General features: G+C 54.3%; 3 protein-coding genes and 1 long non-coding RNA gene across 6 annotated transcripts in view; 3 read left to right on the forward strand and 1 right to left on the reverse strand.

Moving 5' to 3' along the window:
• The first annotated feature begins 290 nt into the window (after positions 1 to 290).
• Positions 291 to 39,546, forward strand: MPL (MPL proto-oncogene, thrombopoietin receptor). The gene is made up of 17 exons (XM_075003237.1): positions 291 to 300; positions 4,347 to 4,420; positions 5,675 to 5,786; positions 6,331 to 6,411; positions 6,868 to 7,311; positions 8,554 to 8,606; positions 13,805 to 14,340; positions 15,519 to 15,697; positions 16,645 to 16,796; positions 24,715 to 24,871; positions 25,238 to 25,367; positions 27,102 to 27,274; positions 27,534 to 27,676; positions 29,217 to 29,379; positions 35,448 to 35,574; positions 35,761 to 35,848; positions 37,264 to 39,546. The coding sequence occupies exons 1-17, from the start codon at positions 291 to 293 to the stop codon at positions 37,792 to 37,794; spliced, it is 3,153 nt and encodes a 1,050-aa protein (XP_074859338.1). The 3' UTR covers positions 37,795 to 39,546.
• A 5,462-nt stretch (positions 39,547 to 45,008) lies between these two features.
• Positions 45,009 to 73,689, forward strand: CDC20 (cell division cycle 20). 2 transcript variants are annotated; one of them, XM_075003051.1, is made up of 11 exons: positions 45,009 to 45,128; positions 46,063 to 46,301; positions 54,389 to 54,534; positions 55,349 to 55,445; positions 56,147 to 56,275; positions 59,806 to 60,002; positions 71,078 to 71,172; positions 71,718 to 71,949; positions 72,265 to 72,390; positions 72,857 to 72,974; positions 73,382 to 73,687. In XM_075003051.1, exons 2-11 carry the CDS (start codon positions 46,079 to 46,081, stop codon positions 73,552 to 73,554), a joined length of 1,536 nt encoding a protein of 511 aa, XP_074859152.1. In that variant the 5' UTR covers positions 45,009 to 45,128; positions 46,063 to 46,078; the 3' UTR covers positions 73,555 to 73,687. The 2 variants fall into 2 exon arrangements, with proteins under 2 accessions (XP_074859152.1, XP_074859153.1); XM_075003052.1 differs by having other exon boundaries at positions 45,080 to 45,096; positions 73,382 to 73,689.
• A 4,843-nt stretch (positions 73,690 to 78,532) lies between these two features.
• Positions 78,533 to 126,054, reverse strand: ELOVL1 (ELOVL fatty acid elongase 1). Of its 2 annotated transcripts, none has more exons than XM_075002258.1 (8): positions 125,749 to 126,054; positions 84,634 to 84,826; positions 82,750 to 82,940; positions 82,458 to 82,538; positions 82,138 to 82,194; positions 81,185 to 81,290; positions 80,437 to 80,573; positions 78,533 to 80,037 (listed from the first exon to the last, which is right to left on the reverse strand). In XM_075002258.1, exons 2-8 carry the CDS (start codon positions 84,677 to 84,679, stop codon positions 79,780 to 79,782), a joined length of 876 nt encoding a protein of 291 aa, XP_074858359.1. In that variant the 5' UTR covers positions 84,680 to 84,826; positions 125,749 to 126,054; the 3' UTR covers positions 78,533 to 79,779. The 2 variants fall into 2 exon arrangements, with proteins under 2 accessions (XP_074858359.1, XP_074858358.1); XM_075002257.1 differs by lacking the exon at positions 125,749 to 126,054 and adding an exon at positions 122,849 to 122,934.
• A 562-nt stretch (positions 126,055 to 126,616) lies between these two features.
• Positions 126,617 to 140,079, forward strand: part of LOC142017433 (uncharacterized) — a 68,203-nt gene continuing 54,740 nt past the window's right edge. Inside the window, exon 1 of the long non-coding RNA XR_012646525.1 lies at positions 126,617 to 127,165. This is a non-coding gene — a long non-coding RNA (uncharacterized LOC142017433). The remainder of the gene's footprint in view (positions 127,166 to 140,079) is intronic.

The raw sequence follows: 140,079 nt of genomic DNA on the forward strand, positions 1-140,079 counted from the left end.
GCCCTGCCCCTGGGTGCTCAGCTCTGCAGGGCAGGTGGCTGGACCCCTGCACCCAGACTGGCACTGAAGGAGCAGAATGGTGGACCAGCTGTGCCCAGAGCAGCCCCTTGTCTTGGTAGCTGGACTCCTGCTCAGCCTCCTCACTCCTGCTTTGAGTCCTGTGCCAGTGACATCTGAAGGTGAGTTCAAAGAGCCTCCCTTAGCCATACCCACAGGCTGGTTGCCTCAGGGAGGTGCTGTGGGGAGATCCGGGAAGGATGCACTCTGGCCCTGCAGTCGGTGTTCGAGCCATGGCCAGAGGTAAGCCTGCGTGAGCCTCGGGAGCAGCTGGCCTCTCATCCAGCCTGGCCCAAATTGAAAGCCTATAAACCTGGCTTGCATACCCCAGGTTTGTCTGGCTTGAGTCCAAGGTCCTGCCATACCTGGCTGAACCCTGCTTAGGAGTGGTTCCTTGGGGTCACGTGCAGCTGGGGACAGGAAGGTGCCTTCAGCTTGCATCTGGGACCCAGTGGTTACTGCCTGCTTCGGGCACGTACCCCAGGCTGTACACCACTTTGCCATCACTCCTGGCTCTTGCACTGAGCACAACTCCTCTGAACCAAGACCCGGGCTTATGTAACCCACTCACCCATGTATGGTTAACTGTCCCACATAGTGGTACCGAGACTGCATCACAGAGAGAATGTGCCTGCTACAGCCTAAGCTGAGAGCCAGCTGGCCTTTAGCTCAAGCTGTAGAGGCACCTGCACTAAGCTGCAGAGGTCCCAGATTTGAGTGTGCTTGTGGGCAGTTACACTTACACCAGTGACTGTCTGCAGCGTACACGCTTCTAGCCAAAAGTGAGTGCCAGGGCTGGGGGGTACTGGTCACTGGGAAGAGATAGCACCTCTTTCCTCTCCTCAGCCTCCCTGCCTTTGAGCTGGAGCTGCATTAAGGAGTGTGAGGGCGGGAAAATGTGTGCAGGAATGCGCATGTGTGTGTGGGCACGTGGGGCGAAGCCTCACATGGGTTTCCCTCTGCCCTGGGAAAGAAAGGCAGAGGGTCTTACCCTGCATTGGCCAACCAGCTACAATAAGCAAGTCAGCTTTGCACGTGGGTGAGCAGCTGAAGCCTGCCCTCAGCTCCCTGGAGGTGTGACACACTGGCCTTGGAGATAAAAGCCGCACGGCCAGTTCTGCTGCTGCTTAACGCCCATTTAGCAAATCCAAGCCACACCCCCACCTTTGTGAAAACAACAAGCAGTCAAGTAGCACTTTAAAGACGAGCAAAATAGTTTATTCGGTGAGCTTTCGTGGGACAGACCCACTTCTTCAGACCAGAGCCAGACCAGAACAGACTCAATATTTAAGACACAGAGAACCAAAAACAGTAAGCAAGGCTATGGTCTGAAGAAGTGGGTCTGTCCCACGAAAGCTCACCGAATAAACTATTTTGCTTGTCTTTAAAGTGCTACTTGCCTGCTTTTTGTTTTGATAGTGTATAGACTAGCACGGCTTCCTCTCTGTTACTACCCCACCTTTGTGGTGTAGGAGGGGGGACCAGTGGGGGGGTTCCTGCTGGATGGTGGGTTCCTGGGGGGGAGGGTCTTGTGCTGGATGGGGGGTTCCTGGGAGGGAGGGGCTTGTGCTGGATGGTGGGTTCCTGGGAGGGAGGTGCTCTGGCTGGATGGGGGGTTCCTGGGAGGGAGGGGCTTGTGCTGGATGGTGGGTTCCTGGGGGGGGAGGGGCTTGTGCTGGATGGTGGGTTCCTGGGGGGGGAGGGGCTTGTGCTGGATGGGGGGTTCCTGGGAGGGAGGGGCTTGTGCTGGATGGGGGGTTCCTGTGGGGGAGGGTCTTGTGCTGGATGGTGGGTTCCTGGGGGGGAGGGGCTCGTGCTGGATGGGGGGTTCCTGGGAGGGAGGTGCTCTGGCTGGATGGGGGGTTCCTGGGAGGGAGGTGCTCTGGCTGGATGGGGGGTTCCTGCGGGGGAGGGGCTTGTGCTGGATGGTGGGTTCCTGCGGGGGAGGGGCTCGTGCTGGATGGGGGGTTCCTGGGAGGGAGGGGCTCTGGCTGGATGGTGGGTTCCTGCGGGGGAGGGGCTTGTGCTGGATGGGGGGGTTCTCCACTTGATGGGGTATTTCCAGTGGATAGTGGGCTCCCAGGGGAGGGGTTCCAGCTGCATGATGGCTTTGCAGAGAGGGTTTCATCTGGATGGGAGGGCACACAGGGGGTTTCAGTTGTCTGGTGGTCTCCACAGTGGGGCCAGGTTGTCTGGAACCAAACCTGTGCTGAGCTATGGTTTCTCCTCCAAGTCCCAGGCTCCTCCCAGTCTGACACAGGGCACCCCCTCAGTGTACCTCTCCTGGGGAGTTCTGGGCAGGGTGACAGGCTGGGGCTGGCTCACTGATCAGGACACACATGCCTGAGACCTGTACAGACCTGGAACCTGGGGCCAGCATGGTGGGGCAGGGGTGCTGAGTAGCGGTGAGCCAGACGGCAGCAGGGACAAATGCCCTCTCACCCCAGGCAGCTCTTGGCTTGGCCCAGATGGGGGGGCACCACTTAGGGGACATGGGAGGGGGTACTGTAAGCTGGTGCCCCTGTGCAGCATACCAGTATGACAACACCAGTAAGAAATGTACATTCATTTATCCTGGGCATGTGAGCTCCCCTGAACTTTGTACCAGGTCTGTTCACCCCTAGCTGCAGCCCACTGCCTCAGAGGCATGAAGTGGAAGCTTCAGTGTGGTGGGGATTTATAACTGTTATGTTACTATGCAGAGGACCAGTGCTGACGAGGCTAATTCAGTCAGGGTGGATGTGGCCCATTCCCAGCAATCCATATTGCAGCAAGCTAGCCGCTCCCAGTCCATATTTCAGTGTCCTAGCCGCTCCCAGTCCATATTCACACCCCGTCCAATAGTGTCACCTTTGCGTATGAATTCCAGCTCTGCAGTTCCACGCTGCCATCTGGTATGGATGTTTTTTGGCAACTTTCAGGTCTGTTACTGAGGGGTTGTCTGCATGTAAAAGTTTAAAGCTTTACAGAGCTGTAACTCATGGGGCGGGGGGGGGCCTGTTTTCACGCCCCTGAGCCCGACAATTACAGTGCTGTGAAGTGCCTGGGTAGGCTTAGCCCGAGAGTCCAGGGAGATCGAAGTGCTCTCCGACTGGTTTTGGACTGTTACAGTGCTGGATATCCAGCGTGTGTCCATTTAGTCCTTTGCATAGAGACAGTCAGGGTTGGCCAACGCACATGGCAGAGGGGCACAGCTGGCGCAGACGTGCAGGTGAGCAGTGACCCTGAAAACATGGCCAGACACGGCAGCTAAAGGATCGGAACCAAAGAGTAGGCGCAAATGGTGAGAATGGAGAGAAGTAAATAGTGGTGTCCCCCAGGGGTCAATCCTGGGACCAGGGCTCCTCGACATAGGGTCAGTAGTGAGCTGGGAATGCGTGACAGGCTGAATCACACAACGATTGCCTGTCGCGTTCATTCCTGCTGGGGCATCTGGCATTGGCTACTGTTGGGAGACAGGTTACTGGGCGAGGTGGATCTGTGGGCTGACCCAGTGTGGCCAAGCCCGAGCCCGCCCCACATTCGGAGGCAGCCACAGCCCCAGCCCCTGCTGGTGAGTGATCCCCCCCGAGCCCGCCCCACATTCAGAGGCAGCCACAGCCACAGCCCCTGCTGGTGAGTGATCCCCCCCGAGCCCGCCCCACATTCGGAGGCAGCCACAGCCCCAGCCCCTGCTGGTGAGTGATCCCCCCCGAGCCCACCCCACATTCAGAGGCAGCCACAGCCACAGCCCCTGCTGGTGAGCAACACCCCCCCCCCCGAGCCCGCCCCACATTTGGAGGCAGCCACAGCCCCAGCCCCTGCTGGTGAGTGATCCCCCCCGAGCCCGCCCCACATTCGGAGGCAGCCACAGCCCCAGCCCCTGCTGGTGAGTGATCCCCCCCGAGCCCGCCCCACATTCAGAGGCAGCCACAGCCACAGCCCCTGCTGGTGAGCAACACGCCCCCCCCCCCGAGCCCGCCGCACATTCGGAGGCAGCCACAGCCACAGCCCCTGCTGGTGAGCAACCCCCCAAAGCCCACCCCACATTCAGAGGCAGACGCAGCCCCAGCCACTGCTGGTGAGTGATACCCCCGAGCCCACCCCACATTCAGAGGCAGCCACGGCCCCAGCCCCAGCCACTGCTGGTGAGCAACCCCCAGAGGCAGGTACAGGCATCACCTTCCTCTCCCAGGAGGTCAAGGCCCTGGGCCTGACCCTGGCTGCCTCATGTGTGGATCCCCTGCTCCTGGAGGGCTGCAGGTACGATGCTTGCACCCAGTCGCCCCTTCTGTGTCCCTTTTCTCCAGCTTCCTCCAACCCCTTCATGCCCGTCGCCCAGCAGAGTCATCCCAGGGTGCAACCGCCTGCCCAGCCGGGAACGGTGACCTGGTGATGCCTATTGAGGCCCTGGGTGTTGCTAGTGGGCTATAGCTCCCCGTGCTCCCAGACAGCACCAGCTCCAAGGCCTCCATGTCACACATCACACTCCCTGCACTGATGAAGCCTGACGCTGGAGACGACTGCATTCAAGCCCCCATCCCTACCCCCAACCTCGCTCGGTCTCCTGGTCCCACTCCTGGCCCCACCCTTGTCCCTGGCGCATGTCCTGCTCCTGACCCTGATTCTCCTCCTGTTCCCCTTCCTCCCCCTTCTCTTCCCCTCCCGATACCCTCCCCATGCCTATCCCCGTGTCGTGCCTGCTTCTACCCACTTTGTCCCCACCTGCCTCCCTTCTCCTGAGCCTGCTGTGACCACCCCGGGACTGCAAACCCCTGGGAGGTGTTTTTTGTTTCGCCCTCTCCCAGCATGTCTGGGGCTGTTCTCCCTCTGCCACCCCACTTGCCTGGCAGCAGGGACTCAAACCCCCCCTGCCTACCCTTGTGGGCCACAGGGCCCACTGATTGGTCTGGCCTGAGGGGCTTCGGGGCCCTCAGGCCCCAACGCCTGATGCACTGAAGACCGAGCTACGCAGTTTCTTGGATGACGTTTGTGGCTCCAAGAACAAAGTGACTGTTGCCCTTCAGTGCTGGGGAGATTCCCACCTTATCCTTGAGACTGTGAGGATTGTCTTGAAAGAGGGTAAAGGGACCAGGAGGAAGGATGCTGTGGCCTACCAGCAGACCCATGGCTTCTGTGACACCTGCTCGCATTTGGGGTGGGTCAGGGGTTGCTACAAGGCCCTATGAGGGCCGCTGGCACTCCTTCCAGTGAGGAGCTTCCCCAGCCCTCACAATGCTGCCATTCACCTTTGCCACTCTAAACACCAGAGGCTACAGGTGGGATCTCTGCAAGCATTAGGTGCTCTCCTTCCTTCAGGAGCCGGGTACTTGGTCATTTTGCTGATGGAGACCCACACTGCTATCTGCTGAGGCCAGCGGGGATGGGGCAACAGGGTCTACTTCAGCCACCTCTCAGCCCATCAAGCTGGGATGGTGACCCTGTTCTCCCTGAACCGGCATCCCAAGGTGCTGGGGAGCGTTGCGGTTGAGTACCTCCGGATTCAGGTGGAGGCGCTTGCATCGCATTTGGTCAATGGCTATGCCCTGACCTCTGGCCCAGAGTGGACACATTTCTTTCAGCAGGCATCGGCCTTCCTTGACACTGTGGGTCTTCGTGACTTCCTGGTCCTGGGCAGGGACTTCAATTGCATGGGGATCGAGCAGTGCCCATCCTCCACTCCCTGGAGGATGTCTGGTGCAGCCTCCACCCAGACGAGGACACCGTGTTCACCTCTGTCCGGGTGGCAGGTCAGTGGCCATCCCTCTCCCAGTTGGATCCCATCTATATCTCCCATCATCATCTTTCACAAGCCCACTTCTCCAGTGTTCAGCCAGCCCCATTCTTGGACCACCACCTGGTGACCGTGATGGCTTCCCTGTCTTTGGGGAAGCCAGGGCTGGCCTACTGGCACTTCATCAACAGCCTTCTGGGGGATGTAGGTTTCATGGCATCCTTCTGGGAGTTCTGGCTAGCCTGGCATCAGCAATAGCACAGCTTTTCCTTGGCACAGTGGTGGAGAGCTGTGGGGGAGGCGCACAAGCAGCTCTACTGCTGTGATTATACCGGGGGTGGGGAGTGGAGGGGGGTCAGCTGGCAGCAGGATGAGGCTGTAGAGCAGCTGGAACAGGAGTCTTGGAGTGTTTGAGCAGTGTTTGGCCACCAGGCCAGGAAATCCATCCCTCTGTGGCACGTACTGGGAGGAGCTCTAGGCCTTCAAGGACCTTTGGGCCAGGGGCGTCTTGTGAGATCTGACACAGATGGATCACATTTCCCGCTTCTTCTGTCCCCTAGAGAAAAAGAGGGTGGCTAAGAAGCAGATCTTCTGCCTGCTGGCAGAGGATGGCAACCCCCTCACCGATCCAGTGGAGATGCGTGAGAGGGTTCGCGCCTTCTGTGCTGCCCTTTTCTCCCTGGATCCGACAGACACTGATGCCTGCAGAGAGCTTTGGGATGAACTCCCAACAGTCAGCACAGGCAACCAGGAAGGGCTGGAGCTACCTCTCACTCTGGCCAAGTGCTCAGAAGCCCTCAGTCTCATGCCCACCAACTAATCCCCGGTCATGGACGGGCTGATCATAGAGTTTTACCGTGTGTTTTGGGACATCCTCAGCCCAGACCTCATTAGCGTCTGGGCCAAGTCCCTTCTAAGCAGTGTCCTCCCTTTGTAATGCAGGTGAGCAGTGCTCACCTTGCTGCCTGAAAAGGGGTGACCCCCCCACAACCTCAGGAGCTGGCGTCCCATCTCACTCCTCAGCACAGACTACAAGATCATTGCAAAAGCCATCTTGTTCTGCCTATGGTCCATGCTGGCAGATGTGGTCCACCCAGATCAGACCTATGCCATCCCAGGCCACACCATCTTCGACAACTTTTATTTGGTCCAGGATTTCTTAGAGCTGGGGTGTAGGGATGGTCCAGCATTCTCCATCCTGTCCTGGGATCAGGAGAAGGCGTTCAAAAGGGTGGACCATGGGCACTTCCTGGGCACTCTGTGGGCCTTCGGCTTTGGGCCTAGTTTGTGGATTTTCATCAGGTGCTGTATGCAGCCTCAGTCTTTGTTCAAGTTCAGCTGGACCCTGACTGTACCGGTCAGCTTCAAGCAAGGAGAGCACCAGCACTGCCTGCTGTCAGCCCAGGTGTGTACTCTGGCCATCGAGCGCTTCCTCCTTCTACTTTGCAGATGGTTGACAGAGCGGGTGCTCTGCGAGTCAGAGATATGGCTGGCTCTGTCAGCATATGCCAGTGACCTAGTCCTCATGGTCCATGACCCAGGTGAGCTGGTGGGGGTGGAGGCCTGCCAAGCCATCTACTCAGCAGCCTCCTCCGCCCGGGTCAGCTGGGTCAAGAGTTCTGGCATGATGGTTGGGGCTGGGTGGCAAGCGACCCATCTCCTGCCCATACTTCTGGCTGTTCGGTGGAGCGTAGGTCCACTGCTCTATCTTGGCATCTTTCTTTCTGCCATGCAGCCCTTCCCACCAGAGAACAGGCAGGGCTTGGGGGTCAGGGTGGCTGAGCCGTTGTGGAGTGCCTCTCCCTGTGGCGGAGGGCACTGGTGCTCAACCAGCTGGTCGTGTTCATGCTCTGGCACCCTGGTCCCACCCCCGGGTTTCCTGGCCCACCTCCAAAAGCTGGTTCTGGCATTCTTTTGGCCAGGACTCCACTGGGTCCCCACAGGGGTTTTCCATCTTCCCCTGGAGGAGGGAGGGCAGGGCCTGACGGGACTGTGCACACAGGCCCATGTCTTCCACCTCTGGGTCCTGCAGAGATTTCTCAGCAGTGCAGCTAGTCCAGCATGGACCACGTTGGCTCACGCTTTCCTCCACCACTTCCGAGGGCTTCAACATGCCTGGCAGGTCCTTGATCTCACCTTGAGGTGTCACCTGCGAGACCTCTGAGATGCCGGTCTTACCAGAGCCGCCTCCAGACCTGGCAGCTGCTTTCAGCGACCAGGTCCTTAGGGGCCACCCTGCGGGGAGAGCTCCTCACGGAACCCCTGCTACACAATTTGTATCTTTGTGTGCAGGTGGCGGGGTCCCCCTTGGTGCGCCGGAGAAGTCACCAGGAGTGGAGACCTCCTGGACTATGAGCAGGGAAACTGGGTGGCGCCGCCAGTGCTCACGCACTGCATGAGGCTCTCCACTCTCCCTGGCGCGTACTCCAGGAGGCGAGGGCTGCTTTATTGCCCGCTGCTCGTCTGCCTCAGCCAGGTCCTGCAAGAGGGTACACCCTGCCTCCTCTCACTCCTGGCCCTCTGGATCTCTCTGTTGGCTCTCAGCCCCGCGTGCCTCCCTACCCACCTCTCCTCTCATCGCCCGAGCCAGCTGCACACCCTGCAGCTGGTCCCCTCCCCAACTGCACCAAAACGTCACCTATACACACACGTGCTTCACACGCTCCACTTCCCCACCCTCATGTCCCACCCGGACACCAAATGACAGGACCTTTTGCACCAGCAGAGGGGTGGGGAGCCCTACTGAGCCCGTGTGTACTCCACCCTGGTCCCACGGCCTGCAGGGAACATCACCTGGAAGATCGTCCATGCAGCGGTGAGCACGGGTGTGTACTTGGTGGGTTCACCCCCCCATCCCCAGCAATTGCTCCTTCTGTGGCACAAGGGAGATGCCAGCACACGTCCACCTTGCGTGTGCCATGTTACAGCCCCTCTTCCGGCTCCTCCAGAGCCTCCTGTTGAGGTTCTGGCTGCACTTCTCCCCACACCTGCTGATCCTCTCACACCCCCTCCATGGCCCCACAAAGTCATGGGATCTCCTTGCCAGCCTCCTCATGGCCATGGCCATGGCCAAGGGGGCCATTTAGAGGACCAGGGAATGGAGGCTGGCTGAGTGTGGGGGGCTGCGACTGTGGGGCCTACTTTCGCTCCTCACTCCGTTCACCCATCTGAGCAGAGTTCCTCTGGGCAGCGTCCGCTGGCTCCCTCGATGCCTTAGAAGAACAGTGGGTGCTGTCTGGGGCTGTCTGCTTGGTGTCCCCGTCTGGGTCCCTCATTTTGACCCTATGAACTCTACCCATTCCTGTTTCTTTCTAGTTGTCCCCTGGAGTTGTCTGGGGTCTTTACTCGTAGTGAATCCCCCTTGCAGGGGTGGATTGTGCAGCTGTGGCCTGTCCACTTTCTCAGTCCCCGGTAGGATGAGGCTACTGCAGTGGACTGTGGGCTGTCATACCACATAGGACCCAGGCGTATCTGTCCCGCCCGTAGCCCACTAGACCCCTCTCTCTGCACCCCTCCCAGAGCTGGGCTAGAACCCAGACTTTCTGATGGGGTCTTGCTCTCGCTGCAGCATTAGTAACAAAGTAAGAATAGATATTAAAACTTTACTAAATTAACAGGGTCCCTTTAATCGCTTGCCACCAGCCGTCAGAACTGAGTGGGTCTAACATTTGCCTTTCTTTTCTGTAGGAATTAGGGACAGGGCCCCTGTCAGCTAACTGCAAAATTACCTGCCAAAAAAACCAGAGTTTTCAAGTGCCTAAACAGCCCCTGGACTCATGGTTAAAGTTACTCCCCCCCCCGCATAAACTCTGAAATGTGCCCCCTGCTCTGCCTCTTTCTCACCCACCTTGCGCCATCTCCTCTCAGCCCCATGCTCAGCACCGGCCTGGCCCTGTTCCAGCTCCAGCTCCAGCTCCAGCTCCAGCTCCAGCTCCAGCTCCAGTTCCAGGGCAGAGGCCAGATGCTCCAGGCCTTCCTGCTTGTCTGTTCCATCCCGGGGCCACGGCTGCAGAGCTGCTACGTCCGTCCTGGGAAAGCAGGACCTGGCTTTTCCTTATCTCACTTCCTCAGGCTTTTCCGCAGTGGATGCTATCACTGGCCTGAGGCAGACTGTGCTTCCCGCCTGGCTGGCCCAAGCCACACGCCACCCACAGTGGTGGGCTATTTAGGGATGTTTGTGTGTGCCCAGATGCCCTGCCCCCGCCCCCGTAGTACAGCCCAGGAGAGAAGGGTGGAGCCAGAGCCTGATGGCTCCTGGGGCCTGTGTGTGAGTCTGAGCAGAAAGGGGAGCAGAGCGCCAGTGAGTTACCTGGATCCTTGTGAACATGCTGCTTGGGTGCGCAGCGTGAGCCCGATGAGACTGGCAGGTCCTTATCTGTAACGCCATTGGCAGAGCTGTCCTGGGCATATGACGGCTCAGACCAGCTCCCCAGACCCCATACTTTGGGGGAGCCTGCAGGGCCCAGTGCAGCCTGGGGGAGTACTGAGGGTCTTGGCACCATCAGCAGAAGTTGCCAATCCACGGACCAGAGGCGGGAATGCAAGAGCTGTGGGAGGTGGCGTGACCCTGACCTCTCCTGGTCTGCTCCACCATCTCTCAGCCAGGTTGCTCTGCTGCCATGAGCCACAGGGTTGGGAGGTGGCTGAGCAGAGCAGGGTGGGGCTCCACTTCCCACCACCATGGTGAGTGCTGGGAGCCCAACCCCTGTGTCTGACCTCAGGCCTCACCCAGTAAAATCCCCAGGTCACCTTGGTGAGGGGAATGGGGTGGGGAAGGGGTGAAATGGGAGGGGGGTGGAGGCAGGGCTTGAGGGAGAGGCAGAGTGGGTAGGGCTGCCATGTAAAGAGGAGAACACTCCTGCGAGAGCGTGTATCACGAACGGTGTCTAACCAGCTCACCTTGTAGTAAAGTGTTAGTGTATCTAGTGCGTTCAGACAAGGTGAGTTGGTAGATACTGCTACAGCTACACTCGCCTGCAGGGCGGGCCTCGTTTTTGAAAGGTCAAATGTGGCGACCCTAAAAATGGGGATATTCTAGAAGTGGAAACAGACCTTGACCTACATACTGCTCCATCAAAAATGGAAGAAATTAGCCTAACAATAAGATCCTTAAAGAATGGTAAAACTCCAGGACGTGACAACCTCAGTGTTGAATTGTTCAAGGCAGACTCAGAACTTGTAGTGACTATTCTCCAGCCACTCTTTACAGCAATGTGGGATGGGAAGCAGGTGCCAGAGGAACGAACAAATGGAATTATTGTAAAGATACCCAGAAAAGGAGCACTCAGTAAGTGTAACAACAGGAGTGGTATTACTCTCCTCTCAGTGCCAAGCAGGATCCTTGCCAAGACCATTATTCAATGGATCTCAGGCACTGTTGACAAATGGCTGCGGAAAGAGCAAGCGGGCTTTCGCAAAGGAAGCGTGTGTGTGGATTGAACTGTTGTACTGCATGACTTCCTTGAGCAGTGCATTGAATGGCAGAAGCCGTCGTTCATCAACTTTATTAATTTTGAAAAAGCCCTCAACAGCATTCACAGCAACAGTCTTTGGCATATGTTGTGAGCCTATGGAACACCACTCCATGCAGCACAGCTCATCAAGAGTTTTTATAGAAATTTCACATGCAGTGTGGGAAACAATGATCTGCACTTCAGAGTTGAGCCAAGTGGCATCAGATGGTCCATCTTCACGCAAAAGGACCTTTATTTTGCTGATTACCTCATGTTGCTCTCCCATACGCATCCTCGTATGCAAGAAAAGACAAATCAACTCTGCACCTTCGGCCAACAGGTCAGACTAAGAGTCAGACAGAAGAAAATGGAAGTCATGACCCTAAACATCAAGGTACCAGCATCAGTGAAGATCAATGGCCATGACCTACCTGCCACAGCGAGCTTTACATGCATGGGTAGTATCATTCGATAACATGGAGGTGTCAGAGGCAATAGCCAGAGCAGACTCAGTAAAGCCAGAAATGTCTTCATGATGCTGAATGCTGTATGGAAGCCATCACAGTACAGCAGCCACAGCAAACTGAGAGCTGTGTCTTATCAACATTATTACATGGATCAGACAACTGGTGGATGACAACGCATGACCTGAGTAAATTGTTGACCTTTCACACCAGAACTCTTCAGAGGAGTCTCTGTATTTTTTTGGCCAAGAATAATTTCAAATCAGGACCTGCTTGAACGGTGCAAGCAAGATGACCTGGCCACCATCACTTTGAAAAGATGCTGGAGAGGGATTGGACACGTGCTCGGGGAAGGTGGAAGCTCCATCACAAAGACTGCCATGCACTGGACTCCTGGGGGAAGCGGAACCCAGGATGACCCCAGACACCAGGGCACCGGACTGTTGAAGCAGACGTGGCGAGCACGAATCACACTTGGGGCACTGCAGAGGGGCTGGCCAGTGACAGGCAGAAGTGGAGGACCTTTTTTGCTGCCCTACATGCCAGTAGTTGTAAAGGACAATGACGATGACGAGTGGGAACAGGGTGGAGGTGCAGCAAAGGTGAACAGAGGTGGGGCCGGGGTGTGGTTTGGGGCAAGGTGGGGGTGGGGCCTGAGGCAGAGCAGGTGTTGTCTGATCCCCACATTCACCTAGTGAGGGAGCTGGCTGCCAGGCCTCTCAAACGCAAGGGGCTGTAGGCCCCTGACTAAAGCTCCGTGGGGTTTTTGGGAGACGAGCTCCCGGTGCCAAAAGGAGGGGAGGAGTCAATGAGAAATCTGCACCTTGAGACTGAAAGGTCAGCCTGACACACAGGGCAGGCAAGCTAATGAGGGAGTCCAGAGGGCTGGGGGTCCTGTCCTTCCAGTGAGCTGGATTCGCCTGGGTCAGACAGAGTGGGGCTGAGCTAAGGAGGGAGTAGCAGCCCGAGCTGAGCTGGGAAGAGGATCCCAGCCAGCCAGAGGCACAGCACAGAGGGAAGCTCCATGCTGTGGGGAGAGCTGCAGCCACAGAGCAAGAGGGGCCCAAGAGACAGCCAAGGAGCTGGAGGCAGGGCAGCAGAGAATGGAGCTGGGCTGGAGCAGCCTGGAGCTGGGTGTGGTGAGAGGCACCACCAGCTGAGAGGCCTTGCAGGCTGGGCTTGGGCACTGGGGGAGGCTGACACTAGGCCCCCCAGAGCCCAAAGGAACATGGCCTTGGCCAGAGCGCCTGCCCCACTCCCAGCATCCCAGCAGCACAGCCAGGCCTAGGAGGTGTGAGGGATACTGGCTGGCCCTGACTTCCCTGCGCTGGCGGGGCAAGTGCTGTTTAACATGCTGTATTTGCTTTTAACTGTATATAATGCTCCCGGGGTCGGGGAAGCGTTGTGTGCCCAAGCCCCTGCCCTAACTGACCATGATAAGCAGGGGTGATGTGCAGGGGCCACGGGGGGTCACATTCACCCTCAGTATCTGCCCCCCCCTTGCACTCACCATCAGTCTCACACCACACCAAAGGAAGAAGGTGGGTATGGGTGGAGCAGGGGGCAGGGCTGGGGCAGGGGCACGTGGCCATTTTGCCCCCCCCCACCCACCACCCCCAGAACCCACCCACCAGTCATCACTGATGACAAGATTGGGGTTGAGCCCCCAGGAGTCCTGGGCCCAGCCTTGCCCAAGTTATGAGGGCTGTGCCATGGAAGGGAGCCCCCGGGGTCAGGCCAGCCTGACCCCTGGGTCAAAAGAGAGGGAGCCGGGACTCAGAGCCTGTCGCTGGCCCATGTCACGGGAGTGGGGAAGAGTCAGAAAAGGTCCCCTCAATAGCTGGTCCAGTCCCCACCTCCTCAAAGAACTGTCACCAGAGGGCAGCAGGGCCGGCTCACAGCTGCCTGTGGGGAAGCGAGTTTCCGCTTGCACTTGCCCCGCCTGTGCGCCCCAGCCCATTTCCTGCAGACACAAAGTGGCACGCAAGGACCCCAGCCCTCTGTGTGCCGGGGTGGGGCCAGGCTGAGGTGAAGAACGCCTACCCCGGGGCTATGCCGGGGAAGCCCAAGTGAGCCCTTGGGTGAGGTGGGGGGTTAGGTTGTGTGGATCACCCTGACACCTGAGCACCTGCAGAGACAGTCAGGCCCTGACTCTGGGAGCAGTAGGGCTGCCACATGCTGCTCTGGTGACAGCAGCAGGAAATTCTTTGCCTGGGGTAAGTGGCTGCTGGCCCAGTGCTGTCGGTGAGGCTGGCCTGCCTTTCCTGCCCCTCAGCCCACCAGTGTGGCTGCTCTGGCAGCTGATTGACCTGCAGTTGTTGGGATGGCTCCTCGGGGCTGCTGGCAGCTGGTACAGGACACACGTATCTGGCTGCTCCAATTTTCCCAGTGATGAGGCCAGTGCATGGCAACTGGACAGCTGGGACATCACACTTCTGGACTCTCATTGGCCCCGGCTGCACCATGGGGTGCTCTCTCCAGGCATCTCCCCGCTAAGCAGCTCTTGCCTTCATGCAGATGTGGCCCTCCTGGCAGAGGTGTCCGAGACCATTCGCTGCTTCTCCCGATCCTTTGAAGACCTCACCTGTTTCTGGGACGAAGAGGAGGCAGAGCCGAGGAACCACACTTACCGCTTCTATTACACCTATGACAGGTAGGTTGGACCAACAGGCCACAGAGCCCAGCCCTGGCCTCTCCCTTCCCACGGGCAAGCTGGCCACAGTGTTTCTTAGGCAGACACCTGATTGCCAGCAGCCCCCATCCACAGGGCCCTGCTTGACTCTTGGCGGTTTGCTTAGGCTTCTGAATGCCATCAGTCTGCTGGGTGTGGCACAGGGCAGAGCACTGTGCCCTCTGCCGCAGGCTTGGTCTCTCACTGCTTCCTGCCCCACTGCAGTTTGTTCGGCCAGCCATGTGGGGAAATGCACACCCCACACAGACCATGCATACTTCTGTGCCATCCCCACTGTAGTACCTAAGTGCTTGGCCAGCCCACACCCCTGCCCCACCACTGTATGGTGAGGGTGGCGGAGTAAGCATCTGCAGCAACCTCAGTCGAGCTGATCATGTCCCACTGGACCCCCAAACCCACCTGGGCCTCCTTCTGGGGACCAGTCCCCACTGTGCCCCAATTGCTCCGACTCTGGGGACGGGCCCCGATGGGCCCTCGTTACCCGGCCCTGGGCCCTTCTTCAACAGATCAGCCCCCACTGTGCCCTAGCTCCATGTCCCAGCCCTCACTCCAGGGACTGGCCCCCACTATACCCTGCCTCGGCCCTTCTTCCAAGGACTGGCCCCGATTGCCCTGCCTCGGGCCCTTGGTCCTGGGACCTGCTCCCCTGGGCTTGGATTGCCCTATCCCAGGCCCTCACTGCGGAGTGTGGCCCCCACTGTGTACCGAGTGCCCCAGTCCTTCATGCTGGAGACCAGCCCCCACCATGTCCTGGTCCGAGCCTCTTGCTCCCGGGACCAGCCCCTGCCCCTCTGGGACCTTGCCCCTGCGGTCAGACCTGGCTGTGTCCCAGTTGGCAGGTGTGCAGGCTCCCCATCAGTCCCTGCTGGCCCAGCTCTGCTGGAAGCCAGTGTCCCAGAAGATGGGAGGTGGGGGTGGCTGGGGGCCGTGATGGAGGGCCAGGAAAGAGGTGGGGCATGGGGCAGGACAAGGCTATTCAGTTCCCCCCCCTTAGGAAGCTGACAACCCCCTGGACCCCTGCCCTGGCCTAGCCCTGAGGCTGGGACTGTGCCCGTGGGTCAGGAAAGGGAGCTGGAGAGGTACCTCTGGAACCCTGTGTGGGCTGACACCCCACCCTACCCCGCGTGTGCTGCTGCCAGGGAGAAGGCCAAGGAGTGTGCGCTGGTGACACAGAGACGGAGCGGCGGTGGCAGACGTTATGTCTGCATCTTCCCGAGCAGCCTTGAGGTGCGGCTCTTCACCCAGCTCTGCGTCCACGTGCTGGACACCCCCAGCAACCACACCAAGTACTCCCGCAAGGTGGCGGTGGAGACAGTTGGTGAGTGGTGCCCAAGGAGCCTGGCCCAGACACCACTCGTGGTCACTGGAGATGGAGAGGCCCTGCTGCACTCCGGGTTGGGGCAGCAATGCTCCAATGCTTTGGCCTTCCCAGGGGCCAGCTAGGGATGTGTTTACTGCTGTGGGACTTCCCAGCCTCGGCCCCCCTATGGCCCCTTTTGTTTGGCACTGGAGCTCATCGGGCTAGTGGGGCAAGGTGTGTTTGGCAGTGGCTCAGTCCTGTGCTTGTCAGGAAGGCAGGAGCTGTCATTACCGAGTGATGCTCATACCACCCACCAAGAGCAGTGCTCACCCACAGCTCCCCACCAGTGTCTCAAGACCACCCCCCGCCCCCCGGCAGCAAGTCCACAGGCTGGGTCCCTCCCAGCAGGAGCAGGGCACAGCACAGACACAGCCCTTGCTGCTCCGGTGGAGGCCCGTTTCCTGCCCACAGAGCAGGGAACCCACCCATGTGCTTCCTGCCAGGCCCCTGCAGTGCTTGACTTGGGGGGTCATCAGCATTTGGAGCAGACAGAAACAGCCTGGCTGGCTCAGGCCCAGGGCTGAGGCTTGCTGCAGGCAGCTCTTGTACCAGCATTTGCTTTAGCAGCACTGGCCATCTCCAGTTCCATGCTGTCTGCCCCTCTGGGATGGACAGGCAGCCTACCCACAAGCTCCAGTACCCCACTGCCCCAGGCCAGGCCACTGGCTGCTAGCAGTACCCAGCTCCTAGAGCAGGTGGTGGTGTGTCCTGGCACAGCCAGGCCCCAGGCCCAAACAATGTCCATTCCAGCTGTCACAATTGCTAACGCACTCATGCCTCGAGATCACAGCCAGCTGCACCAGTGGTTTATTTACAGACTACTGGTGCTGCATGCTGATGGCCTGGCCTGAGGTTGTGCCAATCCCCATAAGCCTGCAGCAAGAGCTTTGGCACTTTCTTTTCAGGGCTCATTTCTCCCCCTGTGAATATAAGGTCCACCTGGACTGGGGCAGCTGGGGAGCTACAGGTGAGCTGGGAGCCCCCAGATACTGAATACGAGTTCTTCGTCTATGAGCTCCTCTACTGCACTGTGGACTCCAACGACACACCTGTCCAGGTATGAGTGTGTGCCTCCTGCCATGGCTGGCTGTAGTACCCAACACAGGCTACTGCATTCCTCCCTACTGCGCTATACTATGCCTATGGACTGTGGGCAACACCGTGTTTCTCTCCTGTGTCTGCTTGTAAGGTGCTACAGGCTGAGTAATGCTGTGGCCCATGCCCACAGCTGAGTGTAAGCAGTATTCTGTGTGTGTGCATGCGCGCGTGGGCAGCCACCCAGCAGAGATTCAAATGACACCGGAGTAGCAAATGCTGACAGCCACCAGCATGTGCTCCTGTTGCTGGCGCACACCCACACATGCCTTGGTGCACAACATAAAATGTGTAATGCACATGGCTGGAAGCAGTTAGCAGAACCATTGTGTGACTGGCCCCTGGGCTGTGCCTAACGCTGTGTCTCTCCCTGCACTGCTGGGTGTGACAGGGCCCCTGGGCTGTGGGTAACGCTGTGTCTCTCCCTGCACTGCTGGGTGTGACAGGGCCCCTGGGCTGTGGGTAATGCTGTGTGTCTGCCCGCACTGCTGGGTGTGACAGGTCCCCTGGGCTGTGGGTAACGCTGTGTCTCTCCCTGCACTGCTGGGTGTGACAGGTCCCCTCGGCTGGGGGTAACGCTGTGTCTCTCCCTGCGCTGCTGGGTGAGACAGGCCCCTGGGCTGTGGGTTACGCTGTGTCTCTCCCTGCACTGCTGGGTGTGACAGGCCCCTGGGCTGTGGGTAGCGCTGTGTCTGTCCCCGCACTGCTGGGTATGACAGGTCCCCTGGGCTGTGGGTAGCGCTGTGTCTCTCCCTGCACTGCTGGGTGTGACAGGGCCCCTGGGCTGTGGGTAACGCTGTGTCTCTCCCTGCGCTGCTGGGTGTGACAGGGCCCCTGGGCTGAGGGTAGCGCTGTGTCTCTCCCTGCACTGCTGGGTGTGACAGGCCCTTGGGCTGTGGGTAACGCTGTGTCTCTCCCTGCACTGCTGGGTGTGACAGGCCCTTGGGCTGTGGGTAATGCTGTGTCTCTCCCTGCACTGCTGGGTGTGACAGGTCCCCTGGGCTGTGGGTTATGCTGTGTCTCTCCCTGCACTGCTGGGTGTGACAGGTCCCCTGGGCTGTGGGTAACGCTGTGTCTCTCCCTGCACTGCTGGGTGTGACAGGCCCTTGGGCTGTGGGTAATGCTGTGTCTCTCCCTGCACTGCTGGGTGTGACAGGTCCCCTGGGCTGTGGGTAATGCTGTGTCTCTCCCTGCACTGCTGGGTGTGACAGGGCCCCTGGGCTGTGGGTAACGCTGTGTCTCTCCCTGCACTGCTGGGTGTGACAGGCCCTTGGGCTGTGGGTAATGCTGTGTCTCTCCCTGCACTGCTGGGTATGACAGGTCCCCTGGGCTGTGGGTAATGCTGTGTCTCTCCCTGCACTGCTGGGTGTGACACGGCCCCTGGGCTGTGGGTAACGCTGTGTCTCTCCCCGCACTGCTGGGTGTGACAGGTCCCCTGGGCGGTGGGTAACGCTGTGTCTCTCCCTGCACTGCTGGGTGTGACAGGGCCCCTGGGCTGGGGGTAACGCTGTGTCTCTCCCTGCACTGCTGGGTGTGACAGGGCCCCTGGGCTGTGGGTAACGCTGTGTCTCTCCCTGCACTGCTGGGTGTGACAGGCCCTTGGGCTGTGGGTAATGCTGTGTCTCTCCCTGCACTGCTGGGTGTGACAGGTCCCCTGGGCTGTGGGTTATGCTGTGTCTCTCCCTGCACTGCTGGGTGTGACAGGTCCCCTGGGCTGTGGGTAACGCTGTGTCTCTCCCTGCACTGCTGGGTGTGACAGGCCCTTGGGCTGTGGGTAATGCTGTGTCTCTCCCTGCACTGCTGGGTGTGACAGGTCCCCTGGGCTGTGGGTAATGCTGTGTCTCTCCCTGCACTGCTGGGTGTGACAGGGCCCCTGGGCTGTGGGTAACGCTGTGTCTCTCCCTGCACTGCTGGGTGTGACAGGCCCTTGGGCTGTGGGTAATGCTGTGTCTCTCCCTGCACTGCTGGGTGTGACAGGTCCCCTGGGCTGTGGGTAATGCTGTGTCTCTCCCTGCACTGCTGGGTGTGACAGGGCCCCTGGGCTGTGGGTAACGCTGTGTCTCTCCCCGCACTGCTGGGTGTGACAGGTCCCCTGGGTGGTGGGTAACGCTGTGTCTCTCCCTGCACTGCTGGGTGTGACAGGGCCCCTGGGCTGGGGGTAACGCTGTGTCTCTCCCTGCACTGCTGGGTGTGACAGGGCCCCTGGGCTGTGGGTAACGCTGTGTCTCTCCCTGCACTGCTGGGTGTGACAGGCCCTTGGGCTGTGGGTAGCGCTGTGTCTCTCCCTGCACTGCTGGGTGTGACAGGTCCCCTGGGCTGAGGGTAGCGCTGTGTCTCTCCCTGCACTGCTGGGTGTGACAGGTCCCCTGGGCTGTGGGTAATGCTGTGTCTCTCCCTGCACTGCTGGGTGTGACAGGGCCCCTGGGCTGTGGGTAACGCTGTGTCTCTCCCTGCACTGCTGGGTGTGACAGGGCCCCTGGGCTGTGGGTAATGCTGTGTCTCTCCCTGCACTGCTGGGTGTGACAGGGCCCCTGGGCTGTGGGTAATGCTGTGTCTCTCCCTGCACTGCTGGGTGTGACAGGGCCCCTGGGCTGTGGGTAATGCTGTGTCTCTCCCTGCACTGCTGGGTGTGACAGGCCCCTGGGCTGTGGGTAGCGCTGTGTCTCTCCCTGCACTGCTGGGTGTGACAGGTCCCCTGGGCTGTGGGTAATGCTGTGTCTCTCCCTGCACTGCTGGGTGTGACAGGGCCCCTGGGCTGTGGGTAACGCTGTCTCTCCCTGCACTGCTGGGTGTGACAGGGCCCCTGGGCTGGGGGTAACGCTGTGTCTCTCCCTGCACTGCTGGGTGTGACAGGGCCCCTGGGCTGTGGGTAACGCTGTGTCTCTCCCTGCACTGCTGGGTGTGACAGGTCCCCTGGGCTGAGGGTAACGCTGTGTCTCTCCCTGCACTGCTGGGTGTGACAGGGCCCCTGGGCTGGGGGTAGCGCTGTGTCTCTCCCTGCACTGCTGGGTGTGACAGGTCCCCTGGGCTGTGGGTAATGCTGTGTCTCTCCCTGCACTGCTGGGTGTGACAGGTCCCCTGGGCTGTGGGTAATGCTGTGTCTCTCCCTGCACTGCTGGGTGTGACAGGGCCCCTGGGCTGTGGGTTACGCTGTGTCTCTCCCTGCACTGCTGGGTGTGACAGGCCCCTGGGCGGTGGGTTACGCTGTGTCTCTCCCTGCACTGCTGGGTGTGACTGGCCCCTGGGCTGTGGGTAACGCTGTGTCTCTCCCTGCACTGCTGGGTGTGACAGGCCCTTGGGCTGTGGGTAATGCTGTGTCTCTCCCTGCACTGCTGGGTGTGACAGGCCCTTGGGCTGTGGGTTATGCTGTGTCTCTCCCTGCACTGCTGGGTGTGACAGGGCCCCTGGGCTGTGGGTAATGCTGTGTCTCTCCCTGCACTGCTGGGTGTGACAGGCCCTTGGGCTGTGGGTTACGCTGTGTCTCTCCACGCGCTGCTGGGTGTGACAGGCCCCTGGGCTGTGGGTTACGCTGTGTCTCTCCCTGCACTGCTGGGTGTGAATGGTCCCCTGGGCTGTGGGTAGCGCTGTGTCTCTCCCTGCACTGCTGGGTGTGACAGGCCCTTGGGCTGTGGGTAATGCTGTGTCTCTCCCTGCACTGCTGGGTGTGACAGGTCCCCTGGGCTGTGGGTAATGCTGTGTCTCCCCCTGCACTGCTGGGTGTGACAGGCCCTTGGGCTGTGGGTAATGCTGTGTCTCTCCCTGCACTGCTGGGTGTGACAGGTCCCCTGGGCTGTGGGTAACGCTGTGTCTCTCCCTGCACTGCTGGGTGTGACAGGTCCCCTGGGCTGTGGGTAGCGCTGTGTCTCTCCCTGCACTGCTGGGTGTGACAGGCCCTTGGGCTGTGGGTAATGCTGTGTCTCTCCCTGCACTGCTGGGTGTGACAGGCCCTTGGGCTGTGGGTTATGCTGTGTCTCTCCCTGCACTGCTGGGTGTGACAGGGCCCCTGGGCTGTGGGTAATGCTGTGTCTCTCCCTGCACTGCTGGGTGTGACAGGCCCTTGGGCTGTGGGTTATGCTGTGTCTCTCCCTGCACTGCTGGGTGTGACAGGGCCCCTGGGCTGTGGGTAATGCTGTGTCTCTCCCTGCACTGCTGGGTGTGACAGGGCCCTTGGGCTGTGGGTTACGCTGTGTCTCTCCACGCGCTGCTGGGTGTGACAGGCCCCTGGGCTGTGGGTTACGCTGTGTCTCTCCCTGCACTGCTGGGTGTGACAGGCCCTTGGGCTGTGGGTAATGCTGTGTCTCTCCCCGCACTGCTGGGTGTGACAGGTCCCCTGGGCTGTGGGTAGCGCTGTGTCTCTCCCTGCACTGCTGGGTGTGACAGGCCCCTGGGCTGTGGGTAATGCTGTGTCTCTCCCTGCACTGCTGGGTGTGACTGGCCCCTGGGCTGTGGGTAATGCTGTGTCTCTCCCCGCGCTGCTGGGTGTGACAGGACCTTGGGCTGTGGGTAACACTGTGTCTCTCACTGCACTGCTGGGTGTGACTGGCCCCTGGGCTGTGGGTAATGCTGTGTCTCTCCCCGCGCTGCTGGGTGTGACAGGCCCCTGGGCTGTGGGTAACGCTGTGTCTCTCCCTGCACTGCTGGGTGTGACAGGTCCCCTGGGCTGTGGGTAACGCTGTGTCTCTCCCTGCACTGCTGGGTGTGACAGGTCCCCTGGGCTGTGGGTAACGCTGTGTCTCTCCCTGCACTGCTGGGTGTGACATGCCCTTGGGCTGTGGGTTATGCTGTGTCTCTCCCTGCACTGCTGGGTGTGACAGGGCCCCTGGGCTGTGGGTAATGCTGTGTCTCTCCCTGCACTGCTGGGTGTGACAGGCCCTTGGGCTGTGGGTAATGCTGTGTCTCTCCCTGCACTGCTGGGTGTGACAGGGCCCTGGGCTGTGGGTAACGCTGTGTCTCTCACCGCACTGCTGGGTGTGACAGGGCCCCTGGGCTGTGGGTAATGCTGTGTCTCTCCCTGCACTGCTGGGTGTGACAGGTCCCCTGGGCTGTGGGTAGCGCTGTGTCTCTCCCTGCACTGCTGGGTGTGACAGGCCCTTGGGCTGTGGGTAATGCTGTGTCTCTCACCGCGCTGCTGGGTGTGACAGGCCCTTGGGCTGTGGGTAATGCTGTGTCTCTCCCTGCACTGCTGGGTGTGACAGGCCCCTGGGCTGTGGGTAACGCTGTGTGTCTCCCTGCACTGCTGGGTGTGACAGGGCCCCTGGGCTGTGGGTAACGCTGTGTCTCTCACCGCACTGCTGGGTGTGAGAGGTCCCCTGGGCTGTGGGTAACGCTGTGTCTCTCCCTACACTGCTGGGTGTGACAGGCCCCTGGGCTGTGGGTAACGCTGTGTGTCTCCCTGCACTGCTGGGTGTGAATGGTCCCCTGGGCTGTGGGTAACGCTGTGTCTCTCCCTGCACTGCTGGGTGTGAATGGTCCCCTGGGCTGTGGGTAACGCTGTGTCTCTCCCCTCGCTGCTGGGTGTGAATGGTCCCCTGGGCTGTGGGTAACGCTGTGTCTCTCCCTGCACTGCTGGGTGTGACAGGGCCCCTGGGCTGTGGGTAACGCTGTGTCTCTCACCCCACTGCTGGGTGTGAGAGGTCCCCTGGGCTGTGGGTAACGCTGTGTCTCTCCCTGCACTGCTGGGTGTGACAGGGCCCCTGGGCTGGGGGTAGCGCTGTGTCTGTCCCCGCACTGCTGGGTGTGACAGGTCCCCTGGGCTGTGGGTAATGCTGTGTCTCTCCCTGCACTGCTGGGTGTGAATGGTCCCCTGGGCTGTGGGTAATGCTGTGTCTCTCCCTGCACTGCTGGGTGTGACAGGGCCCCTGGGCTGTGGGTAACGCTGTTTCTCTCCCTGCACTGCTGGGTGTGACAGGGCCCCTGGGCTGTGGGTAACGCTGTGTCTCTCCCTGCACTGCTGGGTGTGACAGGCCCCTGGGCTGTGGGTAACGCTGTGTCTCTCCCCGCGCTGGTGGGTGTGAATGGTCCCCTGGGCTGTGGGTAACGCTGTGTCTCTCTCTGCACTGCTGGGTGTGAATGGTCCCCTGGGCTGTGGGTAATGCTGTGTCTCTCCCTGCACTGTTGGGTGTGAATGGTCCCCTGGGCTGTGGGTAACGCTGTGTCTCTCCCTGCACTGCTGGGTGTGACAGGCCCCTGGGCTGTGGGTATCGCTGTGTCTCTCCCTGCACTGCTGGGTGTGACAGGCCCCTGGGCTGTGGGTAATGCTGTGTCTCTCCCTGCACTGCTGGGTGTGACAGGCCCCTGGGCTGTGGGTAATGCTGTGTCTCTCCCTGCACTGCTGGGTGTGACTGGCCCCTGGGCTGTGGGTAACGCTGTGTCTCTCCCTGCACTGCTGGGTGTGACAGGTCCCCTGGGCTGTGGGTAACGCTGTGTCTCTCCCTGCACTGCTGGGTGTGACAGGCCCCTGGGCTGTGGGTAACGCTGTGTCTCTCCCTGCACTGCTGGGTGTGACAGGCCCCTGGGCTGTGGGTAACGCTGTGTCTCTCCCTGCACTGCTGGGTGTGACAGGCCCCTGGGCTGTGGGTAATGCTGTGTCTCTCCCTGCACTGCTGGGTGTCACAGGTCCCCTGGGCTGTGGGTAATGCTGTGTCTCTCCCCGCACTGCTGGGTGTGAATGGTCCCCTGGGCTGTGGGTAAAGCTGTGTCTCTCCCTGCACTGCTGGGTGTGACCTGCCCTGGGGCTGGGGGGAACACTGTCTCTCTCCCCGCGCTGCTGGGTGTGACAGGGCCCCTGGGCTGTGGGTAACACTGTGTCTCTCCCTGCACTGCTGGGTGTGACAGGCCCTTGGGCTGTGGGTAACGCTGTGTCTCTCCCCGCGCTGGTGGGTGTGACAGGTCCCCTGGGCTGTGGGTAACGCTGTGTCTGTCCCCGCACTGCTGGGTGTGACAGGTCCCCTGGGCTGTGGGTAACGCTGTGTCTCTCCCTGCACTGCTGGGCTGTGGGTAATGCTGTGTCTCTGCCCGCACTGCTGGGTGTGACAGGTCCCCTGGGCTGGGTATAAGGCTGTGTCTCTCCCTGCACTGCTGGGTGTGACAGGCCCCTGGGCTGTGGGTAATGCTGTGTCTCTCCCTGCACTGCTGGGTGTGACAGGTCCCCTGGGCTTTGGGTAATGCTGTGTCTCTCCCCGCACTGCTGGGTGTGAATCGTCCCCTGGGCTGTGGGTTATGCTGTGTCTCTCCCCGCACTGCTGGGTGTGACAGGTCCCCTGGGCTGGGGGTAACGCTGTGTCTCTCCCCGCACTGCTGGGTGTGAATGGTCCCCTGGGCTGTGGGTTATGCTGTGTCTCTCACCGCACTGCTGGGTGTGACAGGCCCGTGGGCTGTGGGTTACGGTGTGTCTCTCTCTGCACTGCTGGGTGTGACAGGCCCCTGGGCTGTGGGTAATGCTGTGTCTCTCCCTGCACTGCTGGGTGTGACAGGCCCCTGGGCTGTGGGTAACGCTCACTGTGTCTCTCCCCGCACTGCTGGGTGTGAATGGTCCCCTGGGCTGTGGGTAACGCTGTGTCTCTCACGGCACTGCTGGGTGTGACAGGCCCCTGGGCTGGGGGTAACGCTGTGTCTCTCCCCGCACTGCTGGGTGTGACAGGCCCCTGGGCTGTGGGTAGCGCTCTGTCTCTCCCTGCACTGCTGGGTGTGACAGGCCCCTGGGCTGTGGGTAACGCTGTGTCTCTCCCTGCACTGCTGGGCGTGAAAGGTCCCCTTGGCTGTGCGTAATGCTGTGTCTCTCCCTGCGCCGCTGGGTGTAACAATGCCCATGAGTTTCTGGTGTAGCTGTGTTAGAGGCAACTGCAGTGTTTGATCCAGCCAGTTTGATCCCTCTTGTACAGAAGCAGGTGGGTAGCACCAGGGTGTATGTCCTCGACACCTTGAAGCCTGGGGTCAAGTACCACATCCGTATCCGCACCAAGCCAGACGGAAAATCTCTGGATGGTTTCTGGGGCCCCTGGTCCGAGGCAGTGGCTGCTGAAACACCTCACTCCTCAGGTGAGTGACCACTAAACAGAAGGAGTTTGGATGTGAGCTCCACACAGAGCATCTGCCCAGTCCTGCCTGGTTAACACACATACAGCAGCCTGGGGGGCAGGAACCGGAGGGGGGTGAGGGTATCCCCTTAACTCTGCCCACCCACGCAGGGCTTCTGGAAATGATATGGTCACCTCTGTCTCGAGGCTTCTGAGGAGCATCACGCTCGGAGGCTGATGGCCAAAGGGAGAGGACAGGGTCCGGTGGAACCTGTGGGAGATGGCACCTGGGAGGTTGTACACAAAGGGGCCCAGCCTAGAGCCCAGCTCTCTGGGGGCCTGCCTGCAGGATCCCAACATCCATAAACTCCTACTCTCTCCTGTCCAGAGGAAATTGGGCTGCGCTGTTTCACCCCTGACCTCCAATGGATGCGGTGTGAGTGGACCTGGGATCCTTCCAATTCCAACAGCTCCCACAGCCTCTTCTATCGGTTCCAAGGGAGCAGTGATTCCTCTAGGTAAGACACCCGGCAGCCAGTGACATTCCTGTGTGAGGCAGGGACATGTGACAGCTCTGCTGGGATGGCCCTTCAGGTGCACATATGCAGCATTGTGTCCCAGGAGCATAACTACATATCAGACAGCACCACGTATCCCGTGCAGCCAGGGCCATCCCTTCCCCTCCCGGGCACCTGTGCTCTGCAGGCCCAGAGGTTCCCAGTTGTGTGGGATTCTCTGTCCTGCCTAGGCATAGAGGGTGGGGATGGGCCCACACTGTTCTGTCTGTGCCAGGTACTAAGGGACAACACTTGGCCAGTCACCATAGGCAGCCCTTGGAGAGTGAGGACAGACCCACAGTTAAGGGGGGGAAAGCTGGAGGAAGAGAGCCCAGGAGGGCTGATCTGCGTGTGGGCACCCTGGGGACAGTGCTAGCCCGGCTTGTGACAGTTGGGCCCTCATGTGCTGCTGAGCTTGTACATTGCTACCCTACCAGGGTGAAGGGAGGTGTCCAGTGTGAAGAGCGGGGCAGAAACCAGGTGGGTTGTTACCCAACGGGGAAAGCGACTGCAGTAAGAAGGGTGACAGGTGCTTAGTGGGCTGTTACCCCATGGGGTGGGGTGGAACCAGGAGGGTGGCAGGAGCCAGGTGGGATGTTACCCTACAGGGGAGGTGTCCAGTGCAAGGAGTGGGGCAGGAGCCAGGTGGGTTGTTACTCCACAGGGGAGGTGACAGGGACAATGAGGGCGGCAGGAGCCAGGCGGGCTGCTACCCGACAGGGGAGGTGACAGGCACAATGAGGGCGGTAGGAGCCAGGCGGGTTGTTACTCCACAGGGGAGGTGACAGGGACAATGAGGGCGGCAGGAGCCAAGCGGGTTGCTACCTGACAGGGGAGGTGACAGGGACAAGGAGGGCGGCAGGAGCCAAGCGGGTTGCTACCTGACAGGGGAGGTGACAGGGACAATGAGGGCGGCAGGAGCCAGGTGGGCTGCTACCCGACAGGGGAGGTGACAGGCACAATGAGGGCGGCAGGAGCCAGGCGGGTTGCTACCCGACAGGGGAGGTGACAGGCACAATGAGGGTGGCAGGAGCCAGGTGGGTTGCTACCCAACAGGGGAGGTGACGGGGACAATGAGGGTGGCAGCAGCCAAGGGGGCTGCTACCCGACAGGGGAGGTGACAGGGACAATGAGGGCGGCAGGAGCCAGGCGGGTTGCTACCCGACAGGGGAGGTGACAGGCACAATGAGGGTGGCAGGAGCCAGGTGGGTTGCTACCCAACAGGGGAGGTGACAGGCACAATGAGGGCGGCAGGAGCCAGGCGGGTTGCTACCCAACAGGGGAGGTGACAGGCACAATGAGGGCGGCAGGAGCCAGGTGGGTTGCTACCCAACAGGGGAGGTGACAGGCACAATGAGGGCGGCAGGAGCCAGGCGGGTTGCTACCCAACAGGGGAGGTGACAGGCACAATGAGGGCGGCAGGAGCCAGGTGGGTTGATACCCGGCAGGGGAGGTGACGGGGACATGGAGGGTGGCAGGAGCCAGGTGGGTTGTTACTCCACAGGGGAGGTGACGGGGACAAGGAGGGTGGCAAGAAACAGTTAATTTCTACTGTGTTGAGTGTTGGGCATTACTCAGGGTGAGAGAGGTGCCAGGCTGCCCAGGGCCAGGCCAGGGGAAGGGTGGCTGTGGCTGGTGGAGGATTAGGAAGCAGAGGTCTCAGCTGGACTCATGTGTGCCCTGCTTCCTTCCCAGAGGCCAGGCCTGGTGGTACTGTCAGGAGCACAGTGCAGGCCCACAGAGCTGCCATGCCTGCACATTCCAGCCCAGCAGTGAGAGTGACATCTTCATCTTGGTGAATGTCTCTCGGGTGCACCCTGAGTCAGTCCTCAGCTACTTTGGGGGGCCATTCCAGATGCACCAGACTGGTGAGAATCTGGTCATGCCCCCTCATGTCTCCCTTCCAAGTCTCCTCATCATGACTGTACATGCCTGTATCCTGTGCGGGTGCTTCCCTGGGAACCCCAACTGTACCCCCAGGCAGAGCTGGCCCTGCAACCGGAGGGAGCTCTCTCCTGTCCTCTGGGCAAAGATGGGGGTCAGTGTGGGTGGAACTGGGGGTCTGGGCTGCATGCAGGACTCTGTTTGCCCAGCTGTTCTCTCAAATATTCCTCACTCCAACTGCAGTGCTCACCGGCCCCCCCAGGATCTTGCAAGCCAACATCACTGGTGGGCAGCTGAGGCTGCAGTGGGCGCCACCCCAGGAGGGACTGGCAGAGTACCTGGTGTACCAGATCCGCTTCTCAGTGGAGAATAGCCTGGACTGGAAGGTAACTAGTGTAATACGACATGGCTTCCAGGCACAGCTAGAGAAATCACTCCAGGGTATCTTTGCTTAGAACCAGGCTACTTACAGCCCCAGGCTGGGATTCCCTTGTCAGTAAGGCAAATCCAATCAGCCACAAAAACACCTCTGCTGGCCCCACTGGCCAGCCAGAAGCCACACAAGAAAATCCACAGCCTTCCAAGCTGCTGTACCAGCCCAGACCAACATCACCCAAAGTCAGGTGAAGAGGTTACTAAACCTGTTTCACCAACACCACACAGATTCTTCCAGGCCCCAAAGGGTCCATCCACAGTCCCAGGTCAATATACACCTGGGTCTTACCCAAAATCAACATGCTTGTGCCCAGATCCTTCAGCTCTAAACACCTAAAGGTTTATTAACGAAAAAGAAAACAGGTTTAGAGAGAGAAATTGTTAAAGCAATACTTTACATACATCAATTACAACTATTGATGCAGGCCAGTGATGTTATATGCTGATTTTTGAGTGTCTCTGAAAGTCCATCCCATAAAGGATATAATTTCAGTTTGCATACTTTAGCTAGTGGAGAACTGAATATCTGGTGTGCTGGGGTCAGTATTCTGGAACATGGGTCCTTTGAGCAGGAACCAGAAAAAAGAATAAAATCAGGTTCAAGATAGACGCTGCTAGGTCCATGTCATAGTTCTCCCTTGTGTCCAGGCACAAACCCCTCTTCTTCCCATCAAGGCCTTGAGGCTCAAGGTCATCTGACCCACGTGAGCCGCTGTGCCAAAATGCCATTGGTCACTGGTTTTGCTAGCATGCCCCAGTCATTTATATGACAGGTGGGATGGTGCCTGGGCATCTGATTTCAGTGCCTTTGCTCAGCCCAGGTTACCTGACCAGTGGGCTGCATTTCATTGACAGCTCCCACATTTCTGGGATGTGGATTCAACTGTCTGAGCATCTGGTTTCCATCCCATTGTTTAGCCCAATATCCTGGCAGGGGCTGAGTTCACACCTATTGTGAACCTTAGCACTAAAACATTGCTAATACAACTACAGAGCTAAAAGGCATAACCCTACCTACAAACATGATACAGATATGTAGGTGGCATACATAAATTCAGGACATCCTCAGCTTTCCTTAGACACCTCACATGACGCCCCAACACAATATTTAGGGCCAACAGATACATTGGGGATATAAAACGTCTTCCACATCCAATATAAAAATCCAGTCACATGACAACTGGGGACTCCCCACCCCCAGCAGAGATCTCCCTGGGAACTGGCACCACCCTCCACCCCACCCTGGATACTGGATAGGCTCTGATGCTGTCCCCCAGCAGGAAAGGCTCCCTGGGAACTGGCACACTCTTCCCTTGAGTGCTCCAATACTGTGGAGAGGGGTCCATGATACCAAACCCAATATCACAGCCAGCCCTTTGTCTGCCCCACCCTAGTCCCCATTAGCTCTGCGCTAGGGTCAGCACAGGGCATGTGGAGAGATTCTTGCTGTACCTCTGGCTGATGGGGTGTAACCCAGCTCTCCCTGGACAGGTCTTGCAGATCCAGCATGGAAGCAACAGTGAGACCATTGACCTGCGTGCTGGGTCCCGCTACCTCTTCCAGGTGCGCACCAAGCCCAATGGGCAGCAGCTCCAGGGATTCTGGAGTGCCTGGTCAGAGACTCTCCTGGTGGAGGCCCCACAAGCAGGTATGGGTCAGTGCTCCAGATGGGGCACAGAGGCTGGCTGAAGTGAGGGGCCTTAGGGCTGGGGCAATGGGTGGAGGCTCTGTTACGGGTTCACAGGGGCTTTGCATAGAGCCAGCCTCTAACAGCCACCATGAGTGGGAGTCACACTGGTCCCCAAAGGGGATCACACAATGACTATGGGGTTGAGCCTTTGGCTTCCAGTGTCTGCAGTCTCCCCACTAGCTCTGTCCAACAAGTCTGACGGAGGCTGTTCGCCCATTTGGGGATCAGTGAATGGCAGCAGGGGTTTGCAATGATGCGAGTAACGTCTCAGGCCAAGGTGGTAGGGGCCAGCCATCTGGAAGGCAGTGTCAGAGATTCCTTAGGTTAGCACAGGGACCCAATATTCATACAGTTCGGACTGGTCCAGCCCTTTTCAGACTTTCCCAGCTGAGCCTTCCTTTGCGTTACAATTTTTGGGTGTGTGTGTATTCCCAACCTTGGCAAAAGTGGGAACAACCTGGCCCCTCCCTGCTGGGCTGTTGGGGGAAAGGTGCATGCAGTCTGCAGGAGTAAAGGCTGCTGGGAGTGGAAGTGGATGGAGTTATAGCAGATACTGAGTCGGGGATGCCCACTGAGGTAACTCAGAGGGTGGAGGTAGTGCTCTTTCCCTGAGCTCTGCCACATGGCCTGAGCCATCCCTGCAAATATTCCTCTGCACGCTCCTCTGAAAACCTCTGCACTGGCCTTTGCAGGGGTTCCCCCAGCCAACCTGCTGTACAGTCCCTGTTCCCCCCACCTCCTCTCAGTCCCAAAGGAGAGCTGCTCTGTGTAAGTGAACCCCAGTGCATTGTTTTGTGCAGCAAAATGGCAGGTGTGCCTGTTCAACCTGCAAGACTTGCCTAGTGAGTGTTAGTGCTTAGTTGCTGGAGTTCCCAATATCCTTTCTGGATGCTCCTTTGGTACAATCATAGAAATACAGGGCTGGAAGAGACCTCAGGAGACCATCAAGTCTAGTCCCTGCATTAATGCAGGACAAAGGAAACTTTGACCAACCTGTCTGTCCAACCAGTTCTTAAAACTTCCCATGAAGGGGATTTCACGGTGTCCCTTCCAAGCCTGTCCCCCATTCTAGCTGCTCTTAGAAAATTCTTCCTCAAAGCTGACCTAAATCTCCTTTTCAGCCCTTAGCTTGTTCTCCTCTCAGTGGCCATGGGGTTCAGTTGATCCCATGCTGTTTCTAATAGCCCTTAACATATTTACTGAGTATACCTGGTCACCCCTTACAGTGCCAACTGCTAAGGAGGGACAAAAGAGGGGCACCAGTCATGTGACCACCTCCACGTGACTTCTCCCCATTCCTCTTCCTCCCCTGCCCTGCCCCTATTCCACCCCTACCTCCAACCAAGCCTCTGCCCCGTTCCTCCTCTCCCTCCCTCCAGCCCTGCCATATCCCTACTCTGCTCCAGCCTTGCTCCCTCTCTACTCCTTGCCTCCAGCTCACTCCCCTGAGCAGTGCAGCCTAGGGGACTAATGGGGGGCTGCTACTGACAGCAGGGATTGCCCCCCCTGCACTCACAGGCAACAGTGGAGGGAAGCAGAGAGACATGGCCCCAGCCCACTCTGCTCCCGCAGACCCCAGCTGCATTGCTCCACTTCTCACCCCCACCAAGTGCAGAGCGGCCCCACCCTCTGCCCCAACAATGTGGCGGGGGGCTAGGGAGTGGAACAGACTGCAGTTTGGTGAGTGTGTGATGTGGGGGGGGATTGGATACATGAACTGCAAGGTGGATAGAAAGCTGGCTAGACAGTTGGGCCCAACAGGTAGTGATCAATGGCTCAATGTCTGGTTGGCAGTCAGTTTCAAGTGGCATGCCCTAAGGATCGGTTCTAGGGCCTGTATTCTTCACCATCTTTATTAATGACCTGGATGAGGGGATGGATTGCATCCTCAGCAAATTTGCAGATGACACAAATTTGGTAGGGGGTCAGGTAACATATGTTGGAGGGTAGGGATGGGGTCCAGAGTGACCTAGATAAATTGAACAATTGGACCAAGAGAAATCTGATGAGGTGCAACAAGGAGACATGCAGAGTCCTGCACTTGGGATGGAGGAATCCCAAGCATAGTTACAGGCTGAGGACCAACTGGTTAAGCAGCAGTGTAGCAGAAAAGGACCTTGGGATTACAGTGGATGAGAGGCTGGATATGAGTCAACAGTGTGCCCTTGTAGCCAACAAGGCTGATGGCATATAGGGGTGCATTAGGAGAAGCATTTCCAGCAGATCTAGAGGTGTTATTATTCCCCTCTATTTGGCACGAGTAAGGCCACATCTGAAGTACTGCGTCCAGTTCTGGGCCCCAAAGTATAGAAAGGCTGTGGATACATTGGGGTGAGTTCAGCGGAGGGCAATGAAAATGATTATGGGGCTGGAGCACATGAACTATGAGGCGAGGCTGAGGGACTTGGGATTATTTAGTTTGCAGAATAGAAGAGTGAGAGGGGATTTGACAGCAGCCTTCAACTTCCTGGAGGGGTGTCTAAAGAGGATGTAGAGATGCTGTTTACTGCAGTGATGGGTGGCAGAACAAGGAGCAATGGTCTGAAGTTACAGAGGCGGAGGTTTAAGTTGGATATTATGAAAAACTATTTCACCAAGAGGTTGGTGAAGTACTAGGGATGTGTTACTGAGTGAGGTGATGGAATCTCCATCCCTAGAGGTTTTTAAGTCCTGGCTTGACAAAGTCCTGGCTGGGATGATTTAGTTGGGGTTGATCCTGCTTTAGGCAGTGGGCTGGACTCGATGACCTCTTAAGATCCCTTGCAGCCCTAGGATTCTATGATTCTACCTTGCATGTCATTCATGTGAAACACCTTCATACACTCCAGAACATTTGTCTCTTTTGCAACTGCATCACATTGTGGCTCATGTTCGATCTGTGATCTGAAACAACCCTCAGTTCCTTGTCAGTAGCACGGCCATCTGGCCAGTTAGTCCCTGTTCGTAGCTGTGCATTTGATTTTATCTTCCTAAGTGTAGGGCTTTGCTCTTGAGAGGGATGAGGTATGAGTGATATTATCTTTTGTTGGAACGTCTGTTGATGTAAGGGACGAGTTTTCAAACTTCACTGCAGACTTCCTCAAGTCTTCAGAAGGTAACCAGAATGTCCGAGTAAAACATGAGATGTGACAGATCAAGTATAAAGGGCTCAATGGGGAACTGCTGGAAAATGTGGAGCACTTCCCAACCCTGGACATCATCTTTCTACTGGAGTTGACATTGATGTGGAATGTCACGCAAGCTCTGCGTTTGCCTGTCTGAGACAAAGGGTCTTAGAGAACTGGGACATCTATCTCAAGACAAAGCTCCTTGTATACCAGGCAGTGGTTGTTCCAATGCTACTGTAGGCATCTGAAACCTGGGCAACATACAAGCATCACTTGAAGGCACTTGAATAATGTCATCAATGCTGCCTCAAGAGAATCCTAAATATCTCTTGGGAGGATAGGCAGACGAACACTAGCATCTTGGAAGAGTCAAACATGACCAGCATTGAAGCCATTATCATTCATCAACAATTTCATTGGACTGGTCATGTAGTTCGGATGTCTGATCAGTGCCTCCCAAAACAGATTCTGTTTTCCAAGTTGAAGGAAGGACAGAGGAGCGTTGCAGGGCCAGTGGAAATTATATCAGGACATACTGAAAGCACACATGAAAAAGTGCAGCACTGGTGTCGATATTTGGGAGAACCTTGCCCAAGACCACCCCCTGTGGAGAACAGTAATCTGTGAGGGGATGGTGCAATCCGAGGGGGTCCCGACCCAGTGCAAGCGAGGAGAGGCAGAGAAGAAAAGAGCATCAAAAACTGCCCCACTCCTCTGCAACAGCTACTAACCCCTGCCTCTTCTGTGATAAGATCTGCAGCTCCAGAATCAGGCTGATCAGCCGTCAACGGACTCTCAAACAGGAGGGTGAAATGAAGACGTCCTACTCTTTATCTAGTGACCACTAAGAAAAGGGTTCAAACATGCTACCTCCTGAAAAATGACATGGGCAATGAAGGGTTAGCAGGTGTGTGACCAACTGCTGTAATGAGCCATACAACCAATGTCTCTGCTAAGCCCATGTGCTGGACACTAAAAACAGTTATGAATTTAAACTTCAAAGGTGTTCTGCATGTTTCTTCTGTCTGAGCACTGCGAGATCAGCTGTGGAGTGAGCACTTTGTAAAGAATATTCACTTCTGGATGATAGAAACAATTTTTGTCCTTGCTCATTTTTGAGAGCATCGTGATTGTCAGGTTCCACTCACGGTATTGCTGGGCATTTGCTGCACCAGCTGACCTACACCACATGAGGACCTGAAAAGGTGTGTTGTGAGGAGTATTGGTCATTGCCTGGGGATAGGTCGGCAGATGTGGCAGATGTTCTAGTGAAGACTTCAGTGCCTGTGGCGTGTCCTGGGCAGGGAAGAGCTTCTGATTATTGGTTGGCAAAGATGGGGGTGAGGGTTGAGGGCCAGAAGATGATGCCCGTTAATTATGGGTTGTAACTGTTTGACGATACATCACAGGGGTCCACTGTAGGGGACCAAATGACAGTTGAGGCTGTACAGGCAGCGTGCCTGTGAACTGAAACAATCTCTCCTGGGTTATTTAGGTAGCCCACTGCACAATGCAATCTACTTCTCCATTGTAATGCCCTTGCTTAGTGAAGGCAGTTTTAAGTTCGCACAGGGGTGTGTTGTGGACTTGCTCTTTGGAATTAACTCTGTATGCATTTGTCTTTATTGGATTTCATCTTGATTTCAGACCATTTCTCTAATTTGTCAAGGTTGTTCTGAATTTTAATCCAGTCAAACTGCTAGCAGCCTCTCCCAGTATGGTATCAGCTGCACATTGTATAAGCATACTTTCTGTCCTATTGCTCACGTCATTAAATAAATAAATGGAGATACACATCTCATGGAATCCAGTCTCCTGCCCTCTTGGCCTGGTCAAGCACCATTCCCCTCCCCGACCCTTTTTAAAAAAAAAAAAAATCTAATTGCACCAGGTTGCTAAGTGGCCTCAAGGATTGAGCTCACAACCCTAAGCTTGGCAGGCCCATGCTCAAACCACTGAGCTACTGTTCAGTTCTAGAACAGGGAGCTGTGTACTCCCCATCACTGGAGGTTTTTAAGCACAGGTTGGCCAAACACCCATCCAGGACAATCCATCCAGTCAGGAGACTGCTCAAAAGGCACAGGCAGAAGCAGGTGTTGAGGAAAGAACAAACATGGTCTGCAGTTGGAGTAGTGTTCAGGCAGCATCCCCAGCAAGGTAGTTATGCTGAACAAGCTGAAGTGCCTGCTTGCACTAAATAGCTACATGTTTCTGATATTTTGTCCCCTGACCTAGCTCATGGAGCTGGAAGGGACCTTGACAGGTCACTGAGCCCAGTCCCCTGCCCTCACAGCAGGACAAAGCACCATCCCTGACAGATTATTTTTTTTAAATCTAAATTGCCCCAGGCTGTTGAAAGCCCACCCCCCCAGCACTGGGCTCACAACCCTAGGTTTATAAGGCCAATACTCTAACCACTGTGCTACCCCCCCACACCCCATTAGGTCACCTGGTTAGACCCTTGGTTGTGGATTGACTGGGCCTTGGGCCTCTCAAGTAATTATCTTGAACACCACATCAGGTTCTCAAGATTCAGTACACGATCCACATTTCATTGGCCCTCTGTCCACAACAGGAGCAGGACTAGGTGACCCGTGGAGGTCCCTTCCAGCCCCACATTTGTATGAGCCTCATCAGTCTTTCTCTGATGTCACCCATGTGGGCATGAGGCAGGCAGCACCCATCCTGGAGCCACAGGACACTTCAGCTGATGGACTCTTGTATTGAACAGTGCTGATCCCAACCACCTGTGGAAGACGTTTGTACCAACCCAGACAACAACTCGACCTAAACACCTCATTTCTCCCCAGCCCTAGGGACTGCACTGTAACCTCTCTGGAGCAGCCGACCACAGCACAGTCTGGTGGGTCACCTGAGATGCACATTGTTCCTAACTGTGCTACAGATAATTCTCTGTCATCACAGGTGACAAAGACCCAGGGGAGCCTGAGGCATTCCCTGTCCCTGGCTGGATAATACTGAGCCTCACCATCACACTTCTCTTCTTCATGGCACTCCTTGGACTCATGTGCGCCTTTCCCTCAATGTACAGGTAACTGACCCCTCCCCAATGCCAGGTACAGCTGACTGATTCCACCCCCCCTCACCGCTAGGGTACAGCTAAGTGACCCCTTCCCCGGCCATGTGGGGCAGGGTGGAGTGGGAAGGGCAGTCTTCCCTTATTGGCCTGTGCAGAGCTGGGCATGATTGATTTCATGCTCCCTTTTTCCTTGTCCAGTAGTGTGAAGGGAAAGCTCTGGCCTCCTGCCCCAGATCTGCACCGTGTCCTGGGCACGTTCCTCACTGACAGCGGCAAACAGCAGCAGGTAAGGTGCAGAGGGCTGGGGTCACATTTGCAGGGCAGGAACAGACCTGGCTGCGCTGCCCTTGTAGGACTGCCAACTTGGTGGTATTAAAAGACTGGAGACCGCAATAGGAGTGCTGTTACCTCCCCAGCCCCACCTTTCTCCCTCCCTCCCACCCAAATGTCCTTCCCTTGCCCCCAGGTCCCACTCTAGATTTGCTCCTCCTCCCGCTCCTATCCACTCCCCTCTGCCCAGCTCACCTGCTGGCTGGGAGCTGCAGCTGCTCCATGCAGGTAGGAGGCACCCGACTGATTTCCACCCCCACCCCACTCCAGAGCACAGCCTTTCTCTGGAGCTACATCCTGTCTCTGCATATGGAGCCTTTTTCCAGGCTCTGTGGAACTGGTCAATGTGGCTCTCTGTGGCTGCAACCCAGTGCTCTGCACTCCTAGGGTCAGCCGTGGTGGATGGCTTCCAGGGCTGTAAAAGCATGCCACAGGAGACCCACACTTTTCCAAACCCATGGGGCTGTACAGCTCTCTGCTGGAGGCCCCCAGCAAACTCAGAAAGTTCCCTTCCCAAGGAGCGATACCCCCATTCTGAGCTTTGTGGTACAGCTGTAGTATATCAGCAGGAGCTGCCTGTCTTTGGGCCTCAGGCTGCTTGGGTGATTTCAGCTCAGGTATGCTCACCTTTGGCTCATCTCTTCTGCAACAGCTTTCCACTGTGGCTCTCAAAGCCTTCTACAGAAGGAGTTGGGGGTGACTCCCCCATGTCTTCTAGGGGGAGAGAGATAGGCAAGGGTGGGTGCATTCCTTTGGTGGGTTCTTTGAAACACCTCAGGAGTCAAAATGTGAGGATGGGTAGTGGGGCCAACAGCCAGGTGGGCCCTGGGGTTAAGTTGTTGGTGGAGATGGTTAGCCCTTCGCACCATCCATGCTGCAGCATCCCATCCCACTCCACCTGCCTGTGGAGCAGCACTCGGGAGGCAGTTCAGAGGGGGCAAGGACTCCAGCTACCACAGAGGAGGTAGCAGCAGCCAGGAGCTCCTGGCCCCTTTGAATTACTGTAACCCAGGGTGTTGTCCTCTTCCCCCCACCTCACCCTGTTAGTGGCCGTGGGATAGGCCAAGGGCAGGCAATTGGACAGAGGTTATTGATAGGAGAAACGTTACATGGTGCTCTGTGACATGGGTAGTAAGAGAGGGAGCCATGCTTGTCTATACACTATCAAAACAAAAAGCAGTCAAGTCGCACTTTAAAGACTTGTTAGTCTTTAAAGTGCGACTTGACTGCTTTTTGTTCTGACATGGGTGTTTAATATACAGACAGGGTGGGATACAGGTATTGTCTGTGGGGGTGGGAGGCTGCACTACTCTCCCTCCTCCTTCTGCCCCAGCCTACACTCAGCTGTGGTATGTACCTTTCCTCCTTAAGGCAAACGCTTCATTCTACAACAAGCCCTTTGAAGACGTGATCCGACCCTGCCTCCTGGAAGTTCTTTCTGAGAGGAAAGAGGCTGAGATGCCCCCAGAGCCCACCCCGCTGAAGACAGCATGCCCAGAGTCTAGCATCTCAGAGGGCCCTGAGGAGGCAGAGGCTAGCAATCTCTCCTCTCCTCACCAGGACTACATGGTGCTGCATACCAGCAGCCCCACAGACAGCCACTATGAGAATGAGTACTTGGACAGCAGAGAGGAGAGGGATGACACCTACCTTAGGGGCCTAGCTGTGCTTCTACTCCACATCCCAGATGCCCATTCAGAGCTCCAGCAGGAGAGGGCTGAGTACAGCTCACTGGTGTCTAGCAGCCTCCCGGCTGAATGCACACCTCCAGGGGGTCCTGTGGGCTCTGACGAAGAGGAATGGAATTGCTCATGCTCTCAGAAGCAATCCATGCCCACTACACACATTTCTAACCAGTCCTACCTGCTGATGAGCAGCTGGGAGCAGCAGCTGTTTCTTTGAGTGGAGGCTCTGCTATATGCACCAGTGGTGAGGAGCCAGAAAACTGATCAGTTGTGCTGAGCCGGGCTCCCTGCTCCCATGAGCAGTGGGAAGCCTGGAGCCAGGCACAGCAGCGCCAGTCAGTTTCCCAGCTCCCTCAAGCTGCAGGGACCAGAGAACCAGGCAGCAGAGTGAGGACTGCAGGCAGTAGGGATGCAGCAGCGCTTATTCCAAGAATTGCACAAGTTGAAATTGTGTAAGTCTGGGGTATACTGCAGAGTTATGTGCATTTCCTCTGTGGTCTCCACAGTTAGCTGCGGGGGGTGATGGGATTTGCACTACATGGGCCAGGCTCACAGGTGTTTGAATAGTCAGTGGATGGGCAATATGGATTCCCCTTGCATGCGATCAGTCTGTGAGGCAGCTCCCTAAACAAGCTGCACCTTGGCACTACCACTAGTCCTGGAGATCAGAAATCTGCAAGTTGTCTCCAAGGAACATATCTGAAGATCGATCTACAGTGATTGCCAGCTGCTGTCCTTTGGGAGGCTTGCAAAATTCTGACATCTAGGACAGTGAGGTGAGCCCTCACCTGGGTTGCACGTGGGTGCTGGGGACTTTGAACAGGTGTTGGGAGAGGCTGAGCACAAAAGTAGTCCTGCCTCATGACAGACAACCTGATCTGTGACAAGAAGAGAGTCACATTCTCCTCCACCAGGCTTCCCAGTCCGTCTGCCTCCTGCACTTTCCTTCAGCACGTCATGAGGCTGCTTACATGGTTCCAGTCAGCCAAGGGAGAAATGCTGAGCTGAGCCCTCTGCCTTAGTCACTGCTGTTTGTGATGGGAACGATTTGAGGTCTTTTTAATGCTTCCTGTTTTCCTCCCACTCTCTACGCTTCCTGCTCTGTGCCCAGTTCCATCCTGCAGAGCATCTCCTTACACTTGGCTCTCTTGGCCTGGTCTCTGATGCTCCCTGGTGCAGTCCTTGCCTGTGCTTTGCGCTATGGAACACAGGACATACCCTGTGGCATAGTGATCTGGAATAAAGAATTACTTCCTAGAATGCGATGCCTGGCTCTGCCACTGGGGCCAGGGTAATTTACTAATGTGGCACACTCCGCAGAAGACCCTGGAAACAAAGGGAGATTTCTCAAGACCCTATCACAATGCAGAGATCTCTAATATTGAACAGCTGAGTTGTGGAATCCCATCATATCACTCTCAACAGTGGCCTTCTGTGGAATATCCAATCAAGTTAAAGATCTTGCTCTTAAGCTTCAACGTGCTCAGAACATCTAAATGATCACCTAGAGCTCTGGGGGGGAAGACTGATGGAGAACTCAACTCTTCTGGCACAGTGGAACTCCTTGCAATAAGGTTAAAGAGCTGAGTGGGAGAAAGAGCTTTCTCGGGGGCCAGTCTAACTATGGATTCATAGATTCTAAGGCTAGAAAGGACCATTGTGATTATCTATTCTGACCAGGGCAAAGACCATCTCCAAAATAACTTAAAAAGCAGATCTGTTAGTGTTGGAATAAAGACTGGGATACTGTATATGAAGCAACAAAGTTTCTTACAACCAGCTGGCAGAGTGATTCTGAACTTGGCTGAGTTTCAGAATGCACTGACAGGCATCAAGTTATGAGTGGTTATATAGAGAGCCGATAGGCAGAAGAGAGAATAGGAGCAGACATTAAGGAAATGAGCACAGTCAATGAGCAATCCAGATGAATTAACAAACAATCTGGAATAGTAACAGAGAAGGAGCTGTGTTACTCTATATAGTAACAAAACAAAAAAGCAGTCAAGTAGCACTTTAACAAAATAACTTATTAGGTGAGCTTTCATGGGACAGACCCACTTCTTCAGACCATAGTCATACCAGAACAGACAATATTCTATGTGCCTTAAATATTGAGTCTGTTCTGGTATGGCTATGGTCTGAAGAAGTGGGTCTGTCCCACGAAAGCTCACCTAATAAATTACATTTAGTCTTTAAAGTGCTACTTGACTGCTTTTTTGTTTTCAAACAACCTGGGAGTTACAAAGACTTTCCCTGCGCAGTTTATAGCACATTTTATCTATAAACAACCAGTCCTTTGAAGAGTGCAGTCATCAACATTGACGTGTGAAGTGGTGATATCCCATCTGTAATACACTGTCTTGTCTGGCATCTTCACACGGACATGACCATTTGATCGTGTTATCTCTACAGAATCAGAGCAAGTGGGCAATGCAGGATCAAAGCAGCAGTTAGTGAAAGGATCATGTCAATCAACCAATTCCCTTCCCTGCAGGGTTCCTTACCAGACTCCCTTTTGGAACAAGTAGTAGTCTTGGGGCACCTTATAGACTAACAGATATTTGGGAGCATAAGCTTTCATGGGCAAAGACCCGCTTCATCAGATGCATGAGTGGGCGGGGGGGCGGGATTCAGAGGGGTATTTAAAGAGTGGGGTCCCAGTAAGAGGGAAGGCTAGCACCAACAAGGTCTATTCAGCAAGGTGGACATGGCCCAGTATCAACAGTACTTATCAAAAGAGGAAAAAACAAGTCAGATCAGACGGGGGATGTGAGCCTTTGTCAGAGTCTAATGGGGAGATATTAACACCCAGGGCAAAGAAGCTGTTTTTGTAAGCTGCGAGCCACTCCCAGTCTCTGTTTAATTCTTGGTTAATGGTGTCAAATTTGCAAATAAATTGCAGCTCAGAGATTTCTCTCTCCATTTGATTTTTAAAACTTTTTGATTTCAGAACTGTCACCCTTAAATGTGCCACTGAGTGTGCAGGGAGATTGAAGTGTTCCCCCACAGGATTCTGTACATTACCGTTCCTGATGTCTGATTTATGTCCATTTATTCTTTTACAGAGAGACAGTCCAGTTTGGCCAATGTAAACTGCAGTGGGGCATTGCCGGCACATGATGGCATATATTATATTAGTAGATGTGCAGGTAAAGGAACCCCGATGGTATAGTTGGCATTAGGTCCTGTGATGTCACTGATGTAGATATGAGAGCAGAGCTGGCAGCAAGGACTGTTGCAGGGGCTGGTTCCAGGCCTAGAGTCACTGGTTTGTGATTTGTAGTGGTTGGTGAGGATTTGTTTAAGGTTGGCAGGCTGTCTATAGGCAAGGACGGGCCTGCCTCCCAAGGTCTGTGAGAGTGAAAGATCATTGTTCAGGATGGGTTGCAGATCACTGATGTGCTGGAGAGGCCTTAGGTGGGGGCTGTGTGTGGACTGGTCCAGGTGGGGTGGAAACTGTTAATCACAGTGGAACGGTGATTGTTAAAACTGTTGAAATCACCGTGTTGTATTGTTAAGTATACTTATATTACATTCCATATGGAAACAGCCAAGAGGGGCATAACCCCCTAAAGAAAGGGCACTAATTATAACATGTAAGTAATGTGGTAAGCCCTCCCTCACCAAACTGGACCCAACCTTCTCAGGCCCACTATAATGGGAAGTCCAGGACACTAATTGGAATAGGTGTAGTAAGCCCATAAGAAAGAAAGTGCAGAGCAGGAAGTCAGATGGAGTATTGACATACTCCACCTTGAGACCTGGCCTTATCAGGAAATGTGTTGTCATATGTACTATCTGAGGCAAGAGGACCCCCAAAGAAAAGAAGGGGGATTGTTAGAATATATTCAGGCCAGCCTATAAAAGCTAATCCTTTAAGGATGTAGGTATATTTTTTTTATAATTTAGCTAGTTAGGGAGGTATAAAACAAAGAAGCAAAATCACAGATCTCCCAGTATATGGGTCTTCTCTCACTATCACAGTTTGAGGGTTTGTTCTTTGGCTAAGAAGCAGGGACAGACAAACTGGAAGCATACGGTCACATCCTCACAATCCAAGCCAGTCACACTGGAATAAGGTAATAATATTACCTCTTAGGAAGGTGACCCTGTCTAACACCTCCAGAGAAAGAGCCTAGAACACTGAAAGAAAAACAGAGCTTTTGTGGCAAGAACTCACCAATAATTGTGCCTGTGACACCCTCATTTCTTTATTGCTTTGCCATTATGGCCTGCACTTTTCTGTTGTTAGTCTGTATGGTCTTTGGTTCTTTGTTTCTGTCTGCTGTATAATTAATTTTGCTAAGCATAAATCAATTAAAGTGGTGGGCTATAAATGATCAAACAATTATGCATTAGTGACAGAGACTACAGACTAATATGGCTATCAAAACAAAAAAGCAGTCATGAAGCACTTTAAAGACCAACAAAATAATTTATTAGGTGATGAGCTTTCATGGGACAGACCCACTTCTTCAGTCCCACGAAAGCTCACCACCTAATAAGTTATTTTGTTAGTCTTTAAAGTGCTACATGACCGCTTTTCTGTTTTAATTATGCATTAGGATTGGTTAGTAAAAACTCAGCAAAATGGATAAGGGATAGCTAAGCAGAATACAGACTTTACTATCTAAACAAACAAAAGTAAACCAGGAAGTAGGAGGAAGGGAAGCTGGAAGCTAGATTAAGAAACATGGCATTGTCTGCTCTTCAGATTTTTGGTCTCTGTCTGCATGACGAGAACCAGGGAAGAGGGAAAAGCCCTCTTAACACAGTGGTTCCCAAACTTTTCGGCATCACACCCCCGCTTTTGATTTTTGAGAGAACCTCAGGTCCCCGCACCTCCTCTTTATCATCATCCAACCTGCCCCTTTAACAAAAAATTCAATTTGTAATTTAAAATAAACACAAACTTGATATAAAACTGTTACTTAAAATTAAAAATAAGCACAAATACATTTTTCTTGGCCCCTGGAAGGTGGTTGGTGCAGCCCCAGCTGGAAAGTTGCCTGAGGCCTGTGTCAGCCACCTGCCCGCCCGAGCCCTATGCTGCAAAAGCGGGCTGCCCAAGCTGACAGAGCCCCACCAGCCACCTGCTTGCCTGCAGCCTGATCCCTACACTGATGGAACCCACCTGCCAGCCATCCCAGTTACCCACCCAAGCCCCACGCTGCCAGGGCCAGCTGCCTGCCTGCTGGCTGGAGCCACCCGAGCCCCACGCTGCCAGGGCCAGCTGCCTGCCTGCTGGCTGGAGCCACCCGAGCCCCACGCTGCCAGGACTAGCTGCCCACCTGCCAGCCTGAGCTCCACGCTGCCGAAGCCAGTTTTCTGCCCACCTGCCACAGCCCCGCAATGCCAAGGACAGCCATCCAAGCCCTGCAAGCTGCCTGCCGAAGCCCCTCCCCTCCCCTGAAGCCAGGCACCACCAGCCCCCTGCTCTTATCCCATCCCTCTCCCCTATGTCAGGCACCCCCAGCCATCCATCTAACCCCACCCCCGCACCAAACCACACACACTCACCTTTGCAGGAAGCAGCTAGCGCCACATGGGTCTTCACTGGCTGTCTGCTTTTAACAGTGGCTGTGCTGGGTCACCCACATAAAATGGCAGGGGCTGAGAGCTGGAAGCAAAGGCTGACTCTTTTTTGAGGAATGATGGGAGGAATGATGGGTAAGGGCAGGGGCTGGACTGCCTCATGCCTTCCCCTGTAATTTTTGCACGCCCACTGGGACACACACACACACACACACACACACGTTTGGGAAACCATGCGCTAAAAGGAGGTGCTCAGATACCACACTGCAGAGCAGAGTACACAGAATCACACATGGAGCCACATGTACTTCCCCCAATGTGCCAAGTAGAAGCCCAAGCATCCAACCCCAGCCCCTCCCTTCCAGATCCTATACCCACCTGCACGTGCTCTTACACCCTCCCTTCCACACCCCACATTCTCAGTTCCCCATACACTCTCCCTTGTGCTGAGATCTCACACCCCCACTCTGCTCCTGCACCCCTTTCATGACTCCAAACCCCCAAGTCTAGCCCGCTCCTGCATCCCCTCTTCCAGATCCCAGCCCATGCCTACACTTCACCTCCCATCTAGATCCCTCACTCTCATACCATCCCGCACCTCCCCACCCACCCAGACCACATCCTGCTCCTACCACTTACCTCCCACCCAGAGCCTGCCCCCTCACTCTCAGCTCACCCCATGCCTTGCCCACACCCCATTCCTCCCCCTCACTCCCAGCTCACCCCGTGCCCTGCCCACTCCCCCTTCCTGCCACCTCACTCCCAGCTCACCCCATGCCCTGCCCACTCCCCCTTCCTGCCCCCCTACTCCCAGCTCACCCCGTGCCCTGCCCACTCCCCATTCCTGCCCCCTCACTCCCACCTCACCCCGTGCCCTGCCCACTCCCCATTCCTGCCCCCCTACTCCCAGCTCACCCCGTGCCCTGCCCACTCCCCCTTCCTGCCCCCCTACTCCCAGCTCACCCCGTGCCCACTCCCCATTCCTGCACCCTCACTCCCAGCTCACCCCGTGCCCTGCCCCCTCCCCCTTCCTGCCCCCCTACTCCCAGCTCACCCCGTGCCCTGCCCACTCCCCATTCCTGCACCCTCACTCCCAGCTCACCCCGTGCCCTGCCCACTCCCCATTCCTGCCCCCTCACTCCCACCTCACCCCGTGCCCTGCCCACTCCCCCTTCCTGCCCCCTCACTCCCACCTCACCCCGTGCCCTGCCCACTCCCCCTTCCTGCACCCTCACTCCCACCTCACCCCATGCCCTGCCCACTCCCCATTCCTGCCCCCTCACTCCCACCTCACCCCGTGCCCTGCCCACTCCCCATTCCTGCCCCCCACTCCCACCTCACCCCGTGCCCTGCCCACTCCCCATTCCTGCCCCCTCACTCCCACCTCACCCCGTGCCCTGCCCACTCCCCCTTCCTGCACCCCCACTCCCCCCTCACCCCGTGCCCTGCCCACTCCCCCTTCCTGCCCCCTCACTCCCACCTCACCCCGTGCCCTGCCCACTCCTGCCCCCTCACTCCCACCTCACCCCGTGCCCTGCCCACTCCCCCTTCCTGTGGGCCCCACAGCATTGCCAGATCCACCCCCTAGGCTGGGGCGGGACTGCTGGCAGTGGGGGGAGGGGTTATTTCCGCTTCCCCGTTCACGGCCACGCCCCTCAGGCCGCTCGCCCGCAGCTCCCCCCTGCCCCGGGGCGGGGCCAGCCCGTTCGCCCATCCGGAGCCTCCAGCCTATCAGCAGCCGAGGTCAGAGGTCACTTTACTGTTGCCGTCTCAGCGCAAACGCCCGGCTGTGGAGCGAGGCTGTGGGGCGTTGTCTTCGGGTAAGCCCCACCCCAGTCTGTGCGGGCCAATAGGAACAGGGCGTTGGGGCGGTCGCCATGGTGCCAGAGGCCGTTGGGTTTGAAGTGGCCAATGGGACTGTGGGGCGCTCGGCTGAAGCGGAGCGAGGGGCGGCCCTGCAGAGGGGCGGTTGAGTGAGGGGCAGGTGTGAGGGGGCTGGAGACTGAGCTCCTGGCTGTGAGTGGCGGTCCTTGGCGTGTCGCTGCCGGTGGCCGGCCGCTGTTGTGGGCTGGGAGGGGGGCACTCAGCGGGGCGACGCGGCGGGACGGGGTGGGGGGAATTGGGGAGGGGGGGCGCTGAGTGGGGGGAGCCGGCGAGTCGGGGAGGGGGACCGGGCGGAACTGAGCGGGGGGAGGCGGCGGGACCGGGCGGCGCTGAGCGGAGGGTGGTGGGGTGAGGGGGCCACGGGGGCGTTGAGCACGGGGAGGAGGAGGTGGAACGGGGGTGAGGGGGCTGCTGAGTTGTGGGAGGTGGCAGGGTGAGGGGGGCTCCGGGCGAGGGGTTGCTGAGCGGGGCGAGGGGGCTGCTGAGGGGGGCGCTGAGCGGGGGGATACGGGGGTGAGGGGGCCTCTGAGTTGGGGGAGGTAGCGGGGCAAGGCAGACACATGGCGAGGGGGGCTCTGAGCAAGGGGGTATGGGGTGAGGGGGTGCTGAGTAGGGGGATACGGGGGTACAGGGTGAGGGGGAGCTGAGTGGGGGGAGGTGGTGGGGTGAGGGGGTGCTGATCGGGGGAGGTGCTGGGGTGAGCAAGGGTAGGTGGTGGGATACTGGGGGGTACTCACTCACTGAGTGGAGTGAAGTGGGGGACAGTAGGTGGGGGCATTGAGTGAGGGTGGGGGAGAGGGGGCAGTATGTGGGCCCACTGAGCAGGAGAAGGGGTGGGGCACTGCCTGGGGAGAAGTAGAAGGCAGGGCAGCAGTAGGTGGGGGCACTGAGTGGGGGAGGAAGCAGAGTGGGGGACACTGAGGGGTGAGTGAGTGCTCTGTGGCACTGAGCAGAGTGAAGCAGGGGGCAAGGCGGAGAAAGAGGGGGAGGGGGAGCAACAGGGCAGCACATGACAGGAAAGGAATTGATCTATGATTCCCGCCCCCTCCATCCCCTCTTCCTGCAGACGCCTCTCCCTCATCATGGCGCAGTTTGTGTTTGAAAGTGACTTGCACAGCCTGTTGAAGCTGGACACCCCAATCCCCAATGCCCCCTTGGCACGGTGGCAGCGCAAGGCCAAGGAAGGAAATGCTTCTGTTGTTGGCCCTGGACCCAGTCCTGCCAACACAAGTAGTACTGGCCTCTCACCCATGAAGCCAGCCAACCGGCCCCACAGCACCAGCAAAACCCCCTCCAAAACCCCTGGTGAGTAAGGAAAGGGGCTGGGGAGGTGGGGGAGGGTGGGCAGGCAGGCAGGCAGGGTATGTAAAACTTGGGGCTCTACACCAACCATTTGTCTATGTAGGAAGCAGTGCTTTTACCCACAGAAATTTCTCATCCCTGCCACACTGCAGGGACACACTCCTTTACCCAATCTGTAGGGCTCAAGGTGTGACCATGTTAAACTTCCAACCTTGCCCAATTCCTAGGGCTCAGGGTGTAATGCCCTGTGGGTATGCAGGATCTGTGCCAGTGAAGAAGCCTTACACAGTAATAGTTGTATTCTCTATTTATTTACAATTACCAGGAGAGCAGAATATATGCCAAGCACACAGTATCATGCTCACCAATCCTGATAGGGGAGGCAGACTTCCCCTGTTGGAACAAAGTCAGTATCTGGAGGTACAGCAACCAGCATCAGGGTCTGACAGTGCTGGTCTTGGGAGCTGGGTTGCCAACCTGTCAGTAAACGATTGTTTCACTTTTGGCCATTTATGTCGTCATATAGTATAAAAATGATGTTTGTGTTTTTGTTTTTGTTTTCTTGTTTTTTTTAAAATTCTGTCCATAAATTTTTCCCATTTTGTCTGTAAACAAAAATTTTTGTGGTTGGTAACCCTGCTTAGGAGTGAATCCTCTGAGGTTTTTCCATTAAGGTGTTCCTTTTTCCATCATTCATTCTTCTTGCTTTCTTTACCCTGCTGTTTTTCCTTCTTGGACTCCAGTTTAAGTAGTGAAAATTTATTCCTGCATAGCTATATCTTGACCAATTATTTTAGTATAATTTTACTAACCAGTTGTAACCTACTGAAACAATTACCTAACCAATCAAATCCTACTACATTAATTGAGTTACATTTAGCAAAATTATACAACAGATGGGAACAATTACAAATCAGACAGAAAACAGTAGAAAAGTAGGCACTCATCATAGAATGGTGATTCCACAGACTGAGCTATTAATAACTTAAGTCATTGCTTGTCAGATGAAATGTTTCCTTTATCTATCTTGAGATCTGCTTTCTTTATCTGGTGAAGTGAGTGGTGCTCCAGGATATGGTATCCCTCTTAACAAACTGAAGTGACACTGTTGTAATGAGATTTTTTAGATGGAATGTGAGTGTGTGACTTGTAGCTCTACAATTAATGGCTGCTGCTCCTCCTCATTGTGGCTATAGACTATAGAAAAGCCATGTTGGTTATACTTTTACAGTACAGGAGATTGTTAGCTGGCCTGACTTCTTTGAGAAGGTACAAAAGGCTGTTACAGAAGCCGAGCACAGAGAAAGCAGAGCAGCGTTAAATAGCTCTATGTATGACAAAATGAAGTTGTGTGGGGTTTGAGAGGGTTGGTAATGCCCTGGAAGGGGCTGAGCAGGGTTGGTAGTTCAGTAGCTGTCAATGACATAGTGAAGAGTCTGCAGTAGAGGGAACTGAAAAGAACTCCAGAGATACTTGAAGAACTTGAGTGAATAGGCAGTGTGATGGTAAATGGAATCCTGTGTTGCACTTTGAAGGGAGAAACTTCAAGTTCCCATATAACTGATGGGATCTAAATTAACTGTCAGCTGAACAAAGGAAGCTTGGCAACACGAACAGTTTGGCACAAAGCTGCGGTCAAAAAGCCCACCATGTTTCCCTGTGTTAGGGACAGATTAGTTGCTAATAATAACTATGCTAATGGTCCTCAGACTTTTTAACCTCACTTCCTGCTGCTGTCACTGTCTATACCTTCCCTCCCCGCTCCCTGCATGGCACTGGGAGTGGGGCTGTGGTTGAGGGTGTGGGGAGAATAGATAGGAGCAGAGCCATGCCACCTGAGGCACAGCCCCATACCCAGTCCCATGGAGGGAGGTTCAGGGCAGCTATCCAGGGCCCTGCGAGGCATAGAATATTAGGACTGGAAGGGACCTCGAGGGGCCATTGAGTCCTGCCCCAATGGCAGGACCAAGACCATCCTTGATAGACATCTATCTAACCTGTCCAGCGATGGAGATTCCACAACCTCCTTTGGCAATTTGTTCCACTGTTTGACTACCCTGACAGTTAGGAACTTTTTCCAAATGTCCAACCTAAACCTCCCTTGCTGCAATTTAAGTCCATTGCCTCTTGTTCTATCCTGAGGGGCCAAAAAGAACAAGCTTACTCCCTCCTCCTTATGACACCCTTTTAGATACCGGAAAACTGCTATCATGTTGCCCCTCAATCTTCTCTCTTTCCAAACTAAACAAGCCCAGCTCTTTCAGCCTTTCTTCATAGGTCACATTCTCTAGACCTTTAATCATTCTTGTTGCTCTTTTCTGGATCTTCTCCAATTTTTCCACATCTTTCTTGAACTGCGGTGCTCAGAACTGGATACAATACTCCAGCTGAGGCCTAACCAGCGCAGAGTAGAGCGGAAAAATGACTTCTTGTGTCTTGTTCACAACACACCTGTTGTTGCATCCCAGAATCATGTTTGCTTTTTTTGCAACAGCATCACACTGCTGACTCATATTTAGCTTGTCGTCTACTATAACCCCTAGATCCCTCTCTGCTGTAGTCATTCCTAGTCAGTCTCTTCCCATTCTGTATGTGTGAAACTGATTGTTCCTTCCCAAGTGGAGCACTTTGCATTTGTCCTTATTAAACTTCATCCTGTTTACCTCAGACCATTCCTCCAATTTATCCAGATCACTTTGAATTATGACCCTATCCTCCAAAGCAGTTGCACCCTCTCCCAGCTTGGTATCATCTGCAAACATAATAAGCGTGCTTTCTATGCCAATATCTTAATTGTTGATGAAGATAGTGAGCAGAACCAGTCCCAGTACAGACCCCTGCAGAACCCCACTTGTTATACTTTTCCAGCAGGATTGAGAACCATTAAGAACTACTGTGAGTACGGTTATCCAGCCAGTTATGCACCCACCTTATGGTAGCCTTAATTAGATTGTATTTGCCTAGTTTTTTTTATAAGAATATCATGTGAGACCGTGTCAAATGCTTTACTAAAGTCTAGGTATACCACATCTACTGCTTCTTCCCTAGCCACAAGGCTCGTTATCCTATCAAAGAAAGCTATCAGATTGGTTTGACGTGATTTGTTCTTTACAAATCCATACTGGCTCTTCCCTACCACCTTCCAAGTTCTTGCAGATTATTTCTTCAATTATCTGCTCCATTATCTTTCCTGGCACTGAAGTTAAGATGCCTACCCTGTCTGTGGTCGTCCTCCTTGTTTCTAATATACTTATAAAAAGCTGCCTTGTTCCCTTTATGCCTGTAGCTAGTTTGAGCTCATTTTGTGCCTTAGCCTTTCTAATCTTGCTCCTGCATTCTTGTGGTGTTTGCCTGTATTCATCCTTTGTAATTTGTCCTTGTTTCCATTTTTTATAAGATTCCTTTTTTATTTTGAGATCATGCAAGATCTCCTGGTTAAGCCAAGGTGGTCTTTTGCCATATTTTCTATCTTTCCTATGCAGCGGGATAGCTTGCTTTTGGGCCCTTAATAATGTCCCTTTGAAAAACTGCCAACTCGTCTCAGCTGTTTTTTCCCTCAGTTTTGCTTCCCATGAGCCCTTACCTGCCAGCTCTCTGAGTTTACCAAAATCTGCCTTCCTGAAATCCATTATCTCTATTTTGCTGTTTTCCCTTCTTCCCTTCCTTAGAATTGTGAACTCTGATTTCATGATCACTTTCACCCAAGCTGCCTTCCACTTTCAAGTTCTCTACCAATTCTTCCCTATTTGTTTGAAATCAAATCTAGAACAGCTTCCCTCCCAGTAGCTTTTTCAACCTTTTGGAATAACAAATTGTTTCCAATGCAATCCAAGAACTTACTGGATAGTCTGTGCCCTGCTGTATTAGTTTCTCAACATATATCTGGATAGTTGAAGTCCCCCATCACCACCAAATCTGGTGCCTGGAATGACTTTGTTAGTTACTTTTTAAAAAAAAAAAAAAAAAAGCCTCATCCACCTCTTGCACCTGGGTAGGCGGCCTGTAGTAGACTCTTAGCAGGACATCACCCTTGGTTTTTTGGTTTTTTTGGTTTTTTTTTTCTTTTTTACCCCTTTTAGCCTAACCCAGAGACTCTCAACACGTCCATCTCCACCTCAGTCCAAGTGTGTACATTTTTAATATATAAGGCAACACCTCCCCCTTTCTTCCCTGTCTAGCCTTCCTAAGCAGGCTGTACCCTTCAATACCAGCATTCCAATCATGTATTATCCCACCAAGTTTCCGTGATGCCAGCAATGTCATAGTTGTATTTATTTATTAGCACTTCCAGTTCTTCCTGCTTATTACCATACTTCTTGCATTTGTATGTAGGCATCTAAGAAATTGATTTGATCTTGCCTCCCTGTTTTTGCCCTGACCCTCTTTTTACTCTGACATTGCCCATGCTGCCTCCCATTTCTGACCCATCTCCCAGGTTTCCATGTTCTCTGCTTACCTGTGGGCTTTGCTCCCCTGCCCCCGTTGAACCTAGTTTAAAGCCCTCCTCACTAGGTTAGGCAGTCTGTGTCCATATACGGCCTTTCCCCTCCTCGAAAGGTGAACACCATCTCTGCCTAGCAGTCCTTCCTGGAATAGCATCCCATGGTCGAGGAAGCCAAAGTCTTCCTGGCGACACCACTTCGAAGCCAGCCATTCACCTCTAGGATGCACCTGTCTCTGTCTGGGCCCCTACCACTGACAGGCAGGATTGAGGAGAATACCACCTGCACCCCAAACTCCCTCACCCCTGACCCCAGAGCCCTGAAGTCACTCTTGACCTGCTCAGCGTCACACCTCACAGTATCATTAGTGCCCACGTGGATGAGAAGCATGGGATAGTAGTCAGAGGGCCGGATAATCCTCAACGCCTCCATAACATCTCGGGTACAGGCCCCTGGCAGGCAGCATACCTCCTGAGATGAAATGTCAGGGCAACAGATGGGGGCCTCCGTCCCCCCTCAGAGTCCCTGACCACCAGTACTCTACGTTTTCCTCCTCACAGTGGTGGCAGCAGACTTCCCAGCCTTGGGGGTACAAGGCTTCTCCTCTGCTGTCCGGGGCGATTGTCTCCTATATGAAGTACAGCATAATGGTTTCCTAGTACCATGGTGGGAGCATTCTGAGCAGGGGTGGAACACTGCCTACTGCCAGAAGTAACCAGCTGCCAGTGTCCACCTGGATCTATCATCTCCTCCACCAGTGGTTTATCAGCCATCCTGTGTACTGGGACAGTTACCTCAGCTGTCTCCACATGAATACTATCCAGGAACTGCTCGTGGAGTCAGATACTCCTCAACCTGGCTACCTCCTCCTGTAGCTCTCCCACCTGCTGCCTAAGAGATTCCATCAGCAAGCACCTTTCACACTGGATGGTTCCCCCCACTCCCACCCCCAGCCTGGATAGTGGCCTAGGCCACTAGCAGATGTCAGGCCTGCCCATATACTCACTGGTAGTAGTGGGAAGTAGAGGGAGCCACAGGATTGTCTGGATATGTTGACGCTCTACTTAGTGCTACCAGCACTCTCAGCTTTCTTTGAGATACTACCGACTTCCTCGGGAAACTACAATTCTTTGGTGACCATCCTGGCCACCTTGGATGTAGAGGCCCTTTACACCAATATCCCACATGTAGATGGACTTCAAGCTGTTAGGAACATTATCCCTGATGAGACTGAGCCACAAATGGTGGTGGTGCTTCATGACTTTGTCCTCATCCACAACTATTTCAGATTTGAGGACAATTTATACCTTCGAATCAGTGGCACTGCTATGGGCATCTGCATGGCCCCACAGTATGCCAACATTTTTATGGCTGACCTGGAAAAATGCTTCCTCAGTTCTTGTCCCCTAGCGCCCCTCCTCTACCAGCGCTACATTGATGACATCATCATCTGGACCCATGGGAAGGAGGCTCTTGAAGAGTTCCACTGCGATTTCAACAGTTTCCACCCCACCATCAGCTGTAGCCTGGACCAGTCCACACAAGAGATCCACTTCCTGGACACTACTGTGCAGATAAGCGATGGTCACATAAATACCACCCTATACCAAAAACCCATGGACCGCTATGCTCATCTCCACACCTCCAGCTTCTATCCAGGGCACACTACACAGTCCATTGTTTACAGCCAGGCACTAAGGTACAACCATATTTGCTCTGATCCAACAGACAGAGAAACATCTACAAGACCTTTACCAAGCTTTCCTCAAACTACAATACCCACCTAAGGAAGAGAAGAAACAGACTTATAGAACCAGATTTGTACCCGGAAGCTACCTGCTACAAGACAGGCCTCGCAAAGAGAACACCAATGGCCATCACATACAGCCCCCAGCTAACGCCTCTCCAATGTATAATCAGTGATTTGCAACCCATACTGGACAGTGATCCTTCACTCTCACAGACCTTGGGAGTCAGGCCTGTCCTCGCCTGCAGACAGCCTGCCAACCTTAAACAAATCCTCACCAGCAACTATAGACCACAACACAGTAACTCTAAACCTGGAACCGATCCCTGCAACAAACCTCGCTGCCAACTCTGCTCATATATTTACACCAGTGATATCATCACAGGACCTCCCACTAACTGTAGCATCACGGTCTCTCTTACCTGAACATCTACTCATAGATTATATGTCGTCATGTGCCAGCAATGCCCTACTGAAATTTCCATTGGCCAAACTGAACAGTCTTCTACGTAAAAGAATAAATGGACATAAATCAGGCATCAGGAATGGTAACATACAAAAACCTGTAGAACACTTCAATCTCCCTGGACACTCAGTAACAGATTTTAAAAATAGCAGTCCTACAACAAAAAAAAATCGAAAGAGAAATCTCTGAGCTGCAATTCATTTGCAAATTTGACACCATCAACCAAGGATTAAACAGAGACTGGTTGTGGCTTGCACCTTACAAAAGCAGTTTCTCTGTCCTGGAAGTTCACACCTCCACACTAGAATCTGATAATGGGCCACATCCCTCTGACTGGTCTGACTTGTTTTCTCCTCTGGACGTATACTACTGATAATGGGCCATTTCCACACTGGCAGAACAGACCTTGTCAGCTCTGCCCCTCCTTCTTACTGGGACCCCCCTCTTTAAATACTCCTGCACCCCACTCATGCATCTGATGAAGCAGGTTTTTACCCATGAAAGCTTGTGCTCCAAAATATGTTAGCCTATAAGGTGCCCCAGGACGACTTGTTGTTCCTGTCCATTTCAGAAACTTGAGACTGTCTCCTGGGACTCATCCAATGACAGTTTGCCACAACAGCCCACCTGAGTCAGGTGGGGGTGGACCCTCAAGGGACTATGAGAAGAGGAAAGGGCTTGATCCCAGTAGACAAGAGAACAAAATGGGTGATGTGGACTTAGCAGGGTCCATCTTATATCCTTTGCCTTTTGATCTCCAAGGGTCCATGTCCCAGCACGTGGACCCAATGGGCCAGAGCTGCAATGCTCCAATAAGTGAATCTGTGTAACCTGAAATGAACTTTAGGAGTCAGCAAATAACACTGCTGGCCTGCATCAGTAGTTATGATTGATGTATGGGAAATACTGCTTTAATAATTCTTCTTTCTAACCTTGTTTGTTCTTTTTTCATTAATAAATATTTAGATATTTAGAACTAAGGGATTGGAGAGCATGATGATTATCCAGGAACTGGGGCTGCATCCTTTGGGGCCTGGAAGAATCAGTGGTGTTGTGTGAAACAGGTTTAATAACTGCTCGCTTTAATTTGCTGTTTGTTGATGGGGGCTGGTATAGCAGCTGGGAAATTTGTGGGTTTGCTTGTATGACTTCTGGATGGTGAAGGGGCTGGCAGAAGTGCTGTGTTAGCTGGTTGGATTTGCCTTAATGAGAAGGAAATCCCAGACTGGGGCTGAGTAGCCTGTATTTTAAGCAAAGGTACCCTGGATCAATTTCTCTATCTGTGCCCAGGAACCCTGTCCTATTATAGCCTGGAAAACATGTTGCGCAGCTAGCAGTGCCTAAGGGCTTTGGAGTAAACACTATTCTAGGCCTTGCTAGACAATTTTTGCTTTAACTAATGACAGGCTGAATGACTCTTCTGCATGCAAAACAGGTAAATCAGGATCCAAAATCCAGAGCACACCTACCAAGGCAGGTGGGGACCGCTACATTCCCAACCGCAGTGCCATGCAGATGGAGGTTGCCAGCTTTCTCTTGACCAAAGAGAACGATTCTTCTGAGGATACACCTACCAAGAAGGTGAGCAATGTGTTCTAATAGGCATACCCTCCTAATCATCTCCTGAGAAGCAAATTTCGGGGTGTTCACACTGCTTCATGGTGAGCCATTGGTGGCATGCTCTGATGTGCAGCACTCATGTTTATAGAGCAAGGCATGAGAAGTGATGGCTGGGCTAGGTTGACGGGTATAAAGTTATTGTGAGACTTGGGGTATGGCCCTAGATACAAGGAATGATAGCACGCTTCTTGTTTTGTCATGTAATGCCTTGGGGTCCTAGGCTGCCCTGCCCTGCACTGCATCTGACAGGCATGAATGTGAACTGGTGGAAGGCTACTGAGACATAAGCACACAGCGCTGGCTATTCCAGACTTAAAGCTGCATAAGAGAACTCCACAAAACTTGTGGAATAAGCTATAAGCTAATAGCTATAACACTTCAGATTCATAGTTTGCATTCTCAAATGGCTTCTCCACATGGACAAGTCAGAAGGCAGCTATACAAAGCAAGCTCCTTGTCCTATTTCCTCATTGGGCCTTTTTGCATTTCTCTCTCGATCTGGGGGCAGCTGGCACAGTACAAAACTGGCCCAACAGGAGCAGGACACAGCTCTTCAGGCAAACTAGGGGCTGCCTGGAGGACTGGCTTCTATGCAGGTGGCTCTCCAAATAAAGAAGCATACCATCTGAAGCAGAGGGAACTACCTGAGCACGACACAGCTGGGGCCATGGGACTACTGAGCTGTTGAACTACATTCCAGTTTTGCTCCTATTCCCTCTGAATGTGGTGGTAGGACTCAAGTTTGCCTGAGAGGTTCTGTATGTCCTCTCTACAGGAGCAGCAGAAGGCTTGGGCACTGAATTTGAATGGCTTTGATGTGGAAGAAGCAAAGATCCTCCGGCTTAGTGGGAAGCCTCAGAATGCCCCAGAAGGTATACAAGGCTTGGTGATGATCTGAATGCACCTTCTGTGATGGAAGGGAAGAGAAGCTCCTTTTCCTTTGAAGGAAAGATCCATAACAGAACCCTGACTGGTGTGGTGTGTACTCCCCCACCCCAAGCTATGGGATGTGAGCACAAAGCTGTGTCCCTGATTAACCTCTAGAATACCATGAGTTTCTTAATAGCTTTCCTTTGTCATCCTGATCATTGGTCACCTCAGTCCAAGCTGAGCTGTAGCTACACAAGTCAGTGATTGGCACCGCAAAGCATAAATTTTCCCTAAAAATGTGGCTTGATCCCTAAGCTCCTTCAAGGAATGGCTTCAATCAAATATTGTAGTTGCCAAACTATCCTTGGTTTAAATCATGCTTCAGTTAAACTCTTAACTAACAGAGGCTTGGGAAAAATTGGGTCTTCCAAGTTTGAATCTGGTTTCAGCAAGTAAAATAGCTGCCATCTGAAAGTGGCTCAGTGGGTTTCATGGAAAGACTTGAGGCTCAGTGGCTTCGCCTTCTAGTAGGCACGTGTTATAACTGGCACCAGTTTGCTCCTCTGGCTTGTAGCAAGAGCACCTCCATTTTAAGACATAGCTTTGCCCTCAGTGGAAGACTCCCTGTGCCAAAGTGAGCCACAAGGTTACCAGTGTGAGTTAGAAACTATTTAGTGAGTAACCATGGCGCTCTCATTTACAGGTTACCAGAATAACTTGAAAGTGCTCTATAGCCAGAAGACAACACCTGGGTCCAGTAGGAAGAATGGCAGATATATTCCCTCTATGCCAGACCGGATCCTGGATGCGCCAGAGATTCGTAACGACTACTGTAAGCAAGTTCTGCTGCTGTGTGCAGGGCCCTTGGTGGCCCTCTGCATTCCTGTCAATAATAATATTTGCTATCCTTTCTATGCAGTGCCCTCTATAAATGCCACAAGGGTGCACTTGCTTCCTCTTCACCCTGCATAAAGAGATTAACAAAATCAAACTTAAGAATTCTTGCAGAATGTGTAATACCATCTTTAATTCAAAGCTGACAGTTGGTGCCCTGGTTGGCCATCCCCCAGCCCATTTGTTAATCCATGTGAGCATCTCATTATAACTTGGGTAAGATTTGAAAGAGCCTCTCCATAGGATCCTGGTCTTGTTTGTTCCTTTTTGCTTCACCCACTTGAGTCTGAGGTCAGAGGAAACAGAACCTGCTAGATAAAGCAAAGACCCATCTCCTGACTTGCAGGGCCACCCTCCCCTGCAAGTCTGTGGTAAGACTTGTTTGGCTATCTTGCCAGGGATTGAAATTAGCATTGCCAGGATTGCTTGTTTGGATGGTGATTTGCAGAACACTGTATGCCCAAGGAGTTGTTCAGCAAATCACTTAGTGTCACAGGCTCATCTAGACCTGCTGGCTTGTATGTTTAAACTTGGATGCTGCTGAACAGAAACCAGGTCCCTTGCTCATCTTCATGAGGAACGCAAAAATCTGGCTTAAAGTTCAGTACTGACTATTTTCAGTTATAATTAACTTCTGCCCTTCCCTTGAGTGGTGGCTCTGATCTCCCTCTCTTGCTCAGTGAAAGCGCCTCTTTTTTCCCCTATAGTCATCTTGCTGGCACAACTCGCTGTTCTCCTTAGTACCTTGACTTAAACTTTTTCTGTCTGGCTGCACTTGCATTTTGGGACAAGTTCTCTGTTCTCAGGCCTCTGGCTATTGCCTGGGGAAATAGCACTGGCAGCTTATTTTGTGCCTCACCATCTTTTGCATCCCACTTCCTGTTCCACATCCATCAGGAGGCCAAAGATAGGTAGGGAAGTGTGTGATCTTGTCTGTTTCCTTTGTGCCATGGAGGTTGGGATCATCTCAGAGGGGTGCCAGAAATTCCCTATAGAATGACACTGCTTGAGTTTAGTCATCAATCCTCCTGCTCCCAAATGAGCTGCTTTAGGGAGGGAGTAGTTCATCCTACAAGCAGACTGGGTGGGGTAAAAACAATGCTTTTTTTTTTTTGTGCCGGCACTAAGATCTGGCACCTCAGTAGTCCCAGTTGTGGGGGAGCCAGCTGGGGGCTCCTCTTGCTTTACAAAAAAAAAACATTGGGTAAAAAGACAGATTGACCCTCTTGTCTGGCACCCTTGGGACCTGACTGGTGCCAGATGAGAGAGTTTGCTGGACCACAGAACATCTATTTTCTAGCACATTACCAAAGGTTCTACTGCTGACTGGTCTCTCAAAAGACATTTGGGGTACGTTACAGCAAAGTAGCAGCCCAGAATGCAGTCGGGACTAGTGGCTATAAAACTGTATGGGACCATGGGGAAACTTGGCCACACCTATGATAAGTGCTTGTTTGGCTAATTAAAGTCATGCTGGACTACAGATGTTGCCGGATGATATAGCTCTGGATTAGAGAGTGTCAAACTGTAGTAGAAAATGCCTGTTATCAGCCCATACAAGGCAGCTCCCTTACTTGGCTTAGCATTTTGGTCCTCAGAGGAACAATGGAGCCTTCTCTAAGCTTGGTTGCAGCTGTATCAATGGGATTCTTGGAGCATGTTAGCACGCAGGCTGACATCAGGTGGCTTGCTGAATAGTGTCTTTTTATTTAAAGAGCTGGTATCAGAACCTTTAACTGTCATATTTGAAAAGTCCTGGAAGACAGACATTCCAGACAACTGGAAAAGGGCAAATATAGTGCCCATCTATAAAAAAGCAGCAGGGGTGCTGTGGGGAGGAAGAACAACCCAGGAAACTACAGACCAGTCAGTTTAACTTCTGTGCTGGGAAAGATGACAGAGCAAGTAACTAAGGAATTCACCTACAAACATCTGGAAGAAAACAAGGTAATAACAGCCAGCATGGATTTGTGAAGAACAAATCTTGCCAGGCCAGTGTGATGCCCTGTCAAAGAAAGCTAAGTGTTGTGGACAAGGGAGAAACAGTGGATGTGGTATACATAGACTTTTTAAGGCATTTTATAAGGTCATGCAAGACCATATCAAATAACTAGGCAAATACAACTTAGATGGGGAAACTAAAGGTAACCATTTTCAGAGTAGTCAACGGTTTGCAGTCATGCTGGAAGGGTGTAACAAGCGGGGTTCTGCAAGTTTTGGGACCAGTTTCATTCAAAATCTTCAACAATTTAGATATTGGCATAGAGAATATGTTTATTAAGTTTATGGATGATACCAAGCTGGGAGGGGTTGCAACTACTTTGGAGGATAGGGTCATAATTCAGAATGATCTGGACAAGCTGAAGAAATGGTCTGAGGTAAACAGGATGAAGTTTAATAAAGACAAATGCAAAGTAATCCACTTATGAAGCTGATTGTTCCTTCCTACATATAAAACAGGAAGCAACTGTTTAGGAAGGAGTACTGTGGAAAGGGATTTAGGGGTCATAGTGGACCACAAGCTAAATACGAGCCTACAGCATGATGCTGTTGGGAGAAAAAAAGCAAACGTGATTCTGGGATGCATTAATGTGGGTATTGAGAGCAAGATACGGGAAGTCATTCTTCTGCTTTACGCTGCTCATTAGGCCTCAGCTGGAGTACTGTGTCTAGTTCTAGGCACCACATTTCATGAAAAATGTGGAGAAGGTCCAGAGAAGAGCAACAAGAATGAGAACATGAGCTATGAGGGAAGACTGAAAGGACTGGGCTTTAGTTTAGAGAAGAGAAGACTTAGAGGGCATGATAGTAGTTGTCAGGTACCTCAATGAGGGTTACAAGGGGGAGGGAGGAAAAACGGTTCTTCTTGGCCTCTAAGCCCTTTGCTTCTTATCCTATCCTCAAACTGCAGCAAGGGAAGTTTAGGTTGAATATGAGGAAAAACTTCCTCACTGTCAGGTGGTTAAACACTGGAATAAACTGCCCAGGGTGGCTGTGGAATCTCACTGGAGATAGATATTTAAGAGCAGGTTAGATAAACATCTATCGGGGATGGCCCAGGTGGTGCTTGGTCCTGCTGTGAGGGCAGGGAACTAGAGTCAATGACCTCTCAAGGTCCCTTCCAGTTCTAGTGTTATGATCCTATTTAATCTTATAGGAAAGGGTGTTTCTAAGCTTCATGCAACTGGACTGGAACAACATTTCCATGCTCTGATCCGGTTAGCTAGGACTCCAACATGCCATAAGGCCAATCCCCTTACCTGTCAAGTGCCATGTGCAACTGTGGCACTCCAGGAATAATCAATCATTCATGCAGGTGGGAGCTCCTGATCCCTCAGCATTGGGAAGAGGGGTGGGAGGAGGTCTGTCTGCCTACCTGCAGCCTGGCTCTACACCATACAAGACTTTCCAAGGGTATTTGTAATAAGCAGTGGACATAGTGTGACTTGGTGTGTCTTCTGATCTTAGATCTGAACCTCATTGACTGGAGTTCACAGAACTTCCTGGCTGTGGCTCTGGATAACTCTGTATATCTGTGGAATTACTCCTCTGGTGAGATCATCCAGCTGTTGCAGATGGAGCAGCCAGATGACTACATCTCTTCAGTGTCCTGGATTAAAGAAGGAAACTACCTTGCTATTGGCACCAGCAATGCTGAGGTCCAGGTGAGAGGAATCGCACAATACCAGGAAAGTCTTTTAAAGCAGCTCCTGTTCAGGGGCCACTGTCTGTGCTATTAATGACTGCCTCTTGGAGCAGCTAGTCCTGGAGTCCCAAGGCGAGAGGCAAGCTATTTAATTGTAAATGGTGGGCAGGCTTTGCTTCAAAAGGTGGACATAGCTGAACAGCTCAATAATAGCAACGGTAACATAATAAACTTAACGTCCCTGTAAAGGGAGAAAATACTAGTCCCTGCCCACCCAAAATAGAATGTAAATGTCAAAGGCAGAACTAGGCAAAAATAAGTCCTGTGGCACCTTTATAAACTAACCTTATAGATGCATCTGACGAAGTGGGTCTTTGCCCATGAAAGCTTATGCTCTGATAAACCTATTAGTCTGTAAGTGTAGTGTTGACCTGAGAGTCTATTTCAGATATGCAGTTCTAGCTACGGGAACTGCATGCTAAAATCGACGTATTGGAAATAAACTTTTGTGACAGTCCTTGCTAAGGATGGTTGATGGGAGAGTTTATCTTGTCAACCTTCCTTACTTCTCACGATAGCAAGGAGTACAGCGGTTAACTGCTGGCCCCAGACCAATTTCACATCTTCACCAGACGCACAAAATCTAACTCCCGTGAAGATTTACTCAGTCAGGGTCAATCTTCTGAAATGTAGTCAAGTCCTAAGAGGACTAAAAACAATCCTTATGTCTAAAAGTGGTAAAAAGAATCTAGAGACCAAAACACTTCCTTTAAAAATTGCGAAGACTGGTGCAAATAATTAGACTCTGACTCTTCTTCGAGTGATTGCTCATGTGCATTCCAAACTGGGTGTGTGCTGGCACAAGTCCAGGTGCTGGAAAACTTCTTGTCCTAGCTGGCAGGCATTGGGTCAGAGCAACGCCCTCTGGAATTGTTTCAGTATAGTGACCAATATATGCATGGCTCAACCCACCCCCTGCTTCCTTCTCACCATGCTGTCAGTTGCTGGAGCTCCTTATAGATACAGAGAGAAAGCCATGCTAGTCTAGATACTATCAAAGCAAAAAAGCAGTAAAGTAGCACTTTAAAGACTAACAGAATAATTTATTAGGTGAGCTTTCGTGGGATAGACCCACTTCTTCAGACCATCTCATAGATAGTTGTTGCTGGTAGCCTTTTGTTCATAGTGTAAATAGGTCTAATTAGTTTGTAAATAGTTTAGTAATTTAGATGTTAGAGATGGCTATTACCGTCCCTCTCGGCATGGGGAGGCGGGATGTCTGGCTCTCCAGGCTTTAAAAATTGTTCGTAGTGTGGTAAGCATATGCCTAAAAGTGACCCACACTTGGCTGATCTCTGCTGGTTTTGGTGAAAACCATCAAGGAAATGGCTGCTTGAGCTGCAAAAAATTCAAGCTTAAGAATTCTTAAGAACAGAGTGCAAAGGCTAAAGGTCCTCATTTATGGAGGCAGCTTTGCATTCAGACATTTTTTCCCCCTCTGGGGTACACAGTAAGGCCTCCTTGGTGTGGAGCGCACTGGTGCCATCATCTGTGCAATCTAAAGACTCACGGTACCATGAGCCAGGGCTGGTGCTTCATCTTGCCAGACAGAATAAGCACCAATACCTGGTGCCTTGCGCACGCACGTGCACAAAAAAAAAAAAGCATAATGGGCACTCTCCCACCTCGATGAAGCACCATGAAGAACCTAAGGTGCCTGCTCCACCATGCCAGGGACGTACTCAAGAGGCACATGCATCCACCACAGTGCAAGGCAGGAGCCATCACTTGCTTGAACTGCCTTCCACGCCAGAAGCATTTAGAGTGGCACAGGGCCTTTTATAGATCACTGCCCTGGGCCCTTTTCCGCTGAGGGAGGTGCATAGCTGCCACATGGCTGGTGGCAAGCAGGCTATGCCAACTGTCCCCTACAGTGCCAACGCTGAACCAAGGGGTTACCCAGATGTTGTCGTCAGTGTGATCTTCCAGCTTGGTGCCGGACCAGTTTCATCCACCTCTGGCGCTATCTGAACCAGAGTTACTGTAGGCTGCTTTTGGCACCAGTGCTGGGGCCAATCCAGCAGACATAGGGCCGGTGCCTGTGTCAATCCCCTCCCCTGGGCCCCACCCCTTGGTCTTCCATATTAGAATTGGACTCCTACTACTCGAGCTTGGCGAAGAGTGGAAGTACCTAGTCAGCATCGCATCCCAGTCACTGGAGTCGACATTCAGACGATAACAGGTGGCTGTCAACTGCACGAGGAGTGACAAAGGCCCTTTTTGACTCCATGAACTCTTCAGGAGACATGGGGTAGTTTACAGGACTCCCTCCTATAGCACCTTCAATATTGGCATACCTGGAAGCTCCCCTGGTGCTGTACTGGGTGTTGTCTGTGGTGTTAGGTGTCCCTCCAAAGGACCAAGCCCAGGAACCCTCCTACTAGTCAGACTTCCTCTTTGGCACTGTTGGGTTCACTTGCTCTGACACTGAGGTGGTGCCAGTGCCTGTGCCAACAGGCAGTTTGCTTACCTCCTGCCTCAGAGCTGGGCCCCTCAGCACTGTCGAGTCAGGCACAGGGCCAGGTGCCATTGCAAAAAGGGATGACCTTGGTGGTGTGTGTGTGTTTGGGTGCTTAGTGTGTTACCATTGTCTTCAGGTGCTGGCTCTCAGGCGTGGGACTTGGGCTTTTCTACCTTGCCATTGCAGACTGATCTGGTGGCTGTCTCCTTTTGATGAGGTGATTGTGGGTCCTCAGCATTCCCAGTCTTAGAGAATGGCTGGGTGTTTCAACAGCTCTTACGCTGAGTGACCCAAGGCCTTGGGGCTCAAGTAGAGGGGATTAAACATGAGACGGGCCCAGTCACAAACATCTTGTCCTCAGTCACCACAAGGGTAGCCTTACCCTGATTAAATTATTGAACGCTGTTTTACTCACCCTCCTGCCCCTTGGCTCCCTAGTGGTTCATATGGCAAACCGCAGGGAGAGACAGATTTCAAAGACCCTTGCTGAAGACCAGAGGGGAAATGTCTGGACCTCCATGGCAGGAAAACTTATTCAACACGGGGTTTACGACTGAGATTTGCTAACCAGCAGGCTCTGGTCAGTAGATAAACATATACAGGTGCCAACTCCCTGCCCCAGTTCTCTGTTAGTTCCTCCTGAAGTCAAAGCTGGAATTTACAGCAGTTGTGGAGGAAAACAAACTTATCTCCAGAGTAGCACTTCAGGTAGCGCTGGACGCAGCAGGTGCTGCCACCCAAGTTACAGCCTCGGGAATGGCAATGCATTGGAGGCACAACCACAAGTCTTTGGCCTTCCTTACCAGGTACAACAAACAATTCAAACCTTCCTTTAGAAGACCACGCATTCTTTTCAGGAAAAACTGATAAAAGGCTTCACAGCCTAAAGGATGCGAGAGCCACCTTACGCTCTTTGGGTCTTCATACACCTGCGACCCAGCATAGATATTTTGCACCTGCCAGACAATTCCCTTCGCAACAGAGGGATCCAAGTAGGCAGAGAAACCCTGCTGACAGCCAATGGAACCAAGGGCAGGGTCAGCACCAGCCTCCGTCAGGGCTGAAGCAGGCGGCATGGTTGAGAGCACCACACATTATTGATGTAGTTCCAGCAGGCCCCTTGTCTTCCTTTTGCCTATCTTCTTTCTACCCTGCCTACTGCTGTATAACATCAGACCACTGGGTCCTGCGTGTGGTAGAAAGGGGATATGCCATCCCCTTCTCTTTAATACCCGGCCTCCATCTCTCTTCAGGGACCCCCTCACGAGCGTGGTCAGGCAGGAAATGCCCCCCCTTGAATGAGGGATTGTTATAGACGACGTCCCTAATCAGTTTTGAGTGCAGAGGTTTTATTCCCAGTATTTTCTAATTCCAAAATCAAAGGTGGGACCTGAGGCCCATATTGTTCAGAACTCGTAAGTCCAACTTTTTTTATCTTTTTAAAGAATAAAAATTCCTATGATACCCTCTGGGTCTTATCATCCTGTTGTTGGGGCCAGGGGACTGGTTTGCTGCTTTTGACTTAAGATGCTTATTTTCACATAGCAAGTTACCTTTCCCAGAGGAGGTTTCTTTGGTTTGTGCCAGATGGGGGATACTCTTAGTTCAGTCCTCCTGTTTGGCCTCTGCTCTGCCCCAGGGGTCTTCACCAACTGTGTGGCGGCAGTGGCCTTCCTGCACAGGCACCAGATACAATTGTTCATTTACCTGGGTGATTGGTGGGTCAAGGAGCATTTACACACCCAAGTGGATTCATGTGAACTGTCCTCACTGCCAGAGGCATTTAGAGCAGCACAGGGCCTCTTATAGATTTTGACGGCAGCTAATCCACTAAACATTAGATTCTCTGTCGGTTCTGGTCCCCAGGCACAGAATGGAGTTTGAGGGGGCTCTCCTGGATGCAGTGTTTGCCAGGGCCTTCCTCCCAGACAGCAGGTTTCAGGCTATGGTGGCTTATTCATGACATTTATCAGGTTCTCCCTCACAACCACCAGGTGCTGGGCCACATGGTGGCTTGTACATTTGTAGTCCAGCATTGCAGGCTCCAAGTGCGTTCCCCTCAGCTGTGGCTTGCTTTGGTGTACCGACCTGTTAGACAGCACAGTCACTGGTGACAGTGCCACCACAAACTCTGTCAGCCTTCAGTTAGTGGCTAGACGCGTGAACAGTCGGTCTGGGTGTACCCTTCCGGTCTCCCCAAGCCTCGCTTTCCATGAGGTGCATTTGGGTGGGGTGCCAAACCCAGACTTTGGGGGACAAGAGACCTCAATCTCCATATCAATGTCAGGGAGCTCAGAGCTGTCAGGCTGGCATGCAAGGACTTCCAGGACAATTTATTGTGAAGTTGCTGTTTTGTCATCTGTACTCACTGGCGTGCAATGTACTATGTAAACAAATGGGTGCACACTCCTCTCCCCTGTGTCACAAGGCCCTCGGGCTCTGGGCATTTTGAATCCAACATCAAATCTTTCTGCAGGCCCATAATCTTCCAGGCGCCCACAGCTGATTGGCACACCACCTCAGCAGGTCTTCTGTGAACCATGAGTGGCTGCTACACCTAGGCATGCTGCTCTTAATTTCCCAAGAGTGGGGGCACCCCCAAATGGACCTTGCACCTCAATGCAAAGTGCTGGATGTCTTTTGTTCTGACCAGAACCAGAGTCTGTGGTCCTGGGCAGATGCGTTTAGCATTCCCTGGTCAGGCCTGCTGCTATAGGACTTCCTTCCAGTTCTACTTGTCCACAAGGTCCTCCTCAATATTCAGTCAGATCAGGGATCAGTCATTGCTGTCTGGCCCACGCTGGTGCCACCAGACTGGTACTCTGTTATACTGGAGATGGGAGTGTTATTGGGTGGCATACCGCCATAATTCCTGGACCTGGTTGGGGTACTGCAGTACCCCAACCTCCAATCCCTGCACCTCACAACTTGGAAGCTCCATAGTTTGACTGCCATGGCGCACTCATGCTTGGACTCTGTGAGGGAGGTGCTGCTAAACCATACGAAACCCCCCACCAGGGTGGCCTACGTGGCCAAGTGGAAAAGGTTTTTCCATTTGGGTATCTTGGAGGGGGTTGTCCCATTGCAGGCCTTGATACCCTTGATCGTATGGCATTTAAGTCAAGAGGGGCTGTCCTTGTCCTTATCCTCCTCCGCGGTTTGTTTTAGCAGCCATTTCAGCCTTTCACTCTGGCCCTAGAGGCAAAAAGGTTTATTAGGGTCATAGAGAGGGTCAGACCACAGATGCAGGCTCCTCTGCCTGTGGGGGACCTTAATCTAGTGTTCCCAAAACTGATAGGGTTGTGGGGGTGCTTTGAACCCCTTGCTTCCTGTCCCCTGCTGCTTATAAGTTACAAAACTGCTTTCCTGGTGGTGGCGGCCATCACTTCAGCCAGGAGGGTATCTGAATTGAGGGCCCTGATGATGGAATCGCTCCATAAAGACAAGGTGAGACTGAGACCCTGTCTAGTGTTCTCACCAAAGGTGGTGTCCTCTTTCCAGATCAAGAAGATTTCCTTACTGGTTTTTATCTGAAACCTAACACCTCCCCAAAGGAACAGAGTTTACAAACCTTAGATGTTCAAAGGGCTTTGACTTTCTACATGGACAGGACCAAACCATTGAGAGAGTCACAGCAGTAGCAGAATGAAAGGCCTTCCAGTCACCTCTGAGCAGATTGCCTGCTGGGCAGCGGCTTGCAGTAACAAACGTTACAGGTTGGTAGGGGCCTCTCCTCCCCTGATCCAGGCTCGCTCTGCCAGAGCGAGGTGTGACTGCCAGCAGCTGGACCTGGACGATGAGCGGGATCACCTGACAAATTGCCTTGTTCTTCTCTCTTTGAACCATCACTGTCCAACACGCTCTTCGTACCATATGTGGCAATGGGGCTGTAATTTGTGGTGAATGTGGGACACCTCTCTGGCTGCTCCCCATGTGCCCCACCACATGGTGACAGGAGTGGAGGTGGCTCTTCCCGTCCTGGAGTAGCTCACGTGGGGTAGTTCTAGGCTTGTGCAGCTCCAGTGAATAGCCTGCGGGGGGGTGTGCAGTGCCTGGCATGGGGTGGCGGTGCCTGGTGGCATAAGAACATAAGAATGGCCATACTGGGTCAGACCAAAGGTCCATCCAGCCCAGCATCCCATCTGCCGACGGTGGCCAATGCCAGGTGCCCCAGAGAAGGAGAACAGAAGACAATGATCAAGTGATTTATCTCCTGCCATCCATCTCTTGCCCTTGTTCTGAAGGCTAGGGGCACCATACTTTATCCCTGGCTAATAGCCATTTATGGACCTAACCTGCAAAAATTTATCAAGCTCTTTTTTTAAACCCTAATAGAGTCCTGGCCTTCACAGCCTCCTCGGGCAAGGAGTTCCACAGGTTGACTGTGCGCTGTGTGAAGAAAAATTTCCTTTTATTGGTTTTGAACCTACTACCCATCAATTTCATTTGGTGTCCCCTAGTTCTTGTATTATGGGAAAAGGTAAATAATTTTTCTATATTCACTTTCTCCACACCATTCATGATTTTATATACCTCTATCATATCGCCCCTCAATCGCCTCTTTTCCAAACTGAAAAGTCCCAGTCTCTCTAGCCTCTCCCCATATGGGACCCGTTCCAAGCCCCTAATCATCTTAGTTGCCCTTTTCTGAACCTTTTCTAATGCCAATATATCTTTTTTGAGGTGAGGAGACCACATCTGCACGCAGTACTCAAGATGTGGGCGTACCATAGTTTTATATAGGGGAAGTATGATATCTTTTGTCTTATTATCGATCCCTTTTTTAATAATTCCTAACATCCTATTTGCCTTACTAACTGCCGTTGCACACTGCGTGGATGTCTTCAGAGAACTATCCACTATAACTCCAAGATCCCTTTCCTGATCTGTCGTAGCTAAATTTGACCCCATCATGTACTACGTGTAATTTGGGTTATTTTTTTCCAACATGCATTACCTTACACTTACCCACATTAAATTTCATTTGCCATTTTGCTGCCCAATCACTCAGTTTGCTGAGATCTTTTTGTAGTTCTTCACAATCCCTTTTGGTTTTGACTGTCCTGAACAACTTGGTGTCATCTGCAAACTAGGCCACCTCACTGCTTACCTCATTTTCTAGATCATTGATGAACAAGTTGAACAGGATCGGTCCCAGGACTGACCCCTGGGGAACACCACTAGTTACCCTCCTCCATTGTGAAAATTTACCATTTATTCCCACCCTTTGTTTTCTGTCTTTTAACCAATGCCCGATCCATGAAAGGATCTTTCCTCCTATCCCATGACCACCTAATTTACATAAAAGCCTTTGGTGTGGGACCGTGTCAAAGGCTTTCTGGAAATCTAGGTATATTATGTCCACTGGGTGCCCCTTGTCCGCATGTTTATTAACCCCTTCAAAGAATTCTAATAGATTAGTTAGACACGACTTCCCTCTGCAGAAACCATGCTGACTTTTGCCCAACAATTCGTGCTCTTCTACGTGCCTTGCAATTTTATTCTTTACTAGTGTTTCTACTAATTTGCCTGGTACTGATGTTAAACTTATCGGTCTATAATTGCCAGGGTCTCCTCTAGAGCCTTTTTTAAATATTGGCGTTATATTGGCCGTCTTCCAGTCATTTGGTACCAAAGTGGATTTAAAGGATAGGTTACAAACCACTGTTAATAACTCCGCAATTTCACATTTGAGTTCTTTCAGAACCCTTGGGTGAATGCCGTCCGGTCCTGGAGACTTGTTACTATTCAGCTTATCAATTAACTCCAAAACCTCCTCTAATGTCACTTCAATCTGAGTGAGTTCCTCAGATTTGTCACCTAAAAAGGCTGGCTCAAATTTAGGAACCTCTGTAACATCCTCAGCCGTGAAGACTGAAGCAAAGAAATCATTTAATCGCTCTGCAATGGCACTGTCTTCCTTGATCGCTCCTCTTATATCTTTATCGTCCAAGGGCCCCACTGCTTTTTTAGCGGGCTTCCTGCTTCTAATGTATTTAAAAAACATTTTACTATCGTTTTTTGAATTTTTGGCTAGCTGTTCCTCAAAATCTTTTTTGGCTTTTCTTACTACATTATGACACTTAATTTGGGAGTGTTTATGTTCCTTTCTATTTTCCTCACTAGGATTTGACTTCCACTTTTTAAAAGCTGCCCTTTTCTCTCTCACTGCCTTTTTAACATGGCTGTTTAGCCATGGTGGTTCTTTGTTAGGTCTCTTACTGTGTTTTTTTTATTTGGGGTATACATTTAAGTTGGGCCTCTAGTATGGTGTCTTTAAACAGTTTCCATGCAGCTTCCAGGGATTTTAGTTTAATTACTCTACCTTTTAGTTTCTGTTTAACTAGCTTCCTCATTTTAGTGTAATTCCCCTTTTTGAAATTAAATGCCAGAGTGTTTGACCGCTGCAGTGTTCTTCCCAACACAGGACTATTAAAAGTTATTATATTGTGGTCACTATTTCCAAGCGGTCCAGTAACAGTTACTTCTTGGACCAGATCCTGCGTTCCAGTCAAGACTAGATCGAGAATTGACTCTCCCCTTGTGGGTTCCTGTACTAGCTGCTCCAAGAAGCAGTCATTTAAGGCATCAAGAAATTTAATCTCTGAATCCCGTCCTGAGGTGACATGCACCCAATCAATATGGGGATAACTGAAATCTCCTATTATTACTGTGTTTTTTATTTTGATAGCCTCTCTAATCTCCCTTAACATTTCAGCATCACTATCACTGTCCTGGTTAGGTGGTCGGTAATATATTCCTACTGCCATATTCATATTAGAGGAATGAATTGTTATCCATAATGATTCTATGGAACATTTTGATTCCTTTAGGATTTTTACTTCATTTGATTCTATATTATCCTTCACATATAGTACCACTCCGCCACCCGCACGACCTGTTCTGTCTTTCCGATATAATTTATATCCCGGTATGAGTGTCCCACTGATTGTCCTCATTCCACCATGTTTCTGAGATGCCTATTATGTCAACTTCCTCCTTTGATATGAGGTACTCCAGTTCACACATCTTATTAGACAGACTCCTAGCATTAGTGTAAAAGCACGTTAAAAAACTACCACTATTTATATGTCCGCCTTTCACAGACGCGTTGGATTTTTTTATATGCGATTGTTTCACATCTGATCTTGCCCATATGTTATTTCCCACGTTCCCTATCTATGGAGCCTCGTGTAAGAGAAGTCTCCATCCGATCCAGGTGCTCCCCCGCACCAATCGGCTTTCCCCCACCTCTTAGTTTAAAAACTGCTCTACGACCTTTTTAATGTTTAATGCCAGCAGTCTGGATCCACCTTGATTTAGGTGGAGCCCATCATTCCTGTATAGGCTCCCCCTACCCCAAAAGTGTCCCCAGTTCCTAATAAATCTAAACCCCTCTTCCCTACACCATCGTCTGATCCACACATTGAGACTCTGAAGTTCTGCCTGTCTATCTGGCCCTGCGTGTGGAACTGGAAGCATTTCAGAGAATGCCACCATAGATGTTCTGGATTTCAGTCTCTTTCCTAGTAACCTAAATTTGGCAGCAGGGGAAAGTGCAGGCTAGTGGTGATCCATGGCACTGGTTTTGGACACCACTGATAGAGAGAACTAGGTGGACCCCGGTCTGACTGGTTATGCCTTTTTCATGAACGTTGGTAGTGCTGTAGCTTCACAAGAATAGTTCTGAATGCTGACAAGCTAAGGAGCTTCTCAGAGTAGTGCCTGCATCTAGGGACTCCACAACCGAAGTCTCGACTCTCTCTGCTCTAGCTTATAGCGATGCAGCTCACACTTCTGACCCCAAGGTGTTGGCCAAGATGGTATCTGTTATGTGGCTGGTTTTTGCCACCTGTCCAGTGTACTCCCTGTCAGTGATCAGCAGCCCCCGCCCCCGGCCTAGGTGCCAGGATAGCGGCTGGCAGCAGTGCCTGTTGTTTGAGAGTTCCGATTGGTTGAATACTGGTTAAAAGAGTTTACTGCACTGAGCCTTGGTTGTTTAGCTCAAGCGACAGCTTTTAGAACTAGAGCTCCTGGTTCAATCCCTGGTGTACTGGCCAAGAGTGCCTGTGATGGATGCTTGGGATCTTTAAAGGCTGGATGTTTTTTTCCAGGGTCTGGTAGCTCAGTAACAAACTGAGCTTGATGACGTTTCTGTGTGAAACCCTTTGCCTGTGTGCAGGAGCTCAGAAGAGATGATAGTCACTCATTGCTTCGGTCTATAAATCCTGACTGCTGTGGGTCACTGAGCACTAGGCTTGCAGGTAATCTGTATTGCTCTGAGCAAAACCTTCTACCTCCAGAAGACAGTGTACTTCAGTTACTCTGGGCAGCTCAGGGAATTGTGCAACTAGATCAGAACTTTCCTTGCTTGTGGAGAGAGTGTGGCTGCATAGATGCCAAGGGGCTGAATGGTGATAATGCATCAAAGCTGATGGCTTCCAGAGCCGTCTCCTTTTATTTGCCCTTAAAAGGGGGCAGGGTATAGCTGGAAGGTGGCACTGGGTTGTTAAGCACTTGATAACTGATTTGCAAGACTCCCAATACGTGTCTCCAACTGTCTCTCTTCACAGCTCTGGGACATACAGCAGCAGAAACGGCTCCGAAATATGATAAGCCATTCTTCCCGCGTAGGGTCACTGAGCTGGAACAGCTACATCCTCTCCAGGTAAAGATAAAAGCCAAGGCCTGGTAAAACAGTCTCTGCTAAGAACCTGCTCTAGAAATGCAAAACCAGATTGACACAACTTGTGCTCGGTGATCGGTTCGTAAAACCAGCAGTGCAGTTCTCCATGGGCCCACTTAACCAGAGCACAGATGCTCACTTGCCACTAGGAAACAAGCAGGACGACTCACAAGTGAGGTCCTTGGGAACAGCCTGTTTCTGCCCTAGGCTGCTACCTTGTCTCCTCTCTGGTGCCTGGACCTATTTTGGGGGAAGAAACTGTATCTGTCCTAGCATCTGGCTAGGAAGGGCTGGATTTGAAGCCCCTCAGTGTAGGAGCAGTGGGAGGGCCCTGCTTCCCTCGTAGCATCTGTGTCTTCAGTGGTGCAGTCCATGCTGCTTTGATCAGTTGTCCCCAGTAGCAGGTCACACCAACATTACAGCATCAGAGTAGCTGCCTTGCTTAAATCTCTGCCCAGGAGTGGTGCTGAAATGGAGTATAGCACACAAGCACAATACCACTCTGACTCTTGAACGTCTCTCTGTAGTGGGGCGAGGACTGGTCACATCCATCACCATGATGTACGAGTTGCTGAGCACCATGTGGCCACGCTTGCTGGCCACACACAGGAGGTGTGTGGATTGAAGTGGTCACCCGATGGCCGCTACCTGGCCAGTGGAGGCAATGACAACCTGGTGAATGTGTGGCCATGTGTCCAAGGGGACAGTGGTGAGTTTGCCCCTGTGCAGACCTTCACACAGCACCAGGGTGCTGTCAAGGTGAGTGGGTGGCTCTTGCAAGATTTGTTTAGTGTGCACAGGGCAATGCAACAGCTGCTGGGTTCCTCTCTTCTCTGTCAGTACAATAGCAGAGCTCTCCCTGTTGGTAAGGGGCATCTCCTGGGACATGGGATGAATCTGCCTGCATACTGCTCAGCTAGTGCTGCTCTCATGGATGGCAGAACTGCTGTGGCTTGGACTGACCTGTAAGGGTGATGGGGAGCATTTTGTTGTTGTGGGCTTTTTGGGTTTTTTTGTTTGTTTGTTTGTTTGTTTTGTTTTTGGCATGTCTTATGACTAGTGCCTTTCTCACAGGCGGTGGCTTGGTGCCCATGGCAATCAAATGTCCTGGCCACAGGTGGTGGAACGAGTGACAGACACATCAGGATTTGGAATGTATGTTCAGGCACCTGCCTCAGCGCGGTAGATGCCCACTCCCAGGTGAGTGTCAGCACTGACTGTCCACAACTGAACTTTTGGCATGGAAATGTAAGTTCTGCCAAGGGCTGGGACCTTAGGTCAGGCCTAGAGAACATGGGGATTGTGGGACACAGGTTTCCTGTCTGAATGGGGGTGGGTGTTGCCCTGTGCCCTTCTGTGAGCTGAGGTGCTGGTCCCCACTAAGCTTGACACCTGGAAATATACATATCTCCTGGAGCTGGAAGGGATCTTGAAGCATCAAATTCAGTCCCTGGCTCTCGCAGCAGGGCCTGTTGCCATCCCTGATGCTTTTTAAATCTAACCTGCACCAGACACTTGAAAGGCTCCCTCAAGGATTGAACTCTCAATCCTGGGTTTACAAGGCCAAATTTTCTAACCACATAGCTATTGTCCCACCCCAAGTTATCCCCCATCAGTGAAGCAGCTGGTCTGTGACCAGTCAGTGTAACAAACTGCTCTCATATAGGTGTGCTCTATCCTGTGGTCAACAAACTACAAGGAATTCATTTCCGGTCATGGCTTTGCACATAATCAGCTGGTGGTGTGGAAATACCCTACTATGGCCAAGGTCGCAGAGCTGAAAGGTAGGTCCGCACCCCTGATTGTGTGGTCCGGGAGCACGTGGGAGGGCTGGGATCCAGGGCTGTGGGAAAGGGCTTGACTCTATCTAGACAGACCCTGAAAGTGAAGTCTGTCTCCGGTCTCTGTGAAAGCAGCAGCAGTGTGCTAGTGAGGTGGGGTGACGTCCTGCTGGGCAACGACTCCACACTGGGGACTGCTGACTGACTAGGTCTCCTCTTGCGTTTTTCCATGTGCAGCCTTGCGGTGCTGCCCAGGTCAGCCTGAGCATCAGCTGTGTAGACTGGAGCCTGTTTGTGGCAGGAGAGCAGATTAGACTGGGAGTGGGATTGGGTATAAGTGGCTGAAAAGGACTGTGGTTTTCTTGGGGTGGGTGAGCAGAGTCTTGACAGTACAGCTCCTCCTTCCCCAGGTCACACAGCCAGAGTCCTGAACTTGACCATGAGCCCAGATGGCTCAATAGTGGCATCGGCAGCTGCTGATGAAACATTGCGGCTTTGGCGTTGCTTTGAGATGGATCCAGTGAAGAAGAAGGAGAAGGCAGGCACTGCCAAAAGCAGCATCATTCACCAGGGCATTCGGTGAGCATGGGAGATGCCAGTGGCAAGAGAGATTGGGCGACACTGTACAGTATTTTTAAATGCAAATAAATACCTGAGTCTGCTTTTATGGAGTTTGATGGAATAAGAGCCCTTTGCTGGATCCTGGCAGCCCATGATCCAGCCGTTCAGACACTGGAATGGGGGAAACAGCTTGTCATGAAGCAAGACTATCTGTTCCTAGTCATATCCTCCTATGCTGGCTGGGCTGGGCCGTGGCTGTACTGCATGGTGGAGCTGTTGTGGGCCCTGAGCTACAAAGCTGGCATAGCTCCATCCAGGTACACAGTGATAGCTAGGCTCACCCACTATGGAGCTGAAGCAAACAGCTGGGAGCAGTCACCTCTGTGCTATGTAGCCCATTTGTCTGTGGCTATCCAGCGCAGTTCCAGGTGTAAGGCTGGCCATTGCCATGGATATGTGGTCTCCCCAGTTGTGCCTGGTCCTGACTATTCACGTTCTAAGCCAGGCTGATTCTTTCTCTGCATTGATGCCTTAGTGCACCAATTGCTAACAGTCCAGGGCACTGCATCACTTGTGTTATGAGAGCTTATTAGGCTTGAGCCCAGACCTAACACAGTTAATGGGGGCTCAGGTACCACTGCTTATGACTTCAGCAGATCTATAATAATCAAGCAGAATGGAGTCCAAAGCAGAAACCTGTTGGCTTGGTGCTTTTGAGGAAACCAATGAATCAAGCAATTCAATTGTATCGGATGTAAGGCTACAATCAGAAAATGGAAGACTATTAGCGCTCATTAAAGAACACTTGACTTGGTGCACATTGATTGTGATGTCACAATCCTGCACATGAAAAGGGCTGTCCTGGTTTAAAAATCTGCTTATCTTTTGCCGAGAGTTCCCTGTAGTCTACACCCAACTGGAGAGTGCAGTGCGATGATTAACATCTTTAAAGGGGCAAGGGACGAAATGGTTGTACCAATTTATAAAAGGGTAAAGAGGATGGTAGGGATAATTATCGTCCTGGCACTTCCACAGAGCCTGAGCAGGATGCTGGAGCAGCTGCGATGGGATGTAATTGCATAATCTTCCATCTATTTTTATTAAAGCAACAGGGCAGGTGAGAGAAAAATCTCTAACTAATCTGACTCTTCCACGTGACTACTGCAACATTAGCATTTAGTAGGCAGCGGTGAGGTAGCTGACTTTGTACCATGTGATATAAAAATGGTCTGAGCCAGTACGGTCAAAGGGCCATCTAGCCCAGTGTTCTGGCTGTGGCAGTCACCACTGCCAGATGCTCCAGAGGGAATGAACACAACAGGCAGTCATTGAATGATGCCTCCCAACATCCAGTTCCAACCTCTCACAAAGGCTAAGGAAACCATCCTGCCTAACAGCCAGTAAGGGACCTAGTCTCCATCACTGTGTCTAGCTCTTTCTCGAACCCTGTTTAAAAACTTGATCTTTGTAACCTGCTCTGGCAAGGAGTTCTACAGGCTGAGCATGTGAAGAAAACCTTTTGTTTGTTAAATTTTAAACCTGCTACCCATTAATTTAACTGGGTGATCCCTAGTTTTTTTTATGGGAACAGGCAAATAACTTCTTCCTTATTCACTTTTTCCCATCATGATTTGTGCCAGTTCACTGTAGCAAAGGCCTGGTTCAGTATTAGGTTACACAGCAGTCAGTGACACTGAAATACAGACTTCTTAGCTGAGTGCTGGCTGATGCTACTATTTAATGTACTGCCTCTTTATTTGTTTCAATGTATTTGTTCAAGTGGAGGGAAGTTTTGGGCCTATCATCTACAAGAGTTTGGGGTGCCTGATCACAGTGGGCCCTTCTGCCTTTGGCAATCCTCCAAAAATCAGTGGGATAAACCACCAACCTGCATTTCGGGCTGTACTACACAAGGACAGCTCCTATCACAGTGGGGAGGGGTGGGGTGTTGCCCTAACAAAGCAAGGCTCATTGTAAATAGGAATGGCTCAAGGGGCAGAAAGCAGAGGAGGGGAGAGTTATGCTCCAACACTGAGCCCTGTGCTCATGCTGATGAGCCCTGCCCTAGCACACAGCAAGGGTTTGTCTACATGTGGACTCTGGGGCAACAGCTCCATGGCCCTCCAGAGGGGTGAAAAAGCTACAGCTGAGCACAGCTTGCCAACAGCCTCCAAGGGCACCATGCTTGTGGAAGGGGTGTGGCTGAGGCAGCCAACCCTCCACACTGTCCAGGGCAACCTCCCCTCAGGCTTCAGAGCTGCCCCAAGTGGGCAGGATGGGGCTCTGTATGGTGACTAAAAGACAGTGGGGCACTGGCTGTTGCAGCAGCAGTGATGGTGCCTGGGAGTCACAGGCCCCTTTGAAGTTCCAAGCCCTAGGGAGATTGTTCCTTTTGTGCACATGGGCCTATCTGTGCAGTGTAGCTGTGCTGATCTGCAGTGAGCTAGGTCAATAGCTGCATGCTAGCTCCTGGTGCTCAGGCAGGTACACCACTTAGCAGAAGGAGGAAAAACCCTTCCCTTGATAGTGCTATAGCACAGGCTTGGCCTATGGCAGGATAGGGGTGGCCTGTACCCATAGTGCTACAGCAGCTGTCACCTAGGCAAATAAAGGCTAGAATTACCAGAGCAGTTCATGAAACAACACAGAGGCTGAGAGCACCTTGATGCCTAACAGCTTTTCAGGGCTAGAAGCTGATGCCCTTAGACAGCTGTAAGTTTTGATGGTGCTATGGGATGCCTCATTTTTAGATACAGCCACTCACAGCACCCCATGAAAGCAGTCAGCAGCTGGTGCAGGTGTGGCTGCTTGGGCTGGATCAGCATGCGCAAGAAAGCAAAGCAGTGTGACAGCAGGCAGCCAGCAGCAGTGCTCATGGCCTAATGCTTAGGTTGTGGGTTTTCCTGTAATGGAGGAGCAAGCGGGGGGGGGGGGGGGGGGGGGTGGTAATTGCAGGAATTAGGGGGGTTTGAGAAGCAGCAGGTTAAAAAAAAAAACACAGGGTGCTCCTAGTGGTACTTAGGTGTTACAAAGGGCCCAATCCAAATTCCTGGGGCAGGGTGCCACCTCGATGGGGATGGAATCCTAGCCCCTACCCTGGGAAGTCACCCCTTGGTCAGACCATCTCTGTGTGTATTGCTGCTACACAGGCTGAACATCAGTGGATACCCCCCCACCGCCCTTTACACTGATGCCACTACAGAGGCAGGGAACTTAATGATTCTTTAAGGTATCACCTGTGAATCTTGCAGCCAGTGCTATGAGAACACTGATTTAATTAGCCACACAGGAACACTGCCTATGTTATTAACCAATTGCTGTTTCTAAAATAATTCCTGGTCAGTCAGTGTCCTTGTTCAATGTGAATCAGTAGATGGTATTCCATGCCCCAATGAATCCACATACCAGTGAGGTTTGTGGGAAGCAAGTCTCAAAGGAGTAACCCTGTTTATCTGCATGTGCAAAAACAAGTCCTTTAAAGACTGGCAAAGATCGTGTGTGCCTACAAAGGATTATGCCCAGCTAAAGAGATTATCCCTTAAAGGTGTCCCTGGCCTAGCCCTTGTTCTCTTGGGCTGCTCACTAATGTGGCTCTTCACTGCTGGTGATGTCTCACTGTGCTAGTTTCTTACCATAGTCCTGGCTACAAACGTTACCTGGGCTGCTGCTGTGCAGAGCTGACTCTCCCACTAACATTGACCTGCATTAGCCCCAGTCTAGCAGTACCAGCACAGGGGCTGGCCCCAGATTCCCAAGGGCTGCCCTGCAGAAGGAAGGAATTGAGTATGGCTCTCCCCTTCCTGCACCTGGGCCCAGGCTCTGGCTTCCCAGGTGCAGTAGTGGATTAGTTCAGTCCTTTAGGCCCCAGTGGGCAATCTTGTTTGGGTCAGGGCTAAAAAAATCCTCCTGAGACACCTTGCTCCCCTCACACTCCAGCACCACAGGTGGGGGGGCAAACATGGAGACCAAGGCAAGGGCAGAGCAGGCAGTAAGTGGAGCCAGGGTTTTCAGCATTCACATAGAGTGGCAGGGGCTGCAGAGGAGCAGGTGGGGGTGTCAGAGCAGGAGGGAGGGTGCAGGAGTGGGCTGGGGGATCTGGCTGGGAGGTAAGGTGCATGGGCTAGCAGGGGGCAGCTGTAGGGGACTCAGGAAGAGGCTGGGGGTGGCACTGATCTGCACAGCAGGGAACATACAGCTCAGTCCTGAGCAACCCCTGCCCAGTGTTGGGGTGGGTTGGCCCCAGCCCTCAAAGGAGATGTGCACAGGCCTAGCCCAGTCCCCTGGGCCAGGGAGGGCTTTAGAAAAGGAGAGGAAAGCAGTTGGAGCGATGAAGAAGTGCGACCATGGCTGAGAAGCTCACAAGGTACTTTCGGCAGCCCCTGTCTCTAAGGTGAGGGGCCCAACTTAACACCTACTCCAGGAATTCAGCATCACACAAATTAAGCTACCTGGTGCCTTTGTGAAAACAACCTGCTACAGCAACACAAGCTTCTGTTAGTTGGGTAATTTATTCCAGAATACCTGTCAGCAAGTATGTCTGTAACACCACTGATGTTCTCCCAGGCACAGAGAACAAAAGCACCCCACCTTCCCCCATAGTGCTTGTGTTGGGCACTGCAACCTGGGTGCACCACCTAGGCCAGCTGGATTCATGGTGGGGGGAAGATGCTGCCCTGCTGTTGTGCCAAACAACCCCCTTCCAGAACCCAGCTGCAGCCTCCCTCTGAAGAGCTGCAGGATTCACAGAAAGATGTGGGGTCACATACTTTTACAGAGCTTCCTATCCCCTGTGTTCTTCCTCCTATGCTAGGGGCTGCTGCCCTGTTAACTCCATCCTAGCCCCCAGCATCTGCAGCCAGTGACTGCTGACTCCCGGGGCTTGGCCAGGACCAGGCTCTTCACTCAAGCCTCCACCTCCCCCATCTCTGCCTAGGTCAAGCAAGGCTCAGAAGCATGCTGGAGTGCCCACTAAGAGATCCTAGGAAGCAAGAGGGTTGAGCCACTTTCCTTCTCTCTTTATTTCTGGACACACACAACAGCAGCCTGGCTTAGGAGTGGGGATGCTCAGGCCCTCTACTGCCACCCAGGCTGCACAGCAACAAGGGTTTGGCTACAGGCAGAGTGGAAACACCCAGTAAGCAGCTGTTGCAGTACTCCCTTAAGCACAGGCAGGAACAGACTCCATGCGGAAAGGCTTACAAAGAACCAAGGGTGCCACCATGGGAGACTGTGTCAGGGCCACGCCCCAGGAGAGGGCAGTAGCCATGCTCTGGCCTCCTGCTGCTGTGCATGCAACTGCTGGGCTACAGTATGGGGAGCTGGCCATGGCAGTGAGAGCTAATTCTAGGGGCAATTATTGCTCCAGTCTTGGGTTTAAGGGTCTCAAGCAGAGCTGTCAATGCTCAGCTGCTGCTGTGCCAGATCAAGCCACAGCCTGAAGCAGGCAGTGGAGGCCCAGGCAGATACAGCTGAAGGGACTCCCTTGCCCCCCCAGCCAGCCAGGAATGAAGAGAGCAGGCAGGATGGGAGCATGACCCCTGTGTGCACAAGGCACAGATTGGAACGGGTCAGCTAGCGCACAGGGGCAGCAAGCCCAGCCTCATGTTCAAGTAGTAACCGGGGGGGGGAGGGTCTGGCCATGCACCCAGCTTAGCCATCCTGGGGTACCCGTACTCAGCACCCCCTCACTGTGCGTACTGGAGCTGGGAGGGAGTAGTGCGTGACATGGACAGATGGGGAATGGGGAGGAACCAGGGTCCTTGAGGGCGAGTGAGGCTCAGGCCTTACACTCCTACGCAGCAGTGCTGAGAGCAGAGGGGTACAGGAGCACCTGGAGTCAAATGGAGAGCAACTTCCCTCCTTTGCACATGGCCAAGGTAGGGCAGACTCTGTATGGTCCCACGCACCAGGGAGCGGCCTCCTGCTGCAGAAAGGGGGCCCTGGCAGAAGGGGCAAACAGGCACTTATGGGGAAGTTCCTTTGGACACGACGAAGGAGGGCAGTAGCCCCTCGACCGCTGATGCAGGTGGCTGCCCCTCCACGCACACAGGAGGAAGCAGCAGGAGCCTTCCCAGCACTGGGGGGAGCAAAGGGGCTGCTGTAGACAGATGGCAGCAGGGAGGGGGGTCGGCACTTGGGGTACAACAGTCTGTAGGCACTTGATTTGGCTATAAAACCCCAGGAGCAGGGGTCAGTCCCAGCCACCTCTGCCCTGGGGCTCTCCTTGGTTCTGGGAGGAGCAGGCCCTCTAGTTGGCTTTGACCTTGCCGTTGGCGATGGTGCTGTTCTCAGGCAGGCTACTGCCGTTGTGCTGGAATGGCGAGGGCTGGCTCCCCTTAGGCAGTCGCTTGCCCTTGGTGTAGGACTGGTACCAAAAGTTGGAGAAGAGAATGAAGAAGATGGTCCCATAGATCCAGATGAGGTGGATGAAGATGGGGAACTGGTAGTGGCAACTGGGCATGAAGTAGTACTGGGAGATGTGGATGGAGACAATCACGAACTGCACCTGGAGCCAGCGTGGAGGGAGAGGCAAAGAGGGGGCTGATCACCCATGGAAAAGGGCAGCATCCCACCACCAGTTACATCCTGTCTCTCCCTTCACCCAGCCCAGGGGAGTGCACCTACCCCACAAAGAGCACACACAGTGCAGCTCTACAAGGGTGCCCCAGCCCGGGAAAAGGCCTGGCCCTTCCTAGGGCAGTGTATGGAGCTGGGGCAGGTGGACAGTGTGGTACAGACACAGCCCCATTTCAACTCTAGTGATGGGTGCTGGTCTGCCAGAGGCCAGAATGAACAGTTCCCTGCCTGACCCCCAGGCTGTGCCTCCTCCCAGTCACCCGCAAGATGTGCCTCTCAGCCCCACAGCATCTGGGGCATCTGAAGCAGCTGCACAGCCCTGACTCACCAGCTGGACAGCCGTGATGTGCTTCTTCCACCATAGGTACTTCTGGAAGGCGGGCCCTGCTGCCGAGAGCCCGTAATAGGTGTACATGACGACATGCACCATGGAGTTGATCATGGCATGGAAGGAGCCCATTCCCCCTGCCAGGCACAGAAAAGATGAGCTAGCACCCGCAGCCACCCCAACCAATGAGCACAGACTAATGATGGGTCGCCTAGTCAGACCAGACTGCACACCCACCAGAGACACTGCTCCTACCACAGAGGAGAAGTGGGCTGGTATTGTATACCGCTCAGGGCTGGGTGCTGGTAGCAGCTTGTGTGTGGCCAGTGTTAAACCCCTCACTGCCCCTTTTGCTCCCACTTGTCTGTGGCCCTGCTGAACCCTACCAGCAGGGAAGCCAGTGGAGCAGAGGGCAGCTGCCCCAGGGCCCAGCACTCAAGCACTGCTATCGCAGCCCTGGGACTGCTGGGCACTGTGGCGATGGAGAGTTGGCTAGGAGAGTCTGGCCCTACCGTCTGCCCCATCCAAGGGCCTGCCCCCACACACCTTGCCAAGGAACTTGGTGTACTGACCAGTTCTGGCAATGTCACTTCTGCTCCTACCACAGAAGCAATAAGATCTGCCCTTGCAGAGCCCAGAGGGCTGTCTTCTGTACTTGTTCCCTGAGGCTAGCAGGGTGGCACAGGCCTCTTACTGGGAAACAGTGACCAAATCTCCCCTCCCTGCCCTGCAGGGTGCCAGCCCTCACCTGGGCCAAATTTAGCTCCCCACCACCAGCTCAAAGGCAGGACAGAATGGTGGAAGAGGTGCAGAAAGGTGATCTGCTCATTCTTCTTGCGCAGGACGAAGATCACCTGGAAGCAGAGAAGTGGGTGGGTGGCCACATCAGCAAAAACTGGAGCAGGTAGGACAGGATGGCACAGCCTCGTGTCACTGCTACTGAAAGTACCAAGGTTCTGCTGGGGCCTTCTGGAACCTACCAACAGCATGGAGGGTCCTTCCAAAGCTAGAGCAGTATACTAGGGAGAACCCTCTGCCAGGCATGTGTTGCCCTGCACATCCTGAGAACATCCCATTCAGCAGCCTCAGCGCTGGCGTTGCCAATGCCCAGTAATCAATAAACACCTGTGCACCCACTGGGGAAGGTGGAAAAATTGCAGCTTGCCCTTCACTGGTACGAAAAAGTGCTCACCTGCCATAGGCTGGGCTCACTGTTTGGGTGGGTCCTGGCTGCCTTTCCCCACTTGGGCTTTTGGAACAGGTGCATCTTTGGTCACTGCTCCAAGGGGATGCAAGCAGGAGGCTCCTTCACTAGCCATCAGTCATGATGGGCAGGGGTGCAACCCCATGCCCTACGTGTCCCTCAACCTGACTTCCAGAAGGTAGGGTTAGGTGACAGGATGGATCACTTGATAAAATCCTGTTCCATTTGCTCTCCCTGAAGTACTTGGTACTGGCCACTTCTGGTAGAAGGATCCTGGGCTGGACAGGTCATTGGTCTGACCTAATGTGGCCATTTGGATGATGCTCACTATTCCCAGTCCCTGTATTTTCCCAGGGAGAGGAGATCCACGTGCTCAGCTCTAGCTGGGCTCATTTGGACCTGGGGAAGATTTGCACAGTGCTCTAGGAACTTGGACTGCCAGAGGGAGTGCAGTGAAGATGCACAGGATTACCACTCCACCAGGGTCCATCTCTTACCGTGTCCATCAGCTCAATGAACTTGGAGAAGACAAAAAGCCAAGCTACACGGACCATCTGCAACAGGGAGAGTGCATGTGCATGAGAGAGACCCAGCCATGCCTGCTCCTGGGCAGGTTGCCCCATTTCCCCCACTGTCCACCCACCCAGCCCCCACACCCCGGAGGGCACTGCCTCTTTATTCAGCTCCATGCTCCTCGGTTCTCAGGCACAGAAGACCCCAAGGCAATGGCGGAGGTAAGAGGAAGGGGGAACAGCAAGCTGTCCATGGCCTGGGACTAAGGGCCCCATCCTGCTTTCAGCAAGAGGGGAGAACTTACCCGAAGGGCCTTGGGGTCCTGGGAAAAATCCACAGGGTCACATCTCCAGGTGTAGCTTGTCAGCCAGCCTGCCATCAGGAACTGCAGCAAGGGGACACCACCAGAGCAGGCCTGAGCACACCTGTCAAGTCCCCCTCCCCTCAGAGGGCAGGCCAGAGCTCCCACGGCAGCGCCACGCCCTGCTGACAGCAGCTGGGCAGCTAGCTGCCCTCTGCCTGCTGCTCAGGATCTCCAGGGGAAGGGATGATGGTGCGGGTGCCTGGCACAGGCTGCGCTGCTGTTGAAGCCTCACCTCATAGACGATGTAGAGCGAGAGGCCCACCAGAAAGAAGTTGTAGACCACCATGAACTTCTTCAGGTCTAAGGGCTTCCTGTTAGCCATCAGCCGTGGGCCCAGGGAGAGCACGAAGCAGACGTAGGTCAGCAGGATCCCCATCATGAGGAAGGGTGACTTCATCAGTGGGTACTCAGCTATGCGGGGGTCTGCATGGAAAGGCACAAGGGAGGCCATAAGTGTAGTCAGTGAGTTATGTGGGCCCAGGGAGCCCTGACACCTGGACTATTCCTGGCCCAGCGCTGGGCTCCGCCAAAACTCTCTGCCACCTGCCTGTGCTCCCTGCCCCCAGCATCCCCCAGCCCCTCTGCCGCCCTGCTTGATTTAACGCTCCGTGGGGGTCCCCCACCAGCACCACAGTAAGGTTAGAGCAGCTTCCAGCCGCTCATTCAGCTGGGCGGCCAGCACCTGTGTCCTGGTGGTGGGTCAGGCTGTGTGCATATGGAGACTACGGCTTTCCTCTCTGCCAATCATCAGCCTGCCCTACTAGGCTCTGCCTAGCGACTGGCGATGCAGCAGGCTCTATGGATGCAGAGGCAGTTTGGAGGGGTGCCATGCTCACCTGTGGGCACTCCTTTCTGGCAGTGGCTCCTGGGAGAGATGCGGAGGGGTCTCCAGGTACTGCTGCTCCCCTGCATTCCCTCCCAGATATGGAATGGTGGCAGGTGCTGGGATAGGATATGGGTAGCTAGGCCGGGGGGAGTCAGAAAGGTGGGGCCATGGGTGTCCTGCGTAGCACCGGAGGTGGTGAGGGGGTGCTGAGGTAGGACACATGACACTGTGAGATATGAAGAACCCCTTCTCCTTCCCCCAACTGCAGGGACACATATCTCAGCCAGGGGAGCGATGTTTTAAATCTTCCGAGGGGGGCACATAGGGACAACACCTGGAGGCCACCATCTCCTCAGAGGCCAGTGAGAGAGGGAAGTGCCCCCAAGTAAGTGAGGCAACCCCTCGCCCCACCCTCCCACCCCTAGTGCATTCCACTCACTCCTGAGCCCACACCCTCTCCCCACCTCCCTGTTTTGTCCTGTCTCTAAATTCCCTCCCAGGGCCTGCACCCAGGACCCCAAATCTCCAGCCCCATGCTACAGACTGCAGCCCAGACCCCCACCTGCACCCTAACCCTCTTCCAGAGCTCCACCCCTCACTCATCCTGCACCCAAACTCCCTCCCAGAGCTTTGGGCAAGGGGGTGGCGGACGGGTGCAAGCTCTGGACATGCTAGGCATCACAACTGCCAACCTGCCACCCCAGCCCAAGACCCTGCTTCCCTTTGCCAGCACCCAGGGCACTGCACTGGAGTGAGGAGAGCTGGACTCTGCCACTCCCCTAGAGCATGGCCCTTGAAGACCCCGTGCTCATCCTGGAGACCAGTTAATGGCACTCAGGGATAAAGGGGGTTGGGGGCACCTGATGAACCTCATGATGAAGTGGGTCTTTGCCCACGAAAGCTCATGCTCCAAAATATCTGTTAGTCTATAAGGTGCCACAGGACTTCTTGTTGCTCTCAAAGCTACAGACTAGCACAGCTCCTCTCTGATACTGATGAGTGTCAGTAATTCCTAATGTGCACCAAGCCCCACAGCACCACAAACACTTCAGAACTTCTCCCCTGCCCCTTCGACGCCATCACAATGGCACAGAAGAGACACTAGGAGCAGGGTCAGCCCACGGCACCAGCAGTGTGGCTCGGTACCAGTGAATCCAAGAGCTCTGGAACAGTATTCCAGTGGGTGCTGTGACACCTAGCAAGACAGGCCAGCCTGGGGGAAAATGGGGAGGGGCAGGCAGCTCATGGCACCAGCTCCTTGTCCAGCAGCTGAGCATAGAAGAATCTCACCTGCTCCCTTCATGAAGTCCTGGTATGTCGTTACAATCGCTTCCATTGCGGATGCAGCTCTGGAGAGAGGCAGGAAAGCGTCAGGCTTTGAGCTCAGGATCCCCAGCCCTCTGCGGTGAGCGCTGGATCTGTGGTTTATCCCAAGAGCGAGCTTTGCTGTGAACAGTGAAAGTTCACCAAGTGCCACAGTGACCTAAAATAAATGTTACAGGGAAAGTGCACAAGGGAGAGGTTAAGAGTGAGTTCAGATTAGCAGGCCCACTAACACAGTGGCGCTCAACCTTTCCAGGATTCTGGTTTTCTTGCATACTCCAAATTACACCCCACTTAAAAACTAATTGCTTACAAAGTCAGACAGAAAAATACAGACGCATCAGAGCACACAATTCTTGAAAAGTGCTGACTTTCTCCTTTTCACTAGTCAGTTGAAATAACATTCTTCTTGCATTTCAGCGTACAGTACACCGAGCAGTATAAACAAGTCGCTACCTGGATGACATTGTAGTTTAGTACTTTCTATGTAGCCTGTCGTAAACTAGGTAAACGTCTAGATAAGTTGACATGGCCCCAGAAGAGTTCTGGGAGAAAACCATTGCACTAATATCCCTCCAGTGCGGAGGGGTTAAATTTCTTCCTGGTAACCAAGAAAGTGAACTGAGGTCGGGGGGAAAGGGGGCTGTTCAGTGGTTTGAGCACGGGCCTCCTAAACCCAGGGTTGAAAGTTCAGTCCTGGAGGGGGCCATTTAGGGATCTGCAAACAGATTTTAAAAAAATCTGGCAGGGATGGTGCTAGGTCCTGCTGTGAGTGCAGGGGACTGGACTCAATGACCTCTGAAGGTTCTTTCCCGCTCTCCGAGCTCCACATATATTAAAGGGCGTGGACTGGAAGTTAGCCCTAACTGATGGGTGGAATAGCCTGTTCCTCATTATTTTGCCCACCTCCCTTTCGGAGGCCTTAAAAGCCTTTTGTTGGAGTGGCTGGTTTGTTTTTGGGTGGGAGGTGGTCCTGATGAAAACCCAGCTGGCTGACAGAACAGAGGAAGACAAGCTTCGCCATTACTGCTGCCACCCTGCTGGGAGTACCAGGAGGCCTCACATCACCAATGGGCTTCCATTTGTCTAATCCCAAGAACTGCCCTGACCAGGCCAGGCCCAGAGAGGGACCCTGATCACACTGCCACCTCCAGCAACTCTGGCTATACCACCAATGCCACCCAGGACATCAAAATGCATCACCCTTCCCCCCGCTCCCCCCATGTATCCTTTTTCCTCACCCCATCTGTCTAATCCCAGGCTTGCTTAACCTGCCAAGATTGTAGCGGTCACACCACAGCTGCGAGCCTGTAACCAAAGAGGAGAACACAAACAATGCCCTAAATAGCCCAACCCTGGTACAAGTTGGCCAGGCCACGAATGGCTGATGGAGTCAAGTGCCAGGCCTGTATTCCCCAGTAGCAAAGCTGTTTTCTTCTCCCTTCAGGCTTTGTCTCGTCTTTTAGAAAACGAGATCAAATGTTACCAGCAACAGCAACTCCAGCACAACTCAGCAACCTTCTCACCCCCTCTCCCCCATAAAAGGGCTGAGGTTGTCAAACTCTGATTTTTTCTTTTAAAAATTCTACTCTTAAAAGCCCAAGGAGAAACCAAGGGGTGGGGTTTAAAACAGAAACCTCATGTAATGCTTTAGCTGTTTCTCCTTCTCTGGATCTTCACTGAAAGAGGCTTAATAATGTTTCTACCATGGACTTACGCAAGCTGAGGGCTCTAGCTGAACCGAACCAAACCTTGAAGAGTGCCGGGGTCACGCAAGTGGAGGTCACCTGCCAGGACTACATGGGTATCTTTCTCAATCACTTCCCTGTCATTGCATGGGCCCTGAGCACCGGCACACTGCAGTCCACCTACTCCCTACCTGTGGCACATCCTGTCAAGTCTCCCAGGGGTCTCGTTTTGTTGACAGGTTACCCTGCGGGTGCTGGCAACCTGCGATGCACACTGGCCTAGCTGCATGCTGACACGCAGCGGCAGCTGCTCTTCATCAGGCTGTCCTGCCCCTGCTCCTTGCTGCACAGCTCAGTCCCTGCTGGCGGCAGCACTGAACCATGTGTGGCGCCCAGGCCTTTGTGCTTGCAAGCAGGAGTGGCTGGCACAGGTCCCTAGCAGCTTGATTCCATCTGTAGCAGTGCAGAGCTAGCTCTTGGTAGCCCAGCCCGTCCCCCACCAGACTAGCTGTCCCCTCCCCATGCACAAGGGCTTCTTCCCCAGCGGTGCCCACGGCCAGTCCTCCTCACCCCCAGAGAGCTCAGCCCTTCGGGGGGCTGCAGTCCGATTCCTGCACACCACCCTTTCAAGGGCTTGCCTAAAGCCAGCCCCGACACAACTGACTGACCCAGAAGCGTCCATAGCAGCACCTCCCCTCGTACCCATCAGCTGGGGGCTGAACGAAATGGAGTTATTCCTGTCAGGACAAGGCCCCTGGCACCTGGGATCCCAATGGCTACCAGAAGGCTAAACATGAAGCTTTGAGCTTCTGCAGGCCCCAGCCAGGGAGGGACACGGCCCCAGACAGAGGCAGAGGAGCAGCAGAAGCTGCCAGCTCAAGCAACTGGCCATCAGCTCACTGGTCTGCAAATGCCGCGCACAGCTCCACAGGCCCTCTGGGAGAGTGCTGGCCGTGCAACCCCGCCGTGCCTATCGCCCCTCCAGAGGGGAGCTGTAACGAGGTCAGCTTCAGCTCCGGGGTGAAGCAGAGGGGACAGTGCCGCTCGGTCAGCCCCACAGCTGACTCCTACCTAGCACGCAGCACGCCAGATGCTCCCCAGGAAACAGCAGGCATGGAGCAGCTCTGAGAGCAGCCATCCGCAGCGCCCTCCTGCACCCGCCTGAGCCGTCAGTGTGACTGGCACAGCTCTGACTGCAGGCCCAGCCCTACCTGACTCACTCAGCCAGCCCACGGAGGGAACTTCCTGGGCCCTCATGTCAAAAGACAGACACTTTCCAGACAACAGCTACCTTTCTGCAGCCACTGGACAGGGCAGCTCCCTCCCAGCCTCTGGCACAGTGAAATGCACCAGAGAAGGTGCACACAAACCACAGGATGGGAGGGGCCTGCGCTCAACAACTAGCCAGGGAGGGCACCCACCAGCACCGAGCTCTCTCCTGGAACGTTGCGGCCCAACTCACGGTGCCCATCCCATGGAGAGCAGGGCCTCCCACGGAGGGCACAGTTACAGCACATGACCCCACCAATCTGTCTTATCACTGCTCCCCCATTCAGTACCCACCAGGGACTGGGGGAGGAGGGAATGACACACATTCAGTCCCCCACCCTATGTGACTGAGTGAGGGCTTGTCTTTGCTGCAAAGTTCACCTGAGTTCCTTACACCACAGGAAGCTGGGCTGGGCTTGGCTGGGCTGCTCTATGCATTCTACCCAGTGGGTGGTGGGAGAGTCTGTCCTGGTGGGCTTGGGAGGCAGGGATAGAAGAAGATTGGGGGAAGGCTCAGGAGTGTGGGTGGGAAGGGACATTCCATGTGATGTTAGAAATCCGTTCTGCAGTGCAGACACACGCTCGCACAACTCACTTTAACCCACTGCAAAGCCAGAAGGGACCGTTGCTGCTCTACTCTGACCTGTGTTGCGCAGGCCAGAGCCCTGCCCTCAATTAATTCCTGCTTCAAGTCCAGCCCTTGTGCCTGAACTAGAGCATCTCTCTTTGGAAAGTCTGCCAGCTTCACTGACCCATTTCCAGAGTTAGAGAAACCCCCTGCCCCAATGGCCCCCTCACTGTTCCAGGGCAGCACCTGCTTTCTGCTCTGAATCTTTCTAGCTTTAGCTGCAACTCACTGCATCATGGGAGACCTGTTAGTCAAACTGAAGAGCCCTCCCTTACTAAACACCTACTCCCCAGGGAGGCACTTAGAGATGCAATCAACTCGCTCCCCACCTGCAGTAGAATCACAAGCTCAGGCTCTTTTGCACAAACCTCTCAAAAACAAGGATTAGAAAACTCAGTCCTTCTCATGGCTCTCCTCTGAGCCCTCTGGCATTTATCTGTCTCCGTGGCTTGCAGACGGACACCAGAACTCAACCCAGTGTATTTGGCACTGGTGGTGCAACAGCCAGAGAGAACATAACCTGCACCGCAGGATCCCTAGTTCTACATCCACGGATCAAATTAGCCCTTGGGTCCCCTCCCCACACAGGCCAGCTAAACTGAATCAAACACACCATTGAAGCGTAGGGGCATCACACGAGCTATGGAGCACAGCATATGCCCCAGAAGCCTTTGCATCATCCTCTACCTAGGCTAACTGCAGGAGAACTTGAGTTAACCCTACTGCCTGCCCAGCAGTACAACACAGTATTACTGCTGTCACCCTCACTCATCCCCGCACCCCATGCCTTGGCTCCCTGCAGATCAAGGGCCATGTCTGTGCTCTGAAGTCACAGGGTACCAAGAAGCAGATGCACTGTCCAAACTGCCTGCAAGCCTGGCAAATGCACCCAACACACAGAGTCAGGATGTCTGGGCTAAAGGACCAGGGGAATGAAGAAGTCACTTTACAAACATCGGCCAGCACTGCTGGCAGCAGGACGACAGGATTTCCCAATGCCACCAGCCAGTCAGTGCCAGAGGTGGAAACAGAGCCCAGAGCCCTGGCGCCCAGCCCAGAGCAACTATCGCATGGTTGCTCTTGTTTCTGTGTGCTCCAGAGAGGGAGCTGGAGAACCAGCAACTAGCTGGTACAGTATCGGAGGGGTGGCCATGTTAGTCTGGATCCGTAGCAGCAACGAAGGGCCCTGTGGCACCTTACAGACGAACAGAAAAGTTTTGAGCATGAGCTTTCGTGAGCACAGACTCACTTCCTCAGATGCACCAGATTCATCGTGAGTCTGTGCTCACGAAAGCTCATGCTCAAAACTTTTCTGTTACTCTATAAGGTGCCACAGGGCCCTTCGTTGCTGTAGCTGGTACAGGGCTCGGTACCATGGCCCATCTCCTGGGCCTCTCAGAATGCTCATCAGGAATCGGGAGCTGCAAAACCCCGGGAGAAACCACTCCCCACCTTCCCTTAAGGCCACGGAAGGAATATTGTGCACAGGCCATTGACAACAGAAGCCACAACAGTAGTGTGCCCTGGAGCACAGCCACCTGCACTGCTGAGCATCCACCCAGAGGGGCTGCAAGGGCCAGGCGAAGTCAGGCTAGAGCAGGGACCGAGAGAGTGCCCTGCTGGCACACCAATGGCTTTCCCACAAGCCCACTCCTTGCTGCAGAGGCTGCAATGCCATTCAGCTGCCACCAATGCTTTCTAGCCTCACAGCTGCAGACACAGCTCTCAGTCATGAGCTGCCCCCAGACTAATGGCAGCCTGCCAGGCTCCCTAAAGCCAGGAAAGGGGAGCATGCCTGCTTCCCAGCACCAGAGGTCTGGGCTGGGTCTGGCTGCCTCCCTCTTCCTGTGATGCCAGAAGCTGCAGCCACCACATGCAGCCACCCACACCATGGCTCCCGAGTCCCACATCCATATGTGGCTGCTGAACACTGTGCACGTGGAAACAGCGCAGGCTAAAGTACCCTCATGTGGAGATATGCATGGAAAGCCCAGCACCGGTAAGTGCTGAGACCCTACGGCCTGGAATGGCTATTGCCAGAAGGAGAGGTGCTGCAGGGCCTGGGAATGGAGGGCTCACCACCTGACAGAGGGCTGCACTGCCCAGACCTCACAGCAGCACTTGTCAGCAGTGAGCCAAAGCCATGGGGTCCTGTGCCCATAAAAAGAGAGTTTTCCTACACCTTCCTCAGAAGCACCTGGTTCTGTCCAGAGGCAGACACAGGGCGAGAGGGACCACTGGCCCCAACTTGCTTGGGTGTGGACATGTCTCCAAGGGCCCCCCCTCTAGTGCCAGGACAAGGCCCAAAGGGACAGGGGTGCACATCACGCCTCACCAGCATCAAGCAGTCCCTGAGGGGGCAGGTGGCCAGCAGACAGAGACAGGTCTAACTCTGGTTCTGTTTATTTGGCACTGATGCACGTGCTGCGTCCAGTGCTGGTGCCCCCAACTGAATAAGGGTGTTGGCAAACTAGAGAAGGGTCGGATAGGAGCCATGATGCCGATTAAAGGGTTTAAAAACTTACCTAATAGCGACAGACTAAAGGGTGGGGGTGGGGCTTGATCAGTGTCTAGGTCTCCAAAGGGGAGCAAACCTTTAATCCAGCAGAGAAAGGTCTAACATGACTCAACGTCTACAAAACGAAACCTGGAAGTAAAAGCTGGGAGGGGAATTAGCCACTCAAAGGATGTGCCGAGGGTGCTCCAGCACTGCAATTTGAATCAAGACAGCTCTGCTCTAGGAATTATTGCGGGGCAGGTCTCTGGCCCATGCTACACAGGCCATCAGACTACACGATCATTATGGTCCCTCCAGCCTCGCATTCCACAAGCACGAGTGCACACTCTGTTCAGGGAAGGGTGGGTTCAGTCAGCCTCACCCCTTCTGCTCCCACATTCCAGCTCCACCTTTCTGCCCCAGGTGGCAGCTGCAGCCAAGGGGCAGCAGAGCAGCTAAAATGGAGGGGAGCACTAGACAAGAAGCAAGTCTTGCTCCCATTAGAGCAGGAACACTTTCTCCCAGCAGAGTGAACGGGAACCAGCCAGCCTCTCTATACTCCCCTTGGCAGCCTCTGCTGCAAGTGAGCCAAACCCATCAGCTGGGATGGAGCTGGCAGTGGCAAGCCACACACTCCAGCTCACCAGTCCCTCTTCCAGCATAAGGGCTGGGACCCTGCAGGAGAGACTGTGCAGCACTCACCTCTCCATAAAACTCTCTCATGCCTAACTATACATTAGGCCTTCTCCATGCTCAGGGCTGGCTTTTTTTGGAGATTTTATATGCGAGCAGAAGTCTGACCTCTGAGTTCCTACAGGGGGAGGAGTCAAAACCCCACTGATCAGTGGCTGACCGCTGACGACTCCTCACATGGGGAAGGCCAAGTAGCAGCCACTGTCCTGCTCCATCAGGCCACTTCCACAGGGCCACTCCTTCTCCATGGGGCAGAGGGGACAGCAGCTGGCCTTGTGAAGCAAATGGAGACAGCAGGTCTCCAAATATCCCAGGATCTCAAGCACTGCCAGGTCAGCCCCCTGTGAAATCCCAGCATGATGCTCAGAAGGCCTTGCACCACATTTCTTACCATTCCAGAGATCCGCAAGGCACCTCTTTTCCACCCCTGGAGATGTGTGGCAAACGCATGCCACTCAGGAGCCACTGCCCTGAGGGGTGCTGCAGCACCTGGTGCCAGCTCAGATACAAGACATGCGCACACACAGTATTAGCACTGCCTGATCTGGAATAGGGATCCTGCTGTCTAGGAAGAGCAATACATTGAAAATAACCAAGCGCTCTAAACGGTAGGAGCAGCTGCCAGCTCTACAGTCAGAGGAGAATCTTGACTCCATCTGGCTACAGGTGGCAGCCAGGAGATGAAGACAAGGATGCTGTCAAGGGCATTCCCCTCGATTTCCCCTCTTACCCAAGTTAGAGTTTACCCCCGGCTCCCATCCCAAAGGGCAGGCAGCTCTACCTCAGCTGACCTTGTGCTCCTACATCCTGGGCTTGAGAGCCTTGCTCCTTCCACCCCATTCTTTGCCAGATTTACAAATAGGGCCTTGAACAGGGGAAGGAATCGATTGTTCTCTTTTTGAACTCCCCACTGAACTCCACTGAAACACTGCACAAGGGCACCTTGACAGGGAAAGCAACAGACGTGCCAGCATGGGCAGGTCTGCACCGTTGTTGCTCTGTGAAGACACTCCTCCCCAGTGGAGAGCTTCTCCCAACAGCACAGGTACGCCACCGCCCCAGGTGTGTTGTGGGGTAAGCCCTCCTTAGCATAGCGCTGTCTACAGTGGGCAACACAGACAGACAGATTGCTCATGCAGACAAAGCCTATGCGAAGATCAGAGAGAGGGAGGGGCCTCTCACCTGTGTGCGGTCAGCAAGCCTGCTGTCCGCGACAGGCCCAGATTTAAGAGACCCGGCAGAGGGTGACAGCAGATCAGAGACAGGGGTGCACTATGGCATGGCAGCAGTAGAGGTGGATGTGGTTGAGAGCTGCAGAGGCCTCATGGCCCAGCAAAGGGGGGAGTATCCGCACGCCCCAGAGAGCACACAGCAGAGCAGTCACCCCTATAGGCACAGGACTGGCATGACTGCACTGGGCACCTCAGCACTGGAGAGGCTGAGGAGCTGCAGGGAAGTCAGAGCAAAGGCTAGGTACATGGTAAACAGCAGGGCCGATGATTTGGTCGCTCACAGGCAAGGGGATGCTGCCCCAGCCCTTCTAGGCAGGTGAGGGACTGGATGACAAAGCCAGGCTTGACCATCATGCTCAAGTATTATGGAACAGCAAAGCCCATCTCTCCCTCAAACCTTCTGCCTCCGTGTGGCCAGTGTAGAATCTCAGCTTCCCCTCCTTAGAGGGTTGGGCCAACAGACCAAAAGTGAGGAAAACAACATTGAATCCAGGGTTGTTGCCTACAGCCCCAGCAGCACCTGGCACAGGAGATTTCTCTCTCTCAGAAAGCTGGGCAGTAGCCAAAGATTCCAGCCTCCTCGTCAGCCTAAGAAGCAAACCTTCCAGCAGTCCTCTTCCTGGAAAGGTTAGGCTAAAAGCCAGATGTGCTTACACATGTATCTGCATAGCACTGCTCCATAACTGCCCAGACAGCTCTGCAGTCTACTGTAACCAGAAGAAAATCTGGCATCAGGGTACTTGCCTCTTGAATTCAAGTCTGGCAGAGCAAGTTCAGCAGCTTTAAACTAGGGGAAAGGTGAGCTCTCCCTTCCTGTCATTTGATTCCACGTGCCAGGTGCAGGATTCCAAGGCAGAGAAAGGCTGAAGGGTTCTCCTGGACCAGAATACTTAAACCATTCAGGTCAGTGCTTCCTGGGGGAATGCCATACACAGATCTCAGCAGAACCACCTCAGCTAGACTCCTACCGCACACAGTTCTGTGAGCCAAACTATGCAAACTATCCAGGCAAGCAGCCACTCCAGGTCTGCTTCTTACCAACAGGCAGGGATGGCCTTAGAACCCAAATACAGTAGGCTCGGTGGGGCCACACACCAGTACTCACTGCATGCTCTACAGCCACTCCTCCCATGCCCTGGATTTCAAAAGCACACGAGACACATGTCAACAGGGAAAGTTTATTAAAACTCCATTGAGTAGTGAGGGTTTGCAGCCCCTCTGTGAAAGGAAACTCTGCAGACCCTCTGCTAAAGGGAAAGGGCCTGTGCTGTTTCAGCCCAGGCCTAGAATCAGCTGTTCTGGATTCTATTGTGTGTAGTAAGAAACGCAAACATGGCAGGCAACCAGCCTTGCTTAACAAGAAAATCCTTGGTCAGCTTAAACTCAAGAAGAATGTGTATAAGCAGCAGAAACTTGGACAGCTGAATAAGGAGGAGTACAAATATATATCTGGAAAATGCCAGGCAGTAATCAGGACAGCAAAGGCACAACTGGAACTGCAGCTGGCAAGAGATGTGAACGATAAGAAGGGTTTCTACAGGCATGTTAACAAGAAGAGGGTTATCAGGGAAGGTGTGGGGCCGTTACTGGATGGGGGAGGTAACCTAGTGACTGATGATGTAAGAAAAGCTGAAGTATTCAATGCTCTTTTTTGCCTCAGTCTCTATGGGCAAGAACAGCTCCCACACTACGGTGCTAGACAAGACAATATGGGAAGGTAGAGGGCAGCTACTTAGAAAAACTAGATGCACACAAATCCATGAGTCTGGACTTAATGCACCCAAGGGTACTGAGGGAATCGGCAGACGTCATTGCTGAACCTTTGGCCATTATCTTTGAAGACTCTTGGAGATCGGGAGAGATCCCAGATGACTGGGAAAAGACCAGTGTAGTGCCCATCTTTAAGAAAGGAAAGAAGGACAATACAGAGAACTATAGACCAGTCAGCCTCACCTCAGTACCTGGGAAAATACTGGAAGCGATCTTCTAGAAATCCATTTTGGAGCACTTGGAAGACTGGAAAGTGATCAAAAGTAGTCAACATGGATTTATCAAGGGCAAGTCCTGCCTGAACCAATGTGATTAGCTTCTATGATGAGGTAACAGGCTCTGTGGACATGGGGAAGTCAGTGGATGTGATATACCTTGACTTCAACAAAGCTTTTGATAGTCTCCCACAACATTCTTGCCCATAAGTTAAAGAAGTATGGATTGGATCCTTGGACTATAAGATGGACAGAAAGCTGGCTTGCCAGTCGGGCCCAAGAGGTAGTGGTCAATAACTCAACATCTAGATGGAAGTTAGTTTCAAGTGGAGTGCCCCAAGGCTCACTTCTGGGACCAGTGTTGTTTAACATCTTTATTAATGACCTGGATGAGGGACTGGATTGCACCCTCAGCAAGTTTGCCGATGACACTAAGCTAGGGGGAGAGGTAGATAGGTTGGAGGGTAGAGAGAGAATCCAGAGAGTGACCTGGATAAACTGGAGGACTGACTGGGCCAAAAGCAATCTGTTGCAGTTCAACAAGGAGAAGTGTAGAGTCCTGCACTTGGGAAGGAAGAATACCAAGCACTGTTATAGGCTGGGGACCGCCTGGTTCAGCAGCAGTAAAGCAGAAAAAGACTTAGGGATTATAGTGGATGAAAGGCTGGATATGAGCAAACAGTGTGCCCTTGTAGCCAAGAAGGCTAATGGCATATAGGGTACATTAGGAGGAGCATTTCGAGCAGATCTAGGGAAGTAATTCTTCCTCTTTATTCAGCACTGGTGAGGCCACATCTGGAATAGTGTGTCCAGTTTTGGGCCCCCCAGTACAGAAAGGATGTGAACGTGCTCAAGCAGGTTCAGCAGAGGGCAACAAAAAGGATTAAGGGGCTGGAGCACATGACCTATGAGGATAGGCTGAGGGATTTGGGCTTATTTAGTTTACAGAAGAGAAGACTGAGGGGCAATTTAATAGCAGCCTTCAACTTCCTGAAGGGGAGCTCTAAAAAGGATGGAGAGAAACTGTTTTCAGTGGTGACAAATGGCAGAACAAGGAACAATGGTCTGAAGTTACAGGAGAGGAGAAGATTGGCTATTAGAAAAAAAAACTACTTCACCAGGAGGGTGGTGAAGCACTGGAATGTGTTGCCTAGAGAGGTGGTGGAATCTCCATCTCTGGAGGTTTTTAAGTCCCCACTGGACATAGTCATGGCTGGAAGGACTTAATTGGGGTTGATCCTGCTTGGGGCTGGACTTGATGACCTCTTGAGGTCCTTTCCAGCTCTGTGATTCAATTATTCTATTCCTGGCTCCGTAGCAGAATCACAGTGACTTCAGGCAAGCTACCTCTCATTTCTGCAAATCAGTTTCCCCATCTGTGAAGAGTGGCGTGTTTCAATATCACTTCCTCACATTTCAAGGACTTAGGCAGGCTGCAGCAGTGTTTGTAATGCCCTTCAAAGGGCCTTGAATGAAATCTTAGGAAAGGGCAAAGTGCTCTGTGAAGGTCACCCACAGGAGACCAACTCTTTCCCGAAGGCAGAAAGAACAAAGGATTTGAAAGTGGGTGGATCCCTTCCTCCCAGCCCCCCTGCACAAGCCAAGTATCTAGGAGTTGGTGAGATCACCCAAGTATCACTTGGGCATGGAGATGTAGCGCTGGGCAGCAGAGCTGCTCCCTCCTCCCTCTGACGTACAGCAGCTCATTCCAAGAATGGATATAGCATACATTTGGTGGGGTAGGGCGGGGAAAGAGCAGCAGCAAGTCTCAGAGCCCAGGTCCACTGACTCACGCTTGAGGGGCTTGTGCTATGGGGATAAAAATAGCAACATAGGCCTTCCTGCTCAGGCTGGAGCCTGGGCTCCGAGAGTCCCTCCACCCTCTTGCAACAGCCATGTCTCAGAGCCTGGGTGGGTACAGCCACATTGCTCATTTTATCTTTGCAGCTTGGGGCCTGCAAGCTCAAGTCAGGCGATCCAAGCTGAGAGACAATGCCATTTCTGGCAGTGCAGAGGTACCCTTATGATTCTCATTTTCTCACAACAGGAAGTGTATCAGAAAAGGAGAGCTGCATTAACACCATCTGCACACAGTCCACACCAGCAGCAGCGTGGCAGAGGATCAGGAACACGCAAAGACAACAAAGGGAGTTGAGACCAGAGAGGCTTGGGCAGAGCATCTGGGAGCAGGAAGAAAGATCAGAGCAAGAGCTCTTCCTGCCCTGAGTTGTCAGCAGCCTAGCTGGACTTTCCACACTCCCCAACGTGCTAGTAATCAACAACAATTGTATGGGCAGGAGATTAGACCACATGAGCACACACAGCCCAGCCCAAGGATGATTAAGGAGGTGTAACACAGCAGCTCTGTACAAATATCTGAAGGGTGGAGAGAAACTAGTTGGAGCAGAGGGGAGCGTGTGTGAAGGAACAGAAGAGTTAAGAATACAAAACAATAGTTAAGATACAAGACAAAATGCTTCCTGACAGGAACATGGGTTAGGCTGACAGCCTTCCGGAGGCAGAGCCAGAAGTCCTATTCCCTGGGCCAAAGCCTCAGAGGGGCCCACTACAGAGTGAGAGAAGCAGACAGGGCCTCCCCAGCAGCCACCTTGGTTATTTTAAACACCCAAGCATGTGACTTCCACGCTGCAAGGCTATGCTTCAATTGCTGGGACAGGCCCTGTAGCAGTCACCACTCTACTCTCTGAGCCTGGCCAGACCTTGGCCAAGCACCGCGCTTACATGGGAACTGGACAGAGAACCTGGAGAAGGGCACAGGCACACTAGTGGCTTTTGGACAGCAAGAACCAGAAGACAGACTCCAAGGGCTCTGTCTGGCTTCTGAAACCCCATCATAGGGTCATTCCTGGATACTTGAGAGATGCCTCTCCCGCTGCAAGCCTCCAAGAACAGTGCAGTTATCAGCCAGGTACAAGAGCACGGAGAGGGGACAGAAAGAAAATGTACCTAGGAGCCAGGCCTAGGCTACGGGATCCACTGCAGTAACCTCTAGAACCCTGCCCCCTCCCCCACACCACTGAGAGGTCACTTCCCGGCAGCATATTTGCACAGGGCAGAGAGTATTTGGTGTAGATAACACACCCAAGGGGCTCCAGTTCTACAGGGAAAATCACATGCCCCAATAAATCCAAGAGAGTGAGCATCTTCACCCAGGGTTCCCCAGTCCACAGTGAAGAGACATGAGTGCTCAAGGCCACAGAGTTAAAAATGGGATCGACACCCAAGATGACCCCAAGTGACGGTGCCTGGAAAAGCCAGACCCCTCTGCTGCCCCATACTGCTCCCATGACCCAGACAAACCTTCTGATTTCATGCATCCCACTGGGCACTGGTCAGCTCAGAGCTTGACTGTAGATTCCCAGGGGCCACAGGTAAGAGCCTTGGTGATGCTGGGTGACCTTCATGTCCCAGGCTGGGATGAGATAAGTGATCCAAGCTGTCCCATGGGCAACAACCACTACTACAGATTGAGTGATGATCCAAGACCCACAGGAAGCAAGCTAGCTGACCAGCCCCTGTATCAAAGCAAAGTCATTTTCTACTGCAGCCTAACCACTTCCCCTCCCAGTAAACCACTGCCCACCCTGCTCCACTTCAGGAGGGTGATCAGAGTGAATTTACTCACCTGATGATCCCATTCATAGGGCACAAACTAGGACAGGAAACGAAGAACTCATGAGATCCCCTGCCCTAGGCAGGTCTGCAAACTCCTCCAGTACCCTCCTCCACTGGAGCACAAGAACATAACATCCAAAGCCAGTACAGCTGTTACCAGAAAGTGACAGCCTCCACAGCACTCCCTTTCTTGATTCCCAGTTTACATCCATTCATCCTTTGATGCAGAAACTGTCCAGTTTGTCCGACATACGTGGCAGAGGGGCATTGCTGGCACACAATCCGCCTGCAGGGTTGCCAGTATAGTAGCATCCTTCAGTCTACGTAGACTATGAAGCGCACCCTTCGTAGTTTCATTTGGGATCATCATTTGCAGCGTCGACTGACTGTGAAGGCCCACACGAGAGTGACAGTCCTTGCTGCATCTGTTGCATATGTAATGGGTGTCTGGCAGGTCCTTACTGTGCTTTCTGTGGGCTCACTTCTCCTCTGCTAGCTGTCTGATCCTCATCTCACCCTTCTGAAGGACCTTGTGTAGTTCCTGCCTCCATCTGCTGCAATAGTCTGCCAGCTCCTCCCAGCTGTCCAGCTCGATGTCTACCTCCCTGAGGTCCCTCTTGCAAACATCTTTGTAGCGCAATTGGGGGTGTCCGGGAGGTCTTTTGCCAGAGGCTAGCTCACCTTAGAGGATGTCTTTTGGGATCCTTCCATCATTCATCCTGTGGACGTGGCCAAGCCAGCGGAGCCGCCGCTGCCTGAGGAGGGTGTGCATGGTTGGGATTCCAGCTTGCTCAAGGACGGCGGTGTTGGACACTCTGTCCTTCCATGATATTCCAAGGATGCGCCTGAGGCAGCGCAAGTGGAAGACGTTCAGCCTCTTTTCCTGGCAGGCGTACAGGGTCCAAGACTCGCTGCCGTAAAGGAGGGTGCTGAGGATGCAGGCTCTGTAGACTTGCATTTTAGCGTGGGTGTACAACTTGATGTTATTCCACACTCTTGCTGAGTCTGGACAGAGTTGTGGCTGCTTTTCCAATCCTCCTATTTAGCTCAGACTCCAATGACAGGGTGTCAGTGATGGTGGACCCGAGGTAAATGAACTCGGGGATGACCTCTAATGTATAGTTGTCAATGCTGATTGATGGAGGTTCAGCAACATCCTGAGCAAGTACATTTGTCTTCTTTAGGCTGATGGAAAGCCCGAAGTCCTTGCATGCGTTGGAGAACCGATCCAGCAGTTTCTGAAGCTGGTCTTCAGTGTGTGACACTACAGCAGCGTCATCTGCAAACAGCATATCTCTGATGAGGACTTCCCACACCTTGGATTTAGCTTTCAGCCTTGCAAGGTTAAACAGTTTCCCATCAGATCTTGAGGGTTGCCAGACTCCACAGGTTTCTGTCTGCACAGGTTTTCTTTTATTGCTATTACTAAAGCAACACGCACGTAAAGCAAAGGCCTGTGAAGTGAGCGGAGTGCCAAATGCACGCAACGTTGACAGTGAGAGCTGTGAGCTCCCACGGCATCCAACCGAAGTGCTTCTAGGGTTCATTCAGCACACCCTGAAAATTCTAGGTAGGCAAGTACAGTGAGAAAGAACATGTGATCCCAGGAGACCGTCTTGGTTACAATGAACTTGCAGCCCACTGAGATGGAGGATCACTCACGTGGCCCACTCTCTAGCCCCCATTGCCCATCGCTGCTCCAGGGGTATGTCTGCACTGCTCCAGGGAGCAACCCTCCCAGACCAGGCAGACAGACTCACACCAGCAGGACTCAGACAAGTATGCCAAGAATGGTTGTATGGATGCCACACCTCGGGCAGAGTTGTACTACAAATTTATGCAAACCAAGCCCCATTGCTCAAGAAGTTTGAGAGAAATAATTAAAGCCAACCTAAGCCTCAGTGCAGACACTGCTAAGTCCACACCACAGTTCTGCAGCATTTCCAGTACAGACACTCCTGTAGGCTAGCCAGGGGTGCTCTAACCCTAACCCCCACGCTTGAGCTCGGGCAGCTAGCCTGTGTCAGTGCCACAACCTGCACCTAACTATTTTAGCATGCCAGCTTGAGCCCTTTGAATACTAGTCTACCAAACCAGGCTCAGGAAACAGGGTCCAGTAGGGTCAGTCCAGCCTCAAGCCACTAGGCAAGTTGCCTCATTCAGGGAGTACTGGATCCCCAGGAAGCTGTTCAGCAGGTCTGGCTGGAAGGTCTTCCCAGCCCACCCAGAAATCTGCCCTGGCTGCATTCTAAATGGGGGGGAGAGGACCCAGCCCAGAGTCCTTAACCCACTGCAACAGGATCCTTGCCTACCCAAGCAACACCACAGTGGACATGAATATTTTTAAAAAGTGGGGGTTCTGAGCCTCCTTTTCCCCATCCACTCCCACTCAAGGCCAAGAGCAAAGCCCCAGCATGCAAGGTGAGCAGCCAGGACCCGCAGTGCTAGGCTCTTGGCTCTGCCTTGCAGACGGGGGGCTCTGCTGTCCTCCTGGCCCATGGGGTTAAGAGCTGAAAACCTGCTGCATGGGGCTGGCAGCAGTGATCCCAGGCACCAGGCTGGGAATTCTGCAGCACGCCCTGCATTTTCCTAGGAGATTCTCTTCAGCTCACTGACAGGAAGAGCTTTCTCCTATATGAGCACCCTTTGGCCACACTCCTCTGCCATTTGACTCCTCTCTACCACAGCCACTTCTTACCTGGCTGAGGCCTCCAGCATCTCTGAACTCTCCCACTTCCCTGGTCACTAATGTACCCAAAACAGCAAGTCATCCCAGAGGGAGCTGCACGAGAGTAATGCCACTCCTGCTACATGGAACAGCACAGACAAGAACGGTCCACCAGCCCCACAATGCCTCTGCATATAGTCCTACGTCACCCATCACACACTGACCACACCCCAAGAAGGCCCTAAGAAAAGGCAGCCACATGCGGAGGGGCAAAAGGCAGGCCAGTAGGCTGCTGAGTCACTGCCAATCTGCCCAGGAGTGGGGGCTGACAGCTACTTAATTATATGGTCCAAGAGATCAGAAATTCCTCCACCCACTCCCTACACAAGCACAGCACTGAACCTCTGCGCACAACAGCAGCACAGGCCTCATATCTGTACAGCACTGGCCTCCCAGTGCTAGTGTCACTGCTACAACCGTCCCAAGAGCCTCCTTCCCACAGATATTCCTCAGGCACCCACACCAAGGCCACACACCTACACCAGCTGGCTGTTATGAAAGCCCATGTTTCATTGCAGGCAGCACGCAAGGCCTGGCACTGCCACCCAGCATTGAGGGGCGGGGTGGAAGAAATGGAATCTCTCAATGGGACATTGACGCAATGGCCTGGAACGGAGAAGGCGCTCTCATGCTATGAAGCGGGCAGCCCATCGCACGAGTCAGCAAGCAGCGGAGCCTGCAGCAGGAGCCACGCGCAGACCTCTGCAATGCAGGGCAAAGGCCCTGAAGCAAAAGGAGGGCACCATCGCATGTGACCTTCCCCAACTGAAGAGCTGTCCTTCCGTGCCCCAAACAACCCCCTAGCCCCCCAAGCCCTCACTTGCACAGTCCATTCAGGTCCCCTGCAACTTTGGCTCAGAGTGCAAGAGGCACGTCTCTGAAACCAAGCGGACAGGGACCCCACTGGTGGCGCCCCGGCTGAGCATTACCTTCTCTCCAGAGAGGGCTCCTCAGGACGGGCTGGCGGTTTGCTCTGCAAAAGCAGGAGGGCTGCCGGCACCGAGGAGCAAGGCAAACCCTTGGGGCAGGAGGAGGGAGCTGCACGAGGAAGGCCGGGCCGGGCCCGGCGCCCATGCACCTGAGGCGGCAGCCAGAGCAGGCCGGGCACAGACCGGGCATTTGAGCTGCTCGGGCCGGGCCGGAGCGTCCCCCGCAGGCTGCAGGGTGAGGCGGCCCCCAGGCTGCAGGGTGAGGCGGCCCCCAGGCTGCAGGGTGAGGCGGCCCCCAGGCTGCAGGGTGAGGCGGCCCCCAGGCAGGCGCACAGCCGGGCCCCGCCCGTGGTCCCGGCTCGCTCACTCCCTCCCTCCAGCCGACCCTGGCCCCTTCCGGAGTGCGATCCGCCCCGCCCGGCCCCGCTCACCTGGCCTTGGAGCACCGCCCTCTCCGGCCCGCCCGCCCAGCCCGGCCTTGCCTCCTGCCTGCGGCTGCAGCTAGTGGGACGGGACCTGGCTCGGCACCAGCACAGGCAGGGAGCAGCCAAAGGCAAGGGCAGCCCCGCCCCAGCGGGACTGGCAGACAAGGTCAGGCCTGGGGAAGGGGAGGAGATGGGGAGCAAAGGGGCTAAGGGGGGAGTACAGGGGCAGGGAGTGGGGCTGGCAGGGTCGGGGCTGGGGGAGAGGAGCAGAGGGGCAGGGAGTGGGGCTGGCAAGGTCGGGGCTGGGGAGGAGAGCAGAGGGGCAGGGAGGGGGGCTGGCAGGGTCAGGGCTGTGGGGGGAGGAGGAGATGGGGAGTACAAGGGCAGGGAGTGGGGCTGGCAGGGTCGGGGCTGGGGGAGAGGAGGATATGGGGAGTACAGGGGCAGGGAGTGGGGCTGGCAGGGTCGGGGCTGGGGAAGAGGAGGAGATGGGGAGTACAGGGGCAGGGAGTGGGGCTGGCAGGGTCGGGGCTGGGGGAGAGGAGGAGATGGGGAGTACAGGGGCAGGGAGTGGGGCTGGCAGGGTCGGGGCTGGGGAGGGGAGCAGAGAGGCAGGGAGTGGGGCTGGCAGGGTCGGGGCTGGGGAGAGGAGCAGAGGGGCAGGGAGTGGGGCTGGCAGGGTCGGGGCTGGGGGAGAGGAGGAGATGGGGAGTACAGGGGCAGGGAGTGGGGCTGGCAGGGTCGGGGCTGGGGGAGAGGAGGAGATGGGGAGTACAGGGGCAGGGAGTGGGGCTGGCAGGGTCGGGGCTGGGGAGGAGAGCAGAGGGCCAGGGAGTGGGGCTGGCAGGGTCAGGGCTGGGGGAGAGGAGGAGATGGGGAGTACAGGGGCAGGGAGTGGGGCTGGCAGGGTCGGGGCTGGGGAGGAGAGCAGAGAGGCAGGGAGTGGGGCTGGCAGGGTCGGGGCTGGGGGAGAGGAGCAGAGGGGCAGGGAGTGGGGCTGGCAGGGTCGGGGCTGGGGGAGAGGAGGAGATGGGGAGTACAGGGGCAGGGAGTGGGGCTGGCAGGGTCGGGGCTGGGGGAGAGGAGGAGATGGGGAGTACAGGGGCAGGGAGTGGGGCTGGCAGGGTCGGGGCTGGGGAGGAGAGCAGAGGGGCAGGGAGTGGGGCTGGCAGGGTCGGGGCTGGGGAAGAGGAGGAGATGGGGAGTACAGGGGCAGGGAGTGGGGCTGGCAGGGTCGGGGCTGGGGAGGGGAGCAGAGGGGCAGGGAGTGGGGCTGGCAGGGTCGGGGCTGGGGGAGAGGAGGAGATGGGGAGTACAGGGGCAGGGAGTGGGGCTGGCAGGGTCGGGGCTGGGGGAGAGGAGGAGATGGGGAGTACAGGGGCAGGGAGTGGGGCTGGCAGGGTCGGGGCTGGGGAGGAGAGCAGAGAGGCAGGGAGTGGGGCTGGCAGGGTCGGGGCTGGGGGAGAGGAAGAGATGGGGAGTACAGGGGCAGGGAGTGGGGCTGGCAGGGTCGAGGCTGGGGAAGAGGAGGAGATGGGGAGTAGAGGGGCAGGGAGTGGGGCTGGCAGGGTCGGGGCTGGGGGAGAGGAGGAGATGGGGAGTAGAGGGGCAGGGAGTGGGGCTGGCAGGGTCGGGGCTGGGGAGGAGAGCAGAGGGGCAGGGAGTGGGGCTGGGGGAGAGGAGGAGATGGGGAGTACAGGGGCAGGGAGTGGGGCTGGGGGAGAGGAGGAGATGGGGAGTACAGAGGCAGGGAGTGGGGCTGGCAGGGTCGGGGCTGGGGAAGAGGAGGAGATGGGGAGTACAGGGGCAGGGAGTGGGGCTGGCAGGGTCGGGGCTGGGGAGGAGAGCAGAGGGGCAGGGAGTGGGGCTGGCAGGGTTGGGGCTGGGGGAGAGGAGGAGATGGGGAGTACAGGGGCAGGGAGTGGGGCTGGCAGGGTCGGGGCTGGGGGAGAGGAGGAGATGGGGAGTACAGGGGCAGGGAGTGGGGCTGGCAGGGTCGGGGCTGGGGAGGAGAGCAGAGGGGCAGGGAGTGGGGCTGGCAGGGTCGGGGCTGGGGAGAGGAGCAGAGGGGCAGGGAGTGGGGCTGGCAGGGTGGGGGCTGGGGAGGAGAGCAGAGGGCAGGGAGTGGGGCTGGCAGGGTCGGGGCTGGGGGAGAGGAGGCGATGGGGAGTAGAGGGGCAGGGAGTGGGGCTGGCAGGGTCGGGGCTGGGGGAGAGGAGGAGATGGGAGTACAGGGGCAGGGAGTGGGGCTGGCAGGGTCGGAGCTGGGGGAGAGGAGGAGATGGGAGCAGAGGGGCAGGGAGTGGGGCTGGCAGGGTCGGGGCTGGGGGAGAGGAGGAGATGGGGAGTACAGGGGCAGGGAGTGGGGCTGGCAGGGTCAGGGCTGGGGGAGAGGAGGAGATGGGGAGTACAGGGGCAGGGAGTGGGGCTGGCAGGGTCGGGGCTGGGGAAGAGGAGGAGATGGGGAGTACAGGGGCAGGGAGTGGGGCTGGCAGGGTCAGGGCTGGGGAGGAGAGCAGAGGGGCAGGGAGTGGGGCTGGCAGGGTCGGGGCTGGGGAAGAGGAGGAGATGGGGAGTACAGGGGCAGGGAGTGGGGCTGGCAGGGTCGGGGCTGGGGGAGAGGAGGAGATGGGGAGTACAGGGGCAGGGAGTGGGGCTGGCAGGGTCAGGGCTGGGGAGGAGAGCAGAGGGGCAGGGAGTGGGGCTGGCAGGGTCAGGGCTGGGGGAGAGGAGGAGATGGGGAGTACAGGGGCAGGGAGTGGGGCTGGCAGGGTCGGGGCTGGGGAGGAGAGCAGAGGGGCAGGGAGTGGGGCTGGCAGGGTCGGGGCTGGGGGAGAGGAGGAGATGGGGAGTACAGGGGCAGGGAGTGGGGCTGGCAGGGTCGAGGCTGGGGAAGAGGAGGAGATGGGGAGTAGAGGGGCAGGGAGTGGGGCTGGCAGGGTCGGAGCTGGGGAGAGGAGGAGATGGGGAGTACAGGGGCAGGGAGTGGGGCTGGCAGGGTCGGGGCTGGGGGAGAGGAGGAGATGGGGAGTACAGGGGCAGGGAGTGGGGCTGGCAGGGTCGGGGCTGGGGAAGAGGAGGAGATGGGGAGTACAGGGGCAGGGAGTGGGGCTGGCAGGGTCGGGGCTGGGGAAGAGGAGGAGATGGGAGTACAGGGGCAGGGAGTGGGGCTGGCAGGGTCAGGGCTGGGGGAGAGGAGGAGATGGGGAGTACAGGGGCAGGGAGTGGGGCTGGCAGGGTCAGGGCTGGGGGAGAGGAGGAGATGGGGAGTACAGGGGCAGGGAGTGGGGCTGGCAGGGTCGGGGCTGGGGAAGAGGAGGAGATGGGGAGTACAGGGGCAGGGAGTGGGGCTGGCAGGGTCGGAGCTGGGGAGGAGAGCAGAGGGGCAGGGAGTGGGGCTGGCAGGGTCGGGGCTGGGGAAGAGGAGGAGATGGGGAGTACAGGGGCAGGGAGTGGGGCTGGGGGAGAGGAGGAGATGGGGAGTACAGAGGCAGGGAGTGGGGCTGGCAGGGTCGGGGCTGGGGGAGAGGAGGAGATGGGGAGTACAGGGGCAGGGAGTGGGGCTGGCAGGGTCGGGGCTGGGGAGGAGAGCAGAGGGGCAGGGAGTGGGGCTGGCAGGGTTGGGGCTGGGGGAGAGGAGGAGATGGGGAGTACAGGGGCAGGGAGTGGGGCTGGCAGGGTCGGGGCTGGGGGAGAGGAGATGGGGAGTACAGGGGCAGGGAGTGGGGCTGGCAGGGTCGGGGCTGGGGAAGAGGAGGAGATGGGAGTACAGGGGCAGGGAGTGGGGCTGGCAGGGTCAGGGCTGGGGGAGAGGAGGAGATGGGGAGTACAGGGGCAGGGAGTGGGGCTGGGGGAGAGGAGGAGATGGGGAGTACAGGGGCAGGGAGTGGGGCTGGCAGGGTCGAGGCTGGAGGAGAGGAGCAGAGAGGCAGGGAGTGGGGCTGGCAGGGTCGAGGCTGGAGGAGAGGAGCAGAGAGGCAGGGAGTGGGGCTGGCAGGGTCGGGGCTGGGGGAGAGGAGGAGATGGGGAGTACAGGGGCAGGGAGTGGGGCTGGCAGGGTCGGGGCTGGGGAGGAGAGCAGAGGGGCAGGGAGTGGGGCTGGCAGGGTCGGGGCTGGGGGAGAGGAGGAGATGGGGAGTACAGGGGCAGGGAGTGGGGCTGGCAGGGTCGGGGCTGGGGAAGAGGAGGAGATGGGGAGTACAGGGGCAGGGTCTGGGGCTGGCAGGGTCGGGGCTGGGGAAGAGGAGGAGATGGGAGTACAGGGGCAGGGAGTGGGGCTGGCAGGGTCAGGGCTGGGGGAGAGGAGGAGATGGGGAGTACAGGGGCAGGGAGTGGGGCTGGCAGGGTCGGGGCTGGGGGAGAGGAGGAGATGGGGAGTACAGGGGCAGGGAGTGGGGCTGGCAGGGTCGGGGCTGGGGAGAGGAGGAGATGGGGAGTACAGGGGCAGGGAGTGGGGCTGGCAGGGTCGGGGCTGGGGAGGGGAGCAGAGGGGCAGGGAGTGGGGCTGGCAGGGTCGAGGCTGGGGGAGAGGAGGAGATGGGGAGTACAGGGGCAGGGAGTGGGGCTGGCAGGGTCGGGGCTGGGGAGGAGAGCAGAGAGGCAGGGAGTGGGGCTGGCAGGGTCGGGGCTGGGGAGGAGGAGCAGAGAGGCAGGGAGTGGGGCTGGCAGGGTCGGGGCTGGGGAGGAGAGCAGAGAGGCAGGGAGTGGGGCTGGCAGGGTCGGGGCTGGGGGAGAGGAGGAGATGGGGAGTACAGGGGCAGGGAGGGGGGCTGGCAGGGTCGGGGCTGGGGGAGAGGAGGAGATGGGGAGTACAGGGGCAGGGAGTGGGGCTGGCAGGGTTGGGGCTGGGGGAGAGGAGGAGATGGGGCGTACAGGGGCAGGGAGTGGGGCTGGCAGGGTTGGGGCTGGGGGAGAGGAGGAGATGGGGCGTACAGGGCAGGGAGTGGGGCTGGCAGGGTCGAGGCTGGGAAGGAGAGCAGAGGGGCAGGGAGTGGGGCTGGCAGGGTCGGGGCTGGGGGAGAGGAGGAGATGGGGCGTACAGAGGCAGGGAGTGGGGCTGGCAGGGTCGGGGCTGGGGGAGAGGAGGAGATGGGGAGTACAGAGGCAGGGAGTGGGGCTGGCAGGGTCGGGGCTGGGGGAGAGGAGGAGATGGGGAGTACAGGGGCAGGGAGTGGGGCTGGCAGGGTCGGGGCTGGGGAGGGGAGCAGAGAGGCAGGGAGTGGGGCTGGCAGGGAGTGGGGCTGGCAGGGTCGGGGCTGGGGGAGAGGAGGAGATGGGGAGTACAGGGGCAGGGAGTGGGGCTGGCAGGGTCGGGGCTGGGGAGGAGAGCAGAGGGGCAGGGAGTGGGGCTGGCAGGGTTGGGGCTGGGGGAGAGGAGGAGATGGGGAGTACAGGGGCAGGGAGTGGGGCTGGCAGGGTCGGGGCTGGGGGAGAGGAGGAGATGGGGAGTACAGGGGCAGGGAGTGGGGCTGGCAGGGTCGGGGCTGGGGAAGAGGAGGAGATGGGAGTACAGGGGCAGGGAGTGGGGCTGGCAGGGTCAGGGCTGGGGGAGAGGAGGAGATGGGGAGTACAGGGGCAGGGAGTGGGGCTGGCAGGGTCGAGGCTGGAGGAGAGGAGCAGAGAGGCAGGGAGTGGGGCTGGCAGGGTCGAGGCTGGAGGAGAGGAGCAGAGAGGCAGGGAGTGGGGCTGGCAGGGTCGGGGCTGGGGGAGAGGAGGAGATGGGGAGTACAGGGGCAGGGAGTGGGGCTGGCAGGGTCGGGGCTGGGGAGGAGAGCAGAGGGGCAGGGAGTGGGGCTGGCAGGGTTGGGGCTGGGGGAGAGGAGGAGATGGGGAGTACAGGGGCAGGGAGTGGGGCTGGCAGGGTCGGGGCTGGGGAGGAGAGCAGAGGGGCAGGGAGTGGGGCTGGCAGGGTTGGGGCTGGGGGAGAGGAGGAGATGGGGAGTACAGGGGCAGGGAGTGGGGCTGGCAGGGTCGGGGCTGGGGGAGAGGAGGAGATGGGGAGTACAGGGGCAGGGAGTGGGGCTGGCAGGGTCGGGGCTGGGGAAGAGGAGGAGATGGGGAGTACAGGGGCAGGGAGTGGGGCTGGCAGGGTCGGGGCTGGGGGAGAGGAGGAGATGGGGAGTACAGGGGCAGGGAGTGGGGCTGGCAGGGTCGGGGCTGGGGAGGGGAGCAGAGGGGCAGGGAGTGGGGCTGGCAGGGTCGAGGCTGGGGGAGAGGAGGAGATGGGGAGTACAGGGGCAGGGAGTGGGGCTGGCAGGGTCGGGGCTGGGGAGGAGAGCAGAGGGGCAGGGAGTGGGGCTGGCAGGGTTGGGGCTGGGGGAGAGGAGGAGATGGGGAGTACAGGGGCAGGGAGTGGGGCTGGCAGGGTCGGGGCTGGGGGAGAGGAGGAGATGGGGAGTACAGGGGCAGGGAGTGGGGCTGGCAGGGTCGGGGCTGGGGAAGAGGAGGAGATGGGGAGTACAGGGGCAGGGAGTGGGGCTGGCAGGGTCGGGGCTGGGGAAGAGGAGGAGATGGGAGTACAGGGGCAGGGAGTGGGGCTGGCAGGGTCAGGGCTGGGGGAGAGGAGGAGATGGGGAGTACAGGGGCAGGGAGTGGGGCTGGCAGGGTCGGGGCTGGGGGAGAGGAGGAGATGGGGAGTACAGGGGCAGGGAGTGGGGCTGGCAGGGTCGGGGCTGGGGAGAGGAGGAGATGGGGAGTACAGGGGCAGGGAGTGGGGCTGGCAGGGTCGGGGCTGGGGAGGGGAGCAGAGGGGCAGGGAGTGGGGCTGGCAGGGTCGAGGCTGGGGGAGAGGAGGAGATGGGGAGTACAGGGGCAGGGAGTGGGGCTGGCAGGGTCGGGGCTGGGGAGGAGAGCAGAGAGGCAGGGAGTGGGGCTGGCAGGGAGTGGGGCTGGCAGGGTCGGGGCTGGGGAGGAGGAGCAGAGAGGCAGGGAGTGGGGCTGGCAGGGTCGGGGCTGGGGAGGAGAGCAGAGAGGCAGGGAGTGGGGCTGGCAGGGTCGGGGCTGGGGGAGAGGAGGAGATGGGGAGTACAGGGGCAGGGAGGGGGGCTGGCAGGGTCGGGGCTGGGGGAGAGGAGGAGATGGGGAGTACAGGGGCAGGGAGTGGGGCTGGCAGGGTTGGGGCTGGGGGAGAGGAGGAGATGGGGCGTACAGGGCAGGGAGTGGGGCTGGCAGGGTCGAGGCTGGGAAGGAGAGCAGAGGGGCAGGGAGTGGGGCTGGCAGGGTCGGGGCTGGGGGAGAGGAGGAGATGGGGCGTACAGAGGCAGGGAGTGGGGCTGGCAGGGTCGGGGCTGGGGGAGAGGAGGAGATGGGGAGTACAGAGGCAGGGAGTGGGGCTGGCAGGGTCGGGGCTGGGGGAGAGGAGGAGATGGGGAGTACAGGGGCAGGGAGTGGGGCTGGCAGGGTCGGGGCTGGGGAGGGGAGCAGAGAGGCAGGGAGTGGGGCTGGCAGGGAGTGGGGCTGGCAGGGAGTGGGGCTGGCAGGGTCGGGGCTGGGGGAGAGGAGGAGATGGGGAGTACAGAGGCAGGGAGTGGGGCTGGCAGGGTCGGGGCTGGGGGAGAGGAGGAGATGGGGAGTACAGGGGCAGGGAGTGGGGCTGGCAGGGTCGGGGCTGGGGAGGAGAGCAGAGGGGCAGGGAGTGGGGCTGGCAGGGTTGGGGCTGGGGGAGAGGAGGAGATGGGGAGTACAGGGGCAGGGAGTGGGGCTGGCAGGGTCGGGGCTGGGGGAGAGGAGGAGATGGGGAGTACAGGGGCAGGGAGTGGGGCTGGCAGGGTCGGGGCTGGGGAAGAGGAGGAGATGGGAGTACAGGGGCAGGGAGTGGGGCTGGCAGGGTCAGGGCTGGGGGAGAGGAGGAGATGGGGAGTACAGGGGCAGGGAGTGGGGCTGGGGGAGAGGAGGAGATGGGGAGTACAGGGGCAGGGAGTGGGGCTGGCAGGGTCGAGGCTGGAGGAGAGGAGCAGAGAGGCAGGGAGTGGGGCTGGCAGGGTCGAGGCTGGAGGAGAGGAGCAGAGAGGCAGGGAGTGGGGCTGGCAGGGTCGGGGCTGGGGGAGAGGAGGAGATGGGGAGTACAGGGGCAGGGAGTGGGGCTGGCAGGGTCGGGGCTGGGGAGGAGAGCAGAGGGGCAGGGAGTGGGGCTGGCAGGGTTGGGGCTGGGGGAGAGGAGGAGATGGGGAGTACAGGGGCAGGGAGTGGGCCTGGCAGGGTCGGGGCTGGGGGAGAGGAGGAGATGGGGAGTACAGGGGCAGGGAGTGGGGCTGGCAGGGTCGGGGCTGGGGAAGAGGAGGAGATGGGGAGTACAGGGGCAGGGAGTGGGGCTGGCAGGGTCGGGGCTGGGGAAGAGGAGGAGATGGGAGTACAGGGGCAGGGAGTGGGGCTGGCAGGGTCAGGGCTGGGGGAGAGGAGGAGATGGGGAGTACAGGGGCAGGGAGTGGGGCTGGCAGGGTCGGGGCTGGGGAGTACAGGGGCAGGGAGTGGGGCTGGCAGGGTCGGGGCTGGGGAGAGGAGGAGATGGGGAGTACAGGGGCAGGGAGTGGGGCTGGCAGGGTCGGGGCTGGGGAGGGGAGCAGAGGGGCAGGGAGTGGGGCTGGCAGGGTCGAGGCTGGGGGAGAGGAGGAGATGGGGAGTACAGGGGCAGGGAGTGGGGCTGGCAGGGTCGGGGCTGGGGAGGAGAGCAGAGAGGCAGGGAGTGGGGCTGGCAGGGAGTGGGGCTGGCAGGGTCGGGGCTGGGGAGGAGGAGCAGAGAGGCAGGGAGTGGGGCTGGCAGGGTTGGGGCTGGGGGAGAGGAGGAGATGGGGAGTACAGGGGCAGGGAGTGGGGCTGGCAGGGTCGGGGCTGGGGAGGAGAGCAGAGAGGCAGGGAGTGGGGCTGGCAGGGAGTGGGGCTGGCAGGGTCGGGGCTGGGGAGGAGGAGCAGAGAGGCAGGGAGTGGGGCTGGCAGGGTCGGGGCTGGGGAGGAGAGCAGAGAGGCAGGGAGTGGGGCTGGCAGGGTCGGGGCTGGGGGAGAGGAGGAGATGGGGAGTACAGGGGCAGGGAGGGGGGCTGGCAGGGTCGGGGCTGGGGGAGAGGAGGAGATGGGGAGTACAGGGGCAGGGAGTGGGGCTGGCAGGGTTGGGGCTGGGGGAGAGGAGGAGATGGGGCGTACAGGGCAGGGAGTGGGGCTGGCAGGGTCGAGGCTGGGAAGGAGAGCAGAGGGGCAGGGAGTGGGGCTGGCAGGGTCGGGGCTGGGGGAGAGGAGGAGATGGGGCGTACAGAGGCAGGGAGTGGGGCTGGCAGGGTCGGGGCTGGGGGAGAGGAGGAGATGGGGAGTACAGAGGCAGGGAGTGGGGCTGGCAGGGTCGGGGCTGGGGGAGAGGAGGAGATGGGGAGTACAGGGGCAGGGAGTGGGGCTGGCAGGGTCGGGGCTGGGGAGGGGAGCAGAGAGGCAGGGAGTGGGGCTGGCAGGGAGTGGGGCTGGCAGGGTCGGGGCTGGGGAGGAGGAGCAGAGAGGCAGGGAGTGGGGCTGGCAGGGTCGGGGCTGGGGGAGAGGAGGAGATGGGGCGTACAGGGCAGGGAGTGGGGCTGGCAGGGTCGAGGCTGGTAAGGAGAGCAGAGGGGCAGGGAGTGGGGCTGGCAGGGTCGGGGCTGGGGGAGAGGAGGAGATGGGGCGTACAGAGGCAGGGAGTGGGGCTGGCAGGGTCGGGGCTGGGGGAGAGGAGGAGATGGGGAGTACAGGGGCAGGGAGTGGGGCTGGCAGGGTCGAGGCTGGGGAAGAGGAGGAGATGGGGAGTAGAGGGGCAGGGAGTGGGGCTGGCAGGGTCGGGGCTGGGGGAGAGGAGGAGATGGGGCGTACAGAGGCAGGGAGTGGGGCTGGCAGGGTCGGGGCTGGGGGAGAGGAGGAGATGGGGCGTACAGGGGCAGGGAGTGGGGCTGGCAGGGTCGGGGCTGGGGGAGAGGAGGAGATGGGGCGTACAGGGGCAGGGAGTGGGGCTGGCAGGGTCGGGGCTGGGGGAGAGGAGGAGATGGGGCGTACAGGGGCAGGGAGTGGGGCTGGCAGGGTCGGGGCTGGGGGGAGCAGGGGGCAGGGAGTGGGGCTGGGGCAGGGGGCAGGAGGCTGTTAGGCAGGCTGTGAGGGATCAAGGCAGGAGAGGGGGCTGCCAGCAAGGCAGCTGGCGGGGGAGGGCTGGAACACATGGGTGTTTGGGCAGGGCAGGGCAGGGCAGCCTCCAGTTCAGGTGGATCAGGGCCTGTGGGAGGAGGCACCTCTGCCTTCGAGCCCTCTGTACACCTCAGAGCACTTCCACCCCATCCGCTGGTTGTAGCTGTCACTCTTGGATGGCAGGAGACGGACACACACAGAGTTATTTCCTGGGGACATGGCAGGCTACAGGGCTGAACTGTCGGAAAATGTTAGGTCACATCCTGGCTCTTACACTGTTTCAAATGAGCACAGTTCTGCATCCTGCCCGATCCACCACCTTTGCGGAGGGGAAAATGGCAGCATTTACAAACCCTGAAATCTCTCCACTTGCCCACTGACATGCCCCAGACTCATTGGGCTGACAGATTTCAAGTGGAACTGGCTTCTCACTAAGAACTTTCCAGCTGGCAAGGGGCTGTTAGTGCTGCTGGTTGAAGGGACTTCTCTCCTGGGAGATGGGTCGGAAATGGGAGGGAGCACGGGCTATGATGGCAGAGAAAAAGGAGGGTCAGTGCAAAACTGGGAGGCAAGATCAAATCAATATCTTAGATGCCTATACACAAATGCAAGTAGTATGGGTAATAAGCAGAAAGAACTGGAAGTGCTAATAAATACAACTATGACATTGGCATCACAGAAACTTGGTGGGATAATACACAATTGGAATGTTAGTATGGAAGGGTACAGCTTGCTCAGGAAACAGAGACAGGAGAAAAAGGGACGAGGTGTTGCCTTGTGTGATGGAGTGGGGGGGGTGCATGTGTGAGTCAGGCTGGATGTCCGAGGCAAGCAGCAGCTCCCAGTGGCTAAGGATGACCCTAGGGCTACAACTGGCAGATAACACCTCTGCCTGAACAAAGAGCAGGGAGGAGCTGAGCTGGGTTTTGAATCGGGGGCGGCAGTTAGAGGCGAGGAAAAGGGAGAGCTGGAAGGCAGCCAGCCTGAGGAGGGGGAAAGCTACACCCCAGAGGGACACCCCTCGGGGTCTTCCCCCCAGGACAGGTTGGAAGGACTGTCTCTGGCGGCTATGCTGTTGCTTCTGTGAGAAACTGGACATCTGTTGCCTAATAAACCTGCTGTTGTGCCTGCTGAGTGAGAGTCTCTCCTGCCAGCGGACGGGGTGCAGTGCAGGGGGACCCCTGAACCCCATCACACTGGTGTCAGAAGTGGGATGCACTGCACCCACGGATGAGCTCCCAGCAGTGGCTGACTGAGCACCAGAGAAGGAAGGAGTCTCACAAGAGTCAGAGGGAGAACAGAGCCATTCCTGCAGCTGCTGCTGGTGAGTGGATACCCCGGGAAATAGCGGGGAGATGGATTATACCCGACTCCTGAAGGCAGAGCTAGCGGGGCTGTGCAGAGAGAGGGGCCTGACCGTGGGGAAGGCGACCAAGGCCCAGCTGATTGCACAGCTGGAAGAGAATGACCGATCCGGGGGGGAAGAGCCTGTCCCGGCAGAAAGTGGCCGGTCAGCCTCGGGAAGCATTTCGGATTCTCCGACAGGAGCGGGGGCTCGACGCCGTCAGACAGACGCGGTGCCCGCCAGGTCGCGCTCAGCTAGCGGTGGTCCATCGCGGGCAGAGTCCCCCACCGCAGAGCTGCAACGGCTGGAACTCGAGGTGAAATTAAAGGAACTGGAGCACCAGGAACGAGAAAGAGAGCGTGAGCACGAGCGCCAGGAACGAGAAAGAGAGCGTGAGCACGAGCGCCAGCTACAAGAGACACAGCGGGAGGAGAAAGAACGAGAACGGAAGGAGAGAGAGCGAGAGCGTGAGGAGAGAGAGCGAGAGCGGGAGCATGAGCGAACCATGGCAGAGGCGAGACGCCAAGAGGCCCCAGCTGCGGTAAGCGGGGAGAGGGCCAGACGGCTCGGGGTGGCCAGTCACTTGGAGACGCGTGTGCTGGCCCAGTGTCAGGACCCAGGGGACATGGACGAGTTCCTTACCGCCTTCGAGCGAGCCTGTGAGTTGCATGAGGTTCCCCCAGATGAGTGGCTCCGGCACCTCACCCCCTTGCTGGGCCGGAAGGGCGCAGCGGTGCTCAGCCAGCTCGTGGGGCTGCAGCCTGGGGACTATGAACGGTTCAAACAGGCCCTGCTGCATAAGTTCGGGCTGACTCCGGAGATGTACAAGAAGAAGTTCCAGGAGGCGCAGAAGAGGCCAGAGGAAACCCACGTAGATACAACTGCCCGCCTGAAGCAATACTACCAGAAGTGGGCGTTCGGAATGGGAGTCCAGTCCGTAGAGGACCTGATCGAGCTGGCGGTGGTGGAGCGATTCTACGAGATGTGCGCACCTGACCTGAGGGTGTGGCTCGTGGACCGGAAGCCAGGGGACTCGCATGATGCAGGGAAACTGGCAGATGACTTCACAAACAGTCGGGCCAGGTTTGAAAGTGAGCCCCACAAAGAGAGGGAGTCTCGGAGAGAGAGGGAGTCCCGGAGGGAGAGGGAGTCCTGGAGAAACCGAGAATCTCAGAGAGACCGGTCCCTAACTGTACGACAGAGGGGACCACCTCTTGGGCAAGCCCAGGAAAGAGGGGCCAGCCACCCACCCCCCAGAGAGCCAAACAGAACCCGGACAGAGCAGCCGGCCCGAGGGACACAACAAGACCCAGGCTGTTACCGCTGTGGGCGAAAGGGGCATAGAGCAGCCCAGTGCCCCAGGCTCCCAGACAGGTTGAGCAGGCCGGGGGGTCATGGAGTCAACTGGGTGGGGTCCCAGAAGTCAGAGGGGCTGGCGGCCAAGGCGGGTGGTGCTGACAATGGGCACTCGGCTTGGGCCGAATCCGACCCACAGACCAGCTCCTCAGGGGGACCAAATGCTCAGAGGCCAGTTTACAGAGTGGGGGCGGCACTGCCTCTGTGGAGCAAGTGTCTCAAACACCTCGAGGTAGACGGGAAAAAGGTCACGGGGTTCTGGGACACAGGCGCTGACGTGACGCTGGCCCGACCCGGGGTGGTGGCACCGGGCTGCATGATACCCGATTCCCACCTGACGATAACAGGAATTGATGGGACCCCTTTCAAGGTGCCCATGGCGAGGGTGCACCTGAAATGGGGGAAGAAGGAAGGCCCCAAGGAAGTGGGCGTGCACAGCCATTTGCCGGCAGATGTACTGATGGGCGCTGACCTGGAGAACTGGCAAGGTGAACGCCCTCGTGCCCTGGTCCTGACCCGTAGCCAAAGAAAACGAGGGGTGCGCTCCCCAGATTCAGGGGTACAGGCCCAGCCAAAGCCACAGGGGCCAACCCTGAGAGAAAGGGGGCCCCCAAAAACCAGATCTCACAGGCCAGGGATGCTGGAGCCAGGCAGGGATGGGGAAGTAGCATCCGCTCCTGCCCGAGCGGAAGAATTCCAGGCAGAGCAGCAGAGAGACCCCTCCTTGCAGAAGCTGAGGGAACTGGCCAGTCTCAGCCCAGCTCCACAGCTGGGGGAGGGCTGCAGGGAGAGATTCCTGTGGGAAAAGGGATTCCTGTACCGGGAATGGGCTCCCAGACGCAAAGCGGAGCCATGGAAGGTCCAGAGGCAACTGGTGGTTCCCCAAAAGTACCGGCGCAGGCTGCTGTACCTAGCCCATGATGTCCCGCTCGCAGGACACCAGGGGATCCACCGCACCAGGAGAAGGTTGTTACAGAACTTTTTCTGGCCAGGGATCTTTGCAGCTGTCCGTCTGTATTGCCTGTCCTGCGATCCCTGCCAGAGGGTGGGGAAGAGCCGGGACAAGGGGAAAGCTGCCTTGAGGCCACTGCCCATCATAGAGGAGCCTTTCCAGAAAGTGGCTATAGACATAGTGGGCCCCTTCAGCAAGGCAACGCGTTCGGGGAAGAAATATATTTTGGTAGTGGTAGATTTTGCCACGCGATACCCAGAAGCAGTGGCCTTGACCTCTATCGACGCTGACACCGTGGCTGATGCACTGCTGTCCATTTTCAGCAGAGTGGGGTTCCCCAAGGAGGTCCTCACAGATCAGGGGTCCAACTTCATGTCGGCCCTACTGCAAAGCTTGTGGGACAAGTGTGGGGTCCGGCACACCTGGGCCACAGCCTACCACCCGCAGACCAATGGGCTGGTGGAGAGGTTCAATGGGACTCTGAAGCAGATGCTGAGAACCTTCATGAATCAATACCCCCATGACTGGGACAAGTACTTACCCCACCTGCTGTTTGCATACAGGGAGGTGCCCCAGGAATCCACGGGGTTCTCCCCGTTTGAGCTGCTGTATGGAAGGAGGGTACGGGGACCCTTGGACTTGCTCAGAGAAGAGTGGGAGGGGACGGCCTCTCCTGAAGGGGAGTCAGTGGTACAGTACGTACTGACCTTCCGGGAAAAACTCACCGAGCTCATGGGCCTGGCCAGGGAGAACCTCTCCATGGCCCAAAGGAAGCAAAAGGTCTGGTATGACCGTAACGCCAGGGCCCGAGCCTATGCCACCGGGGATCAAGTGATGGTCCTTATACCTGTGCGGCGGAACAAGCTGCAAGCGGCCTGGGATGGGCCCTTCAAGGTCGTCAAACAGCTAAATGACGTGAATTATGTGGTGGAACTGTCGAACCGGGCCCACAGCCACCGGGTCTATCATGTGAACATGATGAAACCTTACTGGGACAGGCAGAACTTGGTGCTGGCCGTGTGCAGACACTGGGAGGGGCAGGGGGATGATCCCTTGGTGGATTTACTCACAAGGACTGGAGCCGGCTCCTTGCTGGAGTCTATTCCCCTCTCAGACCAGCTAACCCCTGCCCAGCAGACGGAGATCAAGGAGGTGCTGCATTTGCATCAACAGCTGTTCTCGGACAGACCCGGACACACTGACCTGGCTGTCCACCGAATAGAGACAGGCACCCACGCCCCTATCAAGTGTGTGCCATTCAGAGCCACAGGGAGGACGGCTCAGGACATAGAGCGGGAGGTTGAAGACATGCTGGCTCTGGGGGTGATCCAACCCTCGTCCAGCCCCTGGGCCTCTCCCGTGGTGTTAGTCCCTAAAAAAGATGGGTCTGTTCGGTTTTGTGTGGACTATCGCAAGCTTAACGCCATCACTGTCTCGGACGCCTACCCCATGCCCAGGCCTGATGACCTTTTAGACAAGCTGGGGGGAGCCCGTTACCTCACCACCATAGACCTCACCAAGGGGTACTGGCAAGTGCCATTAGACCAAGAGGCCCGGCTGAAGTCGGCTTTCATCACTCCTGTGGGGCTCTACGAGTTCTTGGTCCTTCCCTTCGGCCTCAAGGGGGCACCCGCTACCTTCCAGCGTCTGGTGGACCAGCTACTGAAAGGGATGGAGAGCTTTGCCCTGGCTTACATGGACGACATTTGCATCTTCAGCCAGACGTGGGAGGACCATGTGTCCCAACTCAAGCAGGTGCTGGACCGACTCCAGAAGGCCGGTCTGACTATCAAGGCAGGGAAGTGCAAGGTGGGAATGGCTGAGGTGACCTACCTGGGCCACAAGGTGGGCAGCGGCTGCTTAAAGCCAGAGCCAGCTAAAGTGGAGGCTGTCAGAGATTGGCCAACACCCCAGACTAAGAAGCAGGTCCAGGCCTTCATTGGGATGGCGGGGTACTACCGGAGGTTTGTGCCCCACTTTAGCTCCATCGCAGCCCCCCTCACGGAGCTGTGTAAAAAGGGAAAGCCTGACAAGGTGGTCTGGACCAAGCAGTGCCAAGAGGCCCTCTGCGCGCTGAAGGAGGCTCTGGTCAGGGCCCCAGTGCTGGCAAATCCAGACTTCAACAAGCCCTTCCTGGTGTTCACCGATGCCTCGGACGTGGGGCTGGGGGCGGTGCTAATGCAGGTGACTGACAAAGGGGAGAAACACCCCATCGTGTACCTGAGTAAGAAGCTGCTGCCCCGGGAGCAGAACTACGCAGCCATAGAGAAGGAATGTCTGGCCATGGTGTGGGCGCTGGGGAAGCTGCAGCCGTACCTGTTTGGACGGCGTTTCACCATGTACACCGATCACTCACCCCTGACCTGGCTGCATCACATGAAAGGGGCCAACGCCAAGCTCCTGCGGTGGAGTCTGCTCCTGCAGGACTACGACATGGAGGTGGTCCACGTCAAGGGGAACAACAACACCATAGCCGATGCCCTGTCACGCAGGGAGGGCCCCGAACTTCCCCAGGTCACTGGCTAAGTGACCCCGCTCAGTGCGGTCTGGAAGAGGGGAGAGATGTGATGGAGTGGGGGGGGTGCATGTGTGAGTCAGGCTGGATGTCCGAGGCAAGCAGCAGCTCCCAGTGGCTAAGGATGACCCTAGGGCTACAACTGGCAGATAACACCTCTGCCTGAACAAAGAGCAGGGAGGAGCTGAGCTGGGTTTTGAATCGGGGGCGGCAGTTAGAGGCGAGGAAAAGGGAGAGCTGGAAGGCAGCCAGCCTGAGGAGGGGGAAAGCTACACCCCAGAGGGACACCCCTCGGGGTCTTCCCCCCAGGACAGGTTGGAAGGACTGTCTCTGGCGGCTATGCTGTTGCTTCTGTGAGAAACTGGACATCTGTTGCCTAAAAAACCTGCTGTTGTGCCTGCTGAGTGAGAGTCTCTCCTGCCAGCGGACGGGGTGCAGTGCAGGGGGACCCCTGAACCCCATCACACCTTGTATATTAAAAACGTACACACTTGGACCGAGGTGGAGATGGACATAGGAAACGGATGAGTTGAGACCCTCTGGATTAAACTAAAAGGGGTAAAAAACAAGGGTGATGCCCTGCTAGGAGTCTACTACAGACCACCTACCCAGATGGAAAAGGTGGATGAGGCTTTATTTAAACAACTAACAAAATCATCCAGGGCCCAGGATTTGGTGGTGATGGAGGACTTCAACTATGCAGATATATGTTGGGAAACTAACACAGCAACACAGAGACTATCCGATAAGTTCTTGGACTGCATTGGAGACAACTTTTTATTTCAGAAGGTTGAAACAGCCACCAGGGGGAACCTGTCCTAGATTTGATTTTAACAAATAGGGAGGAACTGATTGAGAATCTGAAAGTGGAAAGCAGCTTGGGTGAAAGTGATCATGAAATCACAGAGTTCACAATTTTAAGGAAGGGTAGAAGGGAGAACAGCAAAGTAGAGACAATGGATTTCAGGAAGGCGGATTCTGGTAAACTCAGAGAGCTGGTAGATAGGGTCCCATGGGAATAAAGACTGAGGGAAAAACTGAGGAGAGTTGGCAGTTTTTCAAAGGGACATTATTAAGGGCCCAAAAGCAAGCTATTCCTCCGCATAGGAAAGATAGAAAATATGGAAAGAGACCGCGTTGGCTTAAGCAGGAGATCTTGCATGATCTCAACATAAAAAAGGAGTCATATAAAAATGGAAACAAGGACAAATTATGAAGGATGAACATAGGCAAACAACACAGGAATGCAGGGGCAAGATTAGAAAGGCAAAGGCACAAAATGAGCTCAAATTAGCTATGGGCATAAAGGGAAACGAGAAGGCTTTTTATAAATATATTAGAAACCAGAGGAAGACCAAGGACAGGGTAGGCCCATTGCTCAGTGGGGAGGGAGAAACAGTAACAGGAAGCTTGGAAATGGCAGAGATGCTGAACGACTTCTTTGTTTCGGTCTTCACTGAGAAGTCTGAAGAAGGAATGCCAAACTAAGTGAATGCTAGTGGGAAAGGGGTAGGGTTAGAAGATAAAATAAAAAAGAACAAGTTAAAAATCACTTAGAAAAATTAGATGTCTGCAAGTTACCAGGGCCTGATGAAATGCATCCAAGAATACTCAAGGAGCTGATGGAGGAGGTATCTGAGCCATTAGCTATCATCTTTGGAAAATCATGGGAGACAGGAGAGATTCCAGAAGACTGGAAAAAGGCAAATGTAGTGCCCATCTATAAAAAGAGGACTGAAAACGCAGGAAACCACAGACCAGTCAGTTTAACTTCTGTGCCAGGAAAGATAATGGAACAAGTAATTAAGGAAGTCATCTGCAAACACTTGGAAGGTGGTAAGCTGACAGGGAACAGCCAGCATGTATTTGCAAAGAACAAATCTAGAGAACGTGACCTATGAAGGAAGGCTGAAAGAACTGGGCTTGTTTAGTTTGGAAAAAAAGAAGATTAAGGGGGGACATGATAGTGGTTTTCAGGTATCTAAAAGGGTGTCATAAGGAGGAGGGAGAAAATTTGTTCTTCTTGGAGCAAGGGGCTTAAACTGCAGCAAGGGAGGTTTAGGTTGGACATTAGGAAAAAGTTCCAACCTAATGTTCCAAAAATGTCAGGGTGGTCAAACACTGGAATAAATTGCCTAGAGAGGTTGTGGAATCTCCATCTATGGAGATATTTAAGAACAGGTTCGATAAGTGTCTATCAGGGATGGTCTAGACAGTACTTGGTCCTGCCATGAGGGCAGGGGGCTGGACAGGATGCTCTCTCAAGGTCCCTTCCAGTCCTAGCATTCTATGATAATGGCATTTGCACACGATTCAAAAGTGCTGCTTTCGAATCATTCACCACTCGTGTAGATGGAGACCTTTCGAAAGGACCCCTCTGGACTTCAAAAGCCCCTTCTAAAACCACATTGGAAGGGGCTTTTGAAGTCCAGGGGGTCCTTTCAAAAGGCTTCCCATCTACATGGGTGGCATGCGATTCAAAAGTGGCACATTCATGGTAGTGCCTCATTAGCATCTTCCCAACTCACTCATTACCTCGCCTCTTCGAAAGGAAGGAGATAGTGTAAACGTAGCCCAAGTGATGCATCCCCCGTCATCCATTTCCAGCCTCTGACAAACTCTATTCCTACCCTCTCCTGGCTAACAGCCATGGATGGACCTAACCTCCAGGAATTGATCCAGTTCTCTTTTGAACCCTGTTAAAGTCCTGGTCTTCACAACCTGCTTTGGCCAGGAGTCCCACAGGCCGACCACATGCTGCGTGAAGAAAGACTTCCTTTGGTTAGTTTTAAACCTGCTGCCCATTCATTTTACTTGGTGATCCCTAGTTCTTATCTTATGGGAACAAGAAAGTAACTTTTCCTTATTTACTTTTTCCACGTGTCCTGATTTTATAGACTTCTACCGTATCCCCTCCTTAGTCTCCTCTTTCTAAGATGAAGAGTTCCAGTCTTTTTAATCCCTCTTCATATGGCACCTGTTCCACACCCCTTATCATTTTGTTGCCAGTTTCCGAACCTTTTCCAATGTTAATATATCTTTTTGACATGAATAGTAACAGAGAGGTAGCTGTGTTAGTCTGTATTCTAACAAAACAGCAGTCATGTAGCACTTTGAAGACAAACAGTTTATTAGGTGATGAGCTTTCATGGGACAGACTCACTTCTTCAGATCTATAGCATTTCCAGTACTGACTCAATTATATTTTTGGACCTCTGTACTATGTAAGTGAGTCTGGACAGGAAATGCTATAGATCTGAAGAAGTGGGTCTGTCTCATGAAAGCTCATCGTCTAATAAATTATTTTGTTAGTCTTTAAAGTGCTATATGACTGCTGTTTTGTTTTCTTTTCGACATGAGATGACGTGTATGCAGTATTCAAGACGTGGGAGTACCATGAATTTATATAGACGCAATAAGATATTCTCTATTCCTTTTTAATGATTCCTAACATTGTTTTCTTTTCAGACGGCTGCTGCACATTGAGTGGATGTTTTCAGAGAACTAGTCACAATCACTCCAAGATCTGTCTCTTAGTAGTAATAGCTAAATTAGTCCCCATCATTTTGTACGCATAGTTAGGATTATTTTTTTCAATGTGCATTATTTTGCATTTATCAAAATTAAATTCCATTTGCCATTTTATTGTCCAATCAACTTAATTTTGTGAGATCTTTTTGAAATTCTTCACAGTCTGCTTTGGTCTTAACTACCTTGAGCAGTTTAGTATCATCTGCAAATTTTGCCACCTCACCGTGTACCCTTCTCCACAACATTTATAGATAGGTTGAATAGAATTAGGCCCTGTACAGAGCCTTGAGGGACACCACTAGTTACCTCTTTCCATTCTGAAAACGTACCATATATTCTTACCCTTTGTTTCCTGTCTTTTGAACAGTTATATCTTCTCTTTTATCCCATGACAACTTACTTCACTTGGGTGAGGGATCTTGTCAAAGTTGTCTAGAAATCTAAGTACACTACATCCATTTGATCCTCCTTGTCCACAAGCTTACTGTCCCCTCAAAAAACTCTAGTAAATTAGTAAGGCATGATTTCTCTTTACAGAAATCATGTTGACTTTTCCTCTAGCAAAATACATTCATCTATGTGTCTGACATTTTTATTGTTTAGTACAGTTTCAACTAATTGCCTTAGTACTGATGTTAAACTTACCAGTCTGTAATTGCCAGGATCACCTCTAGAGCCCTTTTTGAATATTGGCATCAAGTTGGCTATCCTTGAATCATTTGATACAGAAGCTGATTTAAAAGACAGGTTACAAAACCATAATTAATAGAGCTGCAATTTCACATTTGAGTTCTTTCAGAACTCTTGGGTGAATGCCATATGATTCCGGTGACTTGCTACTATTAAGTTTAGGGATTTGCTCCAAAACCTCCTCTAATGACACCTCAATCTGGGACAATTCCTCAGATTTGTCACCTAAAAAGATTGCCAAACCTGAGCCATCCTCCCTATCATCATCAGCCATGAAGACTGAAGCAAACAATTCACTTAGTTTCTCCACAATGACCTTATTGTCTTTGAGTGCTCCTTTATTGATATAAGGACATGCTGAAGGCACACATGAAAAAAATGCAACATCGGTGCTGACTCTTTGGAGAACCTTGCCTAGGACCATCTCCAGCTGCGAGCAGCAATCCATGAGGGGGTGGCACAATTTGGGATGTCCCACCACACAGCAAACAAAGAGAGGTGGAGAAAAAGAAAGGAACTGCAAAAAACCATCCTGCTCTCCTCCAACAGCTGTCAACACTTGTCCCTTCTGTTATGAGACCCGCATCTCCAGAATCAGACTGGTCAGCCATCAACGGAGTCACAAATAGGAGGTGATGTGAAGACATCCTACTCACCGAGTGACTGCTAAGATAAAGCATTTTGATCATCCAGCTGTCACATCTCAGCTAGCCACCCCAACCAAAACACAGCTTCCAAAAAGCCTGTTTCCAGGCGCATCACTTCTGCATGTCACAACTGTCTTTTGCATCCCACTCCCTCCCACCCCTAGTTTCCACTTTATCATAGCCTCAGACACAGACACAAGCACCTCCAATAACCTCTGTGACTGACCCAGCCCCTGTTAACACATCTATCATCACAGCAGTATTGCCTCTGTTCTGCCAAAATCCATCCTTTGCTGGCTGCCACAGGCCTACCCCTGCCTGTGTTTCACTGCTGTCCCCTGCCTCTGGCACAATCTCTGTAGAGTTTTTGCCTTATCCCCCCCAGAGGCATCTATGTCAAGAGACCTCCAGGACTTGTCAGCGGATAGCAGGTACCTGTTGCACGAGGCACACATATAATCAATGCTAAGCTTGCTGATTATTGGCCCTATTTCCTCCCACACAGCCACCCACTCAGCTCCACCTGTAGCAACTTGTCATTAATCTAGCCTTGACTATAAATGCCAAGTGTTATTAGATCAACTACAATTGGCTAATAATGTAGTAAAAGCAGCCTGGTTTGAATTATTAGTCAATCACACTGTTCAGAGACCATATGCTGCTCAATCAGGGGAGATACATCAAAGAGACACTAGTGGCTTTCCTGCCTCAGCCTGAGTGGGTAGGGAAATTCACTCTCCTCTCTCACCTCAAACCACTCTCTAATGAGCTTCACATGGCCACAGCCACCTCAGGGAAGGCCCAGCCCTAGAAAGCATCTCTCCAGGCAACAGACAAAGTTGATGGCAACTCAAGAATGCAGGGCTTTCAAAAAGCGATGCTGCAGCCCAATGCAGAGTTCTGGGCTCCATGCAGAAATCTGTCAAGAACACAGGTTCTTTGCCCTGTGTTATGCAGGAGCTCAGACAGGATGAGCATAACACATCCTAGAAGGTTAGCTGAAGCAACCCAAGTCTTTGAAACACTTCTCTGGCTTAATCCAAGCTCTAATGACACAGACCACTACACTATTACTGGCAGTGCTGGGGGGAAACAGACCAGACTCACATCCCCTTCCCCAGCAAGGGAGCAGAACATCACCCCAAAGAGTCACCCCACCCTTCAACCAAAGGCTTCCGGCAAGGGACCATGGCTGGGAAGCTGGTGCCCAGCTAAGCTCCTGCACAGGAGGCACAGCCCTGCCAGGAGACACAACCAAACTGTAAGTCTTGCAGATAATGAAAAGCCCTTCAAGGCCAGGGTGCTGCAGCACCCCACACTGCTACTGCCAGAGCCTCCTTCCCCGCCATGCCAGTGCCGGGCCGGGCCGGGCCGGGCCCACGCAGCCCCCCCCCAGCCCGTGCCTGTGCTCACACTGCCCCCCCACCGCCCTGCCGGGCCGGGCCCGGCCCACGCAGCCCCCCAGCCCGTGCCTGTGCTCACACTGCCCCCCCCCCAGCCCTGCCCTGCCCTGCCCTGCCCGGCCGGGCCCACGCAGCCCCCCCCCCCCCCGCCCGTGCCTGTGCTCACACTGCCCCCTGCCCGGCCCTGCCCTGCCCTGCCCGGCCCGGCCCACGCAGCCCCCCCCCAGCCCGTGCCTGTGCTCACACTGCCCCCCCCCAGCCCTGCCCTGCCCTGCCCTGCCCTGCCCTGCCCACGCAGCCCCCCCCGTGCCTGTGCTCACACTGCCCCCCCCCCAGCCCTGCCCGGCCCGGCCCGGCCCGGCCGGGCCCACGCAGCCCCCCCCCGTGCCTGTGCTCACACTGCCCCCCCCACCGCCCTGCCGGGCCGGGCCCGGCCCACGCAGCCCCCCGCCCGTGCCTGTGCTCACACTGCCCCCCCCCCACCGCCCCGCCCTGCCCTGCCCTGCCCTGCCCGGCCGGGCCCACGCAGCCCCCCCCCCCCCGCCCGTGCCTGTGCTCACACTGCCCCCCCCACCGCCCCGCCCCGCCCCGCCCGGCCGGGCCCACGCAGCCCCCCCCCCCGTGTCTGTGCTCACACTGCCCCCCCCCACCGCCCTGCCGGGCCGGGCCAGGCCAGGCCAGGAACCAGCCCGGTGCTCGCCCCTCCCCGCCCCCTGTGTGAGGCGCAGAGCGCCCAGACCCGCCCGGAGCGGAGCAGCGGAGCGGAGCAGCGCGCAGAGCCCGGCCCGGCCCGCGCGGCACTCACCGCCTGGCGCCGCCGGGACCTCGCGGCGTTTCCTGCCCGGGCGCGGCGGCGGGCTCGCGCTGTCACCCCAGCGATGAGGCACCGCCCCCGGCGCTCGGCAGCCGCTGATTGGCTCGGCCCCGGTGGGGCGCGCGTGCACGGTGCCCGCGGAGCACGGCCGGCTCCCTCCACCCCCCGCAGCAGCGCCGGGGCCGCGCCCCGCTGGTAGGGCTGAGCCCGGCCCGCCCGGCGCTGCTCTCTGTGGCGCCTTCCGGGCGCGGCAGGGCCTCGGCCCGGCTCGCGCTTCCGCCGCCCTGTGCCGCCTGCTGCGCGCCTCAGGCCAGGCCAGGCGAGGCGAGGCGGGGCGGGGCGGGGCGAGGCGAGGCGGGGCGGGGCGGGGCGGGGCGGGCCGGGCCGGCAGCGCGCAGCGCCCACCCGAGCGGGCCGCAGGGACCCCGCGGGAGCAGTGTCGTTACCGCCCGTCCCCGCGGCCGCGGCCGAGCCCGAGCCACGGACTGGGCGCGGCCCCCACCCGCAACAAGCGCGGCCGGGGCCGGGGCCGCACGCCTGCCCCTTGCCCGCCTGCCGGGGCTCGGCGCAGCCCGGGTCGAAAGCCGAGGGCCGGGGACTGAGGTGACGAGTCCCGCTCCCCCCCGCCTGCCCGCCCTTCCCGCTTCTCCGGGGACGCGTAGTCTGGGGGCGGCGTGCGGGGTAGCGGCTCTGAGGAGCGCCGCTTCACTATCGCTTCCTGAGCCGCGGAGTCCGAGGGTGCCCGCGCCGCAGGCAGTGCTAGAGTTGGTCCTCAGTGGCCCAGGGGATCTTGGTGGTGCAATGAGTGTACCTGAGCCGCTGAGCAGAGGCGATCGGAATGAAACGAACAGCCCTGGGGAGAGCAAGTACCCGCGAAACTCACCACGGCAGCATTTAAGTTCAGAAAGAGGAAGTAGGAGAAAACCTGGACGTTAGTTAAAAAGAAATGGAAAGGAACTGTCACAAATGTGAAGCGCCTGCAAGCTGCATGTATACGTTTTTAAAAATACCGCAAAGGAGCCTCAAATTAAATGTATACTCCGAATTAAAAAGAATAGCAAGAGAACCACAAATGTCCTCTAGTCAGTCAACAGACTGAAAAAGTGGTTAGAGGCAAACAGGCATCTTTTAAAATTGGAAGCCAGATCTTACTGAAGAAAATAAAAATAAGCATAAACTGACAATTAAAGTGGAAGGGTATAATTAGGCAGGTCACAAAATAATTGGAAGAGCAACCAGCAAAAGACTCAAAAGCTAATAGAATAAATGTTAAGTACATCAGAAGCAGAAAGCCTGCCAAACAACCAGTGGGACCACTGGACAATGGTGGTGCTAATGGAGCAGTCAAAGAAGACAAGGCTATTGTGGAGAAACTAAATTCTTTACATCAGTCCTCACTGCAGAGAATGTGAGTAACATACACACACCTAAGCCATGCTTTTTAGGTGACAAATCTGAGGAATTTTCCTAGACTGAGGTGTCAACAGAGGAGATTTTGGAAAAAATTGATAACATAAACATCACCAGGACCAGATGGTATTCACCCAAGTATCTTGAAGGTACTCATAAGAAATTGGAGAAGTACTAAGTTTGGTATAAAAATAAGCAGTCCTGTAGCACCTTAAAGCCAAATTTGTTGGTCTTTAAGGTGCTACAGGACTGCTTGTTCTTTGTGAAGCTACAGACTAACATGGCTATGCCATTTGTAACTCAGGTATGTCACCTACCACTTATATTAACTTCTGTACCAGATGACTGGAGGGTAGCCAATGTGACTCCGGTTATTTAAAAAGCCTCAGGGGGTTATCCAAGCAATGTGGGCCTGTAAGCCTCACTTGAGCACCAGGCAAATTAGTTAAAAGTATAATAAAGAACAGAATTATTAGAGACACGGGTAAAAGTGATTTGTTGGGGAACAGTCAACACAACTTTCGTGAAGGGAAATCATGCCTCATCAATCAAATCAGTTAGAATTATTTGAGAGGGTCAACAAGCCTGTGGACAAGGAGGATCCAGTGGGTATAGTGTACATGGACTTTCAAAAGGCTTTTGACAAAGTGTCCCACCAAAGCCTCTTAAGAAAACTAAGCACTCCTGGATAGGAGGGAAGTTCCTCTCAACCACCCGTTACTGGTTAGAAGATAGGAAATAAAAGATACGTCTACATGATCAGTTTTCAGAATGGAGTGAAGAAAATGTAGGGTCCCCAGGGATCCGTAGTGGGTCACTACTGTACAACATATTATCAGGTTGAATTTGTGTGCTCAACTGCATGAGCTAAAAGCCTGCTGGCCCTCAGCCAAGGCTGTTAAGCAAAGACTCCACTCTTCCTTGTCAATGGTCTCAGTGCCTCTGGGGTTACAATGTTAATAAATGCTCTGGACAGAGGAGAAAAACTGAGATGACAAAGTTTGCCCAGGATACAAACAACCCTTGACAAAACCCTGGCAGGGATGATTTAGAATCATAGAACATTAAACTGAAAGAGATCTTGAGAGGTCACTGAGTCCCATCCCCTGCCTTCACAGCAGGACCAAACACTGTCTAGATTATCCCTGATAGACATCTAGCTAACCTGCTCTTAAATATCTCCAGTGACAGAGATTCTACAACCCCCTTAGGAAATTTATTGCAGTATTTAACCACCTTAACAATTAGGAAGTTTCTCCGAAAGTCCAGCCTAAACCTCCCGTGCGGTAGTTTAAGCCCATTGCTCGTTGTCCTATCCTCAGAGGCCAAGGACAACAATTTTTCTCCCTCTTCCTTATAACCCTCTTTTAGGTAGTACATGAAAACTGCTACCATGCCCCCTCTAAGTCTTCTCTTTTCTAAACTAAACAAGCCCAGTTCTTTCAGTCTTCCCTTTTAGCTCATGTTCTCTAAACCTTTAATCATTCTTATTGCTCTTCTCAGGACCTTCTCCAATATCTTCGTGTTTCTTGAAATGTGCCCAGAACTGGACACAATACTCCAGTTCAGGCCTAATGAGCACTCAGTACAGCAGAAGAATAACTTCCCTTGTCTTGCTCTCAACAATCCTGTTAATGCATCCCAGAATCATGATTGCTTCTTTTTTTTTTACGACAGCATCACATTATTGACTCATATTTATCTTGTGGTCCATGTGACCCTGCAATCCCTTTCTGCAGTACTACCTAGACATGCTGTATGTATGAAGCTGATTCTGATGCCCTAAGTGGAGTACTTTGCATTTGACCTTATTAAACTTCATTCTGTTTACCTCAGATCTTTTCTCCAATTTGTCCAGATCATTTTGAATTATGATGCTATCCTTCAAAGCAGTTGCAACCCCACCTAGCTTGGTATCATCTGCAAACTTCATAAGCATATTCTCTATGTCAATATCTAAATCGTTGATGAGATATTGAATAGAACCAGTCCCAAAACAGACCCTTACGGAACCCCACTTGTGATGCCCTTCCAGCCTGACTGCAAACCATTAATAACTACTCTCTGGGCACAGTTATGCACCCACCTTATAGTAGCCCCATCTAAGTTGTATTTGCCTAGTGTATTGATCAGAAGATCATGCGAGACTGTATCAAATGCCTTACTAAAGTCTGGGTATACCATATCCACCCCTTCTCCCTTATCCACAAGACTTGTTATCCTATTAAAGAAAGCTATCAGATTGGTCTAGGATGATTTTTGATTCACAAATTCATGCTGGCTGTTACCTAATACCTTATTTGCTTCCAGATGTTTGCAGATGAATTCCTCCATTACTTGCTCCATTATCTTTCCCAGCACAGAAGTTAAACTGACTGGTCTGTAGTTTCCTGGGTTCTGTTTTCCTTTTTATAGATGGGCCCTATGTTTGCCCTTTTCCAGTTTTCTGGACTCTCTCCCAACTTCCAGGACTTTTCAAAGATGACAGCTAAAAGTTCCAGTACCTCCTCTCTCAGCTCTTTGAGTATTCTAGGATGCATTTCATCAGGCCCTGCAGGGTGACTTGCAGACATCTAATTTTTCCAAGTAATTTTTAACTTTTTTTCTTTTTTTTATTTTAGCCTATAAACCTACCCCCTTCTCACTAGTATTCTTCATGTTAGGCACGTCTGCATCAGACTTCAGGTGAAGACTGAAACAAAGAAGTCATTAGGCACCTCTGGAATTTCCAAGTTTCCTGATGTTTCTCCCTCCTCACTTAGCAGTAGACCTAAGCAGTCCTTGGTCTTCATCTTCCTTCTAATATATTTATAAATTGCCTTCTTGTTACCCTTTATGTGTCTAGCTAGTTTGAGTTTGTTTTGTATCTTTTCCTTTCTAATTTTTTCCCTTCATACACGTATTTTTTGCTTATAGTCATCCTTTGTAATTTCTCCTAATTTCCACTTTCTTTTTGATTTTGAGATCATACAAGATCTTGCTAAGCCAGGACGGTCTTTTACCATACTTTCCACCCTTCCTACACATCGGTATAGCTTGCTTTTGGCCCTTTAATAATGTCCCTTTGAAAAACTGTCAGTCCTCTTCAGCTGTTTTTCCTCTTAGTCTTGCTTCCCATGGGACCTTACCTACCAGCTCTCTGAGCTCTCTTTGAGTTTACCAAAATCTGCCTTCCTGAAATCCATTGCCTCTATTGCTGTTCTCCCTTTTACCATTTTTGAGAATTGTGAACTCTATGATTTCATGGCCACTTTCTCCCAAGCTGCCTTCCACTTTTAAATTCTCAATGAGTTCCTCCCTATTTATTAAAATCAAATCTAGAACTGCATCCCCACCCACACCCCTGGTAGCTTTTTCCACCTTCTGAAATAAAAAAAATCATCATCATTGCAGTCCAAGAACTTTCTGGATAGTCTGTAACTCACTGGCCGTGTCTGCACTGGCACAAAACTTCAAAATGGCCATGCAAATGTCCAAATCGAAGATTACTAAGGAGGCGCTGAAAAGCATATTCAGAGCCTCGTTAGCATGCTGTCGGCCGCAGCTCTTCAAAATTGCCGTGTTTCGCTCCGCGTGGCTTGTCCAAATGGGGGTCCATTTCAAAAGGACCCCACAAACTACAAAATCCCCTTATTCCTATGAGCTGATAGGAATAAGGGGATTTCGTAGTTGCTGGGGGTCCTTTCGAAAAGCACCCCCATCTGCATGAGCTGCGCAGAGCAAAACGCAGCAATTTTGAAGAGCCGCAGCCAGCGGAAAGCTAATGAGCCTCTGAATGTGCTTTTCAGCGCCTCCTTAGTAATCCTCGATTTGGACATTTACATGCCCATTTCGAAGTTTTGTGCCAGTGTAAACACAGCCACTCTGTTAGTTTCCCAACATATGTCTAGATAGTTGAAGTCCCCCATCACGAACAAATCCTGTGCTTCGGATGATTCTTAGTTGCTTGGAAATAGCTTCATTCACCTCTTCTACCTGGGTAGGTGGTCTGTAGTAGATCCCTACTATGATATCATCCTTGGTTTTTACCCCTTTTAACCTAACCCAGAGACTCTCAATGCATCTGTCTCCTGCATCCATCTCCACCTCAGTCCACGTGTGCACATGTTTAATATAAAAGGCAACACCTCCTGCCTGTTGACCCTGCCTGTCCTTCCTGAGTAAGCTGTACCCTTCCACACCAATATTCCAATCTTGTGTATTATCCCACCAAGTCTCTGATACCAATTATCTCATAGTGGTATTTATTTATTAGGACTTTAAATTTTTCCTGCTTATTACCCAGACCCTTATTAAGGGCCCAAAAGCAAGCTATTCCTCTGTGTAGGAAAGATAGAAAATGTGGCAAAAGACCACCTTGGCTTAAGCAGGAGATCTTGCGTGATCTCAAAATAAAAAAGGAATCGTATAAAAAATGGAAACTAGGACACATTACGAAGGATGAATATAGGCAAACAACACAAGAATGCAGGGGCAAGATTAGAAAGGCAAAGGCACAAAATGAGCGCAAATTAGCTACAGGCATAAAGGGAAACGAGAAGGCTTTTTATAAATACATTAGAAGGTTCAGATACTCACTGATAGCTAGGCACATAAGTCCCACTGATTTTAATGAGAGCTAGTAGCCAGACCCTCCTGCTGCTAGGTGCCTCACACTGACATTAATTCAGATTAGGCACTTCCAGACCTTTACGGGTCTGAGTGACCATGCATTCCCAAAGCCAGGCTGTGAGCAAAGGGCCAACATGGCCCAAGGCTGTAGCACTAGAGGAGTCTGGGCAGGAGCTGGGAGTGGATTTTACCCTTGAATATGGCGTTGGTGAGACTACCCCTGGAATACAGCCATTTATTCTAGGGCGACATTTCAATGCAGAGGCTGAAGAAATTGGAGGGGGTACCAAAAAAGCCACAATAATAATTTCTAGGCTAGAGAAACTGCTGTGTAATGACATGCTTACAGAGCTCAAACTGTTAGCTCATCCCAAAGAATATCTGAGGTGTGATTTGATTACAGCTCTCTAGATATCTTCATGCAGGGAAACACTGCATGCTAACGGGCTTTAGTGGACAGAGGCAGAACAAGAACCAAGGGTCAGCAGCAGAAGCCAAACAAATTCAAAGGAAAAAAGAAGAAACAACATTGAATAATGAAGGCAATTAATCAGAGGAATAAACTACCAATGCAAGCGGGGGACTTGCCATCTCTTGCTGTCTTAAAACGCAGCCTGGCAGTCTTCCTGGGAGTGAAGCTTTTGAGTTTGCCTATATCTTGTGACTAAAGTGAAAGAGAGCTATTCCAGAATAGCTTATATTATTATTATTATTATTATTATTATTATTACTATTATATGAGTCAAGCTTGTTGCCAGACAGTTTCCGTGTCCTGACAAGACACCAATCAAAGCAATCATTTTTGGAAAATCATGGGAGATGGGAGAGATTCCAGAAGATTGGAAAAGGGCAAATATAGTACCCATTTATAAAAAGGGGAACAAGAATAACCCGGGAAACTACAGGCCAGTCAGCTTAACTTCTGTGCCAGGAAAGATAATGGAGCAGGTCATTAAAGAAATCATCTGCAAGCAATTGGAAGGTGGTAAGGTGATAGGGAACAGCCAGCATGGTTTTGTTAAAAAAAGATCATGTCAAACCAATCTAATAGCTTTCTTTGACAGAATAACGAGCCTTGTGGATAAGGGAGAAGCGGTGGATGTGATATACCTAGATTTCAGTAAAGCATTTGATACAGTCTCACATAGTATACTTATCAATAAACTACTCAAATACAACTTAGATGGGGCTACTATAAGGTGGATGAACAACTGGCTGGATAACCGTACCCAGAGAGTAGTTATTAATGGTTTTCAATCCTGCTGGAAAAGTATAACTAGTGGGGCTCCCCAGGGGTCTGTTTTCGGACCAGTTCTGTTCAATATCTTCATTAACGATTTAGATATTGACATAGAAAGTACACTTATTAAGTTTGCAGATGATACCAAGCTGGGAGGGGTTGCAACTTCTTTGGAGGATAGGGTCATAATACAAAAGGATCTGGATAAACTGGAGAAATGGGCTGAGTTAAACAGGATGAAGATTAATAAGGACAAATGCAAAGTGCTCCACTTAGGAAGGAACAATCAGTGTCACACATACAGAATGGGACAGGACTGCCTAGGAATGAGTACAGCAGAAAGGGATCTAGGGGTTATAGTGGACCACAAGCTAAATATGAGTCAACAGTGTGATGCTGTTGCAAAAAAAGCAAACATGATTCTAGGATGCATTAACAGGTGTGTTGTGAACAAGACACGAGAAGTCATTCTCCCGCTCTACTCTGTGCTGGTTAGGCCTCAGCTGGAGTATTGTGTCCAGTTCTGGGCACCGCAGTTCAGGAAGGATGTGGAGAAATTGGAGAGGGTCCAGAGGAGAGCAACGAGAATGATCAAAGGTCTAGAGAACATGACCTATGAAGAAAGGCTGAAAGAACTGGGCTTCTTTAGTTTGGAAAAGAGAAGATTGAGGGGGGACATGATAGCAGTTTTCAGGTATCTAAAAGGGTGTCATAAGGCAGAGGGAGGGAACTTGTTCTTCCTTGCCTCTGAGGATAGAACAAGAGGCATTCTGGAACGAATTGCCAAGGGAGGTGGTAGAATCTCCATCACTGGTGATATTTAAGAAGAGGTTAGATAGGTGGCTTTCAGGGATGGTGTAGAAAGTGCTTGGTCCTGCCATGAGGGCAGGGGGCTGGACTCGATGGCCTCTCGAAGTCCTTTCCAGTCCTACTCTTCTATGATTCTATGAAAGTTCAAACAAACGTCTTGTTCACCAAATGAGAAGTTTGGTATAGTATCATGGTAATGGGGTGAAAGTCTCTGCAAGTCAGCCTAGCAGAGCCAATGGCCCTTTCTGGCTTTAGGCTGTATGACTCTATGGAGATCAAGCTCAGATAGTTGCAAGATCTTGTCTCCACACAAACTTTTGCCAGTAACAGAGAGGAAGCCGTGCTAGTCTATACACTATCAAAACAAAAAGCAGTCAAGTAGCACTTTAAAGACTAGCAAAATAGTTTATTACGTGAGCTTTCGTGGGACAGACCCACTTCTTCAGACCATAGCCAGACCAGAACAGACTCAATATTTAAGGCACAGAGAACCAAAAACAGTAAGCAAGGAGGACAAATCAGAAAAAGATAATCAAGGTGAGCAAATCAGAGAGTGGAGGGGTTGAGGGGAAGGTCAAGAATTAGATTGAGCCAAGTATGCAGACGAGCCCCTATAGTGACTCAGAAAGTTCCCATCACGATTTAAACCATGTGTTAATGTGCCGAATTTGAATATAAAAGCCAGCTCGGCTGTTTCCCTTTCCAGAATGGTGCGATAATTCCTTTTCAGTAACACACATACCTTTAGGTCATTGACAGAATGCCCCATTCCATTAAAATGTTGACTAACTGGTTTGTGGATCTGGAGTGTTTTGATGTCTGTTTTGTGCCCATTGACCCTTTGTCTAAGGGAGTTAGAAGTCTGTCCAATATACAAAGCATCTGGGCATTGTTGGCACATGATGGCATATATGATGTTAGTAGAGGAGCATGAGAAAGTGCCCGTGATTCTGTGAGTAAGCTGGTTAGGTCCAGTGATGGTATTTCCAGAGAAGATATGTGGACAAAGCTGGCAGCGGGCTTTGTTGCAGGGAAAGGCTCCAGAATCACGGGCACTTTAGGGTTGGAGGGAGAGGTACCACCTCATGATTCTGGGGTTTGTCTCTTTCATCACCTGTAGCCAGTGCAGGGGGGCATGGTCCATGATGAGGGTAAAGTGTCTGCCCAGGAGGTAGTACAGGAGTGAGTCTATGGCCCATTTGACTGCTAGGGCCTCTTTCTCTATTACTGAGTAGGCCTTCTCCCTTGGGAAGAGCTTACAGCTGATATAAAGAATCGGGTGCTCCTCGCCTCCCACGATCTGGGAGAACACCACTCCCACTCTGACATCCAAGGCATCCGTCTGTAGCAGGAACTCCTCGTAGAAGTCGCGGCTGTACAGGACCGGTTCTCAGCAGAACTGGGTCTTTAGGGCCGAGAAAGCTTCCTCACACACTGGGGTCCATGGGATGTGGTTGGGAACCTCTTTCCTGAGGAGGTCGGTAAGCGGGGGCCACAGTGGAGGAGAAGCCCAGGATGTAGCCACAGTAATACCCTGCCAACCCCAGGAACTGCTGCACTTGTCTCTTTGAGGATGGAGGGGCATACTGCTGGAGGGATTGGACCTTCGCCACTAGGGGGTGTTCCAAGCCCTTCCCCAGGGTGTACCCTATGTAGGTGGTCTCATCCCTTTCGAGGCGGCATTTTCCTGGGTTCGCCATCAGGCCTGCTTCCTGGAGGGACTGCAATATGGCAGACATGTTGGAGGTGGGTTTGCCAATCATGGCTATAGATCACTATGTCGTCCAAATACGCTGCAGTGCATTGGCTATGGGGACGTAGAAGCTGATCCATTAGGTGCTGGAACATAGCCAGGGCACCATGCAGCCCGAAGGGCATGGTCCAGAACTGGAAGAGTCCAAAGGGAGTAGAGAAAGCCGTCTTCTCCTTGGACTCAGGTGTGAGGGGGATTTGGCAATAGCCCTCTGTTAAGTCAAGGGTAGTGATTTATTCGGCTTCCCTAAGCCGATCGAGCAACTCATCTACCTGGGGCATTGGGTAGGCATCGAATTTGGATATGATATTCAACTTCCAAAAGTCAATGCAAAACCAAGTGCTCCTAGCCGGTTTGGGGACTAGGACTTATGGGCTTTTCCATTCGCTGAAAGATTCCTCGATTACCCCCAGTGCTAGCATCGACTGCAGTTCTTGCTTTACCACCTCCCTCAACTTCTGGGCATCTCATCGGTCTGGATATGGTGGACAGCCAGGTGAGTTTGACTGGGTTTCATTGAAAAGACTGAGGAAAAAAGTCGGTCACTAACTGAAAAGTTGGCCTGAAGTCTCTGCTCCAGGGTAAGGTTGGGCCCAATCTGTACCTCCCCAGGGTTTGTCATCTCCGCAGCCTGGGGCCACAGTTCTGGGTCTGGTGGGTAGTGGGTGATTAGTAGCCCTTCCTGGGCCTTCCAGGGTTTTAAGAAATTTACATGGTAGATCTGCCGCCCCTTACACTTATCTGGCTGATCTACCTCATAGTTCACTGGGCCCACTCGCCAGACAATCTCGTAAGGCCCCTGCCAGTGGGCGAGGAGCTTAGAGTCAGCACTTGGCTGTAGCACTCGATCCCCCAGCTGAAACTCATGGAGTCTGGCCTGTTTGTTGTAAGTTGCCCTCTGGGCCCACTGCGCTTGGAGGAGGTTCTCTTAAACAAATGTCCCTAGAGCTTCAAGCCTCTAAGTAGGTCGAGCACATATTGCACCATGTTATTGCTTTGCAAGGGCTGTTCCTCCCACATCTCCCTCACTAGGTCCAGAATCCCCCGCAGCTGCCTCCCATACAGGAGTTCAAAGGGTGAAAACCCTGTGGAGCCTGGGGCACCTCCCGAATTGCAAATATGAGGGCGAGGAGGAGCTGGTCCCAGTGATGTGCATCCGTCAGCATGAACTTGCGGAGCATGGCCTTCAAAGTCTGATTGAAATGTTCTACTAGTCCATCAGTCTGGGGGTGGCAGACGGATGTTCAGAGGTCTTGAGCTTTAGCAGCCGGCAAAGTTGTTGCACTGTTTGGGACATAAAGTTTGTCCCTTGATCGTTAGGATCTCCTGTGGGACCCCGACCTGAGCGAAGAAGTTCATGAGCTCAGTTGCCCCCCTCTTGGCACTCATGGGGCATAGCGGCACAGCTTCCAGGTACCGAGTTGCATAATCAGTAACAACAAAGACGAACTGGTATCCAGTGGCACTCTTCTCCAGGGGACCAACTATATCAACGCCAATCCGCTCAAAGGGTATATTCATGAGTGGAAGGGGAACTAATGGGGGCCATCTCCATGGACCAAGGGGCTGTGAGCTGGCACTCTGGGCAGGAGGCACAGAAGTCTGCAACCTCTCTGTGGATGCCAGGCCAAAAGAACCAGGCCAGGATCCAGGCCAGGGTCTTGTCTTTCCCCAGGTGTCCTGCCATTGGGATGGCGTGGGCAAGCTGCATGACCTCTCTCCAATATGGCCGGGGGGCCAGGAGCTGATGGTGCACTTGTCCTGTCTGTGGGTCTTTCTCCATGCAGTAGAGACGGTCTCTCTGGATTTCACAGTAGGGGAACTGTCCCACTGGATGGGCTCTGGTGGTCTCCCCATTCACTACTGCCGCCTGATCATATGCTTGGCTCAGCATCTCATCCACCCGCTGCTCCCCTACAAAGTTCAAGGGCTGTGTGAGGACTGCAGATTCAGGCACTGAGGGTGGCTCCCTCTCCAGTTGATGGGGATTTGGGTCCACCTGGGCTGGAGCTGGTCCCTGGGAAGTCCCTTCCCCTGGGTCTGCCACCTCCCCTACTCCTGCCTTGCTCAATGGCTGGGGTTGCCACTCCCTAGCTGAAGGCTTCCCAAGTCCTGCTAGTAGTTCATGAAAATGTTCCCAGTTTCTACCCAGTATTACCAGATAGGCAAGAGCTGGGGCCAGGCCAACCATCACTGGCTCTTTGTGCCTTCCCACCTGTAGGGTCACTCGGGTGCAGGGATAGGCCTTCACATCCCCATGGACACACTGCAGACTGGTGGTGCCTTGGGGAGGCCCTACATCAGACACAAGCGCTTGCTGAACCAGGGCAAGCTGGTTCAATCAGCCCAATTGCCTCTGTCCCATTGACAAACACAGGGACGGTCAGCTTGGCAGAGCCTTGGGGGTGCACCCGTGTTTGTGGGGTCCAGAGCTTCCCAGAGTTGCACTCCATGTATGGGCAGTCTCGGGGCCAGTGCCCACTGCCCCCACGTGTGAAGCAGGAGTCCTGTTCCAGCCTGGCCTTCAGGGGGGAGGGGGGTCTCCTCGAGGGGCCCGCGGCAGGGATGGACGTGGAACCAGATCTCCAGGCTGGGGCAGGAGTGGGGTCGCTGTTACCTTGTCCGAGAGGCGGCTGGGTTCCCTACGGAGGAGGTGGCGGGTTGGTTCAGGGCCCAGGGGTTAAAGCCCAGGGTTAGCCCGGTAACTCCGAGACTTTCGGGGCCCAGGAAGGAGCGGCAGGCACCGTGGCCCACCCCAGCCTTGTGACTCCTGTCCCCCCTCAGTCCCTCATGCCAGGGTGCCTCTGGCTGGCCTGGGAGCTACAGAAGGAGTCATCCCTGGGGACTTGGCCGCTAGATAATTCCCCATCAACTGGATGGCTGTCGTCATATCCTCCGGACAGTTCTTCATCACCCAGTCCCTTCCCCCAGAGGGCAGAATCTGGGTGAACTGTTCCGGCAGGACCTGCTCGGCTACCTGCACCCCGGACTTTGTTTCAGGCTTCAACCACCTCCGGCAGGCATCCCGCAGCTTCTGAGCAGTGTGGCGGGGCTGGGTTCCAGGCGCCCATACTTCCCCACGGAAGAGCTGGCAGAAAGTCTCTTCTGAGACATCCAGAGCATCCAGGATTGCTGCCTTGACCTGGGCGTAGTCCTGCGCACCTACAGTGTCCAGTGCCCAATAGGCAGTCTGAGCAACCGCCATCAAGTAAGGTGCCAAGATGGCTGCCCCCTGCCCGCAGGCCCACTGGGCTACAGTGGCCACCTGCTCAAACGTCTCCAAGAATGCCTCTGGGTCGTCTTCCGGGCCCACCTTTGTGAGTCTGATTGGTGCTGGTACCGGCACCGGCGGCCCATCCGGGGTTCGGGGTTGTATCAGGGAAGTTACCTGCTGCATCAGCTGTTGCTGGTGGGTTGCAGATTCCCCCATTAGCTGCTGCTGAGCCATCTGTTGGAGCAGCTGCTGCTGTCGCTGCTGCTGCTGGCTGGCCTGTTGCTCCACAACCCACTTCAGCAGGGGCTCCACTGCTTCAGTGGTTTGCACTTGCTGGGTCTATGGCTGGCACAGAAGGATGGCCCTTCCGCAGGGCTGGGCTATACCCATATTCTCCACCACATGTGAGCGGTTCGCACCTGGGCCCGGGTGGCCTAGTGGCTAGGCCCCCCTGGCCAGGGCTTGTTGGGTGGGTCCACGGCCCCCACCCGAGAGTCTATGGGTTGAGTTTGGGGCGTGGCCCCGATCTGGTACCCCCTTTTAGTGGGAAAGGGGTTCCCCAGGGTGGGGCTCCCCTGGCCTAATTCAACCCTCTCTGGGATGGCACAGGGTGTACACCCCATCAAAGCTGTTCTGGAGAAAATGACAGCCATCGCACCGTCAGAGCTTGCAATGGTGGCTTGCTATCAGTCGGGGTAATCCCTGAGTGATGGGAGCTGTCATCACCAGGTCTGCAAGGGCATTAAGCATGTCTTGCTGCACAAGACAGAGGGATTCAATGCTATGGGCTACTTCCTCTGGAGCACATAGTAGTGACAGATGGGACATGTAGCCACACTCTACCCTCCAGCTACCTTGCTTCTGAGTGGACACATCAAGGGCTGCTCACTGGTGACTTAATGCTGGTGGTTGCCCAGAACATTTCAGTGAGATGAACGAAGCGGTGGTTGGACAAGGTGTATGAGTTTTGCTGCTTTACTACTGGATTGTTTGAAAAGACACAAATGTGGCCTGTCTAGCGTGCATCTCAGTCAGATTCTCACTGGTATTGCTGCATATCATGGTTCACATAACATTTGTAAAGCAAAGGGGGATATGTTACCAGCAAAGCAAGTGGAAAGATTCTCTGGGAGCTTACAATCAGGAGATACAAGGGCCACAGCTAGTGCATGTGAAGGCGTGGTACTGCTGAAGGAAGCCTTGCCGGATCACTTCAGCTGCATGCAGGAGTCCTGGAGTGTGTTGCATTTGCATGCTTAGCTTTCGTTTAAGGGCATCATTTCA

This window comes from Carettochelys insculpta, chromosome 9 (genome assembly GCF_033958435.1).
Source record: "Carettochelys insculpta isolate YL-2023 chromosome 9, ASM3395843v1, whole genome shotgun sequence".
Lineage (NCBI taxonomy): Eukaryota > Metazoa > Chordata > Testudines > Carettochelyidae > Carettochelys > Carettochelys insculpta.

Coding starts and splice junctions, on each gene's coding strand:
- ELOVL1 (XM_075002257.1), bottom strand. CDS start 122,899: ATGCCAATATTCAAAAAGGGCTCTAGAGGTGATCCTGGCAATTACAGA. Junction 84,827..122,848: donor ATCCTGGCAATTACAGACTG/GTAAGTTTAACA, acceptor CATTTATTTTAG/GTCACTGTGGCACTTGGTGA. Junction 82,539..82,749: donor CGCTCTACATCGTCTATGAG/GTGAGGCTTCAA, acceptor CCCTTGCTGCAG/TTCCTGATGGCAGGCTGGCT.
- CDC20 (XM_075003051.1), top strand. CDS start 46,079: ATGGCGCAGTTTGTGTTTGAAAGTGACTTGCACAGCCTGTTGAAGCTG. Junction 60,003..71,077: donor CCAGCAATGCTGAGGTCCAG/GTGAGAGGAATC, acceptor CTCTCTTCACAG/CTCTGGGACATACAGCAGCA. Junction 71,950..72,264: donor AGCACCAGGGTGCTGTCAAG/GTGAGTGGGTGG, acceptor CCTTTCTCACAG/GCGGTGGCTTGGTGCCCATG.
- MPL (XM_075003237.1), top strand. Junction 7,312..8,553: donor CCTCATGGTCCATGACCCAG/GTGAGCTGGTGG, acceptor CACGGCCTGCAG/GGAACATCACCTGGAAGATC. Junction 35,849..37,263: donor ACAGCGGCAAACAGCAGCAG/GTAAGGTGCAGA, acceptor TTCCTCCTTAAG/GCAAACGCTTCATTCTACAA.